At 38.9% G+C, this 144,179-nt stretch overlaps 1 protein-coding gene across 1 annotated transcript; it reads left to right on the top strand.

Moving 5' to 3' along the window:
• The first annotated feature begins 37,701 nt into the window (after positions 1 to 37,701).
• On the top strand, positions 37,702 to 127,681 carry LOC114650039 (uncharacterized). The gene is made up of 6 exons (XM_028799477.2): positions 37,702 to 37,800; positions 52,085 to 52,429; positions 86,987 to 87,307; positions 113,934 to 114,017; positions 114,656 to 114,675; positions 121,238 to 127,681. Exons 1-6 carry the CDS (start codon positions 37,758 to 37,760, stop codon positions 121,322 to 121,324), a joined length of 900 nt encoding a protein of 299 aa, XP_028655310.2. The 5' UTR covers positions 37,702 to 37,757; the 3' UTR covers positions 121,325 to 127,681.
• The last annotated feature ends 16,498 nt before the right edge of the window (positions 127,682 to 144,179 follow it).

Below are 144,179 nucleotides of genomic sequence, written 5' to 3'. Positions count from 1 at the left end.
ATCCATGGGAGATTGCTGTTGGGATGTGGACGTGCCAGGACGTGATCAACACTGGCTGGGTCACCTGGGTGAGGGTGTAGGATTTTGAAAGACCTGAAACACCTGAGGACCCCAGGAATATCACTGATGATGCATTCCATTGCATATAGAAGGTGTAACAGAGACTAATTTCTGTGACAGAGGATAAAAAGAATACAGATGGGACTGGAACCACAATGCCACTGACCTTCAAATATGCTTGTATATAAGTAGATATAAGGTAGATGTGTATTATAAAGATGCTTACAGAGAATACAAGCAACAAAACGGTACATGTGTTTGTTTTGTGGAGTATTTGTTTCATGTTTAAGATTTTTTTGTTTCGCTCTTTATGTTTTCAGGCCTGTGTTGCCTGTTCCATATATCTTTCAATGTCTGCAGTGTAGAACTCTTAACCAGTCCTGTATTAAGTGCAAATTAAATTGTAAATAAAAAGTAAATCTAATGTATTATGCACCGATATTTACCCATTAGTTACTTACCTGATCATCCAGATCAAGAATCCAGTGTTTATCCCAACAGCACTAGGCACAAGGTGGGAAACCATCCTGGATGGGACATTAGTGACATTACATGGACAAATCCTCACTTAAGGCAGATTCAGGGATGCCAGTTAACCTTCAGTGTATTCTTTGGGATTGGGAGAAAGACCAGAGTATCCATGCAGACACGGGGGAACAAGGTGAAAGCTTCACACAGGCAGTTTACATGCCCAGAATTTGAAGCCAGGACTCCAGAGCTGTGAGGCAGCAAAATGATCCATTTAGCCACTGTCATGACATCCTACACAGCAATTTGTTGCTATCTACTTTACTTCCTATTTGTTTTCGACACAAAAGTCCAATTTGCCCTTTGTTTTTGTTGCATATCACTCCAATGAACATAATACTAAGACTTAAGGTATTATATCATTACTAGACATTAAGCCCGTTACAATAACGGGCGCTAGAACAGTAGTGCATTCTCTTTGATAATTTTTTTACGCTCATTTGCCTTTTCTTCTATAGATCTATTTGCTCTTCTGAGTCTTTCTCTTTTAGCGTTTTTCTGACGCTTATTTTCTTTTTCTTCTTTTTTAGGTGGCATGTTGTTAGTAGATAGTCACAGTAATATAGACTTTTACGTCTGTAATATTTTCTGTTACAGTAATACTGACTTGTACCCGGCTGTAATATGCATCACTGTATTGTGTGCCTTTAATTTTCTCTCACAGTAATACTGGTTTGTATTTCCGTAAAATGCGTGTAATTTTCTCTGAAAGTAATACTGGCTTTGATATCATAATATGTGTTTAATTTTCTGTCACAACAGTGAGCAATCAGCAGATTCTCCACAGCAACTGATGTAATGTGTGACATGCAGTTGATAATCGTGCTTGTGGCGTCTCCCCTGCAAGTACTGTGCAGTTTCCCAGCCAAGTATTTTAATCTGTGCTGACTTGCAGCTGATTATTGTATGTGTGGCGTCTCCCAGCAACGGATTTTATGTGCGCGAAAATAAATCTACTTTTAAAAGTCATCGTATTGTAATATCATAAAAAATCATATATTTAGGAAAACCCCTTCAACAACTGACACTTTACACTTTACTGGGCCAGGATTCTTAATCGCAAATCTGACTTCCTCAGAGTGAACACTTGCACAACAACAAATACTAATCCCACCTCTTTGGGGAAGCTGGTCTCCGCGTCTCAGTACCCGATTGGATTTTTCATGCCTCATGTTTTAGGTCTTACCTCATTTACCGAAATCCGATTGGATCGGCCGCGCAATATTTTATAGGTCCCGCCCTCTCTGTCTTTTGTGACACGTCAGGCAGCCTTTGAAGCATCTGCTTTGAAGCATCGCACCGTGCCCCGCGCATGCGCACTTCACCAGAAGACACGCACACAGGGGTTTTATTAAAGAGGATAGAATGGTTTCATAAAGAATGTGGTGTTCCACGTATCACCACGATATTCTTCAGTTGTATTGCTGCAGCTTATTAGAATGCATCCATTCACAATTTCAAATGAATGCTTATAAGGCTCTGAACAATCTTTCTCATCACCACTGCTAGCTGTTCAAAGTACTCTGTAGCTGCTCTTGATGTTGAAAGGAATCTGAATGCTGCAACCAAACATCCAACACCTTATCCCCTCTACACTGCTAAGTTTTCATTTTAAAAAACCTAGACATTAGTCTCAATTTTAAATGAAAATAAAGTAGTGTGGATATAACCTAGAATACGGCAACATAAGAATATTGATTTTTATCACAGTCCTGTTTTATAGAATGCCCATAAGTTTTGGACTTGGGGTCTCTGGATGTTAATTTTCCCCCGCATCTCACTGGCTGGAGTTTTTGTTTTCCTCTCCTCCCCGGCCATTTGACTACTAGCACTGGACATTGTCTTTTATTTGAGATGTAAAAACTGTATTTAGTCAGTCGTAATTTAAGTTACTTATTTCTCTGTTTGGATTCAGTTTGTATTTTTATATATAATTATCTTTATACTAGGGTGCTCCCCAATGCTCACTTTGCTTGCCAACCTAACCACCAACCCCCCTCCCCTCCCCCCGGGCCAGGACTATGTGCCAGCTACTTCGCATCTCTGCCGCTTGCGTTGTGAAGAGGGGGGAAGGATATGCGGTACAATGGGAAACAAATTGTTTTTTTTTTACCTCCTCTTTGCTCGATCAGCTGCTGGCTTGCTGCTGCTGCTGTGCCACGTGATCTGCATCTCGCACGGCGCTTTGAACATTTAAAAGCCTGTACAGCAGATGTCCTACTCCTTGTCTTTTATTTCCGGCTCCAGGCGTGGTTAAATCTTTTGGCACACCGTCTCACGAGACGTGAGTTCTTGATATTTTTTAGTTTATAATTTAATAATACAGTATATATATAAATACTTTTTAAAAACCACGCTTTTATTAAGTTAAAAAGTGTACTAAAAAGTAAAAAATAAGTCTCTCATACATCACTCGTAAAAAAAATAAAAGCGTGGGCGCTTTTTGAATGCTGATTGATGAAAAGTGCCCACACTTTTATTTTACAAGTGATGTATGAGAGACTTATTTTTTACTTTTTAGTACACTTTTTAACTTAATATAAGTATTCATATACAGTATAAATATATATTTATATATATATATATATATATATATATATATATATATATATATATATATATATATATATTAAATTTTCAACTTTTTAGTCTTGGGTTTGTTTTAGTATAATTTTGTAATCAATATTTTAACACTTCCTTCAATATTTCTATCTGTTACTAACGCCATCTATTGGTGAAATCTTGAACTGTTCTTCATATGAAAATTTAATTTCTTAATTAACATGGATTAATTGATCAATTAGTGAAACTGATTATTGACTCATTGTCATCGGAAGTAAGTGTGCAAAATTTCAAGTCATTTGGACAATAGGAAGTGGGTTAAATATCGATTACAAGATTTATACCAGACAACAAACAGGTGAAGTTAATATAAGCATGGTAAAAATGGAATAAGAATCTGAAAATCTAACATCACATTAAAGTTCGATAAATTCTGAAAAGAATGATACCAAACTTATATATGTAGGTTTTAAAATAAGCCTGATTTAAAGCATGACAAAAAAGTCACATAAAAACGTTACATCCGGCGCCGCCGTGAGTGGCAGCCTTTTCAGCAGCTCCGTGTATGACTGTATATGTATGTGTACTTTTCTACTTTTATTTTTCTATTTTTATTTATTGATCACTCCTACCATTTTATTTTTATGTGGATTCCTTCCCTGGACACACTTACTTTTACAACGTGGGCATGGATTTTAACACGCCGAGACTCGCCTATTCAAGTACTCAACTTCGGGCGCTGAGAACAAATGCCAGTGCCGGTGTGGTTCCCTATTTACCCGACGAGGTAAGAAGGCGGTATTGTGGCAGCAGAGCCGGCACTAAGCTAAAAAAGAAGCGGCTTGCGAGAAAGTGGCGTTTCAAGCCTTCGGTGCCTTCTGTGATTCTGGGGAATGTAAACTCAATCTCAAATAAGATCGACGAACTGGCTGCGCTGGTGAAAAATGTAAGGACCTACAGAGAATGCAGTTTGTTGTGTTTCTGCGAAACGTGGCTAAATAACACCATCTCAGATGCCAACGTGGAGCTACCCGGGTTTAGCACAGTTAGAGCGGACAGAGATGCAAGTACCTGTGGTAAGCACAAAGGAGGAGGACTCGCTCTCTATGTTAATACACGGTGGTGTCACTCTGGACATGTTAACGTCAAAATCTCCACTTGCTGCAGGGATATCGAACTGTTGGCCGTAAGTTTACGTCCCTACTATTTGCCCAGAGAGTTTGGACACGTCATTGTTGTTATTGTATACATTCCTCCTCGGGCAGACGTGGAGTCAGCGAGTGACATCATCCATTCCGCTGTTGCTAAGTTACAAACGCAGCACCCTGAGGCGCTTGTGCTAATCGCTGGAGACTTTAACCATGTGACGCTGGACAAAACATTGCCTGCATTCTCCCAGTATGTGGACTGTAACACCCGGGGAAATAAGACTATTGATTTACTGTATGCAAACGTTAAAGACGCATACAGCGCCACCCCGCTGCCTGCGCTTGGGAAAGCAGATCATAACCTGGTTCTGCTTCAGCCTCACTACAAACCAAGAGTGAGGGTCCTACCTACAACCACACGATCATTCAGGAAGTGGACCCCGGAGGCTGAGAATACTCTGAGAGAACTTTTTGGAACTACAGACTGGGATATCCTGCAGGGATCTCATAATGAGAACATTGAGGAAGTTGTTGACTGCACTACTGACTACATCAACTTCTGTATGGACATTGTAGTTCCAGTAAGAACAGTACGCTGCTATGCTAACAACAAGCCATGGATTACAAGTGACATCAAGGGCCTTTTGAATCAGAAGAAAAGGGCTTTTAAAGACGGTGATCAGCATGAGCTCAAGCGCGTGCAGAAGGAACTCCGAGTCCAACTCAGGGCGGCGAAGGAGCAGTACAGGAGAAAGCTGGAGCAGAAGTTGCAGAATAATAGCATGAAGGAAGTGTGGGATGGGATGAAGATCATCACTGGCTGCAGCTCGAAGCGGGGTACCACCATTGAGAGAGACGTGAAGAGAGCAAACCAAATGAACAACTTTTTTAACAGGTTTGACCACCCTAACCCACTCTCACTCTCACCTCGGAGTACTGCACCCTCCATACATCCTTCTGCTGATACCAGCATAGGAAAAACATCCCCACCCATAATAACAACAGCGCAAGTGAGCAGAGAGCTGAGGAGACTTCGTGCCAGCAAAGCAGCGGGTCCAGATGGAGTATTGCCACGACTGCTGAAGGTCTGTGCATCGGAGCTGGGGGGTCCTCTACAGCGCATCTTCAACCTGAGCCTGGAACAGGGGAGAGTCCCGAGGCTTTGGAAAACATCTTGTATCACCCCAGTCCCAAAGGTATCACGTCCTAGTGAGCTGAATGACTTTCGGCCTGTTGCTCTGACATCACATGTGATGAAGACCATGGAGAGGCTGCTGCTTCACCACCTTAGGCCACAGGTTCAACACGCCCTTGACCCTCTGCAGTTTGCATATCAGGAGAAGGTGGGAGCGGAAGATGCCATCATCTATATGCTACACCGATCCCTCTCTCACTTGGACAGAGGCAGTGGTGCTGTAAGAATTATGTTTCTAGACTTCTCTAGCGCCTTCAACACAATCCAACCTCTGCTCCTTAGGGACAAGCTGACAGAGATGGGATTAGATTCATACCTAGTGGCATGGATCGTGGACTATCTTAAAGACAGACCTCAGTATGTGCGTCTTGGGAACTGCACGTCTGACATTGTGGTCAGCAACACAGGAGCGCCACAAGGGACTGTACTTTCTCCTGTCCTGTTCAGCCTATATACATCGGACTTCCAACACAACTCGGAGTCCTGCCATGTGCAAAAGTTCGCTGATGACACTGCTATCGTGGGCTGTATCAGGAATGGGCTGGAGGAGGAGTATAGGGACCTAATCAATGACTTTTTTAAATGGTCCGACTCAAACCACCTACACCTGAACACCAGCAAAACCAAGGAGCTGGTGGTGGATTTTAGGAGGCCCAGACCCCTCATAGACCCAGTGATCATCAAAGGTGACTGTGTGCAGATGGTGCAGACCTATAAATATCTGGGAGTGCAGCTGGATGATAAATTAGACTGGACTGCCAATACTGATGCGCTGTGCAAGAAAGGACAAAGCCGGTTATACTTCCTTAGAAGGCTGGCTTCCTTCAACATCTGCAATAAGATGCTGCAGATGTTCTATCAAACAGTTGTGGCGAACGCCCTCTTCTACGCAGTGGTGTGCTGGGGAGGCAGCATTAAGAGGAAAGACGCCTCACGCCTGGACAAACTGGTGAGGAAGGCAGGCTCTATTGTTGGCATGGAGCTGGACAGTTTAACATCTGTGGCAGAGCGAAGGGCACTCAGCAGGCTCCTATCAATTATGGAGAATCCACTGCATCCACTAAATAATGTCATCTCCAGACAGAAGAGCAGCTTCAGCGACAGACTGCTGTCACTGTCCTGCTCCACAGACAGATTGAGGAGATCGTTCCTCCCCCAAACTATGCGACTCTTTAATTCCACCAGGGGGGGTAAACGTTAATATTTAACATTATACATAGTTATTGTCTGTTTTTTTTTTCACCTGTATTATTATCATTCTTTAATTTAATATTATTTATTGTATCAGTATGCTGCTGCTGAAGAATGTGAATTTCCCATTGGGATTAATAAAGTATCTATCTATCTATCTATCTATCTATCTATCTATCTATCTATCTATCTATCTATCTATCTATCTATCTATCTATCTATCTATCTATCTATCTATCTATCTATCTATCTATCTATCTATCTATCTATCTGTTGCACTTTAGGCTTAGGATTTTATATATACTAGCTCACTTTGCTTGCCCACCCCCGGGTTTGGTTTACCGGATATACAATTTAAAGAGATTGTTATTTTCATGGGAATTGTTACATATGCTTATTGTCACTTTCACTTTAACACTTTTGTAAAAACAATACTTGTCCTTTATTTCCGGCCCCAGTTGTGGTTACATCTCTTTCTCGCAGGACATATAACGCTGCTCGTGTTGTGAAGGTGGGGTGGCTGAACCCACGCTAAGGAGATGCTGTCGGATCAGCTGTTGTCTTGCTGCTGCTTCTGCTGGCGAGCTGCGTGTTCTGCTTGTCGCGCTGCACGTCAATCATTTCAAAGCCTGTACAGCAACTGTCCTTTTGCCACTTCATGTGGGGGAGGGTGGGTTTTGCTGAACGCACGCTAAGGATAAGCGGTCATATCATCTTCTGGCTTGCTGCTGCTGCTCCTGGTGAGCTGTGTGTTCTGCTTGTCACTTGTTATTGTTTTAAGAGCTAGGAGCACTAAAGCATTCCAACAACTGCTAGGTTAGATGTCCGTGAACTTGTTTTAAATGTTGTCTCACTGTCTTGTCTCGCAGGACGTCAAATTGTCTTCCGAGAAGATCCGAGTAGATCACGTCTCATCTCCCTAGTCTCCCTCTCAAGATTTTTTTTTTATAATAGAGAGATATAGTAGATTTGTAATTCATTTTTTACTCCTTGTCTAAAAATGTGTTATATAAACACAGGTTAGTTTTGTTGTAGTCTTGTGTTGTCTAGCAAATGTTTTCTTTTGATATGAGAAAAATATTTTGGCTTCATGTGGATAACCATTGCACAACTGATTTTGATTTGACCTTAAAACAGTGTAAGCCCAGTAATGTTTTTTAGGCTCTCTGATCAACACCATCCCCTTTATTTTGTTTTGTTTCTTAAAGATTCAGCTTTTGTATAATGGTACTGTGAAAAACAACATTGCCATTATTATACTCAATATCACTATTAATGTAACATTTCTGAATTCCATTACGCTAGCCAGGTTTGTCATAACTTATCTCCTAGAAAGGGAGTTCTGCTTATTTTGTGACTATAATCTTCATTTGTCAGTAGAAGAGAAATTATCTTACATTGATTTAGGAAGTGAGGACATTTGTGTGACTGTGTGGATGAAAAAACCGTATCCAAGGTTGAGCACAGACAGTCAGTTCTTTATTCACATTTGTACATAGAGACAGATCCGAGTACACAGGCCTTTCAAGGGTCTCTGAGATACAAACTTGTTGCAATTAGTTTTACAGAATTTTCCATAGAAAAGTTCCTCCCTCGCAGAGAGCAAAAGCAGATGTTTAACTTATCTAATGGCCAAGGTCTTAAAAAATCAGGAACAATAAGACAATTTAGCTTATCTCATAGCTGCAAATAATCGGAGTCTACAAGGTCAAATTACATTTATGACACAGTGAGTATAATGTTAATCCCATCATTCAATGTGCCTTCATACTGAGCAGAATTACATGGCAAACAAAAATTATATACAAAATATTTATATATATTGATAATAAGATCACACGTGACCAATGAGAATACTTTACAAGAACAGAAGACATTGCTGGTAGTTTAATTCTTTTTATTTACAGATGACAGAGATTGAACCGTAATCATAAAACAAACGGGGGTCAATCATTTAGGTGAACATTCATATTAGGTCTAAACCAGAACTGGTAGTGCAGGCAGCAAGATCATGAAACAGTGTTCCATAAACAAAAAAAGCACATTTCATTCTTCTTCATTAAACGTTTCATTTATTTTTAAGGTAAGATTTCAGATATGAAGCTAATGCATTCTGCGTAATGCTTTCATTCTTAAGTGGTTATTAAATGATTTCTGTGCAACGGCACAGTGAGACATGATGCAACAGAATAACACTGTCAACAAGGCAACAAAAAAGACCATAAACAGAAATGAAAATAGACTACAGAAAAATTAAAAAAAAAATCCCTAAACCTCAAAATGATTAAAGATCATGAACGTCTGAATCACTTTGTATAAGGAGTTCCATGTTCTTCCAAGAACTATGTGGGTTCTTCCTTCCTACACTCTTCTACTTCTTTCTACTTGTGAAAGACATGCTGGGTAGATTAACTGATACATTTATATGAATGAATGTGACTTGTGTGTATGAGTGTGTCCTCAGCAAAACCTGGTTCCTTCCTTACAGCTGAAACTTCACAGATAGGCCCCAGCCTCCCATAAGCCTGTAGTTGGATTAACAGGGTTTACACGGACCAGAAAGATGGATGGATGGATGGTTAATAAATCCGAAGTCTTTGTGTTCTTCTTTTAAATGACTAGTCAGCAGGCTGTTGCAGTGGTGTCAATGACATATCTGAAGTTAGTAGTTGGTCTTCTATCACTACCACTACTGTTTATTGCAATTCTTTTCAACATGAAAAACCCTGTCCACTTCAGCACTCTTTTAATAAAAGGTTATTATTCAGACAATATATAAATATAACAAATTTATTTAACAAAGATGCTTTTGTACCATGCTATACAGCATACATTGTAATCACATGTGTGCTAACAATCCTTTGTTTGACAAAGCCTTTATAGTGTATGAATTTACAAAACCACATTTGGAATAAAGCTGATAACATGTTAATCTAATATAAATAGGTCCATATTTGGGACATTAGATCATCTTATATTAGGTGACACTGAGAGAAACATGATACTTTATCTGAAGGTCAGAGGATACTTGGAGTTACTGCTGAAACCACTGGCCAGGACCCTTGCCCGGCCAGGATGCCCCTTTAACGGAAGGACTGGGGGAGAGACTGTGTTCGGAGCATTTTCTCTCCTGGAACACTAGAGGGCAGCCCCCCTGGCTTACTGTAGGGTCACGGGTTTGGAGCTTGGAAGCTCCACCCTGCTGGGGACTGTGGCCACTGCCAGAGGGTGCCTGGACGATGTCAGAGCCCTGGGTCACAGTGCTTCCACCATTTCATTATCATTTTTTAGTCTATTACGCTTCTCAGTTATTTTGCCTTTTGTCTAACTGCTCTGTGTAGAATGAGTTCATACAAGTATGCAGTGTGGACCACCAGGGGGGCGTGCTGGAAGTGCTGCCGAAAATCGGTCAACAAGCACCTGGAGCACTTCTGGGATGCCTTATAAAAGGAGTCAGAAGTCACTACTCCAGGAGCCAGAGTCAAGTGGAAGAGGACGAAGCTTGCTGGGGGAGGAGTGGCGGCAAGAAAAGGGCAAAGAGAGAAGATTACGTGTGCTTTGTGTACTGGAGAACTGTGCTGTAAAGGAGGGAAGCAGGGGGAAGTTTTTCCTACCTGGAAAAATAAATGTGTGTTGCACCTGCACTTGTGTCTTTGCCTGTCTGTGTCGGGTTGGGCAGCTGGTACATAAAGGTTACTCATTGCATAATAGTTTTCCACGACACAATCCAGCCTTCAAAAGAATGTGCTCAGTACGCATTTTGAAAAGACAGTAAGATCAAATGTAGCTGTAGTGGACCCCTTTCTCAGTTCTGAGCCACTGGATGTTGTAAAGGGACGTCACTAGGCAAACTAAACAGAAATGAGTGTCTATATCATTAACTATGTTGTTGTAGTTATAGTGATGGTCATGATTTCATCCCGGTGGTCTTTAGGTTTATGTCATTCATATCAACACCTCTTAAACAGTTTCTCACCTTTATATCCAAATTAAATGGAACATTACAGAGACAATACTGTATGTTTTTAAACATAAATTTATATGTGGATAAAAAAAACTATGGTTAATCTTTCTTTAAAAGGCTGAACTAAGTATCTCCAAATGGGGATTGCATTGATCACCAAGTGTAAAGTCATCTTTTAGGGTTCTGATAGCACACAGTTATGGCAAATAAGGATTTTTTGTTGTCACTGCCTGACCAGTTATGTACGCAGAGTTAAAATGTCTGGCTCTGGGTTTCTGTTTAGATGGGTCAATCAGTGGTGGCAAATCACAGTAAAATGTCTTTGGATAATCTTTACTGCTATTTGTACTATGATAAATCTAGTATCACAATGTCAATTTTATTCCCTTGTTGCCTTGAAGATTATGTTGTTTCTGGGATTGTATGCAATGAATGTGATCACAAATGATCACTACTTACATCATTCTTTCTATTTCAGTCTGGACATTCATACAATCACATGCACAGTACCTGCAAGATAAAGTAAAATCTTCCAGTCATTTCTGTTTTCTAAAATATTGAGTCTTTCTTGAGCAATATAAATAAAATGTATCACTATCATTACTGTTTATTGTCAATCAGTAGTACAAATGGTACAAACTTGCTTGCAAATCAAATTTTAATCAGTTTTGTGAATTTATTTTTAGCATTACTGCATGCAGTGTTAAAACAGAAGCAAATGCTTTGAACGCAATTTCCAGTAAGGGAACCACAAAAAAGAAAGCACGGAGTCAGTAGAAATCTGACTCATATGCTATGTATTAAACTAACCTTCATTGCTCAGTTTCTGTTCCACAAAATGTTATGGTTTTTACATTTTTTAAAGTGATGTAACCAAAGTTTGGCAAAAATACCTTAAAAGAAAGAGTAATATTGTCTGTTGGTCACCCCACATGAGCACTGTTTTTCACTAACTACTGACTTGGACAGCCTCAAGCAGAGCCACCCTTGCCACTTATTACCTGCTCTTTGATAGCCTGACTTACAACAAAATACGCTCACTTTCTGTAGAGTCTGTAGATCTGTGCAGCCTCTTTCACCCAAACACATGTGGCCTTCCCACAAATGAGGAGAATCTTTTCAGACACCATATAACCAGCTGCACAAGCAGCACCTTCCCTCATCCTACTCACCAGAAGTAACATATCTCAATTATGAATGGTATGCTATAATATAATACAATACAATACAATACAATACAATTTATTTTAGTATAGCCCAAAATCACACAGGAAGTGCCACAACAGGCTTTAACAGGCCCTGCCTCTTGACAGCCCCCACGGCCTTAACTCTCTAAGAAGACAAGGAAAAACTCCCAAAAAAACCTTGTAGGGAAAAAATGGAAGAAACCTTGGGAAAGGCAGTTCAAAGAAAGACCCCTTTCCAGGTAGGTGGGGCGTGCAGTGGGTGTCAAAAATACAATACAAGGGGGTCAATACAATACAATACACAGAACATAACAAATCCTCAATACAGTATAAAAATAAAATTTTTACAAGTACAGAGCAGAATTTAACAGTAGATGATATCACATAATATGATTTGGATTTGTTTAGAGTCCTGGAGACCTCAACCATCAGCTGCCTCCCCCATTTGGCCATTCCACAGCTGAAACAGAGCTTGGCCAGCCAATCCGATGAAAGGACCCCTCTACCCCACGATTCCTGTGATTCTCCATCAGGGATGACTTTACCTTAGGCAGGTAAAACAACTTGGCAGGTGGGCCGTGGCACCAAGTGCTACATTTCAGTACCAAGAAGAGAAACAGAATAGGTGAGAGTTAGTAACAAATTATAACTATCATGTTACTTATGTTTTAGTGCTAATGACTAACAACAGAGATGCAGTAATAGATACCTCATTATAATTCTAATGCACTGTTTACTTCAAAACAAGTTGTACCAATAGGATCTCAATGGTAAAGCATCAGCCACATTCAGAGGCGGCCTTAGGGGTGTGCGGGGCCTAGGGCTGACCAACCCACGGGGGGCCAGGTACGTCAAATGCGGTTACCGGTATGTGTGGACTGTATAAACTTGCATGCAAATTTAATAAAAATAATGTTGACATACATCGGATTTTCTCATTACAGTATTCAGCTAAATTTCTGCAAGATAACATGCAGATTTTATCAAAATATAACAATATAATCTATTAAAAAGGTGGAATTCGTAATTCATGACAATACCATGACAGTGCGAAATGCGATGCAATGTCATGTGGAAATTAGAAAAGTACCCAAATTGCAAGTATACTCTGAGTCTCGATATTCAGGATGTCATAGTCATAACTTACGTTGATGTCATGTCAGCCATTTATCATTAGCGATACATGTTTTTGTGCATTAATATTCATACATGTCTATGGCCTTCAAATAAAACGTGAGTTTCAGTGTTTTGACAGGAAGTGTGAATTTAACGTAGAGGTATCATCATGAAATCTCTTATTGGTTTCCAGGTTCAGAGACCAAAATCCCCTTTTCTGATTGGAAAAGTCGTTGACGACATCTTTGTAGTCTAATCTGGATGCAATGTCTTTTTCTATAGATAGGAGAAACCAACCTAGCGACTAATGGGCTATACCTATTTTAGGAAGGGATTATACTGGCAACCCTTTTCGGGCAATGAAGGTGGACTGTGGAATGTTTTTAAAGACGTACATACTGTATATGGAATTTGACCTTGAAGAGGGATTTTAAAAAGGGTTCCTCTTAGAAGCATCTCAAATATATATATACTGGAGAATATAACTTGAATGGAACATGTGGACCTCAAAAGCAGGGCCCCCTTAGGCTCGGGGCCTGGGGCAGTCACCCCACTTGCCACCCCCAAATGTCGCTCTTGGCCACATTTCTACCCAAATAGAGCTCCCTCTCTCAAAAGTGAGTGGAATATGCTCTTCAATTACTTATTAGACAAAACATTAGTGGGCAGCACGGTGGCACAGTGGTAGTGTCGCTGCCTCGCAGTAAGGAGACCTGGGTTCGCTTCCCGAGTCCTCCCTGTGTGGAGTTTGCATGTCCTCCCCGTGTCTGCGTGGGTTTCCTCTGGGTGCTCCTGTTTCCTCCCACAGTCCAAAGACATGCAGGTGAGGTGCATTGGCGATCCTAAATTGTCCCTAGTGTGTGTCCTGCGGTGGGCTGGCACCGTACCCAGGGATTTGTTCCTGCCTTGTACCCTGTGCTGGCTGGGATTGGCTCCAGCAGACTCCCGTGACCCTGTGTTGGGATATAGCAGGTTGAAAAATGACTGACTGACTGACAAAACATTAGCAACTAGATAGATAGATAGATAGATAGATAGATAGATAGATAGATAGATAGATAGATAGATAGATAGATAGATAGATAGATAGATAGATAGATAGATAGATAGATAGATAGATAGATAGATAGATAGATAGATAGATAGATACTTTATTAATCCCAATGGGAAATTCACATTCTTCAGCAGCAGCATACTGATACAATAAATAATATTAAATTAAAGAATGATAATAATACAGGTGAAAAAAACAGACAATAACTATGTATAATGTTAAATATTAACGTTTACCCCCCCTATCACAGACTCAAAAGGATTGGAAATGAAGTTAGTTAAACAAAAGATATAAAAACTTATTTAACTTTTCTTATACTGGAGAATGATCATACTGTATTGACCTGGGGTGTGAGAGTTGGACTTATGGAATTAGCTATGGTATGTTGACTGCTGGTGAGTGTCACTAAAAAGGAACATTAAGCTTCTTCAGCGACCACTTCCATCATGTTCTGAAGCTCCATGAGCTCCAAAAGCTGCTTTGATCTTTCATACATGCTGCCTGGCTCCAGCTCAGTCTGCTCATCTGGGGTCACAGGTGACCTATATGCTACTCTTTCCCTTACTCTATGAGCTGACATTCAAGACTAGCTGGAGGATAAACATCAAGGCTGAGGGACTCTAGAAGTAGGATGTCAGAAGTGCGCTCTAAGTGTTTGTGTCTTCACTGAGTTCAGAAAACAGACAGATTGATGGATGACATTCTAAACAGCCAGTCATCCAGCGTTGCCTATTAAAACAGCTTTAGTCTTTCCAGATTGCAAGAATAAGTCCAAACAGTTCCATTTATTATGTTCACATCTGTTCCATTCTTGCTTTATATCTAACTTATATTATGCAGTTTCTTTGTAGTTGGTAAGCTCACGAAACAACTCCATACAGGAGCTCAGCAATACAGCAATACCTTAGAGTACAAAACTACTGTTTCTCAGGACTCAGAAGAGCCAGATGAGGTGGTTTGGGCAAACAGTGAGTAGGCACCCTGGTAAACCCCAGAGAGATCATACCAGGAAAACCCAGGACATACCAGCTCATGACTCCAATCAGAATTTCAGGGAATTTCCAGGTGGTGCTGGGAAATGCTGCTCAGGGCTGGATAATCCGGTCTGTTTAGTTTGGTAATTTACCACCTGGAAAATGAAATCAAAAATGAAGAGAAGGCTCATTTCAGACAATTTTGTATGAGATGACATCTGATCAGAAACCAGGCACTTACAATTACAGGAGTAACCCAAAGCCAGCATCGGACAGCAAATTTTAGAGTGGATGCAGAAATGTTTTGGCTTAGGCATCAGATTTTGTGTAACATTTTAGTATAACTTCAGCTTGTCATCTGCAAAAGCACAGCTCAAATAGTTAGCATAAGCAGCCTGAGGAGGCCAGAAATACACATCTATTTTTAATGGCAGACTAAAGATAATGACAATATTAAAATGTTGTCTTAATTGCATGAAAAAAAAACCATGATCTGGAAACCACATTTTTAAGATTTGCTTTACTGTAGACCTCTTCACGCTCACGAGTTAAGTGTAGCTTTGTGACATAAAGCTGGCCATGCATATAAACGGTATCCTGTTCGATGAAAATAGAAACATTTTCTTTCATCAGTTACCGGTCTGGTGACGTTTCTATTTGCATTCAGGCGTTAGGACGTTATATCGCAGCACAGAGGAAATTTTTATACTAAGAAACAGTCTTTTGCATCCATTTTCACTTTATTTTCCTGTTCTCTGACTGGGGAGTGCCGCGCGTCTATGCACATCAGTTCGTACTGTTTGGTTTCATCCTCGGTTTCGAGCATTTTGTAATACTATGTGAGGATCAGTAGCACATTTAAAGTATTTGCATAAATATTTTTTATTTTATAAAATAATTCTCCATAAACAGCTTACCATTTTGTATATCGTATTTCCGGCGTTAAGTCACGGGACTCCTTCTAGTAGCAGCCTTAAGTCCTGGTGTTTTCACGCTGCATGTCCATACATCCATCCTAACTACAGGGTCACGGGGGTCTGCTGGAGCCAATCCCAGCCAACACAGGGCGCAAGGCAGGAAACAAACCCCAGGCAGGGTGACAGCCCACCGCAGGGCACACACATCCACACACCAAGTACACACTAGGGACAATTTAGGAGCACCCGGAGGAAACATGCACACTCCACGCAGGAAGTACCCGGGAAGCGAGGCAGCAGCGCTACCACTGCGCCACCGTGCCGCCCCATGTCCATACATTACTTACTTAGTTTTTAAACGTTTTCGTGTTTACTTTTTCTTTACTCCTCATTCATGTTCCTACGTAGGGTATCTATATATACTGTAGTCCTAATAAAAAAATATTCATCAGCGTGTGCTACCACTGCTATTTGCAAACTCGTCCATGTTTGGCTTAACGCAATAAAAGTTTTAGAGCAAAGGAGTTATAAATTCTGCTCCTGTCTTTGTAACGATTAGTTGAGATTTACTCCTACGATCATTTATATTTTATGTCTGTTGGTTATAGGGGGCCAAACATGCCATAAATAATATATTTTTGTGTGTAAACGATTGGTTTACATGTGAACACTATTAGTTTATAAATATTTCCTATCGGTTTGCGTGCGTACAGTACTGGCTTCAGTCATATGGACTAGTATTGGTATCTCTTACGATAACGAAATATATGCAGCAACAGCAATTTGTCATGTGAAAGACGTACGCTGCATTTTCATGTTGTGGCTTATGCGCTTGAGACTGAAATTTTACGGTTCGCTCCTGTGTCTCGTGTTAATTGCAAAATCATAGTAATATTCTGTGATAAGTTCGTTTTATATGATGAATGTTTATTACTTTAAGGTTGAGCATTATGCATGCAACGCTTTGCATCATTCGTCTTAAGGGAAACTTCATGACTTTTAAATAACTTGATTTGCTTAATATTTCTGTTAACTGTGCGTAAAGATGTAGCCGAGTGCTTTCGACCTGCCAGATGTACATTTTTGAGAAGTTCATTCAAGTCAGTTTGGGTAATTAAGTTAAATGTGGAGTGGCAGGTCCCGGCGTTTTGTATCAAATGTTTAATCTCATCCATAGGGCTTGTGTGGCATGTGCCCAACCAACAGCCCATCAAAGACAGTCGAAGTTCTTTTTAGAACGGCATTCATATTCAGGAAAACCTGCCATGTTGCTAAACGTTTAACAATTTCATTCAAAACCTTATGTGACAGTTTGTCCATTTGTAAACTTCTACATTTCTAGCAGTGTGATTCACTGTAATCTGGCAGTTTTTTGTGAAATTGTTTTCATCCTTAGAAATTAAAAAGAAGTGGGTTGCAATTTTCACCTTTCTTGTTTAAAGCACCTGCCCAAGAGTGTCCATGAAAGTAGAACTTGACAAAATGTGCAGCATAAAATTGTAAAGCAGGCATTGAAATTGCAAACATCAAAGCCCTACTTTTATTATTACAGTAGTTCATTATTGTTAGGATTTCTTCTGTGCACTGGAGTTTCGTTTCCTCTGTTGCTAACTGAACTCAATTTAGATCTACTGTATATTGTAATTTATCAGCATTAAAAACTGTAAATAATAAAATAATATCAAAGTTCATAGACAAATGTTATATATAATAACACACATACCTGGTCGTTATAGTTTAACAATAATATTTTAAATGTGTATAGCTGTTTGAGCCTGCCTAGAAGAGTGCAGTGAAATTGAATAAATTAATTCTTATAGACCTAATACTCCATTCATGCTCATACAGAATATAAGCATGTAATAGATGTCTGAACGTTTCAAATGAAAGATTTATAATCAACACAAACTGTGCTACCTATTGAAATCTAAATAATCAAGGCAGACCTTGATTGAAGTGTGCTATCTATTGGAATGTATTTTGTAATATACGTAGTAATAAAATGCATTAAATATCTCAGCAGAAACCCAGCAGATGATCCGACCGCTTCTCCTTAGCTTGCGTTTAGCCACCCTAAGCCCCTCCACCACCGCCAACCACCTTCACAATACGAGTGGCAAAAGGACAGCTGCTGTACAGGCTTTGAAATGATTGGGCAGCGAGACAAGCAGAACAGGCAGCTGGCTAGCAGTAGAAAGACAGCATGCGTGCATTCAGCTGCACCCCCTTCACAATGTGAGCAGCGTTATACGTCCTGCAAGAAAGAGATGTAACCGGAAATAAAGGACAAGTATTGTTTTTATAACAGTTTTAAAGTAAAAGTGAAAATAATGCATATGTAACAATTCCCATGAAACTAACCATCTCTTTAAATTGTATATCCTGTAAAAAAAAAACCCAGGGGTGGGCGAGCGAATTGAGCAGGGGACTGAGCCCCCTAGTTTTGTAAAAAATGCATTACTTCAAATGTTTGTGATGCACCATCTGTTGGAATGAAAAATGCTGTGTATTTTATTACCACAAATGTTTGTGTAGGGAAATACTACATGGCAACATAAACACTTGCATTTTTATTTTCCATCCATCCATCCATCCTCTTCCGCTTATCCGAGGTCGGGTCACGGGGGCAGCAGCTTGAGCAGAGATGCCCAGACTTCCCTCTCCCTGGCCACTTCTTCTAGCCCTTCCAGGAGAATCCCGAGGCGTTCCCAGGCCAGCCGGGAGACATAGTCCCTCCAGCGTGTCCTGGGACTTCCCCGGGGCCTCCTCCCGGTTAGATGTGCCCGGAACACCTCACCAGGGAGGTGTGCATTTTTTATTATGGTGAATAAAAAATAGTTACACAACATGTAGTGGGAAACATATGACTTAAAAAAGGTTATACAAAGCTGTAGCAAGGTTAGGTTTTTATACTGTATATAGTTAATTTTTAAAATACGTTTTGCTGAGCACTTATAACAATATATAAAACCTGGCATTTTAAACATATTGACAAACATGCACCTTTGCTTATCTGGTTTTCCTACTTACGTTTTTATAATGACTTAAATCTTTTAAGCACAAGTAGAAAGTGCCACAGATATCAAAATCTGCCACGTTTTTATGTCATTACAGTATGCCAAATTAACTATTAATTTCAGTTAGTCGGTTTATACAGGTACTGGGAAGTGAACATTGTTAATCTGTAGAAAATTAAATTGTAACCTGTGTGGCCTGCCATCTCATTTTACTGCACTAGGAAAAATGCAGAACACTTATATTTCAGATTATTTTACTTGATTTCATGCCATTGTCAATCAAAATATTTTATTATTACAGGCTTGACAAATTCTGAATTTAGCATCACCCTAACTTGGGATGTTCAGAATTGAATGATTTACTTCATGAGTTAAAAATACATACAGTAATAAACAAGAACAGCTGCATCAATATTTGAAATATTAAAACATGTACTTCAATTTAAATGTTGGTCCACAGAGGACACAGGACATAGAGTGGTCCACAGAGGGATAGATCCCTAGTAAAAGATCAAAAATGAAAAATAACACCATGTTCCTAATCACTGACCTTGAAATATAAAACAATACATACCCCATATGTTTGAAATGTGTCATTTCAGGGGGTGACTTTTAGAGGGCTAAAAGAACACCAGTAAAGAATCAAATATCAAAAACATTATATTCAACCACAAAATACCATACAATAAGACTCCACATATATTACTCATCAACGTCTTTTCAAAGTTTTGTGAAAAGTTTGACCCCTCCTGTTGACATGCACAACTTCAAGTCCTTCTAATCATTTCTTTTGAAGACATCTATTGGTTTACTTTATCATTAGGGTGTAATTTCCTGCACAAGTATGGTTAAGAAATGGTCTAAAAATTAGGGATTTCGAGTTTAGAGGGCCAAAAATATGAGTGAATTCCAAAAAGCCCTCCGTCTCGTGTAATAGGCATAATTAAGGTGAGTCGAGCGGTACATGTATATCTTATTCGAACCAAAAAAACTGAAGTGATTTCAAAGCGTTTGTAGGTAACTTTAAAGAATACAAAAATATATTAGGCAAATCTAGCGCAACCTGTTACTGTTATCATACATATAAACGAAAACATTTCCTTCGGTGTTCTCGATACCATTTTATTATTGTGTACAATCTGTGTGACCTTAAAACATGCCTAAAATATCTGGGGGGTATTTTTCGTACGTGGATTACTCGCTTAGCTGGATGTAATTGTTGACGATTTGGCCTGATCCTGGATCTGTCGGTTTTTTGAAACTCTTGCTGGAAGTGTTGTCATAGCAACACATCCAAATCCGCAAACCTGCTAAACAAGGATTAGTTTACACACGTGATCAGTGACGGTGCGTGGAAGTCATCCAGTCAGGGCTTCGCCGTTCATGAATGAGCGACCAATTGATATTGGTGCGCAAATTATACGAAGAGAATTTCATATAAAGAGGGTTTTGCGCGATCGGCAATATCCTTTATTGCCCCCAGAGGAAATTCTGTACGAAAGATACCGCTTTAGCCAAGGGGGAATATTGTACCTCAAAGATTTATTAGCTCCGTATATTCGAAGTCAAACTCGGCGAAGTCGGGCTCTCACAACCACACAGACAGTAGGCATTGCTTTGAGGTTTCTTGCAAGCGGCACTTTTTTATATAATGTAGGCGATGCGGAACATCTATCGAAAAGTGCAGTTTGCCAGGCAATTCGTAAAGTCTGTTTGGCTCTGAAACATTACCTTCAGGTTTTCATTGTGTTTCCTGGACACCTGCGTGTGCAGACAATAAAAGAGGCGTTTCATGTCATTGCAGGTAGGTAATACACAGGCTAAAACACCCACAGTTCCATAAAGAATCCCACAATCAGCCTAACATTCTCATTACCAGGATTTCCAAATGTGATTGGGGCACATGGAACTGATCAGAGTGGAGTTTGATCAAACATTATTTGGAAAATGTACCTCTCCTCCTTATGAATAATCAGACACAGTGTCTTCATCAAATATTTGACCTTCGTTAATATCTCGTTGGTCAGACACAGGTTCAAGGGATATGACATTCCCTGCAACTGACCCAACAAAAAAGAGGGCTATATGGAACATACCTATAGCACACATGGAGGACAAGTATGCAATGACCATCCTTTACCTGAAATGAAATGACCACTGCATCCTGCCACTGGTTCTGAGGAGGAGCTTCCCCCTGGAATGCCCTCAGAAACAGGGCGATGGGCATTTTGCTGGAGAGCCAACTCTTCTGCAGGGGTTAGGTCTGGACCGCGTGGACCTCCACCTGTTTTTTTGCTTGTCTGCCTCCTTATTAGCTTTAAAATTAATGTTTTTTATATTATATATGATTCTTTATGTCAACAATTCTTTAAATAGTTATATACCAATATTTACCAGTTTGAAGTATATTCTTGTACTTCACTTTAACCTGTTCCCATGTTCTCCTTGTGCTCACGTTTGATCTGGAATTATGACATATTAAATAATAATTAATCTGACACATAGGAAATGAAACGCTGCATTCAGTAAGTACAATGTACACTACTTAGCGTTTAATTTTTTCGGCCACTTTTTGCCAGCCGTCTTTTCTGGTCTGGGCTGCTTTTGCAGTGTTACCCCTTGTGTATATTAAATCTTGAAATTCTTCGTGTCCTTCGAATAAAAGGTCTTGCGCCGCGTGTGTGAAAAAAAAATGCACCCGTTCTTTTGGGTTCTTTCGTCATTTTGTTGCAGCCTATCAAAGACTTGCTGATCATGTTTTCTAGACTCAATATATATGGGCTTTTCACTCAGCGCGGGCGCGCGCATTCATCTCGTATGATTAGATCCAGCTAATAACAATAATAATAATACATTTTATTTATATAGCGCCTTTCCCATGCTCAAGGCACTTACAGAATAATCTTACACTAATCTAATACACAGCTGCGTTTGAAAAACCGACTTATCTGGATGAGTTTCACTGGCATTAACTCATTCAAGATGAGGCACCTGATCTCGGATGGTTTAAGCGACGTACGAAAAATACCCCCCTGGTAAGGCAGCAGATTCGGATAGGAATTGTGATCCCTTATGTCTAATATGTTGGTCTTTTATGATATATACGGCAGACAAAAATGGTAAACCACAAAGATCATCTGTGCAGTGTGCGTTCGCCGCTCCTCCCAAATGAATCCCCCCAAATGCAATCGACATACGCTCAATCTGGCCCCTCGCCCTGTGTTTCCATTGTTGTAGACTGCATTTAACTTGCCAATCAAGCCTCACTTTCCATTTATGGGTAATCTGGCGGAACTGGGCGGGAAGGTTTCGATCGTATTGTTGTCACAGTTTCCGCAGGATAAGAGTGGAGGAAACACGCCCTGGAGTGAGCATGTGTCAGTGCCGGTCAAAAATAGCGGACAACCACGGAGTAATCCTGTTTACGAGCGATGACGTATTGTCTTTATTATATCAATCCATCCATTATTCCAAACCCGCTTATTCTGAGCAGGGTCGCAGGGACAGTATTTTTCTTATGTAATATTCTTGCTCTTCTGTTATGAATACTGCATGTAAAAGTAATGACTGTGCTTAGTTTGAAAAAAATAACATGTAAATGAAGCTTATTTTATCGGACAGTAATTTAAATAAAGAATTGACATTGTCAGCGGCAGACATTACAAATCCCACGTAATAAATGTCAATAAAAACCAAACACTTGTTTTTTTTGTTTAAGTAAACTCAAAAGTTTATATTTCTTTTAAAAACATCTTGTAGTTAGCATAGTTTGCAAATGTAGTGCTTGCTGTCGTGACATAATATCTATTAAAACTGAGAAAGCATTCGATCCAACCGCTCCTCAAAAATGAGCAATCTTTAAATAATGACTGGGGTGCCAGTGGTACCTAACGGCTTTAGAGTCCTGGCTTGGAATTCCATTCTTGGCTACTGTGAGCAGAGTTTGCATGTTCACTACGTGGCTTATTGGGATTTTATCTGGTAACTCTGGTTTCCCTTCCTCTATCCAAAGACAGGAAGATTAGGTATACAGTACTGTATTGTTGATTCTCAACTGACCGTGCATGGTGCGGATGTTGGAGTGCGTCCTGTTTATTGTTCCTGTATAGAGACCAGTGTTTTTGGCCTCCATCTCCCTGCACTTGATTGTGAGTGTTTTGGAATGGATGGATGCATAGGAAGTATATAATAAATAATAATTACAGTTAGGCTCTTTTTGCTGCTCTTTTATTTATTATATCACTACACTTTTTCTGGAAAGGTTCAGTCTGGATTGTTTGTATAACAGTGTTTTGTTTTTAAAGAAAAAAGGTAAAATATAAATTTCATATATCCATAAGCAAAATAGCTTTTTTAAAGCAAGCTATTTGTATTGGTATAAAAAATACATTATAATATACTGTGTTGGAGCAGCTGGGAAATCGTTAGCAGTTTTATAAAATGGGTAGTCAGAATTCACTTTTTATCTAAAGGTCTTAAGGCTACTGAACAGTTGATCATAAAAGCAAATATTACTGTATATGTATAGTATGCTATGTATATTGTATGTTTTTATTTTTCATATTGTATTTACTTGATAAGGTGTGAAAGGTCCTATAATGTCCATATTTTTTAATTTTCACTGCTCATTTGTTATCAGTTGTGTATGTAGAGACTGGAAAGGCTACAAATAGACCTGTGTTACTGAGCGTGACACGTCTGTACACTGTGTGACATTATCAAACTCTCACTTTTTTGTATCTATTTGATGATTGGGTGAGACTACCTGGAGATGGTTTGCTACTTTATGGTGGGTTTGGTTCTTGCTTTGTACTCTATGTACACTACAAGGCCAAAGGTCTGTGAACTCCATATCATCACATTTATATGAGCCTGTTGAACATCCCGTTCCAAAACCATGGGCATTAATATGGAGTTCTCCCACCCCCAGTTTTTACAGCTATAACAGCCTCCACTCTTTTGGGAAATATTTCCACAAAATCGTGGACTGTGATTGTAGGAATCTGAGCTCATTCAGTCAAAGGAGCAGTTTTGAGGTCAAGTAATTGTTGTTGGATGAGAGGACTTGGCTCAAAATTAACATTCCAAATTATCCCAAAGGTGTTCAGTTGGGCTGAAGTCAGGGCTTTGTCCAGGTCACTCAGGTTCCTTCACACCAGACTTGTTCACCCATGCTTTTATGGACCTGGCATTGTGCTCGGGGGCACAGTAGTACAGTACTAGAACAGATCGCTGCCTTCCTCACACTGTTGTCTTAAAGTAGGAAGTGCAAAACTGTCTAAAATGCCTTTGAAAGCTGTAGCATTAGCAGCATCCTTCTCTGGAACCATGGGGCCTAGTCCAAACCCTGAAAAACAGCCCTAGAGCATTATCCCTCTTTCACCAAACATTACAATAGGCACTATGCAGTCCAGAAGGCAAGATCTTCCTGGCATGCACCTAACCCAGATTCATTCCTCAGACTGCTAGATAGTGAAGTGTGATTAATCACTCCAGAGGCCATGTTTCCACTGCACCGGAGTCCAATTGCAGTGTGTTTTATGCCACTCCAGCCAATGCTTAGCATTGCACATAGTGATCATAGACTCGAGTGCAGCTGCTCGCCCATGGACACCTATTTCATGAAGCTCCTGAGACACTGTTCTTGTGTTGATATGACTTCCAGAGGCAGTTTGGAACTCTGTTTTGAGTGATGCTACAGAGGACAGGTGATTGTTACTCAACATACACTTCAGCACTTGGCAGGCCTGGTCTTTGACTTTGCGTGGTCTACCACTTTATGGCTGAGCTGCTGTTGCTCCCAGACACTCCAGCTACATAGTTATAGCACTCACAGTTGACTGGGATAGATTTAACAGACCAAACATTTCTTGTCCTGACTTGTGACAAAGGTGGTGTCCTATAACAGTGGCAAGTTTAAAGCCACTGAGTTCTTCAGTATGACCCATTTTACTGCCAATGGTTATCAATGGAGACTCCATGGCTATGTGTTTAATTTTATGCACCTATCAACAATGGATGCAGCTGAAACTCCTTAACTCAATTATTTGTTGGGGTGTTGACATACATTGGGCCACATAGTGTATCTATAATTAGTTCTGGCCTGCAATACCCACACATGCATAAAATAGGTACAAAATAGGATCAATTCATGCAGGGTTGCATTGTGTTTGGTGCTTCTGCATCACAGTTTCAGATGTCCAGGCTCAAGTCCAGCACTGTCACTCACTGTAAGCAGGTTTCATATTCTTTCTGTGTTGTTAAGGGTTTTCTGTTTTTATTTCAGTTTCATTAAAATCCAAAGATGTAAGTGAAGTGGAAACTATATTTGCATGGGTGTGTCTAGGGTTTGTTCCAGCCTTGTGCCTGTTCCTGGCCCTTCATAATCACGCAATAGAAAAAGAAAGTTCAGACAATGTCAGGATGTATATATTATGTTACTCTATCCCGGTTCATTTCACACTCGAATACTTCTACAGCAGATGTTGAACTTGACTGTGCATGTTATTTTAATGTTCACAAGGGTCTGCCCCCAGGGCCCAAGACATTCTTTTTTGCCAGATTAGAGTCTCAAATTTAGCTTGGCATACATGAGTAGGCTCTGCAGTGAATTGGTTTCTCGTGCGTAGCTGTTTCCTGACTTATGTCCATTGCCACCAAGATAGACTGCTGCCCCCTGCGACCCAGAATTTGATTAAACAGGTTTGAAAATGCAATGTGTGGTTGAGCTTTTACCACTGTGCTATGTGATAGACTGGACTGGATTGTTTGAATATGTAAAGGTTCCCTTTGACCTTGTATTAAGAAAAAACAGATCATAATATTGGATTAATAAAGAAATTCTGAACACTTAATTCTGGAGATTGTTTCTCATAAGTGGCAATCATTAGGCATTGTCCTTGTTTGTACCTCTTTTTAACAAAAGAGATAAAAATGCTGCTTTTAGGATTATTATGTCATAATATTGAAAAATGTGTATAAATCGGCAAGCAGATGGTTTGATGGATAAGTCTAAAGGTGTCAAGTAGACTACATGAAGGTTTAGACAGGCTGCTGAAGATACAAATTTCATTTAGTAAAGTAACTTTTCTGTTTGGCACACCATGGTGGGTCACAATGTAGAAACAGAACAGCTCCATTTAACTTGCTGAATGGATTCTATAGGGTCATATTGAAAAAAACTGTATTATAATTGTAAATAAATAAAAGGGAAAAAAGAAAATGGACAATTGAAAAAAGCATGTAAATGTAATTACATAATATAATGTAATATTTAATGTAAACAATTTTTGTTCATTTAATAATACCTCTCTTAAGGAGAATTGATTAGTGTAAATTGTTTTTTTTTATTATTAAAGGAGTGGAAATTAAATTTAGTATGGGAAAATAGATGTTTACTGAGATTAATTATAAATGTTTGTTATTGGAGATAGATAGATAGATAGATAGATAGATAGATAGATAGATAGATAGATAGATAGATAGATAGATAGATAGATAGATAGATAGATACTTTATTAATCCCAAAGGGGAAATTTACATACGCCAGCAGCAGCAGCATACTGATAAAAACAATATTAATTAAAGAACAATAAAAGCGTAGTGCAAGTTAAAAAGTGCAAGGTGGAGAGTGCAAGGCAGGTATAACAGTCAATAACATTGTATAGTGTTAACATTAATGTTTCCCCCCCTGGGTGGAACTGAAGAGTCATTCTGTAATTTGATTTTTGATTTGATATACTTTGTTAATTTCCAAGGGAAAATTGTCTTTTTGCATGACCTTTGGGGGTTAGAGCCCAGGGTTAGTCATTGTACAGCACCCTGGAACAATTGTCAAGTTAAAGGCCTTACTCAAGCGACAACAGAGTAGGATCCCTTCTGGCAGCAATAGGGTTTGAACCACCAACCTTCCAGATACCAGTGCAAATCCTTAGCCACTCTGTTATCCACCTTAATAAAGGTGTGTCTGTCTAGTTTCTGTGTCTCTGTCATCACAAACATTGACACTGCTTTACGAATTTCATACCAAATGGCATATGACAGAGACATATGCATTGCATGGTTAACACTGAGATCAACATTGATTATTTAGATTTCAGCCTGTCTTAGACAGGTAGCACAGCTAGTGTTTATAGAAAATGGCTTTAAATATCACAAAAATCATGTGGGTATTGCTGTATACCAGTGGAGAAGGTTGGCAGCTTCAGGTTTTTTAGGTTGCAGGGCTCCAATTTCCAGGATAAGATTCTCAACATTGGTGCTACAATAATGGAAAGATATAAGTGGCTTCTTCCTGTAGCTGCTGAATGAGGCCCATTTTGCAAATTTTCTACATTGACCTTTATACCGTATTGCTTTTCTCTGTTGTGTGTTGTAATATTGAAATATGGTGCATGCCGATGTGCATGCTGTGTTTCTACAGATAGTTTTCTATGTGTGCGTGTATGTTTTTATTTGAAATTGATACTTGTTTTTATCAAGATACCATTAGATTTATTTAAAAATACAGCCAAGACATTTCTAATGATGCTAATGGCTCTTACTGCTTGAAATGACTGATTTTTCAATTTATTAATCACACATTTTCAGCAGCCATTCCTTCACTGTCATAATGGTCAACTCCCTCGTAGTTGCATTAGTACCGGCTGAAACCTGTTATTCAGTTCACTTGGTTAGGAATTCCTAAAGTTCAGTTCTGGGTTCAAAAATGGAAAAAAATGAAACAATTTTCTCAAGAAAAATGTCTGTGTATTGTTTTTTGCAGAGTGAAAGTTATTCCTTGTGACAAATTGCCACATAACTGGAAGACTTCATACAAAGGTGACTAGTACTATCTTGATAGATGAAGGCAAACTTGGTATAGTCAGGATAGGAAAAGAAGGAAAAGGTCCAGATGCACAACATTGTAAGAGGATAAAAATACTAGCGTGTACATTTTGAGAAACAAATACCCTACAGGTCCTCAGTTGGCTTTTTCATTAAATGCACACCAAATGTCAGTGTCATCTGCAACAGAGAAAAAATGATTCCAAGATTCTAATACTCTTGTTTAGTCATCTTCTCTCCAATGTCTGTCTTCTTTTATCCAATTTAATCTTTTCTTTTTATTTGCCAGTTTCACACATGGCTTATGTTCTTAAATTTTGCTTCTTAGGCCAAAAAACAATAGACTGACATGTTTCTTGATAAAGCTGTTTCATTTTAGTTACCTTTGGAACACAGGACTGACCTTTAGGAATGCCAGTAGCTTGTTAGCCAAGTCATAAGAATAACAGAATTTACATATAGCAAAAACTAGAATATGAACTAAAATGTTTGTCTCTATTCTTTTATTCATTATACTTGAAAAGTTTCCTATGAGAGATGTATATAAGGTTTTAAAGGTGTTTTCTAATAAAAAAAATCATGCTTTATGTATGCTGTTCCTTAAACCTACTTCTGAATTTTGTTTTCACATTAACTTATATTTTTCAGACATATATACTGGCAAATACCATAGATGATTCATAACCTGCCACTACAATGTTAGGTTTGTCAGACATTATTCTGAAAATGTTCAAATAATGCATTCATGGATATATGCATTACAAAAAATTATTTAGTGTGGAAGCTGACATTCAGTAATGTTGTTTAGTAGTAAGTCACACCCTAAAACTATAGTAAATGTGAAGCCAATGTATTAACATTTAATTATTTATCTTTTATATAAACGTCTACGCATGGAAGTGTGTGTAGACGGATCAGCTGCTGCTGATGTGCGTGTTCTGCTTGTCGTGCTGTGCGGCGATCATTTAAAAGCCTGTACAGCAGCTGTCCTTCTGTCTCACTGCCTTGTCCCGTGTGACATTAAAGATAGATAGATAGATAGATAGATAGATAGATAGATAGATAGATAGATAGATAGATAGATAGATAGATAGATAGATAGATAGATAGATACTTTATTAATCCCGATGGGAAATTCACATTCTTCAGCAGCAGCATACTGATACAATAAATAATATTAAATTAAAGAATGATAATAATACAGGTGAAAAAAACAGACAATAACTATGTATAATGTTAAATATTAACGTTTACCCCCCCTGGTGGAATTAAAGAGTCGCATAGTTTGGGGGAGGAACGATCTCCTCAATCTGTCTGTGGAGCAGGACAGTGACAGCAGTCTGTCGCTGAAGCTGCTCTTCTGTCTGGAGATGACATTATTTAGTGGATGCAGTGGATTCTCCATAATTGATAGGAGCCTGCTGAGCGCCCTTCGCTCTGCCACAGATGTTAAACTGTCCAGCTCCATGCCAACAATAGAGCCTGCCTTCCTCACCAGTTTGTCCAGGCGTGAGGCGTCTTTCCTCTTAATGCTGCCTCCCCAGCACACCACTGCGTAGAAGAGGGCGCTCGCCACAACTGTTTGATAGAACATCTGCAGCATCTTATTGCAGATGTTGAAGGAAGCCAGCCTTCTAAGGAAGTATAACCGGCTTTGTCCTTTCTTGCACAGCGCATCAGTATTGGCAGTCCAGTCTAATTTATCATCCAGCTGCACTCCCAGATATTTATAGGTCTGCACCATCTGCACACAGTCACCTTTGATGATCACTGGGTCTATGAGGGGTCTGGGCCTCCTAAAATCCACCACCAGCTCTTTGGTTTTGCTGGTGTTCAGGTGTAGGTGGTTTGAGTCGGACCATTTAACAAAGTCATTGATTAGGTCCCTATACTCCTCCTCCAGCCCATTCCTGATACAGCCCACGATAGCAGTGTCATCAGCGAACTTTTGCACATGGCAGGACTCCGAGTTGTATTGGAAGGCCGATGTATATAGGCTGAACAGGACCGGAGAAAGTACAGTCCCTTGTGGCGCTCCTGTGTTGCTGACCACAATGTCAGACGTGCAGTTCCCAAGACGCACATACTGAGGTCTGTCTTTAAGATAGTCCACGATCCATGCCACTAGGTATGAATCTAATCCCATCTCTGTCAGCTTGTCCCTAAGGAGCAGAGGTTGGATTGTGTTGAAGGCGCTAGAGAAGTCTAGAAACATAATTCTTACAGCACCACTGCCTCTGTCCAAGTGAGAGAGGGATCGGTGTAGCATATAGATGATGGCATCTTCCGCTCCCACCTTCTCCTGATATGCAAACTGCAGAGGGTCAAGGGCATGTTGAACCTGTGGCCTAAGGTGGTGAAGCAGCAGCCTCTCCATGGTCTTCATCACATGTGATGTCAGAGCAACAGGCCGAAAGTCATTCAGCTCACTAGGACGTGATACCTTTGGGACTGGGGTGATACAAGATGTTTTCCAAAGCCTCGGGACTCTCCCCTGTTCCAGGCTCAGGTTGAAGATGCGCTGTAGAGGACCCCCCAGCTCCGATGCACAGACCTTCAGCAGTCGTGGCGATACTCCATCTGGACCCGCTGCTTTGCTGGCACGAAGTCTCCTCAGCTCTCTGCTCACTTGCGCTGTTGTTATTATGGGTGGGGATGTTTTTCCTATGCTGGTATCAGCAGAAGGATGTGTGGAGGGTGCAGTACTCCGAGGTGAGAGTGAGAGTGGGTTAGGGTGGTCAAACCTGTTAAAAAAGTTGTTCATTTGGTTTGCTCTCTTCACGTCTCTCTCAATGGTGGTACCCCGCTTCGAGCTGCAGCCAGTGATGATCTTCATCCCATCCCACACTTCCTTCATGCTGTTATTCTGCAACTTCTGCTCCAGCTTTCTCCTGTACTGCTCCTTCGCCGCCCTGAGTTGGACTCGGAGTTCCTTCTGCACGCGCTTGAGCTCATGCTGATCACCGTCTTTAAAAGCCCTTTTCTTCTGATTCAAAAGGCCCTTGATGTCACTTGTAATCCATGGCTTGTTGTTAGCATAGCAGCGTACTGTTCTTACTGGAACTACAATGTCCATACAGAAGTTGATGTAGTCAGTAGTGCAGTCAACAACTTCCTCAATGTTCTCATTATGAGATCCCTGCAGGATATCCCAGTCTGTAGTTCCAAAAAGTTCTCTCAGAGTATTCTCAGCCTCCGGGGTCCACTTCCTGAATGATCGTGTGGTTACAGCACTAAAGCTGTTTTGGTAAATGATATTATATTAAGTACAAAATCTGATCTGTGTCTTCTCACCGAAACCTGGCTTAGTAAATGTGACACTGTACCCCTAGCTGAGGCGTCACCAGATGGATACTTGTTCCTTCATAAGTCTAGAGATTCAGGTCGAGGAGGGGGCCTTGGAATAATTCATTGTAACAAAATGCAAATCACTTCTAAAAATTTAGGCAACTTTACATCCTTTGAAGCATTCATTTTAAATATTAAAACAGATTCCAACACAATTATAGTGCTAGTCTATAGACCACCAGGGCCATATTCATTGTTCATGTCTGAATTTAGCAACCTTTTATCTGACTTGGTTATAAATTATGATCACGTAGTACTGATGGGAGATTTTAATGTACACATTGATGTGGAAACTGACACTTTTAGCAAATGTTTTACTTATTTGTTAAATTCAGTAGGATTTTGTCAGAATGTCAAAGGTCCAACTCATAATCATAACCACACATTAGATTTAATTATAACTTACAAAGTTGAAATTCAAAATTTAATTATTACTCCATTAAATGAAGTTATTTCTGATCACTACTTAATTACATTTGATTTGGTCCTGCCCTTGCGAACACACTCCCAGATTAAAACAAAGACAGTGCGGCATCTAGATTGTAATTCTGCTTCAAAATTTATAGATACTTTGAGTAAGTCGAGTGTAATTGTGGAAAACCATTTAGATCAGTTAACATCAAATGTAAACACAGAAAACAATTTAGATGAGCTAACATCACATTATAATGTGACCTTGAGAGATGCTCTGGACACAGTGGCTCCCCTTAAAACAAAAGTGATCAAAGCACATAGAAACTCTCCCTGGTTTAATGAAAACACTCGAGCTCTTAAATTAGAGTGTCGAAAACTGGAACGCAGATGGAGAACAACAAAGCTACAGGTCTTTCAAATTGCATGGACAGAGAGTGTTAATAAATATAAAAAAGCCCTCTTTAAAGCTCGGTCAGAATATTATTCTACATTAATAGATAGCAATAATAAAAATCCTCGGGCACTGTTTAGAACAGTGACTAAATTAACAAATGGAAATTCAGATCAACAGTGCAAAATACCAACAGACATTAGCAGTACAGACTTTATTAACTTCTTCAATGAGAAAATTAAAAATATAAGATCCCAGATCTCTGCATCACAGTACAAACCAAATACTAGCTTAGCAGACCCTGTCTCACATTGCACTCAGCACTTTAGTAATTTTAATCCTGTAACTGAGCAGGAAGTCTTAAGTTTAATTTCTAAAATGAAGCCCACTACTTGTTCCCTAGATCCAGTGCCAACAAAACTAGTAAAAAGTGCAATGGATGTTCTTGCAGCGCCTATCCTAAACATTATCAATAGTTCATTATTGCATGGCACAGTACCAGATGCACTAAAAGTGTCAGTCATTAAGCCATTACTTAAAAAGTCAGACCTTGACCCACACATACTTAATAATTATAGGCCTATTTCAAATTTACCGTTTCTCTCTAAAATACTAGAAAAAGTAGTCGCCAGTCAGCTTCAGACACACCTTATGCATTACAATTTATTTGAGAAATTCCAGTCTGGTTTTCGCACTGGTCATAGTACAGAAACGGCACTAACACGGGTTGTAAATGACATTCTGATATCCTCTGATGAAGGAAACTCATCTGTAATTATGTTGTTGGACTTAAGTGCAGCATTTGACACCATCGACCATTCTATTTTACTGCACAGGCTAGAAAATGATGTTGGGCTTACAGGCACCGTGCTCGCTTGGTTTAGTTCTTACTTATCAAATCGATTCCAATATGTACAGAAATGTGCTGACAGTACTCCATCATTATACACAGAAGTTCAATATGGTGTCCCGCAGGGCTCAGTACTGGGACCTTTACTGTTTTCACTGTACATGCTTCCACTGGGATCTATCATTAGGAAACATAATGTTAATTTTCACTCGTATGCAGATGACACCCAGTTATACCTTTCATTTAAATCAAATGAAGTTTCTCCAATGTGGTCTTTAATTAGTTGTGTTAGTGAATTAAAGGAGTGGATGAATAAGAACTACTTGTCTTTAAATACAGATAAAACAGAGATGTTAATTGTTGGAGGGAATGATGCTGATCACAATAATATTTTGTCATCATTTAACTCAATGGGAATCCCAGTCAATTTTACTGAATCAGCCCGCAATCTAGGAGTTATCTTTGACTCTAGCATGTCATTTAAAGCGCATATTACAAAGTTGTCCAAAACATGTTTCTTCCATCTTAAAAATGTTAGGAAATTAAGGCGCTTTTTAAATAAACAGGATTCTGAGAAACTAATTCATGCATTTATCTCTAGTAGGATTGACTACTGCAATGCGGTGTTCACTGGATGTTCAAACTGTTCTTTATACAGCCTCCAGTTAATCCAAAATGCGGCTGCGAGAATTATTACAAGAACAAGAAAATATGAACACATAACTCCAGTTCTTAAATCCTTACACTGGCTCCCGGTTAAGTTCAGGGCAGATTTCAAAATCCTTCTTTTAACATATAAATCATTAAATGGTTGAGGTCCGGCTTACTTGTCTGAACTTATCATGACTTACAAACCAGAGCACACATTAAGATCTCAAGATGCCGGTCTGCTTATGATTCCAAGGATTAATAAAATAACAGTGGGGGGTCGAGCTTTTAGTTACAGGGCCCCTAAACTGTGGAATGGTCTGCCTGCTACTATAAGAGATGCCCCTTCGGTCTCAGCTTTTAAATCCCGGCTGAAGACTCACTACTTCAGTTTAGCATATCCTGACTAGAGCTGCTGATTAACTGTACAGACTGCATCTCTGTTGTTAGTCATTAGCACTTAAACATAAGTAACATGACAGTTATAATTATATACTAACCCTCACTTATTCTGTTTTTCTTCTCAGTACTCAAATGTGGCACTTGGTGCCACGGCCCACCTGCCAAGTTGTTTTGCCTGCCTAAGGAAAAGTCATCCCAGATGGAGGATCACAGGAATCGTGGGAGAGAGGGGTCCTTTCATCGGATTGGCTGGCCCAGCACTGTTTCAGCTGTGGAATGGCCAAATGGGGGAGGCAGCTTGAAGGATGAGGTCTCCAGGACTCTATACAAATACAAATCTTATTATGGGATATATCATCTACTGTTAAATTCTGCTCTGTACTTCTAAAATTTATATATTTTTTTTTATTTCTTACTATATTGAGAAATTGTTCTGTGTACTGTACTGTATTGTATTGACCCCCTTCTTTTGACACCCACTGCACGCCCAATCTACCTGGAAAGGGGTCTCTCTCTGAACTGCCTTTCCCAAGGTTTCTTCCATTTTTCCCTACTAGGTTTTTTTGGGAGTTTTTCCTTGTCTTCTTAGAGAGTCAAGGCTGGGGGGCTGTCAAGAGGCAGGGCCTGTTAAAGCCCATTGCGGCACTTCCTGTGTGATTTTGGGCTATACAAAAATAAACTGTATTGTATTGTATTGTATTACAGGTAGGACTCTAACTTTTGGTTTATAGTGAGGCTGAAGCTGAACCAGGTTATGATCTCCTTTCCCAAGCGCAGGCAGAGGGGTGGCGCTGTATGCGTCTTTAACGTTTGCATACAGTAAATCAATAGTCTTATTTCCCCGGGTGTTACAGTCCACATACTGGGAGAATGCAGGCAATGTTTTGTCCAGCGTCACATGGTTAAAGTCTCCAGCGATTAGCACAAGCGCCTCAGGGTGCTGCATTTGTAACTTAGCAACAGCGGAATGGATGATGTCACTCGCTGACTCCATGTCTGCCCGAGGAGGAATGTATACAATAACAACAATGACATGTCCAAACTCTCTGGGCAAATAGTAGGGACGTAAACTTACGGCCAACAGTTCGATATCCCTGCAGCAAGTGGAGATTTTGACGTTAACATGTCCAGAGTGACACCACCGTGTATTAACATAGAGAGCGAGTCCTCCTCCTTTGTGCTTACCACAGGTACTTGCATCTCTGTCCGCTCTAACTGTGCTAAACCCGGATAGCTCCACGTTGGCATCTGGGATGGTGTTATTTAGCCACGTTTCGCAGAAACACAACAAACTGCATTCTCTGTAGGTCCTTACATTTTTCACCAGCGCAGCCAGTTCGTCGATCTTATTTGAGATTGAGTTCACATTCCCCAGAATCACAGAAGGCACCGAAGGCTTGAAACGCCACTTTCTCGCAAGCCGCTTCTTTTTTAGCTTAGTGCCGGCTCTGCTGCCACGATACCGCCTTCTTACCTCGTCGGGTAAATAGGGAACCACACCGGCACTGGCATTTGTTCTCAGCGCCCGAAGTTGAGTACTTGAATAGGCGAGTCTCGGCGTGTTAAAATCCATGCCCACATTGTAAAAGTGTGTCCAGGGAAGGAATCCACATAAAATAAAATGGTAGAAGTGATCAATAAATAAAAATAGAAAAATAAAAGTAGAAAAGTACACATACATATACAGTCATACACGGAGCTGCTGAAAAGGCTGCCACTCACGGCGGCGCCGGATGCATGTAAAGTGTCTCTCGCAGGACATCAAATTGTCTTCTGAGAACATTACGTCTCGTCTCCCTGGTTTCCCTACCAAGATTTTTTTTTTTTTATAATAGAGAGATAGTTTATTGTGCTGTGGTGTGGCTAAGATGACTTTGTTTCTGATCACCTATCTCGACCATGAAATGTTGCTGGCAAAGTTGGATGATTTTTTTAAAGCAGGTTCAGATGTGTTTATCCCATTGCTCTTTGATGCTTCATCACTGGAGTGGATCTTTATGCTGACCTCCATAGGATTGAGTGTTCTTTTCTCTACAGTGGTGTCTACTGGGCCTGCTCTTGGATGTCTATGGCGCTGTCTCTGTTTGAATGACAGCTGTAATTAGTTATGCAGCATGTGCTCTTATTCACATTACACTTTACAAAGGCAATATAGAAGATATCAGCTCCAGAGTGTAAATCAGTGTATTCTAATTGTAAGAGCCAATCTTAGAAAGTTAAAGTTTTGAGTTAAACTTATATTAATGTTTGCTTTATTTGAATAGAATATAATTTCTTCCATAGTCATAGACAATGGTATAGTCCTTTCCCCCTATAAGTTAGTAAGAGATAGAATATTCTTGCTATAACTGAGAAACAGTGTGTTAATAATCTCTTGTTGTGTTTAGGGCAGGTCCCAGTAAACATACAGTTTTCTGACCGCTTTGAAATGGTTCGTTTTGAAATGGTTCAGAAATTATAAGTGGTTAGTTACGATTTAAGATGTAACAAGATTAACCTTAGAACTGAATTTTTCTTATTATAAATTTTTCCCTTTTTTGCTATTTTAATTTTCTTTTTTGTGTGAACTCTTTTACTTTGAAACTTAACTAAACACTTAAAAAACGAAGATATTTTGTCTGTGGAATCATTTCTGCGCGTTAGGCCTTTGTTGAATTCCATTTTTGAGTTAGAGCTGCTGAATTTTGGAAACTTTTGGAAAACGCAGCTACACTAATAATACTTGCCTTGGAGAGTCCTGTGTATGCATTAGTGTTTTCATAATTGCATCTGCACCATGTTTTTCCGCCTTTCTGACAAGGTCCAAGTTGCCACGTTTGAGTTTTGGGTTCAGCACAGTGAGCAAAGCTAGCGCCAAAATAAATTTGGCATGATCTGACACAGATAGTTTGTTATTATCCTTTCCAATGACAGGATTCATGTTCCTCAAGTGGCGATGAATAGAAGATGGGTTATTGTAAACAAATACACGAACTTCCTCTGTCTGGAGATGACACTGTTTAATGGATGTAGTGGATTCTCCATAATTGATTGGAGCCTGCTGAGTGCCCGTTGCTCTGCTACGGATGTCAAACCGTCCAGCTCTATGCCAACAACAGAGCCTGCCTTCCTCACCAGTTTGTCCAGGCATGAGGCATCCTTTTTCTTAATGCTGCCTCCCCAGCACACCACTGCGTAGAAGAGGGCACTCGCCACAACCATCTGATAGAACATCTGCAGCATCTTACTGCAGATGTTGAATGATGCCAGTCTTCTAAGGAAGTACAGGCGGCTCTGTCCTTTCTTGCACAGAGAATCAGTATTGGCAGTCCAGTCCAATTTATCGTCCAGCTGCACTCCCAGGTATTTATAGGCCTGCACCCTCTGCACACAGTCACCTCTGATGATCACGGGGTCCATGATGGGCCGACTGAGAAGATCATTCCTCCCCCAAACTATGCGACTCTTCAATTCCACCAGAGGGGGTAAACGTTGAACATTATTCAAGTTATTGTCTGTTTTTTACCTGCATTTTTTATTACTCTTTAATTTAATATTTTTTGCTGCTGGAGTATGTGAATTTCCCATTGGGATTAATAAAGTATCTATCTATCTATCTATCTATCTATCTATCTATCTATCTGTCTTTCACAAATTATGCATTGCATTTTTAGGCGATGCTAAATGACTCCAGAACAGAGACATCTCATATGCAGCTTTTCTCTTTCTTGTATCTCTCTAAATTATTTGTCAATTTAGGTTATAAATAAATGACATCTGATTTTTTTTGTTGTTGTTTTTTGGGTGATTAGACTCAAGATTGTTTCCAGGAGTTGAACACGTCGCATTACCTGCAGGATATGAAAGAAAAAAACTTAATTTTGATCCTCCATGTACTAGATGGCAGTAGTGTGCTTTGCAATGCTCATTTTCGTTATCAGGGTGTGGTAGTTTGGATGGTGGCTTGAATTGCACTGAACGTCAGTATGAAGAATATTTGCTGTTTTTTAGTAATTCCTCTCCTTTCAGGTAAGAGTAAATATACATAAGAGATCATAGACGTAACGTGTGGCTAAGACCCACAAGTTTGGGAAAAAACGTGTTTATTAATCAGAGTAGAAACCTGTTAACTGTAGTTTCCTAGCGTACACGCTGCTGAAGAAACCGAAAGCTAGACTAAGGATTTGACATTAACAGCTTATCAGAAATACGTCGATGTCTAGTAGTGTGAGATTTTTTTCAGATATAACTTGAATCCCACCCTCGATTTTTTATACACCGAGATATCTGATGACATCGCGGAATAAAAATTAATTGCTGTAAGCCGATCAAGAGCGTACTGAAATGGTTAACGTTGTGTCGTTTTCATGATGGCCTCTTGGGTTGCTGCTTCTAACCACTATGCGGCGAAGGTATGGGTCGATGGATGTGTTTATTTGGAAGAGGTTATATAACTCGGATTTCTTTAGTTTCTGACTGATATTACAGAAGAAATAAGTGCTGGAGGTTTTGTTCATCCACACTTTGTAAGGCAAAGGTTTATGAAAACCGTTCGTTTTAAAGCACTAGACTCGTAATGTGAAGTTAGTGCAGGCTTCGTAGTGAGTAACGTTTACAGTCGCTTCTAACACATTTTAGTGGTCTGGTTGGTCTCCCAAAAATACTGTTAAAAGTTGTAAATGGAGTGAATTCTTTACTAGTAACTTGATGCGCACTGTAACGAACTACTCAAGGATAATTTGTGTTTAAATGCAAAGAAGACAGTGCCTACTATGGACTCCAAAAGGCGAGATCCAGTCCGGAAGCATGAATCCAGTTTCACTTTCTAATCCGTACATTAGACTAACATGTGGCGCTAGAGGTAATCGAACAGGAACGGTAAATTGCTAAGGCCTGATAGGAAAGTACTAAGATTTTCCTAAGTATTTGACCTCTTTATTCATTAAGGCCTATTAAATTACATTTGGTTGACTCGGTCATCTCTCATTGTTCATTTGTACTCGAATTCGCCCCTCTTTAACGTTTTCGGTTTTAAGCGTGCGCTTTGCCTGCCTTGGGAATCTTGAGGCTCATAAGCCTTTTCGTATTGACCGTTCGCAGATATGCAACAGTACAAGAAAAAGATGACTAGAATTACATCGCAAAGCGGCTGATTTTATTTAAGATGCTCCGAATTCCGCATCCTATATGGAGTCTACTGTAGATGTGGTACTTGATAGCCGTAGGTTTACGTCCGTTGTATCGATGATTCCCACATCAAAAAGCAGTAGTCGCCAGTGCCCACCGTTTTTAAGTTTTGTAGGGTAGAAATGATAGTTTATGTTTTAAGATGTATTTTATGTTGCGCGCAGTTTAACTGAAATAAAATATATAAGAAATATTTAACTTGTATATAGAAATATGCAACAAAAATATATAATTACACTTTTAATTATTAATACTGTCTTATTTTGTTCTTTACATTTTACATTAGCTTTTTGTTTGAGTTTAATTTTGTGTGAATATTCTTACACAAGTGTTAATCAGTCTATAGTTTGTGGCACCAGATCCTAGAAAGTGGATTTAAGCTGACTCTTGAGATGTCATACCTGTTGTCTAGGGACATGGATCCAGTTCCCTGGCTGTAAAATTTGTACATTTCTGGGAACATTGTTAAAAGGAGCCATTTAAGAAAATGAATGTGTTCAGTGACAAACTGGATTAGTTTCTGATCTTCACTTATAACATTGCAGCATATATTACCTTTAATGTGATGTGATGTTACTCTTCTGCAGAGTGGTTTGTCACAGTGAAGTGACCTGTTATGCACAAAAACCACAACTTTATGTTGTATTGAAATGTTTCTTGTTGTGTGTAATTACCAGGTTCAGGTACATACTGTTTTGTTAAATTTAACTTTGTTGTGATTTCCCCCTGTTGTGCATACTGGTTTAAAATTGTTCCAATAGAAACTACTAATGATTATAAAAAGAATGACTTCTTTTTTCGGCTGCTCCTGTTAGGGGTTGCCACAGCGGATCATCTTCTTCCATATCTTTCTGTTCTCTGCATCTTGTTCTGTTACATCCATCACCTGCATGTCCTCTCTCACCCCATCCATAAACCTTCTCTTAGGCCTTCCTCTTTTCCTCTTCCCTGGCAGCTCTATCCTTAGCATCCTTCTCCCAATATATCCAGCATCTCTCCTCTGCACATGTCCAAACCAACGCAATCTCGCCTCTTTGTCTCCCAACCGTCCAACTTGAACTGACCCTCTAATGTACTCGTTCCTAATCCTATCCATCCTTGTCACACCCAGTGCAAGTCTTAGCATCTTTAACTCTGCTACCTCCAGCTCTGTCTCCTGCTTTCTGGTCATTGCCACCATCTCCAACCCATATAACATAGCTGGTCTCACTACTGTCCTGTAGACCTTCCCTTTCACTCTATGTTGTAGCCTGCAGAGACTTATAGAATCAACATATTGGTGTGATTGTATGAATCAAATTAAATCAAGCATTTATGAAGATTTCAGAATACAGTAATCCCTCCTCCATCGCGGGGGTTGCGTTCCAGAGCCACCCGCGAAATAAGAAAATCCGCGAAGTAGAAACCATATGTTTATATGGTTATTTTTATATTGTCATGCTTGGGTCACAGATTTGCGCAGAAACACAGGAGGTTGTAGAGAGACAGGAACGTTATTCAAACACTGCAAACAAACATTTGTCTCTTTTTCAAAAGTTTAAACTGTGCTCCATGACAAGACAGAGATCACAGTTCCATCTCACAATTAAAAGAATGCAAACATATCTTTCTCTTCAAAGGAGTGCGTGTCAGGAGCAGATCATGTCACAGAGATAGAGAGAGACAAAAGCAAACAAATCAATAGGGCTGTTTGCCTTTTAAGTATGCGAAGCACCCGTGGCACAAAGCTGTTGAAGGCGGCAGCTCACACCCCTTCCGTCAGGAGCAGACAAAGAGAGAGAGAGAGACAGAGTTTGTTTTTCAAGCAAAAATCAATACGTGCCCTTCGAGCTTTTAAGTATGCGAAGCACCGTGCAGCATGTCCTTCAGGAAGCAGCTGTACACAGAAGGTAGCAACGTCCCTATCGTCTAGGTGTGCGAACAGCCCCCCTGCTCACACCCCCCTACGTCAGCGCAAGAGAGAGAGAGAGAGAGAGAAAGTAAGTTGGGTAGCTTCTCAGCCATCTGCCAATAGCGTCCCTTGTATGAAATCAACTGGGCAAACCAACTGAGGAAGCATGTACCAGAAATTAAAAGACCCATTGTCCGCAGAAACCCGCGAAGCAGCGAAAAATCCGCGATATATATTTAAATATGCTTACATATAAAATCCGCGATGGAGTGAAGCCGCGAAAGGCGAAGCACAATATAGCGAGGGATCACTGTACTGAGATATGTATTGTACATCATGAAATAGCCTAAAATATTGCAAAATAATTTATAGGCTGTATCACTTGGCCCTATCTGTAATTTGTGCTCCAGCACTACAGTGTTAACAGTGCCGCACAGCACTTTTGAACTGGACTTACTCAAACCGTTTGTGGTGTGTGTGTTTATTTATTTATTTATTTTTTTGTTTGTTTGTTTTTTCCCATTGGCTATCTATCTTTTCACTCCTTGAGGTTAGAAGACAGTGTGTGACTGCCTATGTCTCTTTTGTACAAATGGAGGCACTTTGACTCTATTTGTTTTTCATAAATGAATGTCCTAAATGTTGGTTTATAATAATAATAATAATACATTTTATTTATATTTCCCATGCTCAAGGCACTTACAGAATATAAGAAAGAACGGCAGGGTATAATGCTCTTTAAATATTTCTGCCACATTATTTATTGCCTAGCAAATGTTTTTTTTGCTTAGCCAATATTCTTTTCAATAAGTAAGAAAAAAACTCTATAAAAATTAGTTTACGTATTTATTAGGAAACTATTACATTAATAAACAATACAGAGCACAATTTTAAAGCAAAGCACAAGAAGCCTAGACAGTAGATGAACTTTATGGAACATGGCTTGTTTCTTTGCATTGAGGGATGTTCATCCAGCAGGTGGCACACACTCCCTGGGAATATGTTTGTTAGAGATTGCAGCTTCTCCTCTATCTATAAAATATTCTATCCTTCCCTAGTGGTATGGTAGTGATTTGAATGTAAAGAAAGAAAAAAATAACACTCAAAGTATACACTTAGCTTCTTTTAATATCAGCTGCACACTCATAAAAATATAATACTCAAAGTAGAGCTACATGTGAAAACTGTGCAGTTGTGGGGTCCCTGCAGTCTGCTCAGTCCTGTTTAGAAAGAGAGTGCAAGAGGCGTGTTTCCTAGTTATGGCAGGAGTGATGTCTTCCTTCCGTCTGTAGGTGAGTTGAAACGTTCAGTGCGTTTGCCAGAGCTTTATACTTTTTCTCATGTTCCAAAATAAGTGTACAATTGCTAAACATAGGATTCATTCAGAGGGAAACTCTATAAATAGCAGTTAGTAGTCCCTGGCCATTTATTGATCATACCAAAACAGGGAACACATCAGCACTTTTTAATAGCCTGTCTGAGTTGTCTTCAACTTGTTTTTTCCCCTTCTCCCTGTCAGCTGGTTTGCATAAAATACTTATTTTCAGCCATGTCAATTAATGGCCTTAGTTTTGAGTAAACTCGTATACTTTGAGATAAACCTCACAGATCACAGTGGCACGCTTCAAAAGTTTGGCAACAGGATGGTAGTTGAGTACTGTTGAAGTCGGTTAAAGGATCGCATACCACCTCCACTTTAGAACAGTTTATCCACCCAAAGCTAAGTGCGTTTTGGGCCAAGCCAGTACTTGGATAGTAGACCATATAGCAAAAGTTTGGGTTGCTGCTGGAAGATTTGTTGGTACTCTTACCATGTGGCATCTGTGGATCCCAACGCCCCAGAGCAGTGACGAGAGGCATTGTGCTGTAAAAATTATGGTATACTCTAATGAGATATAAAATCCACATCCTGAATTTCTGTAGTTATCAAAGATCCCTGGGCATCTTTTAAAAAGAGTAGCATTTACTGGCTAAATTGCCCACCACGTGCTACACGTTGGTGGTGGTTGGAGAGGTTCCCTGGTCTATGTAAAGTGTTTTGAGTAAGTCAGAAAAGTGCTATGCAAATGTAATTAATTACTAGACATAGTTATTAAACTAATTTTCTCCTCCTTTTCCTCTTTTTCAGTGTCAGCAAAAATGTAACAACATGTGCCTTTGATATTTTTCTAGTTTTGCCTCATTTTTTTCAGCAGTGTAATAATAAATAATAAATTTTATTTATATAGTGCCTTTCCTATGCTCAAATGTGTCTCAAGTGAGTATAGAACTGGACTGTGTGTGATAATGCTTGTTAACCATTGTAGCTAAACAATTGCTCACACAGAAAAGGCTCTTTAAAATGGTAATTGTAAAGCCTTTACAATAATAAAAAGGAAAATCACAAACATTTTATTTCCTATTGTCATTAATGAGAAAGAAGACCAGTTTTTGCTGGCTTTGCTTGATTTATTATAGTTGTAGCTTGTTGCTCGATTTCAAAAATGGAACAATTACTTTCTATGACTATAAATCAAAAGCAGAGCAGTGAGTAAAGAAAATAACGTTCTTAAAATGTCAGTCTTGCTAAAATACCACACAGCACATCTTCATTTCCTATGACAATACACAAAAAAATCTCAGCCTGCTTGTGGAATTGATATGGGGGAAAAAAAAAAGGTTTGATGATTTGAGAACATATCGAGAAATATCAAATATAGCATTTTGAGTGTAATAATCTCAAAATCAGTTTAAGTCCATTTTGCCCCACCCTAGTGTCCATTACTAGCAAATTTAACTTTGGCTTGAAATCCAAAATTTCTTTCTATCCTTGCACCAGTACCTTTAGTATAGACACAGTCACGCCTTTCCAGACCTTGAAAAAAATCATCTACTTTTAGAAAAAAATCTGATATGCCAACAATTGAGGCAAGTCTGTAATATCTATTGACTTCTGCAAATGTAGGACTTGAATTCTGTCTACAAGGTACTGAAACTGGTCATTGCTAATTACTGAAATCGTTCTCGAAACTATCATTTGAGTGTGCAATTTTACATAGTTTACTTGCATACTTTACTTCCATGAATAGTTTCTGTAATCCATCCATCCATTATCCAACCCGCTATATCCTAACTACAGGGTCATGGGGGTCTGCTGGAGCCAATCCCAGCCAACACAGGGCGCAAGGCAGGAAACAAACCCTGGGTAGGGTGCCAGCCCACCGCAGTAGTTTCTGTAATTTGACCTGCAATTGTGAAAACAAGCTTTTCTCCAATCATGTATGGTTGTTTTGCTTTTGCAGTTAAATCTGATGCTTCCTAAGATGCAATTAAGTTCTTTTCCTGAGAGGTTAAATATTTTTCAAAAAACCATTCCTTATCTTAAAGATTTCAAGAGTCTTTCAAAAAACCTGAATGGTATACTCGAATAGGCAGGATTTCTAATATCAGATAGATAGATAGATAGATAGATAGATACTTTATTAATCCCGATGGGAAATTCACATTCTTCAGCAGCAGCATACTGATAGAATAAATAATATTAAATTAAAGAATGATAATAATACAGGTGAAAAAAACAGACAATAACTATGTATAATGTTAACTATTAACGTTTACCCCCCCTGGTGGAATTAAAGAGTCGCATAGTTTGGGGGAGGAACGATCTCCTCAATCTGTCTGTGGAGCAGGACAGTGACAGCAGTCTGTCGCTGAAGCTGCTCTTCTGTCTGGAGATGACATTATTTAGTGGATGCAGTGGATTCTCCATAATTGATAGGAGCCTGCTGAGCGCCCTTCGCTCTGCCACAGATGTTAAACTGTCCAGCTCCATGCCAACAATAGAGCCTGCCTTCCTCACCAGTTTGTCCAGGCGTGAGGTGTCTTTCCTCTTAATGCTGCCTCCCCAGCACACCACTGCGTAGAAGAGGGCGCTCGCCACAACTGTTTGATAGAACATCTGCAGCATTTTATTGCAGATGTTGAAGGAAGCCAGCCTTCTAAGGAAGTATAACCGGCTTTGTCCTTTCTTGCACAGCGCATCAGTATTGGCAGTCCAGTCTAATTTATCATCCAGCTGCACTCCCAGATATTTATAGGTCTGCACCATCTGCACACAGTCACCTTTGATGATCACTGGGTCTATGAGGGGTCTGGGCCTCCTAAAATCCACCACCAGCTCCTTGGTTTTGCTGGTGTTCAGGTGTAGGTGGTTTGAGTCGGACCATTTAACAAAGTCATTGATTAGGTCCCTATACTCCTCCTCCAGCCCATTCCTGATACAGCCCACGATAGCAGTGTCATCAGCGAACTTTTGCACATGGCAGGACTCCGAGTTGTATTGGAAGTCCAATGTATATAGGCTGAACAGGACCGGAGAAAGTACAGTCCCTTGTGGCGCTCCTGTGTTGCTGACCACAATGTCAGACGTGCAGTTCCCAAGACGCACATACTGAGGTCTGTCTTTAAGATAGTCCACGATCCATGCCACTAGGTATGAATCTAATCCCATCTCTGTCAGCTTGTCCCTAAGGAGCAGAGGTTGGATTGTGTTGAAGGCGCTAGAGAAGTCATTCAGCTCACTAGGACGTGATACCTTTGGGACTGGGGTGATACAAGATGTTTTCCAAAGCCTCTGGACTCTCCCCTGTTCCAGGCTCAGGTTGAAGATGCGCTGTAGAGGACCCCCCAGCTCCGATGCACAGACCTTCAGCAGTCGTGGCAATACTCCATCTGGACCCGCTGCTTTGCTGGCACGAAGTCTCCTCCGCTCTCTGCTCACTTGCGCTGTTGTTATTATGGGTGGGGATGTTTTTCCTATGCTGGTATCAGCAGAAGGATGTGTGGAGGGTGCAGTACTCCGAGGTGAGAGTGAGAGTGGGTTAGGGTGGTCAAACCTGTTAAAGAAGATGTTCATTTGGTTTGCTCTCTTCACGTCTCTCTCAATGGTGGTACCCCGCTTCGAGCTGCAGCCAGTGATGATCTTCATCCCATCCCACACTTCCTTCATGCTGTTATTCTGCAACTTCTGCTCCAGCTTTCTCCTGTACTGCTCCTTCGCCGCCCTGAGTTGGACTCGGAGTTCCTTCTGCACGCGCTTGAGCTCATGCTGATCACCGTCTTTAAAAGCCCTTTTCTTCTGATTCAAAAGGCCCTTGATGTCACTTGTAATCCATGGCTTGTTGTTAGCATAGCAGCGTACTGTTCTTACTGGAACTACAATGTCCATACAGAAGTTGATGTAGTCAGTAGTGCAGTCAACAACTTCCTCAATGTTCTCATTATGAGATCCCTGCAGGATATCCCAGTCTGTAGTTCCAAAAAGTTCTCTCAGAGTATTCTCAGCCACCGGGGTCCACTTCCTGAATGATCGTGTGGTTACAGGTAGGACTCTAACTTTTGGTTTATAGTGAGGCTGAAGCTGAACCAGGTTATGATCTCCTTTCCCAAGCGCAGGCAGCGGGGTGGCGCTGTATGCGTCTTTAACGTTTGCATACAGTAAATCAATAGTCTTATTTCCCCGGGTGTTACAGTCCACATACTGGGAGAATGCAGGCAATGTTTTGTCCAGCGTCACATGGTTAAAGTCTCCAGCGATTAGCACAAGCGCCTCAGGGTGCTGCGTTTGTAACTTAGCAACAGCGGAATGGATGATGTCACTCGCTGACTCCACGTCTGCCCGAGGAGGAATGTATACAATAACAACAATGACGTGTCCAAACTCTCTGGGCAAATAGTAGGGACGTAAACTTACGGCCAACAGTTCGATATCCCTGCAGCAAGTGGAGATTTTGACGTTAACATGTCCAGAGTGACACCACCGTGTATTAACATAGAGAGCGAGTCCTCCTCCTTTGTGCTTACCACAGGTACTTGCATCTCTGTCCGCTCTAACTGTGCTAAACCCGGATAGCTCCACGTTGGCATCTGGGATGGTGTTATTTAGCCACGTTTCGCAGAAACACAACAAACTGCATTCTCTGTAGGTCCTTACATTTTTCACCAGCGCAGCCAGTTCGTCGATCTTATTTGAGATTGAGTTTACATTCCCCAGAATCACAGAAGGCACCGAAGGCTTGAAACGCCACTTTCTCGCAAGCCGCTTCTTTTTTAGCTTAGTGCCGGCTCTGCTGCCACGATACCGCCTTCTTACCTCGTCGGGTAAATATGGAACCACACCGGCACTGGCATTTGTTCTCAGCGCCCGAAGTTGAGTACTTGAATAGGCGAGTCTCGGCGTGTTAAAATCCATGCCCACGTTGTAAAAATAAGTGTGTCCAGGGAAGGAATCCACATAAAATAAAGTGGTAGGAGTGATCAATAAATAAAAATAGAAAAATAAAAGTAGAAAAGTACACATACATATACAGTCATACACGGAGCTGCTGAAAAGGCTGCCACTCACGGCAATTTTGCTGGCTTCATACTTCTCCAAAGATTTGCTAAAAATTGGCAGACTGATTGGTGCCCATCATGATAACAGATTAAAAGTAAATTCATATTGCGCTTGTTTTCTTGTTTATTTTGTTTTCTACTTCTTTGTAAACTCCTATCCATTGCATTAGCAACCTTTGCTGTTGTGTCTTTTGTTAATAAATTTAGCCATTTGTCCATAATTTAAAATTAAATTTATTTTAAAATATACATAAAGATATACTTGTGCATTGTACAGCAGCCAGTAGATATGAGAAATCCATGGTAAACTTTGTATATATGCCCATCAAATATCCAAGATACATTTACAAGTAAACATTCTGGTTGTTGTGTAGTCTTACCTAATACCATATTACCCTAAGTTCTTGTCTATAAGCCGCGGCTTATCTAAGGAAAAAAGTTGTGAAAATGAAAAAATAGAATATCGGCTTATACATAAGTCCGGCTTATACAGTAATCCCTCCTCCATCGCGGGGGTTGCGTTCCAGAGCCACCCGCGAAATAAGAAAATTCGCGAAGTAGAAACCATATGTTTATATGGTTATTTTTATATTGTCATGCTTGGGTCACAGATTTGCGCAGAAACACAGGAGGTTGTAGAGAGACAGGAACGTTATTCAAACACTGCAAACAAACATTTGTCTCTTTTTCAAAAGTTTAAACTGTGCTCCATGACAAGACAGAGATGACAGTTCTGTCTCACAATTAAAAGAGTGCAAACATATCTTCCTCTTCAAAGGTGTGTGTGTCAGGAGCACAGAATGTCACATAGATAGAGAAAACAATCTCTAGCAAACAAATCAATGGTGCTTTTAGGTATGCGAAGCACCGCGGCACAAAGCTGTTGAAGGCGGCAGCTCACACCCCCTCCGTCAGGAGCAGGAAGAGAGAGAGAGAGAGACAGAGTTTGTTTTTCAGTCAAAAATCAATACGTGCCCTTCGAGCTTTTAAGTATGCGAAGCACTGTGCAGCATGTCTTTTCAGGAATCAGCTTTACAAAAGATAGCAACGTGAAGATAATCTTTCAGCATTTTTAGACGAGCATCCGTATCGTCTAGGTGTGCGAACAGCCCCCCTGCTCAATCCCCATACGTCAGGATCACAGATAGTCAGCGCAAGAGTGAGAGAAAAGTAAGCAATCTAGCTTCTCAGCCATCTGCCAATAGCGTCCCTTGTATGAAATCAACTGGGCAAACCAACTGAGGAAGCATGTACCAGAAATTAAAAGACCCATTGTCCGCAGAAATCCGCGAAGCAGCAAAAAATCTGCGATATATCTTTAAATATGCTTACATATAAAATCACAATTTAAATGACCGCTACGCGCGCGCGCGTGTTGACTCGGCGACGCCCAGAGCAGAAAGAACGCGCTCCGGCCGCTCCAACCGCGCCATACGGGGAGTGAGAGAGACGCCAATATCTCACACTCTCTCCCCCCTTAAAGAAATTAAATGGGTGCGAGTGAGACCACTGACCTCCCTCCCTTCTATTAGTTATAGGTTATAGTACGTTCGGCTTATCCATGAGTCCGGCTTATCTATGATACGATTTTATTTTAAAAATTCGTATGATTTTTGGTCTCCGGCTTATACATGAGTCCGGCTTATAGACAAGAACCTAGGGTACTAAATGGCAGCCCAAGCACAAAACTCTGTCAGCATCTATGTTGTTGTCTTCTCAAAAGCATGTGGTTAGTAACTCTATTAGTCTTATAAGTATTCTTATTTGTTTCAGATTTTTAAGTGATAAGGTACATCAAGTTTTAGAAGTGCTGTTCACAAAGAAATCTTTTTTGCTTTTTTGCTAATGCCAACCCTGTCCATAGAAAGAACGTTCAGCACAGCTCAAGAGCAGGAGAGTAATTGTTTTTAGTAAGACTAGGGGGCTTCGCTCGCCAACCCCCCTGCTTGCACTACATGCTAGCCTCTTTGCGGTTCTGCGACTTGCGTATGGGAATGCGGATGTACAATTTACTAACTATTTTACATTACAGCGAGTAATTAACCATATTAAAAAATATTAAAACTTAATAATTTGAATGTAAATTACGTTTCATGTTGCGTTAGTTATTAATTGCGTACTGCGATTTTGTTCTGTTTGGATTTGAAATTAACACACAAGAACTTTTTGAACTTTCACTTTTACCGAAAAACTTAAGTAAAAACAATTTTTTGAATTAAATTTTCATCAATATCGCATTAAATTGTGATTCTGTGTTTGGACTTTTGTCATGACGACACCACGTATAACTGCACATGATTGAATTTAGTTTCTTTCTCTCTTTTAAATAAAATGACTTTTTCGAATGTTTCGCTCTGAGATTTGTAAATTGTCTTTGCAAAAGCTATTCTAACGGGAAACTGTTAACATTTTAATATGAACTAGCCGACCCTCTACGACACATAATTATTTAGTGATGGGTGAACACTCCCTGAAAGACACAGTTGTCCAAATGGGGTGGGTTTGAGAATACGATTGTGAGTGAATGAAAAGATGGAACTCTGGAGAGAGCAACATACAATTGAAAACTGGTTTTGACAGATACAGGCATATCTTTTTGAAAGTTTGGCCCTGTTAATTGTCATTGCAAAGGCTAATCTAACAGGAAATTGTCTGCGTGTAAAAGTAAAAGGCAAATTTGAATCTGATGGGGTCAGGGAAATCTGGGGAATAAGGACAGTTTGTGAGGTAGCAGCTGCGATAGTTTTACACTTCAGTACATTGCGGTGAATACTGATAACCGTCTAGTGCCATTACAGAGACTTCTTGCTGGCATGAGGTTTCTGAGAAGCATGACGACTGAACCAATTTTAATTTTGAGTTTATGAGGAGGCATGTCAGTGGGAGTAAGACTGCTAAGAAATTCTTCGGGGAATGAAGGACGTTCTCGGAAGTGAATGGTGATAGTAGCTGGAAGTATTTGGGACATCGCCACAATTTCTGCCTCGCCACCATAAACTCTGGAAGTATTCATGCAGTCAGCGTATTGTTGAGCAGACTGTATGACTATGCTTCCGTGACTAAGAACAATGGATAGCACGTCGACAAAGTTATCGCAATGTTGGCAAACAAAGGTTACAGCCATGTTGCGAAGTTCGAGAGCAACAGTTTCGTTGATGACATTTTTCCAGAAATATCCGACTGATAGAAACAGTTACCTGATGCAGGAATTTGTATAACCTTGAAAGAAGAGCTGTTTCCATGAAATACATGAGAAGCGGTGGCCATGTTAGGAAAATGAACAGTCAACGTGGCTCAGAGGTGCATGTGGACTGTAGCACAAAGCAAAGCGACTCAGGATGCATTTGGTGAGGAGTTGGGGGCAGGCATACGATCAGGCAGTGTGCATGCCTCGAGAGCAATGGTGGATGCGGGAGGAGGGTTACAGTTGGCGGGCGGGGCTCTGTCATGCGTATCCCATGACGCGGGAGGAGGGTTAGAATTGGTGGGTGGGGCTCTGTCGTGCGTATCCCATATGCACTGCCTGCTCATGCCTCGAGAGAGTGGGTGGACGCAGGAGGAGGGTTAGAGTTGGCGGGTGGATGTGTTTGGTGAGGAGCAGTGGGCAGGCACATGAGCAGGCAGTGCGCATGCCTCGAGAGCGAGGGTGGACGCAGGAGGAGAGTTAGTTGGCGGGTGGGGCTCTGTCGTGCGTATCCCATGACACGGGAGGAAGGTTAGAGTTGGCTGGCAGGGCTCTGTCGTGCGTGCGTACCCCATGGTCGGGCGACTTGGTTTTTTATATATATAGATGGCATATCAAGATCTCCTTTGTTGTCTAATGTTATCCCCTGAAGATGTACTACATTACCTTTCTTGGATACATCCTTCTTTCTACAGTAATTCGTGCAATGATAATGGTTGTAGATATTCTTCAGGATATTGTAAGTAGATGTTTTCATCTTCCGCACGATCACAACCAACTGTTTCAGCATAGTCTATTGATACGCATTTAACCAATTTGCAGTGTAACCGATCATCATTTTTGGTGTTAATTCGATTGATTTCATTGTTTCTCGGTGCTAGGATTGCCCGTGTACTCATTTTTTCTGTTGATTACCCTTCATGATGAAATTCTTCAATAAGATTTGGACATAATACGTCTTCTTTAATTGGGAACTTAAAGTGAGGAAAACGTTAAAATTTATAAGAGCTGAGAGAGCAAGAACGGTGTCTGTCAAAAGCATTCACACGAATGAGAGATGAGATTACTGTGTGCGTGGTTTTCTATGGTTGAGAGGAGGGCGTGACTTGAAAACATCTCATGGCCAAAGTCTCGTCTAACAGGACTTGAAAAAATCTTCCAAAAAGTCTTGTCCCATCGCAGGATTTTTTATAATAACAGAGAAATTTGAAATTAGAGCTTATGCTGTACATAGACTTCAGTGTGATAATTAAAAGATGATACATTTTAAATTATGGTGCTAACCTTCCTTCATTTGTTTTTTTTGTCAGGAGATACAGCCACTCTCTATAAATTTAATATGGCTATGGTCACATGCCTTGTCATCATCAGAATAGCTTTAATCATCATTTTGTTGGTTTGCTCCTGGTTGGCCACTTGCCTCCAAGTGTTTTTCTCCTTCCACACTCTGTTGTCTTGGGTATTGTTTTGTTCATCTTCCACTATCTCTATGCTGTCCACCTTCTTCACGGTGCACTTTTTCACCCATTAAATGTCTGCCTTTCTTTCCACAGAGCTGAACCACTTGTCTTTCTCTTCTCAGAACAATACCAGTTTGCACTGTGCTTTTTCAGCTTGTTTCTTGTTTGTTTATTTTTTTATGTATAATTCTGCAATTTTTTTTTTTTTTTTTTTTTAAGAATTGGTGTCTGGACAATTGAAGATTGCAACAGTACCATCCTTAGAAGCCTATTCTGATGGAGACATCAAGCTGCCTTGTAATGCCAGTCTTAACAGGAATGACATTAAGCTGATATGGGTAACATGGAGTCAGGCTACGAAGAAGGTTTATGAATATGATGGATACAATACAAAACGTATTGTAGAATTACAAGGATATAATGTTAATCTTACTCAAATACATAAAGGGGATATAGCCTTGACAATATCAAATAATACTTTAACATCTGGAGTATATACATTTACATGTGAAGTAACAGAAGGCTCATCTGAAGGCAGAGGAGAAACTGCACTAACAGTAAGAGGTAAGTTAATTTTAACACTAAAATTACTAGAGCCTATGAAAAAACTTGTAGATCCGTCCCACCTTAAATCGCTTCGCACTTCTCCATCAGCGTCTTTTGTCCTGTAAATGTGTCGATAAGCAGCAAGCAGCCTGATATCATATACCCCACCTCCGCACAGTTTTCTCAGCTCAAGTCTGTTTACCTGCGTGTCAGTAGCTTAGAGTTGTATAGAGGAGAAGTCAAGCAAAATGACACCTTTTATAAATGCTATATCATTATTTGGAACACATGCATTTCAGGTGTGTTCCGTGTCTATAACAATCTATGTACAGTAAACACATCGTTAAAACAGAAACGTTTTTCATGTTTTTGTAATAATTGACAAAATGTAGACATGAAGTGTTTAATGTGTGAAGCCTAAAGTCCAAATATCAAATAAACACTTTCACAGAAGGTTCAAATATAACAGAACAAGTGCGCTTCTATTCAAGAATATAACTGCAGAAAAAGAACCCGCATTAGGGTGCGACATTGACACGCATTTGCTACGACCGCTTTGGTGGCGCAACGGTATCAGCTGTTGACTGGTAATGAAAACTTCATGTGTTCGACCGCGGACGAGTCAGTTTTGATAAGTGAGCTGCTCTTATTCTTACTATTTTAGAATAAAAACATACATTTGATTTCAGTCTGTAACAGCCTGTGTAAATTTATGATACTTGTAAAGGTTAGCTTTGTTTTTTTTTAGCCTGTGTAAATTTATGATACTTGTAAAGGTTAGCTTTGTTTTTTTTTTTTTATTTTATTCAGTTTTATTCTTATGTGTTTTCACATAAGGACGCGCAATAACAGAGGTGAACTCAGATGGTGACAATGGTTCCACATCGGAGCAAGAATGCATGTTGCACTTTTGCCATTGCTGTACTTTGTATATGTACACGGGAAGCTCTACAGTCTAGTTAAATAAATAAAGGTAAATAAGTAAATAACATTCGATCTGGCTCTTAGATACAAAGTACAGCGACGGCAGCTTCCACCTTCAGCTATAGACTCTCCACTCTGGTGTTTAGATCTGGACGGTGCATGTGCCCAAAACATTAACATTTATATGTTACTTACATCTTGCCTGAAGAAGGGGCCTGAGTTGCCTCGAAAGCCTGCATATTGTAATCTTTTTAGTTAGCCAATAAAAGGTGTCATTTTGCTTAACTTTTCACTATGTTACTTACATAAAAGCCAGATCGAATGTTATTTACCTTAATTAATTTACTTACTTCCTACAGCGTAAAGTCATTAGTAGACTGCAGAGCTTCCCATATACATATACTGTACAAAGTACAGCAATGGCAAAAGTGCGACGTGCATTCTTGCTCCGATGCAGAACCGTTATCATCATCTGAGTTCACTTCTGTTATTGCATGTCTTTATGTGAAAACAGCAGTGTCAAATGGGGGGGTGGGATCGTGAACGCGACTGAGAGAATAAAACTGAATAAAAAAAAAAAATAAAAATAAAGCTAACCTTTACAAGTATCACACATTTACACCGGCTGTTACAGACTGAAATCAAATGTATGTTTTTATTCTAAAATAGTAAGAATAAGAGTGGCTCACTTCTCAAAACAGACTCGTATGGGGTCAACCCTGTGAATATTTTTTTTTAAATTTTTATTTTATTAATTTTCATTGTAATCATTCCATACAAATAGATCAATATATAACCCAACAAAATTGAAGTCAAATCAATTAGCCGAAGGAGAATTGCTTAGGGCTTTTTAATAAGGCAACAATAAACAAAAGAAAGGGAGAAATAAATATATATGTAAATAAGAGATGGAGAAGGGAATTAAATGCGGTAATAGTTATTTCTCTTATTCTAAAATAATATTGATTAAATCCTGCCACGTTTTGAAAAAATTTTGTACAGATCCTCTAACTGAGAATTAGATTTTTTCCAATTTCAAATAATATAAAACATTGGTTTTCCACTGACTTATCAGAGGAGATTTAGGATTCTTCCAATTTAACAGAATGTCTGCGTGCCAAAAGTGTAGTGAATGCAATCACCGTTTGCTTGTCCTTCTCCAATTCAAGTCCGTCTGGAAGAACACCGAACACAGCTGTTAATGGGTTAGGAGGGATTGTGACCCCAAGGCTGTCTGAAAGGCACTTAAAAATTTTGGTCCAAAATGAAGTTAGTTGGGTGCAGGCCCAGAACATGTGACCCAGTGAGGCAGGAGTTTGGTTGCAGCGTTCGCAGGTTGGATCTTGCCCTGGAAACATTTTGGACAGTTTTAAGCGAGACAGATGAGCTCGATATATAAATTTTAGTTGAATAATTCTATGCTTTGCGCATATGGAACTCGAGTGAATTCTCTGCTTTGCTACCTTCCACTCCTTTTCTGATATATTGATTAAGAGATCTTCTTCCCAATGTCCTCTTGGATCTTTGAAAGGTAGGTACTCTAATAAGATTTTATATATTGCGGAAATGGTGTTTAATTCCTTGAAATTGAGCAGTATTTTTCCCAGCATTGTGGAGGGTGCGAGGTGGGGGAAATCGGGCAATTTCTGTTTAACAAAATTTCTGATTTGAAGATAGTGAAAGAAATGTGTAGCTGGGAGGTTGAGTTTTGAACGTGATTGTTCAAAAGATGTAAATATGTTGTCTATATAAAGATCTCTGAGCAATTTAATCCCAAAACTTTTCCAGGTATTAAAAACTGGATATACTTGCGAAGGTTGAAAGAGGTGGTTCTCTTGCAGAGGTGCCACTGATAAAAGATTTTCCATCTTAAAATGCTTTCTAATTTGGTTCCATATTCTGAGTGAGTAAAGCACAATTGGGTTATTAGTATATTTGCGATGACTTGCATTTATTGGAGAGCAGAGCAGGGAGTATAAAGAAGTACTACAGGATTTTACTTCTATTGCGGACCAAGCCTGTGTATGTTTATTTAAAAAACGATTTATTGATTTAAATTGGAATGTTTTGAAATAAAAAGAGAAGTTTAGGAAGGATATTCATCTTAACAATGTTAATTCTTCCGGCTAGAGTGAGATGAAGGGTTGACCATCTATGCAAGTCTTGCTTAATTTTTTCCATACAGACGGCAAAATTTTGTTGATAAAGAGCTTTATGTTTACTTGTGATATTTACGCCTAGGTATTTAAACTGATCTGCTATGGTAAAAGGTAGGGTGTCTAATCTAATATTATATGCTTGTGAATTCACTGGAAAGAGTATACTTTTATTCAGATTAATTCTAATACCAGATATCTTTTGAAATTCTGTTAGTGCTGTTAAAACAGCAGGGACAGTGTTTTCTGGGTCATCTGCATATAGAGAAATTTTCTGTTCCAGTCCTTCTCTGACAATCCCTTTTATCTGATAAGAAATTTCGGCAGTGAACCGCCAGTGGTTCAATAGCGTTTGCAAACAACAGTGGTGACAAGGGACATCCTTGTCTGGTACCACGTTCTAGTTTAAAGTAGTCTGAGCAAATGTTATTAATACAAACTGAAGCTTCTGGTATACAGTAGTTTGATCCATGCACAAATATTCAAACCAAACCCAAATTTCTCCAATGCAGTGAAAAGGTAGTTCCATTCAATCTTATCAAATGCTTTTTCTGCGTCTAATCCATATTTATAACCGAGAATGGTAAACCGGAAGGCATGGACGCAGGTACACGGCGATGGGACCATGAGACATAGTGCGCAGGCGCCTACAGAGCGTGTCTCATAAACCGCAAGCGAGGTCTGATCCACCGCGAACGAAGGAGTCACGGCCCAAAAACGAAAGAGCTCAACTGACGTGAATAAGACATGAAGCAACAACGCGCCCATAGCTAACAACTAACGACACAGCCACACAAAAAAGAGGATTCTGCGCTGCACCCCAGAGTCAAACGGAAGAGGCTACGGACGCCCCACAGGTCCACAAAGATATTATGGAAGGCGCCGGCGTCGCCACCATATTGTGAGTGGCACTACTGCGGAGTGAAGTTAGGAATAATGTGCTGCTTGGGATTGTACAAACCGCTGAATGCTTTACACCAAATTCAAACACAATACAGCTCAACGATACAAACACGAGCCCACCTGGATAAGATCAATGAACGCAGGCGCCTACAACGCGCGTCTGAAACTGCGGAAGCAAAGCAGGCATGGGTTCAAAACGAACGAGCTCGACTGACGGATATACAAACACGAGCCCGCCTGGATAAAATCAATGAACGCAGGTGCCTACAACGCGCGTCTGAAATGCCGCAGGCAAAGCAGGCACGGCTCCAAAACGAACGAGCTCGACTAATGTATTTCAGGATACCTAACGCCAGGGGTAGGCGAGCGAAGCGAGCAGGGGGCGGAGCCCCCTTGTGATAGTAATATCTCTGGGGTGTTTGATTTTGCTGGTGAATATATAACATTAAACAAGCGTCGGAGATTGGAAGATAGGTGTCGGCCTTTAATAAATCCGGTTTGATCCTGTGATATTACCGAGGGCAGCACTTTCTCCATCCTTCTAGGTAGAATTTTTGAGAGTATCTTAACATCATTATTCAGGAGTGAAATTGGTCTGTATGATACACATTGTAACAAGTCCTTATTTTGTTTAGGAAAGACGGTGATTACCCGTGAAGTTTTGATTACCAGTCAACAGCTGATACCGTTGCGCCACTGAAGCGGTCGTAGCAAATGCGTGTCAATTTCGCACCCTAACGCGGGTTCTTTTTCTGCAGTTATATTCTTGAATAGAAGCGCACTTGTTCTGTTATATTTGTACTTTTTGTGAAAGTGTTTATTTGATATTTGGAATTCAGGCTTAACACATTATACACTTCATGTCTACATTTTGTCAATTATTACTAAAACATGAAAAATGTTTCTGTTTAAACGATGTGTTTACTGTACATAGATTGTTGTAGACACGGAACACACATGAAATGCATGTGTTCCAAATAACGATATAGTATTTATAAAAGGTGTCATTTTGCTTGACTTCTCACTCTACACAACTCTAAGCAACTGACACGCAGGTAAACAGACTTGAGCTGAGAAAACTGTGCGGCGGTGGGGGATGTGATAGCAGGCTGCTTGCTGCTTATCGACACATTTACAGGACAAAAGACGCTGATGGAGAGGTGCGAAGCGATTTAAGGTGGGGCGGATCTACGAGTTTTTTTCGTAGGCTGTGGTAATTCTAGTGTTAATTAATCTGAATCAAAGTCTCTGATTTTATAAGGATATTAAAATTATACAAAACCTTCATAAGAAATTTACTGTAAAACAATATGTAAAATATATATTTGTTTCCAAACTAATAGAGTAATTTCTATTTTCGTGTTCTTCAGTAGTCATGTCATGGCCACAATTTATTTTTAATTTAGTAGTCTTTATACTTTTATGAATACAGTGAAAAAATACTAAATTTATGAATCCTTGTGAAGTCTCAATCTCGGAATGTAGGTTTTCTTTCTTCTAATGAGCCAAAGTTTTTAGTCAGTGTTGCAAAAAATGTTTCCTGAATTCTCGTACAGCCACAATAAGCATCTGGTTACAGATGAGAGCAAAGAGGCCCAAGTAAGATTATTTATTTATTTATTTATTTTATTTATCACTTATTTATCACTTATTTATTTTATTGATCACTTCGAGCTGACTTGTTGGCCAACTATAAGTGTTACCTGGTAGGTAACCATCCGTACAATCAAATTGTGAATCAGACTACGAATGCCGTGAATGTAATTACCCCGATCTACATGTTGTCAAATAAACGAACCACACGCCGTGGCGCAATTTTAAGGGCTTCGCCTGTAGCGCTGACGTCCGAGGTTCGATTCCCGTAAGGGAGTGAAGTGAGTGGCTGGTTACCTCCCAGGTAACGCTTATGGTTGGCCAGCAAGTGAGGTAACATCAGCCACGGTGCCTTCAGTTGTGAGAAGCAGATCATAGAATGGTTGAAAATAGTTTACTGTCAAATAATGCAAAGAGTACGCGACACGTCTTTCCCCCTTATTCTTGGCTCATCAGGCGTACACACTCACTGCACTCGCTTACGGTAATCAAACCTTGGACGTCAGCGCTAGAGGGGCTTCGCAGCGGTGAAGTATTGCTTTTAAATTTTAATTAAGAAGAAAAGAAAACCTTTTTAAATTAAGTCTTAAAAAGAGGTGTAAAGATATTGACAATAAGCTACGCAAACCCACCAAGAAATGCAATCGTTTAAATCAAGGCGCGAGTCGAAAAACACCATCCCATAATATTAGTTAACGATTAACACATTTCTATATGTATTGTAAGCATACAATACAACTGATAATATGTTGCGCTTATTTATCTGGTGTACCGACATTTTTGCGCGTTTAACGTCTGAAATCTAACGTGGTTTGTGCCCTTCAGAATGAAAACAGTTTGCATTTACCTTTTTAATAAAAGGCGAGCTTTTAAGCCTAAAATCACCCCGTAAATGCACACGTTTAATTGCACATGTGTTAATATGTATGCTTACACCAGGGATGTGCAAAGTCATTCCTGGAGGGCCGCAGTGGCTGCAGGCTTTTGTTCCAACCCAATTGCTTAATAAGAAGCACTAATTGCTCTAGAAACACTTCTGCTTCATTTTAGTTATCTCCCTCGTTAAGATTTTGAACCCTTATTGCTTATTTAAGTCTTAAACAGCTGCATTCTTGGTTTTTAATTGCTCCTTATTAGCAATAAGATGCAAATGACAAAAGAAACCAGCAGTTATCCATTTTGCTTGTTACCCTTTACACCTGTGTGTATTTATCATGCACTATTTGGTTTAATTAAATACTTGGAAGGAAAGAGAAGACAAAAAAGTCAAGGATTGAGAATTACCCATCCGTTTTACACTTCAAAATATTTGGATATCTTTAGAATGGAAAAAAAAATCTAGGATTTGAGAATGACTTGACATAGCAGAGTTAAAGCACTAAAAAGCCATGAAATGTAATTATTGGCAAGGATTGTTTTCTAATTAAACAACTGGGTTGGAATAAAAACCCGCGGCCACTGCGGCCCTCCAGGAATGGCTTTGCACACCCCTGGCTTACACAGTACTAAAACACACTCAAAAATTAACGTCATTTACCTTCGTTCCCGCGTTTGACTCGTGCTGTAAATCTCTTCCTTGTTTTTAGTTCACGTGATTACGTAGGAGGCGTGATGACGCGATACGTGACTCCGCCTCCTCCATTAGAGTATATGGACAAAAAACAGGTTCCAGTTATGACCATTACGCGTAGAATTTCGAAATGAAACCTGCCTAACTTTTGTAAGTAAGCTATTCAGCCTTCCACCTACACGGGAAGTTGGAGAATTAGTGATGAGTGAGTCAGTCAGTCAGTGAGTCAGTGAGGGCTTTGCCTTTTATTAATTACCATAGATATAGATTTAAATATCAATTCTTCTCCTACTAGTTTATGTCATTCTGCATGGCAGAGACTACTTCTACCAGATCCCCCTCATTGTTTTTTAATTGCCATTCCTGATTTTTATCTCTGAATTTTGCTACTATCAAAGAAAATCACATCTTGATATTCAGGGAAATCTTTTATTTGCAGTGTTGTGCACAATGATAGTTAAATTAGCCAAAAAAATAAGGTTTGAATATTTAAGTTAAAATTAGTGAATTTTTTAATATATTTGAACTTGGGTTACTGATTCTAGATGTTACATGTATGTTTGTACATTTATTTATTTTTATATATATATATATATATATATATATATATATATATATATATATATATGACTAGGGGGCTTTGCCCCCTGCTCGCTTCGCTCACCAACCCCCGGGCCTGCACTACGCTCTAGCCTCTTAGTGGTTCTGCCGCTCATGTATGGGGATGTGGATGTACAATTTAAACAGATTATTTTCATAGGAATTGTTACATATGCATAATAGAACAAACTTTTTCACATTACAGCCAGTAATTAACCATATTAAAAATAGTAAGACATAATAATTTGAAAGTAAATTATGTTTCATGTTGCATTAGAGTTATTCGTTGCGTAATACGATTTCGTTCTGTTTGGCTTTGAAGTTAACATGCAAATACTTTTTAAACTTTCACTTTTATTGTAAAACTTCAGTAAAAACATTTTTTTAAATTAAACTTTCGTCAATATCACATTGAATTTTGATTCTGTGTTTGAACTTTCATTGTGACAACACAACGTATAACTGCCCATGATTGAATTTTGTTTCTTTCTCGCTGTTAAATAAAAAGATTTTTTCGAATGTTTGGCTCTTAGATTTGTTAATTGTCTATGCAAAAACTATTCTAACGGGAAACTGTTGACATGCCATTTGTATTAAAACGTTAAGATCTCCTTTGGTGTCTAATGTTATCCGTGGCAGATGTACTACATTACCTTTCTTGGATACATCCTTCTGTCTACATTAATTTGTGAGGTGGACCGGGTGGTGTTAATGGTTGTAGATATTCTTTGGGATATTGTAAGTTGATGTCTCGTTTTCCGCACCATCACCACCAACTGTTTCAGCATAGTCTATTGATATGCGTTTAAGCAGTCTGCCGTGTAACCGATCGTCATTTTTGGCGTTAATTTGATTGACTTCATCGTTTATCGGTGCAAGGATTGCCCGTGTACTCATTTTTTCTGTTGCTATCCCTTTGTGATGAAATTCTTCAATAAGATTTGTTCATAATATGTTTTCCTTAATTGGGAACTTAAAGTGAGGAAAACGTTAAAATTTATAAGAGCTGAGAGTGCAGGAACTGTGTCTGTCAAAAGCATTCATACGAATGAGAGGTGAGAGTTCCATGTGCGTGGTTGAATATGGTTGAGAGGAGGGCATGACTTGGAAAAAATCTCTTGAAAAAAGTCTCGTCTCCCATAATTTTTTTTAAATAATAGAGAGATATATATACGTGCACTTTTATAAGGGTAATGACTGCACTGGTGACAATAGCAACAACAAGCATAAATAGCAGAAACAAAAAGAAGAATCTTAATTGTACTCCAACAACTGTCACTTAAATACAAGAGCCATCCGAACTGCACCGTTTGTTTGGTTTTTTTTTAGGTTTTTTTTTTTTTAAAGCCTAGTACTAAAGTTTAGGTGTGTCAGTCCTTCTTGCGACAGGAAGCCACCAAAGCAGTCACAAAAAGGCAACTGGCACTGTGCTTTGTTGCATTTAAAAAAAAAAAAAAAAAAAAAAAAATTATGTGTGTGTCTGCAAATCATGAATATGAGATAGCTTTCGGTAGCATGAGAGGTCCATCCATCAATTTTTAAGGCTGCAGTGGATAGTTCGTGTACGCCAGTAAAGAGCAGGGACCACTGACTGGCTTATGCGCACACAGGATGCAATGTTGTAATGGGGCCTGAACACTTTTAATAAATACTTGAAGCCAGGGTCATCTTCCACTACATATGACTGCATAGCTGATAAAATGTAAATACCAGTTGTTCATATATTTGTTTTTTTGGCCTAGCTCCAGTAATTAGTAGCATGGTTTGATGTGCTTCTGCACACATAACCTACAACTGCTGAACAACACCAACACACCATCCTCATCCAATCTACCACTTGGTTTTCATTGCTATCGTAATTCACAGGAAACCACTACAGAGAAATCAGAAAAGAAAACAAAGAAAAGTAGGGTTAAATAATGATAGCACATCTGTGAAGTATGTTATTGCAATGCATATATAATCGATTAGAAGAACAACAAAAAATGCAATTAATAAAACACCGAATTGAAAAAGCAGGTTTTTAATATATATATATATATATATATATATATATATATATATATATATATATATATACAGTGGTGTGAAAAACTATTTGCCCCCTTCCTGATTTCTTATTCTTTTGCATGTTTGTCACACAAAATGTTTCTGATCATCAAACACATTTAACCATTAGTCAAATATAACACAAGTAAACACAAAATGCAGTTTTTAAATGATGGTGTTTATTATTTAAGGAGAAAAAAAATCCAAACCTACATGGCCCTGTGTGAAAAAGTAATTGCCCCCTTGTTAAAAAATAACCTAACTGTTGTGTATCACACCTGAGTTCAATTTCCGTAGCCACCCCCAAGCCTGATTACTGCCACACCTGTTTCAATCAAGAAATCACTTAAATAGGAGCTGCCTGACACAGAGAAGTAGACCAAAAGCACCTCAAAAGATAGACATCATGCCAAGATCCAAAGAAATTCAGGAACAAATGAGAACAGAAGTAATTGAGATCTATCAGTCTGGTAAAGGTTATAAAGCCATTTCTAAAGCTTTGGGACTCCAGCGAACCACAGTGAGAGCCATTATCCACAAATGGCAAAAACATGGAACAATGGTGAACCTTCCCAGGAGTGGCCGGCCGACCAAAATTACCCCAAGAGCGCAGAGACGACTCATCCGAGAGGTCACAAAAGACCCCAGGACAACGTCTAAAGAACTGCAGGCCTCACTTGCCTCAATTAAGGTCAGTGTTCACGACTCCACCATAAGAAAGAGACTGGGCAAAAACGGCCTGCATGGCAGATTTCCAAGACGCAAACCACTGTTAAGCAAAAAGAACATTAGGGCTCGTCTCAATTTTGCTAAGAAACATCTCAATGATTGCCAAGACTTTTGGGAAAATACCTTGTGGACTGATGAGTCAAAAGTTGAACTTTTTGGAAGGCAAATGTCCCGTTACATCTGGCGTAAAAGGAGCACAGCATTTCAGAAAAAGAACATCATACCAACAGTAAAATATGGTGGTGGTAGTGTGATGGTCTGGGGTTGTTTTGCTGCTTCAGGACCTGGAAGGTTTGCTGTGATAGATGGAACCATGAATTCTACTGTCTACCAAAAAATCCTGAAGGAGAATGTCCGGCCATCTGTTCATCAACTCAAGCTGAAGCGATCTTGGGTGCTGCAACAGGACAATGACCCAAAACACACCAGCAAATCCACCTCTGAATGGCTGAAGAAAAACAAAATGAAGACTTTGGAGTGGCCTAGTCAAAGTCCTGACCTGAATCCAATTGAGATGCTATGGCATGACCTTAAAAAAGGCGGTTCATGCTAGAAAACCCTCAAATAAAGCTGAATTACAACAATTTTGCAAAGATGAGTGGGCCAAAATTCCTCCAGAGCGCTGTTAAAGACTCATTGCAAGTTATCGCAAACGCTTGATTACAGTTATTGCTGCTAAGGGTGGCCCAACCAGTTATTAGGTTCAGGGGGCAATTACTTTTTCACACAGGGCCATGTAGGTTTGGATTTTTTTTTCTCCCTAAATAATAAAAACCATCATTTAAAAACTGCATTTTGTGTTACTTGTGTTATATTTGACTAATGGTTAAATTTGTTTGATGATCAGAAACATTTTGTGTGACAAACATGCAAAAGAATAAGAAATCAGGAAGGGGGCAAATAGTTTTTCACACCACTGTATATATATATATATATATATATATATATATATATATATATAGTGTGTGTGTGTGTGTGTGTGTGTGTATATATATATATATATATATATATATATATACTAGGGGGCTCCGCCCCCTGCTCGCTTCGCTCGCCAACCCCTGGCGTTGGGACATGAGAAAGAGTCAGATGTATAAATTAGATATAGAATAGTGTGCAGCTTTGGATGATGCCCATAGAAATAACAAATAGAGTGTTTGTCATATATTAATGTTTTATTGGAATATTTCTTTGTATACAACATTAGTAGTAAAGATGGTGTCTTGTCCTTGAATGAGTCTTCCTTGGCATGGATTATTTATAATTTTAACTTTAACGTCAGATGAACGGCGAACACGTGAGAAGGCAACATAAAGTTGTCCATGTCCAAAAACGGGTTCAGAGAGGTAGATGCCAACCTTGTCCATGGTTTGTCCTTGTGATTTGTTGATGGTCATGGCAAATGCAGGTTTAATGGGGAACTGTCGGCGTTTCAATGTAAAAGGTAATTCTAGCTCAGAACTTGTAAGTTCAATTCTAGGAATGAGAACAGTATTGTTAGCATGTGATCCTGTAAGAACTGTCGCTTGAATAACATTGTGTGGCATGGTGTTGACGACTAACCGTGTGCCATTGCATAAACCCTGTTTAGTGTTAAGGTTTCTTAATAGCATGATTATTGTTCCGTTTTTAAGGGCAAGGTCGTGTTGTGGTAATCCGGCTGGGTTAATAGTGTTCAAATATTCTAAGGGGAAATTTATATGTTCATTGTCGTCATCAGAGTCAACTTTGTCTGAGCTTAGAAAGATCTGTGTCTCTCCAGGAAGTAATGAAATGACTTGGTTATTAATGTGATTAACATTAATATTTTTTGGACATAATATAGTGCGTTGTGTTAACAGGGGTATTTGGTCTAATGTGATTGCTGTTCCAAATATCTGTTTTACTAAGTCGTCTGAGATAAAGGATTGTGGAATGGAAATAATATCTGGGTGAAGTCCATCTGTATTTGTGAGTGTACCATTTCCCAGTTGTATTAGCCAATTGTTATATTCTGGATCTGGACATCGCATGTTTTGTACTAACTGTATTGTTTGAAAGCAATGCCAATTGTCTGCGTATTTTAAGGTGGACTGAACAATAGCTGAGCGCATGGCATGTGGAACAATAGCCAAGCATTGTCTAAAATCTCCTCCTAATAAAAGAACTTTTCCTCCAAAGGTAATATTATTATTCATCAACGTTTGTAGAAGTTTATCAATGGTGTTGAGTAAGTGACTGGATGCCATTGTACATTCATCAATAATTATCAGTTTTGCAAGATTGGCATATTTTAAGGTGCACTGAACAATAGCTGAGTGCATGGCATCTGGAAGAATAGCTAATCACTGTCTAAAATCTCCTCCTCATAAAAGTACCTTTCCTCCAAATCGAATATTATTATTCATAAACGTTTGTAGAAGTTTATGAATAGTGTTGAGTAAGTGACTTCATGCCATTGAACATTCATCAATAAACAACATTTTTTCAAGACGGATGTCACGTGCAGTGCCACTGTTCATGTTCATAGTGGATACCGATTTGTAGGATCTAATGCAGTTGATAAAGATTTAACTTTCAGGTACATCGTCAGTTGTAAGCTTCTGTAGATATTCAGTATATGAATGTAAAGAAGGCAGTCTAATTTGACCCTTTTGACAACAACGTGTAAATGTATAACTTGTATTGCCAGTTGTTTCTTCAGGGAAGTGAACTGAATGACAATGATTGCAAATGACATTCATTAATCCGAATGAATTTTCCTGGTGTATGTTTTCCTTGTGCCGTTTGAGAGGCGCGTTGTTGCATGTGTAGTATTTGGGACGTGTTGTTTTGGAGCTGTAATCGATTTGCCTGTGCTGTGTGAGAAGCCCGTTGTAGCCTTCGCTGCCATTAACGTATGTCTGAGACGGGAGGTGTTTCGTTTTGAATCCGTGCCTGTTGCGATGCAGCACTTTGATTGATAGATTGCGTCATGTGGATCCAGGATGTAGATTTGTGCATATTTGCGTTGTTGATTTGTTTCAGGGTGCACTGTTCCAATGCGATGCAGTATTTGTGCACATATGCGAAAGCAGTATGGTCCATTGCCTTTTGGTGGTCTGATATTTACTCTGGTATATGCAAAAGCAAATGAACTATTGTAGGATCTAATGCAGTTCATAAAGTTTTTACTTTTAGGTACATCGTTAGTTAGAAGCTTTAGTTGAGCTTTGCGTTTTTGGAGTCGAGACATTTTTTCTTATGGATGTGTGGGGGGGATCGTTGTTGCGCGAGCGTTTTGTTTCTTTTTGTGTTCCTGTGTCTTGTTTGAATCCCCCTCTTTGTGTGTGTCCCGTCCCTTGCTTGTAGGGTCTGTGGGGTGGTTTTGTGTTCTTTTTTTTGGTCTTCCGTGGGCTTGTTGAATCCCCCTCTTGGTGTGTGTCCCGTCCCGTGCCTGTAGGGTGGGGGGGGGGGGTATGGTCGTGCCTTGCTATTGTGCGCTCGTCTGTTCTTTTTTTTTTTGGTGTGTTTAGTTTCGTGTGCAATGTGTTTCGTGCTTTCCCCTCGTTTGAGTACTCTTTTATGTGCCTTTTCCTTATTTTGGTGCTTGTTGAGCCTCATTTTTGTGACTCCTTTCTGTATGTGCTCACTCCTGTTTTCTGTGCTCTTGTCGGACTCTTTTTGCGCCTGCGTCTCTCGCGGCCCCTCATCCGCCTCTCTCCCCCTCTTTGTGTGTCCCGTCCCTTGCTTGTAGGGTCTGTGGGGTGGTTTTGTGTTCTTTTTTTTGGTCTTCCATGGGCTTGTTGAATCCCCCTCTTGGTGTGTGTCCCGTCCCGTCCCGTCCCGTCCCGTCCCGTCCCGTGCCTGTAGGGTGGCGGGGGTATGGTCGTGCCTTGCTATTGTGCGCTCGTCTGTTCTTTTTTTTTGGTGTGTTTAGTTTCGTGTGCAATGTGTTTCGTGCTTTCCCCTCGTTTGAGTGCTCTTTAATGTTTTTTTTCCTTATTTTGGTGCTTGTTGAGCCTCATTTTTGTGACTCCTTTCTGTATGTGCTCACTCCTGTTTTCTGTGCTCTTGTCGGACTCTTTTTGCGCTTGCGTCTCTCGCGGACCCTCATCCGCCTCTCTCGCCCTCTTTTGTCCGCCTTTCTCGGGTCCTCAGCCGACTCTCGCGGACTGTTTGTTGCGCCGGCGCAGTACGTCTTTTTGCAGCTACGGCCCATGGCCGGATGTGCCTGCGTCCATCATCCGGTTTAGCATTCTCGGTTAGTAATATGGATATATATATATATATTTTTTTTTTTTTTTTTTTTTTTTTTTTTTTTTTTTTTTAAATTTATCACTGGTACTAGCCTCTCTATTTCAAATTTTTGGTGCATAACAGCAACAGACCACTTCACTACTTCTTTTATACTCTCAGTTTAATAAGCAAACCAGTGTTAGATGATCTGAGGTTACGACTGAGAATATAAGGGGACAGGCACTGCAAGATTATTAAGGGGTTTATGTACCATTATTAGTATTTGAAGATCTATTCTAAAGGACACAGGTAACCAATGTAATGATTCTAAAACTGGTGAGATGTGCTCAGATTTTCTTTGCTGATTAAGATTTTTACTGCAGCATGTAATAAGAGGTCTAACTTTTGAAATATTAAGTGAAAAAATACACTCCTAGGAATATAGTTAATGTGATTTAAAGTTTAGATCAGAGTCCATGATCACACCTACGTTCTTAATTTCCATCTTGACTTTTAGTGCCAAGGGGTCAAGTTTTTTTCAAAGATCATCACTATTTTAATTTATTACATTTTTTTTTAGAAATTTACTATTCATTCGTTCAGTAATCTACAAGACAAATATTGGATCAGAGGGCACAAAGAATCAGGGTCATTGGGTGCTATAGATAAGTAAATCTGTGTGTCATCTGCAGAACTGAGTTTGCTCACCTTGTGTTTTGAGATAATCTGGCCTAACTAAAGCATGTAAATTGAAAATAATAGTAGGCCCAGAATAGATCCTTGTGGTATCCCATATAACACATCATGGATCCTTGAGCTGCAATCACCATAACTAACAAACATTTCCTGTGTGTTAAAGAAGACTGAAACCAACTTGTGGCATTACCAGGGAGACCCACCCATTGGCTAAGACAATTAATAGGAATGCTTTGGTCTATGGTGTTGAATGCTGCGCTCAAGTCTAAAAGAATAAGAAATTATTATATGCGTCAAGATAAACCTGCAGGTCATTAACTACTTTAACCAAAGCAGTTTCTGTACTATGATTTGGTTTAAAACCTGACTGAAACTTGTGAAAAATGTCGTGTTCAGTCAAGTAATTATTTAACTGATTTAAAAACTGCTTTTTCTAGAAAAAAAAAGACAAGTTAGAAATAGGTCTAAATTTGTTAAAGACAGAGACATCAAGATTATTTTTCTTGAGCAGTGGTTTAATTACAGCTGTCTTTCACATAAACTTGGGGAAAAAAAGCATTCAAATGACATGTTGATGTGAATGTCCATGTGTGCGGAAAAGTAGCATCCAACATAGACATGCAGCGTTATGTTTGTTCTACAAGACATCAAGAAGAAATGATTGTTTGTGTGTCTCTTTTTATCCCTTCAGCAGTAACTTTTACAAATACCATAAATGTACACAGGATGTTTCAGACTCAAATCAGATACATGTCACTACTCAAACAGCCACGTAGATACAGGGAACACCTGGGATTCGAATCCATTATCCTCTGCCTGCTAAGCGGTAGCTTGTCCACTGCACCACCGGCATGGATCTGAGAAGGAAAACTGTTACCGCTGTGACAACTGATTTTAAATGAAACTCACAAATACACGCATGGAAAAGTCTTTTATTTTGTACCAGCAGATATTTGGGCTTCAGCAACATGTCAAATGAACAATCTTTTTCTTTAGGTTTTTTTCTTGAATAAAAGAAGACTTGTGAAAGTGTGTATTTGATATTTGGACTTCAGTCTTCACACATTGTGCTCTTCATGTCAACATTATGTCGTTATTACTATAACATGAAAATAATCTGTTTTAGCTGTGTGTTCAACATTTCCTGCATTGCATTTCCTATGTCATTCAACATTTACACAGAAATGAAATGTGTGTATTTTAAATCATGATATTTACCTATATAATTCTTTCCAACTCTTTGCCAGATAAACACATCAACATAGACTTCAGCTGTGAGAATTGTAGCTGCCTGATGCCTTCATCTGGCTGAATGTGGGGTTGTGGGTTGGGGGCAGGCTGCGTGGTGTTAATTGACTCACTTGCAAAAGAAAAGCAGGCAGTTGGTGCAGTGATCAGGAGCTATGGGCTTCCGGGTGTATGTCAGGAAAATTTTAAGGAGGTCAGGGACAACAAAAATTGTGGAAGGCTTCAGGGATTCTAGTGTAAAGTGTTTTGGGACAGGGTCAAGGGTACAAGTGGAAGGCTGGCTGTATTAGGACAAGCAATACTGTCAGACTGGTCACGCTAAATATTAGCAAATCGAGAGGCTGCTGTGGCGTCAAAATACTGTAATGTTTTCTAATGATATACTGTTTTTAGTTCTAGTCACCAGTATTTGTACATCAAATAAAATGCAGAAACGGTCAGGTATACCAATGTCTATAACCTGCCTCACGTTAATGTCTAACCTTGTTGAGATTACTAAATCCAGCATGTGCCCTCCCATATGTGTAGCCTGACTGAGGTGCTCATTAAGGGCAAAAGAATGCAGTAAATGAATCAATTCTCTTGCTTTCTGGTCAGACTGGCTATCAGTATGAAAGGTGAAGTTGCCTACTATTAGGAACCTATCATAATGTGTTTTATATAGATACTAAATCTGAAAATTCATTAATAAAAGATGCATTATATTTAGGAGGTTGATAAATGGTCAATAATAGAGATTGTGATACTCCTTGAATAGCTACACCAAGATACTCGGACACAAAAGTACCAAAACTGGCATCTTTACTGTTTAACCGGCTTGAGAAAGTACTCCCTAGGCCGCCGCCTCTTTTACCTTGGTGAACAGAGTGAACAAAATTATAATTCGGGAGTGGTGCTTCAATTAGTACTGCAGTGCCACCGTCACTACTAAGCCACATTTCAGTCAATGTTACAAGTAAGCCTGAGTAAAAAATCTTTTTTTTTTTTTTCTCCCCCTTGATTTAAATGATTCAATATCAATTCTCAAGCTCGATCTTGTGAATCTCTATCCTGCTCAATTAGTATATGTAGATTTTTGCTTATCTTAATTTTTGGCATCTGATCCAGTAGATGTCGCTAATGCGCCTGTTAAGGCTTTCTACACAAATTGCACTTTATTATCTAATTGGCCCTCTTCGCACAATAATCAAATGTGTGGACTTCCTAGGGATTCAAACAGTGCGTCTGTAAAGCACAACTGAATAGAAGCAAAGCCATATGTGAGCTGTGCAACTCAGAATTAAGTATTGCAACACAACAATTTTGAAAAAATATTTATCCCAATGTCACCCAAAAATGTAATATTAGTTGACATCCAAATGAGTGGAGCCTAAACAATACAAACTGGAGATGGAAGGTAGCTCCAAGCTTCCATTTAATTTGCCTCGTGCCCAAAAAATAATCTACAACAGGTTTTTATCTGTAAAGATATGAGACCATACACCATTGTTGAAAACAATGGTTTTCCACAAATGATACAGGTTTTTGAACTGCAGAATTCTATACCAACCAGAAAGCAAACAAGTGAAGTTTTTTGTACCTAGGCATTATGAAGATCTTAAGCAAAGCATCACCACATATCTCAGGTCAATGGAGACAGTAGCGTTAACTTGCGACAGCTCAACATCCAGGGTAGCAGAATCCTAAGTGACAATCACGTGTCAATACTTTAAAAATGATTGTGTTGCATGCCAGTCACCGTGGGAGCATCCTCGCTGCCTGTATAGTATGTAGAGGTGCTCAGATGACTGGCGGCTGTTCCAAAAACTTTCCTAGCAATTCCAATGAATGTTTCATCGCGTGACTATCAATCACAAGCTTGTGCGTTGGCAAGTCCAATTCACGTTGTTTCTGTTTAAGGACGTGGCTAGCTTTACTGCTACGGTAGAAAAAGTTTGCAATGTGCCTCTCCTGGCCAAGCAAGCAAGCTGTTGGTGGAATTTTCAGAACAGGCTGCAATACCAAAGTGAGCTTGTGCACAAAGCAGGTGACAGGATTATCATATGCTGCACCGTATGGATCATATTAGTGCTGTTGTCTGTCACGATGGCCGGTACTTTTTTCTTTTATGTTCCATTCAACTAGTGCCACTGTCAACAAGCTTTAAGTCTAGATTCTCATTTTAAAACTCTTCCTTTTTGTCTGAGGAGGAAGTTTAAAGACCGATTTTCGAAAAATGAATAAAGGTACTGTTACACATGAGCAACTGAAGATATGTGTAACTTGTAGAATTATAGAAAGACACGAGTCTTCCCGCTGTGTCTTTTAATTTCAACTAATTCAAGATTATTTTAAATGTCCAATAGGGGCATACATTTGGCTAATAGCTTAGTTGAGGTGTGTCTACATGGAGATTCATAACACACTAATTAATAGGTTATTGAATAACATAGTTATTATTTAAGAAGCAGTATTTGATTATTTTGTAATATTCACAAGATGTTTTATGAAGTAGATGCCATTACATTGTATTAGAACAAGGAGCCCCCCATAATATGTGTAGACTCTGATATGGTAATACTTAATGTTAGTTAAATTATGTTGAATTTGAATGAGTGAGGTACTGTTTGGTGTCACCACCCTTCTTAGTAAAGAGCAATGATGTTTTGTTCCACATCTTCTGTGGATGTTAACTGTTAATTACTAATCAAGTATTTCTTCTTAAATGTCATTCCATGCTTATGCATATTTTACAAAGTTACTATGTAGACACCCTTCAATTAAAGTGTTACTAAAAATTGTCACATTGTATTAATGTTCTCTATGCATGGTTAAGAAATCTTTCCTTTTTTTTTTCTTCAAAAAAAACAAAAACCACCACTTTAAATATATCGGTGCACACTAATTCAGTTAAGATAAAATTGATATCGAATCGAAACATTGTGAGTCAAAATCGAATTGAATCGGGACATCAGTGCCAAAGTCTATAATCCTATCACTAATAAGATTGTTAATATACAATTTCTTGTTGTTTAACGCTCTCACATTAAGTAGTGCCATACTGCGGGTCTCCAGAAGAGTACAGCTGCATCGAAGTTTAGGGACAGGTAGAGACAGCAGTTAAATTATCAACGTTTATATCCGTTTGATGTGGTGCTGCTGCTCTGCAGTTGGATATTAAGGTATTATTGGAGTTTAGCAGGAGTGCACTGTATTTAAGGGAATCTGCCCTCATTTCAGTATCGTATGCTCATATACTGTTCACGTTCACTGATCTCCAAGGTTGGGCCCCTGCCCCATCGTGTAAAAGTAATGACAGATTGAGAGGAGGAATAGGTCACTGACTAAATGGAATACTGCCAGCAATGTGGCTCTGCTTCAAGCACTGTATGCGGTCAAATAGTGTAGTTTTTCAGCTGTGAAGTGGCACAACTGTAAGCTTAAGTGGCACTGGCCAGTACGAAGGTTAGCAGCTAGTGGACTTTAGCCTAAGCACATGAAAACCACTGTAAGAAATGCAGGGCTGAGCTTGCCAGGCTTCCTGCACCCAATGACAATTGCAGGAGAGGGCCCTGTGCGGTTCTCTATGCAAAGAGACAAAAGGATTAGAAACCAAGGGCAGAGCACACTGCTGGAGTTAGAAGGATAAATGAGTGAGTAATGGGACTGAAAGGAGAAAAATTGCACAAGTCACAATAGTGAGATGGTGTGCTTTAGAGCCGAATTAAACACCAGAATAGAAATTAGGGTGTACTCACACTTGCCACGTTTGTTCCATATTGTTCCCCCTTCCTACTCCACCGCTGGCCTGCACTCACACTGCATTTAGCATTCTGGGCCCGGGCAGGCTTTCTGCATGACCATGCGACTTTGTGTAAAACTAAAACAAGATCTGAACACAGAGTGACAGCAGGCATGTCAGAATGATTTTACTTATTTTGTGGTTGTTTTGGAGTTGTATAGGGCAGGATAACGCTCTGCCCTCTTTACACATTTATTAAGTGTGCAACACAGCATTTTGCTGCTAATCGTCCTGCACGTATGAGAAGATTTTTACAAAACAAGATAAACAAATTGATATCTCTGCAAACCACCAGTGTCTGGATGGTGTTGAATATATTGATCATAAAGCAAAACAGAATTATAAGTTTGGACTGTGCTTTGCACAGATATTCATTAGTTTTATTTCTTTTATCTGTTTGGTTTATGTTGTTATATGTATGTGTTCTGCCTTCTTTGAAATTGTGCAGATTCTGGGGTTTTTAATGATATGTTTATGATAAGTGGTCTATTTATTGATTGATAAATGATGAATCTGGCACCCGAGTAGACAACACTTTTTTCTTACAGTTTCTTTTGGTTGCATTAGAGCACTGTATCGGGAAAGTTTTTGATAATTATTGTTTAGTATAGTTCAATCCTTCTTATAATCTGAAAATTATCCCATGTTACCATTTTTTTCCACTCCTTAAAAAGCAGTGGTTAAAGTTATTTTGGAATGGAACTCTGACATGGATCCCATGATGTCCCACTTGAGATATTTGACCCAAATACAAAAACTATTTTTACAGAGAAGAAGGATGACAGCTTTGAATTACTGAAAAAAGAGGACTGTTTGGCCTGAGTGAACTGTAACCGGATTTTGGTATCTTCATAGCCAGTAGTTATGGTAGTGGTAGTAGAAATTCTATTGGTACTTGTCCTGGCTAAATCACCCACCATGACTTAGTCATTCTGGCCCCCTAATCATCCCCTGTCTGTCATTGGCTAACTATCTCTTACCCCTTCAGTCCTTAACAGCTAATGTGTGCTGAGTGTACTGGCACAAAAATGGCTGCCATTGCATCATCCCGCTGGATGCTGCACATTAGTGGTGGTTGAAGTGGCTCCCCACGCAGCATGTAAAGTGCTTTGAGAAATGAGAAAAGCACTATGTAAATATAACAATTTAGTATTATATTGTTGAGGTGTGATAGCAATATATGCATTTATGTATTGATGATGTTTATATTATCCATATTGTGTGGTGGTTTTTTTTTTTTTGTTTGTTCTGAAGTGCTTTTACTTTTATAGTCGTAGTAGTGGTACATGGAATAAAGTTCAAGTAGAATAGAGATGTTTTGATTATTAATTATAGTATTACATTTATCTGCCACAGGTTACAGATTCTGCTCTTACTCTGTTGGTTAATTCAGGGTTGAGAAATATAAAGCATGGGAGTACTGGAATGCTGTTAAAGCTTTTACTTACCTAGCCTTTCATAAGACAATGGGCCTCCTTTACAGTGCCATCAGATAATCTGGAGTATCAGAAGTTTTTCTGTGTATATTACTTTTTTTTTCTTTTCTCTTCAAACCATGGGCTAATGCCACTGGCAGACAGTGTGGTGTAGTAGTTAAGGCTTTGTAACTAGGACTTTAAATCCCGTCATGACACCGTTTGACCATGAACAAGTCACTCCACTTGCCTGTGCTTTAATTGGAAAAGCAGAAGAAATGTAACCAACTGTATCTCAAATGTTGAACGTTGTCTTGAATAAAGACATCAATCAAGTAATAATATTAGGTTACTAGAGCTGCTTACTCCTGAGCATGCTATGTATAATTATCTATGACTAAAATATTCTTTATAGATAATTCCTGCTTTTCCTAGTGAATGGGCTTTTGTTGTTAGTCATTGTAAAGCATAATTTTACAGCAAAGTATATTCTTTTGAATTAAAACAGGTAATCCAGTATTTTCCCACTGATCCAGAGTTCTCAACCACAAGGTCATGACAACCAACATTTTAGTTAATGGATTGCCATCACTGGTTCGCGTGTGACTCTTCTTGGGTCATTGAAGCAATCAAGAGCACTGCGAAATATTTCCCTGTTTCTAACCAGACTCATTTCACCAGGAGAAACTGCACTTGTGCTTGTTATCACTCCCTCCTACACAGCAGTTTGGAAGAGCCACACACCTGTTATCGTGCCTTTCACCCTTTGTTAATGCACCTGCTGCTCCTTAAACTCCATGAGTCAACCCCTGCCAAACCCTCCCCTCACAACGTTTGTGTGTTGGTGCTTTGCAGTGATCGATACTTCATTGCCCCAAGGCGAATCCTCACTAATCATTTGTGTGAAAATTCTCGGCAGTACTCATCACTTCAAAGAGTCCTTCTCACTGGTCATTTCTGTAGGAGTCCTTTGTGTCGATTCTTCATGCCATGTGTTAGATGGCGCAGAATGGATAACCAAGATGAGAGCCAGTCTAGTTCTTATAGTTAACAGAAGAAAATAGCACTTACTAACTACTGAGCTTTGTGTTTTCCTTGAGTTTCGTCAAACTTTCTTTTTTCCATTTTACAATGTGATCACATCTCTCTTTCATGTCCAGGACACCACCCTGTCTTTCTGTCCTACTATTCGTGTGGGCTGTCAGTCACTTCTGTGATGTCCTTCATTTGCATACAACACGCTCTCAGCCCAGTGAAGGGCATGTAACATAGTATAATATTAATAAATATTAACAAATCATCCATCCATCCATTTTCCAACCCGCTGAATCCGAACACAGGGTCTTGGGGGGTCTGCTGGAGCCAATCCCAGCCAACACAGGGTACAAGGCAGGAACCAATCCCGAGCAGGGTGCCAACCCACCGCAGGACACACACAAACACACCCACACACCAAGCACACACTAGGGCCAATTTAGAATCGCCAATCCACCTAACCTGCATGTCTTTGGACTTTGGGAGGAAACCCACGCAGACACGGGGAGAACATGCAAACTCCACGCAGGAAGGACCTGGGAAGTGAACCCAGGTCCCCAGGTCTCCCAACTGCGAGGCAGCAGCGCTACCCACTGCGCCACCGTGCCGCCCTTAACAAATCATATGTCAGACAATTTAACATTTCTCTGTAATATCACCAAATTTTAATCATATCCATTGATGCATTTTTGAGAATTTCTTATTTAGTATTCTACGGTGGGATTTAATATATTGATAATGTGGATGGGGTTAATATATCAAAATGTCTTTTCTTGACACACACCTAGTGCCCTAGATGTACCATTCTGTCAAATTTCAGTGTTTTAGCTAAATGAGTGTTTTTGTCGATGAATATGTGAGTGACTGAATGAGTCTGTCAGCTTTGCATTATACACCAATCAGCCACAACAATAAAACCTCCTACCCGATATTGTATATGTTCCTCTCTTGCCACCAAAACTGACCAGTCAAGGCATGGACTCCACAAGACCTGTGAAGGTGTCCAGTGGTATTTGGCACCAATACATTAGGGGCGGAGCGTTGTAAGTGCTGTAAGTTGTGAGGTGGGGCCTCAGTGGATCAGACTTGTTTTTCCAGCACATCTCACCAGTTTGATCTGAGGAATTTGGAGGCTTAGTCAACACCTTGAAATCTTTGTCATGTTCCTCAAACGATTTCTGAACAGATCTGGCAATGTAGTAGGGGGCATTACCCTGCCATTAGGGAATACAATTGCCATGAAGGCGTGTACATGGTCTATAGTAATCTATAGGTAGGTAGTACGAATCAAAGTAACATCCACATGAATGCCAGGACCCAAGGTTTCCTAGCAATAATAGCAATTTATTTCTTGTATAGCCCAAAATCACACAAGGAATGCCTCAAAGATATCAGAAAAAAAGTTAACAATTGTAAAATTCTACTGTGGAAACTTCAAGTTGTGTGACAGAATCACCAGTCTGTCCATAGAATCTGGCTTCAGAGTAGCACGGTTATCTGTTCCAACATTACCACTGGTGCTGAAAGGCCCTCTCAGAAGGGCCACTTGAGGCAGGTAATGCCCAGGTACTTTTTTGCAAGTTTCCCCAAATTTTGTTTTTTGCTGTCACAATCATCACCTGCTCCAACTTCTGCAGCTACAGGGGCAGCATGGAGTAAGTTACGCGGGTATCCGTGAAGTGTTTTAAATAATGAAAGAAAAAAGTGTGCTTTGGAATAGAGGATCCCCAACCAAGACTGCTTGCAAAATAAATCCATGCCCAATAGGCATATGAAATAAAAATAATCTTTTCAAACGAATTACGAATTGATCTCGACACAAAAATGAATGTGATCAAGCTGAAGGAGGAAAGAAAGTGAATCCGATCAATGTGACACTAAGTTATGCCATTGTAACCAATATTTACCGCACGTGCTGTATTAGTGAGCTCTGGCTTTGAATCCAGTTAACCTCTGAAACTTCTGCATTGTGACTCACAGTGTGCCGCTTCATGTGAACCGCGCTGAACTCCTTTATCTGTTAATGTTTCTTATTAACGGGCTGAAATGTTAAAACAGTAAACATTTGAGTACATACACTTTGCCGATACAATTCCTCCTCTCACAGTTAACACAACGAACAATGGGAGAGGCTCATACTGATGACATAACACAGACAGAGATGCGTGTTTTTGATTGTATTTTGCAAAGTGGGTGACATACTTGATGATTTCAACTCGCACATCGTTAAAACAACAATTAAGATATTATCGTAGATGATACATATCGTACACTCCTATTAATGACCTACATTTTCTCTTTGTGAAATAATACCTTTTTAAACTTTTTATTATAACTTGGTGTATGCCTGCTCATGTATAACCACTGTTGTCCAAAGCTACTTCTGGTGTGCAGTCTAAGATCTAGCACGGATAGCTTTTTTGGCATCATTGGCTTGGATTGAGGTTGTGCCCTGCAATAGAGGGGTTAGAATGTACGAGACCAATAGTAGAATTAATTAGGGATGCACAACATACTGGTACTGAAAAAGTACAGAAAAACACAAATTTTAAAATGGCACAGTACCAGTATTTTGAGATTTTTCAGTACCAGAAGTAAACCTTCCTTCAGCTTTCCCCCCAATCCCCCAACAAATCAACACTGTGAAATTTGTGACAAGAATTATCACAAGTTTAAAGTAATTAATTAATTTACTACATCATGCATCATTGATGCATATTGTTCATACATTAGGTTATGATAATAACTATTTTACTTTTAAGGCTGGGATCAGAATACCTCACTTATTTTTAAAAAGAAAAATATAGACCATAAGAACAAACTACAATCTAATTTATTAATCATAAATAAAGCAATTCAAACCATGATGTATTTGGATGTTAGGCTAGCACACATTTTGTATGCATTGGTTCAAATATCTCGAAATATTGGGTTATGTTTCTAATAAATATTGTGTTTTGGCCATTTAAATTTGCCATGAGCAAGTGTGGTCTATGTTCAAAACAGCCCAGTCTTGTCCATTTTTTTCAGACTCAATGCTGAGATGACCCTATGTCTACTGTCAGTTGTCATACAAATATGATGGGATTCTTTGAAGCCCCAAGATGATGTCTCTTAGGTCTCCAGCATTTACTTAGTAAGAACTCTGAAGTCTTCTGTTTCATTTGTGATCAGTATACCGAATAGTGAGACTTACTGTATGTACAGTATGGCTTTATGATTGTTGGGTAAAAGAATGCAGTGTTACGTTTTTGCTTATAACCCTGTCATGAAATTCTGTGTGGTGTTCTTGGGTACATATTTAACTAGAATGTTTACAGCTCACTATCTTGTATCCTGGGTCCAAGGTTCGAATCATCTTTCAGAATCCTTCATTATGTACGGTCTGAATCGTTTCAATGCCTTTCGGTAGGCGATTGCACATTATATCCATCTAGTGTTCATTTTTTCTTTAGTATGGTTTGCCAGCCAAAAAATATGCTTTGATCATCAAATATTTGTAGGTGTTTTAAGCTGAATGCCGTTGCAACACTGGATGTCTTGTGCTTAGTAGCTTAAAACATAACAATTGAATAGATAGGCTTGTTTATAAGCAAAGAACAAGGGTCTTTATGCCTACAAATACATGGTAACCTTTTAAGCTACTTAAAAGAAATGACAAGCATAAGCTTTTAATAGTTAATAGTTCCAAAACTAATAATAAGGCACATTGATCCTTAATCTAAATTCTCAACAGATGCTTACATGATTTAACAATTTAATGGGAGAGGCCTGTGGCAATAGACCTTGTGGTCTGCCAAAGATTAGTTGAAATACCAGACTGTGCTGCAGTTACCTCCCCATTGTATATCTATTGAGTTTAGGTATGTATCTGGGAAGAGAGACTGACTCTCTTTTCTGAAAGTAATGGTTGTAGTCGACCATTAACAAGATGTGTGATGTCGAGGGTTCATGGGAGATCCTCAGTGATGTGGTCCCCTAAGAATGTCAACCTATTGACTCTTTCCACAACAACCCCAAGTCAGTAGTCATTTGACCCCCTATAATTCTCCAGTCAGCAGCTTTGTTTTATTGATAATAAGGGACATTATTATCATTATTATTATTATTGACCCATTCACTGAAAAGTTGAACTTCTTCTCAACAAAAAAGCTTGATGATAGCTTTGTTAAATAGCAAATGCACGAGACTAACCACACAACCCTGGGGTCCTCTGATTTTCAGAGCCAGACTGTTTGAGATAATAAAGGACATTATCATCATTATTATTATTATTGACCCATTCACTGAAAAGTTGAACTTCTTCTCAACAAAAAAAGCCTGATGATAGTTTTGTTAAATAGCAAATGCACTAGACTAAGCACACAACCCAAGGGTCCTCTGGTTTTCAGAGCCAGACTGTTTGATGCTTTATAGTCCTAGATGCAGTTATGAAAGTTGGTATTCAGTTCAAGGCTGAGCTTCAATACTAGTCCTTGGGGCATAATTTTCTTGAGTGCATAGCTGAACTCTGTAAACACTGTAATGTAAATGTTCATTTTGTTACGGTGGGCTAAGTGTGTGTGGAAGGCTGTGAAAATTGTTTGCACAGTACTAATCTATTGCATCTGGTATGATGGACTTTAAAAAAGCCTAGGGCCCTATGGAATCAGTTTTATTTTTTCACAAATTTCGTTTTTTTTTTTTTTTGTTTTTGTTTGATTTTCGGTTTTCACCGTTTTATTTTTCCTTGATTCAGATTTTTTTTGGGTTTTTATGGATTTTTTTTTTATATATACTGTAAATAGCAACAGCTACAACAAAACAAACAATAATGAAATGGCACTTTACGTTCCTTTTAATGAAACAGTACACTAGCACAACTGAACCTTATTTTGCATATCCATTTATTTAGGATAGTGAGTGCCCTCCAGAATCATAAGAGCTGTTACTAGTTTGATGTATCCTTCTGAGATGAAGGTTAACTTCACTTTTTGGGTCTAGGGTATTTGTTACAGCCTGAGCTGATATGTTCTCAGCCAGAAAGAACTTTTTGTAGAGGCGAGTATGTTCAGCGAGGCACCCTACTGATTTGAACCAGCTATTCCACCTGATGTTTCTTGCCTCAGGTGTTCCTGGCAGGCTTCTTGAAGAAGGCAGACTTTATCCACATCACTAGTGATGCAGCCTCACTAAAGTATTTATAATGCTGCCAAGTCTCTCCCACCAAACTGATGTCATGACACAAGCAGATTGAATGTACACTGTTAGGCATAACCCCTTTTAAAACTTTCTGGTATGCTTTTAGACAGTGTGATGCATTCATTGTCTGTAACCACTGCTAAAATGTCTTTAAGATTCAGCTGATTGTTGTGAAGGGACTGAAGTGCTGCCTGTGAAAAGGTGGAAAAGTTGCAGCTCTCCATAAAGATAATGTCTGCCAAAAAGTACTGGTCTTCAGTACCTGTAATTGTAACTACGTAAATTATTTCTAATGATTATTAAACCTTAAATGTTTACAGATTCATTACATCTGTAGCTTCATCTACTGCATATCTTAAAATAATTAATTACAAAGCAAAAGCAAACTAATATGCGAGACGCTAAATTCAGGAATTAAACAGAACTAAAGAAAGAGAGACCCGTTTTTAAGGGATCGTTGCATCTGAGGAAAATCCTGCTCTTCTGCCCAGGTTTTGTAGGCACTGAGTGTAAAACGGAAGAGTCAAATGTGGACCTTGTGTGCCTTGTCACTGCGAGGCAAAATATTTATTAAATCCAGAAACATAACATCTCTGTTAATTTTTAAACGGGTACTATGGTATGCTGGCAAAACTTGCAGAAAAGTTGTTGTCTAGATTTGTAAAAGTCGGCAGAATATTGTTGTGCCCTCAATTTTACAGTTAAGCTCGTGTTTCTTAGTTTTTGGACATAGTTAGGGTATCTGCTACTGCTCACTTTGTTATTTTTATCTCGTGCAGCTGGCTAATTCGCATGCCTTTAATTAGAAAACATGTAGGAAACACAGGCCCAAACAGATAGAGGCACAACTGAATTTCTACAAGAATTACGTTTGCTTGAAAAACAACTAACTAGAAAATAGTATCTGAATGAGAGAGAACTACAGATTATTCAATCGTTTAATTTATTGGGAAGTTTTGTAACAGTCACCCTTTCAGTCTCTAAATTCCACACATTTCCATTTGTAAATATAAAATCTGTTTTTGTGCATTAATTCTGTGATTCTGACCGTGTTTTCTGCATCACGGAAATCATAGGGCCCTAAGAGCTCTAACCATCTCTAGATTAATACCATAGAGTTGTAGTTATTTAGATGCATGATTATGGATTTCTTTGACATTATAATAGTCCTTTACTGTAACTGGCTCTGGCAGACCCCCTTATCAATCTTTGTTTATGAGTGGCACTTAGCACATAATAGTCCCACAATAAAGTAGTTGGGAACATTGTGACTCGCATCTCTGCAACAGCTCTTGTTTAGCTCTCCTTATGTATACTGCAACAGTTTAGTGTTTGTGACTGTTGGCTTTTGTCATTTTTGAATTTTATTATTGGATGTTGCATGTCATGTTTTTGATGATCTTTTTGACTGCTCTTTTTTTTTGGATTTGTCCATAGTGTTAATCTATAGTTCTGTTTTTAACCTCTTTCCTGTTTGCTATTATTTGTGTGTTTGACTTTCAGATGGTAGAATTGTGTCACAGTTGTGTCACAGTATTTCTCTGGCTTGTTCTTGCAGGAGATGCTCTAGATACTTACTTAGGAAACGTTTTGTGTAAATTTTGTGGGATTCACACTCCATCTTGCCATCCTTGTTTTATTCTAATCAAGAGTCTGCTCACTTCATCAGTGAACACAATGAGTTACTGGTCACTTGGCAGTTATGGTTCTGATTGATTTTTGCATGTGATTCGGTTTAAAATGAGATTAAATGGGTTTTAAGTTTGTCCAGCAAGTCGATATTAGTGGTTTCTATACAGGTCAGTTTCCTCCTACACCATACCTTTCTACATGTCCTGAGTTTTTACAGAAGAACTATAGTACCTACTTTTTTTCCCAGTAGTTATTTGCAGTTCTGATGCTAAGCATTAAGTTAATTGTGATTGCTCTCAGTGAGTATGATTACATGTACAAACATAACCGGGTTAAGGCAGAAACATGGCTTCTTAAAAATCCACACTTATTGGGCATGTGCTGTTCTGGAGTTCTCCTTTGTCAAAATGCTTAGACGTCACATGTTGCCATACACCCAATGCTGCTGGAAGAATAAAAACACATTTATTGTTACTTCAGTAACGCAGGTATTGCATTAGGTTGCTCATTACTTTAACTCTTTTAGGGCTGATTTTTTTTTTCCTTTTCTCCCAGGGCTGAATATTTTTCCAAAAAACTAAATTTTCTGAAAAGCACATAAAGCAATAGTTTTTCACATGTATCAATGTAAAACATCTGTTGCTGCATGCAGTGCCTTATTTCAGCATGTTTGCCATCTCTGGCTGCCACGACAGTGTCAGCAGCTGCATGATGGTGGCGTCGGAAGAACAGAACACAGCTGATGCCGGTACCTCACTTTCATTTGAGTTCTCGATCTCCAGATCACCTGCAACAAAACTGGAGTCCAACAAGTCAGAGTCCAATTCAAAATAATAAAATATACATAAAACGTCACCGAGTATTTTGCTTTGCACATTCACTTTGCTATCTTGCCAGATGCCATTCTTGGCAATTTTTACGCTACTTGCACACATGCAGGGATTTGACATTCCTCCTAGCAAGGAGGGTCTACCTATAAAACAATGGTGAGTTCTGTCAACATTTACAGCTGGATGTAGACTTTAGTCATCATCTGCCCTCAACCCTGTTGTTGACAAAAGTCAACATCCGCCCTAAAAAAGTTAAAAAGTAATTGGACAACACAACTTTACTTTACTTTCACACTTTACTTTTAACATTCTACCCTACTGTTCTAGAGATTGTGCTGCTGAGTTTAGCACTGTATGTTCATGTTACCGGCCTCACGGTCTAGGGGAACATGGTTCCACGTACAAGCCACTGTAGCTACAGGGTGTAGCCACAGCGATATGGTGAAAAGCATAAAAGAAACAGGCAGCAGTCCCGAGTCTTAGACCATACTTCTCTGTTCTCCTTTTACCAGAAATATATGTATGCTTCAGTTTCTGCATAGATCAACATTGCAATCAGTGAAACAATGGTGCAAGCCAATTTCCTCCTCTAGAACAAATAGTGTACAGTAATCCCACCTCGATCTCAGGGGTTGCATTCCAGAACCCCCCGTGAAAAGTGAAAATCCGTAAAGTAAAAACCATATGTTCAAATGGTTATTTTTATATATTTTAAGTCCTTATAAACTCTCCCAGACAATTATAAACATTTCCCGCACAATTATGCAGCATAAACCCTTGTATTCTCTTAGATATTAGGTAAGATTCATTGAAATTATGTATGTAAACACATTGTTTATATACAGTAAAACCTAAATATTATTTTAAAGATATCGAGTGTCTCTGATATCACATATGTTACAGCCATTACGACAGACAGGCCACCAGCAATAAATACGTACAACGCAAGAAAAATTGTATACAGTAAAATGTGTGTACAATGACACTAAACTATGTACATGTACTAAATAAGTACTGTACGTAGAAAATTAATTATGGTTACTCACCAACAATGACACAACGACTTGTCTGATAACGATGAGTTTAATTTTACTGCACAACAGAGGAGAGCGTTACAGCTCTTCTAAAGGAGCCTCTTCAGACAATTGTGTAGCACCGCCGTTGTTGTTCTTCCGGCAGTCTTCAATCCATATCCCTAAAGCAGATTCCATCTGGACTACCGCCTTATTACATCCACATAAAACTTGTTTTGCACCCTGGTTAAAGGACACTGCGGCCGTAGATCTTATATTCTTTTCCTCCTTTTTAAATGAAAAGAATTGTGGACTCATTGATGCCGTAATGGCGTCCTGCAGTGGTGTAGCTGTTCCCTTCCTTCAACATATCCAAAACGTTTACCTTTTCGGCAATCGTTAGCATGTTCCGTTGGCGCTTGGGCACGGCCCCTGAAGCAGGAGCAGATCGTTTTGGAGCCATAACAAAGGGCTTGACTATGCACAAAGATAAACACAAAAGAGCACAACAGTTAACTCTTTACAGCAGCGAAACACGTTGATGCTGAATGAGTGAGACGAGACTTCCTGGTTAAATCAGCGGAATTGAATTCGGCACTCCATCGCTGAGCCAATCAGCACACAGGACCTCTGATTGGGTAGCTTCTCAGCCATCCGCCAATAGTGTCCCTTGTATGAAATCAACTGGGCAAACCAACTGAGGAAGCATATACCTGAAGTAAAAAGACCCATTGTCCACAGAAACCTGCGAAGCAGCGAAAAATCCGCGTTAAATATTTAGATATGCTTACATATAAAATCCGCGATAGAGTGAAGCCGCGAAAGTCAAAGCGCGATATAGCGAGGGATTACTGTAAACACATTTTATTTTGGTTCAACAATGGTATTGTGGCCAGCTATCAAAAAGTACTTGATTAGAAACCAATGTCCCCAGAACTCGTTAGTTTTCAAAGGAAGCAGACAGTTCTGTTATCACCACATTGTGTGTTAATGAGATACTTAATCAAAACAGGTGATAGGTAACCATCAACAATAACCTGTAGTAGAATTTTCTGCCTTTTCTTTAAAACGCTGGTTTATAGCCCATTACACTAAGCAACACACAGAAATGTCATTTTCTTTAGAATACTGAATTCTAGCCCATTACACTCAGCTCATCAATATAAATTCAGTTCTTACTGAAATACTGAGACAGATTATTTCAGCCAGAAAGAGAAATAATGTGATTGCCTGAATATTTGCCTCCTGAAATGCATTTTGTTGACACTTTTACCCATGGCTGCTGAAAGTGTGTGCGAAGCAAATACGTGGGCATGTTACAAAATCCTTGGCAGTAACCATGTTAAGGGTTTACATGGTCACATAAATGGGATATTTGTAGAGAAATGTACCTCTGTAAACCAGGTTTCTGAGAAGCTAATAACCCAATTTCTTTAACTGGTATAAGGGTTTACGTGATATTACAGAAATTGGGTTTCTGTAAAGCACATGCAAATGCACTGAGTGCCCAGATTTAAAGGCTACATCACAGACTTTGGTTTGGAAGTGGGCTTCCGTGTTCATTTCAATGGCAGTAATTAGGCAGAGTCATTATTTTTCTGGTGATTACAACTTCATTGATATATTTACTAATGTAATCAGTGACCATTCTTACTGTTTGACTCATTCCAATAGATGTCTGTATGCAAAACCCAGGAATAAGGAAATATGGTGGGACTCAAGAAGTGGGGAGGTGTTTATCCTCCACCAGTAAGAATACTCCCTATGATTATTTCAAGTTTAATATGTTCTGTGGTTCTGTTCTTTAGTTTTATCCAGTCATACTTGTGAATTGTACTGACTTGGGACAAGGCAGTAAGGTCTTTTTAAATCAAAAGGACCAGGAAATCAGATTGGTGAAAAAAGTGCCAAGTTTGTATACCAGAAAGTCAAACTGATCTGCTATCAAGTCCAATACACAAACAAAAAAATGAAAGTTACTATGACAAAAAGTTAAGTTCTTATGATGGGAGATTTTGAGATTAAAGATTCACACACTAATACAAAGAGATATCTGTAATCTTGGATGATCCAGTCCTTTATATGGATGCTCCAGTGATGTCAGACGCTGTGCACTTCAGGACTATTCTGAGTAATATTACCATATCCACTGCCACACACCACACACACAGTGACCTAGCATCAAATTCAAACTTGCAGTGCTATTTCACTGTGCTACAGAGTTAAATGGAGTTGAAAATAAAACTATTGCTTTTTTTGTGTTCAGTCCAAATGCATCCACTATTTTTTTTCCTTTTTTCTTTCTTGTTGTGAGATTTGTGTTTGCATAAGCACTTGAAGGTGACATTAGCTGATTAATAACACTTACTAAATATAATTATTTAATGGACAAATTAAAATTTCATATGTTACAAACTCCTGATATTTTCCCTAATCTCTCCTTTCTTTGTTACATTTATTCCAACTTTAAATCTACCTTTTATCAAATCAAATTCATTAGCTGTAAAACAGCTTTTATTGTGTTGTTTCAAATTGTCCTATGTAGGTTATCAGGCTTTGTTATTGCTCATGCCTGTGTACTATTCTGAAGTTGATTTCTGACTTGGGTCCAGTGCACCAGATAAGCCAGGTAAATAATGAATGGATTGTGTAGCTATGTCAGTTACACTCAGAGAATGAATCTGAAGTTCGCACTTCTTTATTGGAATTATGTATGAGTGGCACTAAACTGAAAACAATTTCAACTATGAATGGATTGGTGGCATGCTCTCTCTCTCTCTCTCTAAACCATATGTAAATAATCTGTTACAAAATTATGTATGAATCAACTGAAATGTTTGGGGAAAACTCCCAGTTCTACACTGAAAAGCTGTAGAAATTGCCTTTCATAGATTTTTCATGGAACTTTCAAACCTGTTTAAGATTTATTTCGCTAAAATGATTTTTGGGTAAGTGACATATGTCAAATAAAGCTGTGACAAACAAAACTTTTATAATATTAATTTATTGTTCTGTTGTTTTTGCAGAACCACCTCCAGATTTGCCTGTTAATGCAGCAAGGAATGTCAATGTCACAAAACTCCCATATGACCTGGCTTGCAATGTATCTAACCTGAGATGGAACAATGTGGAAACAATGACTCTTACTTGGAAAGAAAATGGAATTGAACTGTGTTTCTTTAATGGATCCAAAAGTAATAGTCAGTCAGAGAGATGTCGCTGTGACAAGGATAATCCATCGTATTGCATACTTAGATTGAATGAGAAGAAATCGAATGGTGATTATACCTGCATTGTAACTGAAGGAAAGTCTACAGGACAGGCAACTATGAATGTGAAATTTGAAGGTATTTCTGTGTTTTGTTTTAATTTAATATTTATTGCTAATGGCAGATATGTTATGTTATACACACCCTCGCCACTGTCTGTGCCAGTATTTTGTCGCTACTATACCAGTAACAGTTGAAGGTATTTTTGAGTTTTGCTTTCATTTAATTAGTATTGTTAATGTGAGTTATTTTATTAGGTCTAACCCTCAACTGTCAATGAAACATCTTCCTAGTATGCCCCAACACTGACTCCTTCATAAATCAAATATACAGTATATCAAACGATATAATTAAATTTGTCCCAGTTGCAGTATATATCATGGTATAATCTTATGTGCATATAGTTTTTTGACTGAATATAGTTTTTTAGGTCTTTCTATTGGCCCAAGTTTAATAGACAGTGGATATTTCTACTGTGATGTTTCTTTGCATAAGGTCCATTTTAATCAATTTAAAGTAGTAGTAGCAAAAATAATAGTACATTTTATTTATATAGTGCATTTTCCATGCTGAAACCGCTTCCCAGAGTTTTATGTTGAACAAAAAAAAAGCAGATAAAAGATCAAATATACAACACTGGGCACAAAATAAAATCAGCATAAAACACTCAATAATGATAAATAAGGAAACGCAAAGCTTTAATTACAATTACAGACAATAAACTACAAAAATACAAATACTACAAAATTCTGAACACATAATATAATTTGTGATCCAAATGCAAATCATCCTGAGTACCTGGACGGAGAGGTAAACTGAAAGAGGAGTCATAATGTCAGGGTAAATTAAACACCTTCCTAAATAAATCAATTTTTAAGTTGTAAAAAAAAATGGATTGAGTTAGTTGTGCAAGAAGAAAAAAAAAAAATATATATATATTGCACGTATGACTAAAAGGACACTGACTACAGTGATCCCTCGCTATATCGTGCTTCGACTTTTGCGGCTTCACTCCATCGCGGATTTTATATGTAGGCATCTATCTATATCTATACTAATTAATAAAAGGCAAAGCCCTCACTGACTGACTGACTGACTGACTCACTCATCACTAATTCTCCAACTTCCCGTGTAGGTGGAAGGCTGAAATTTGGCAGGCTCATTCCTTACAGCTTACTTACAAAAGTTAGGCAGGTTTTATTTCGAAATTCTACGTGTAATGGTCATAACTGGAACCTGTTTTATGTCCATATACTCTAATGGAGGAGGCGGAGTCACGTATCGCGTCATCACGTATTACGCCTCCTACGTAATCACGTGACGTGAAGACAAGGAAGAGATTTACAGCACGAGTCAAACGTGGGAACGAAGGTAAATGACGTTAATTGTTGAGTGTCTTTTAATACTGTATAATTGTTGAGTGTCTTTTAATACTGTGTAAGCATACATATTAACAGATGTGCAATTAAACGTGTGCATGTACGGGGTGATTTCTCAGGCTTACAGCTTGAAGTGATCACTCGAGTGAAGGCAGCTTCACAGAAAAACTGATCCTTAACAAACTGTTATTGGTATATTTTACCTCAATTTTAAAAGGTTTTCTTTTCTTCTTAATAAAAATTTAAAAGCAGAACTTCGCCGGTGCAAAGCGCGGCTATTTTGATATATATCAAAATATATTGCGTCATCATGCCTCCCATGTAAGCATGTGAACTGACCCGCTGCCGTTTGCAATGCCATATTTGCGAGATACAAGTTTAATGAGAAGACACGAGGTGTAAACGACAGTTTGCATCACTTTGTAACAGAGTTAAAATTGCTGTAGCAAGAAACTTTTAACTGCCGGGTCTTAGCTAACATTAAATAAACCCGTGGACATCGCAACATCACACAAGAGAGCGGCTCACGTGAAGTGACTGAACGCAGCAGGAGTGATCACTTCGATGAATCAAACCTGTTCAAAAAACACATTACACAATTGATAAGGTACGGAAACAATATGAAACCGATTGTGGATTTGCATACAGCCACTGAAACTTTGTGACGGCACGAGACTTCAGGTCACGTGTCTGCAAAAGAACCTCATTCAGGCAACTAACTATTTTTACTGGCGGTGGCTCAGGGGAGAGAGTTTTTATTCCTCGCATCCCCATTATACCCTCTGATCTCCCATTTCAATTCAAACGCCTCCAATTTCCACTAAGGCTCTGCTTCGCAATGACAATTAATAAGTCTCAGGGACAGACCGTACAAAAGGTTGGCATTGATTTGAGGCAGGACTGTTTTTCACATGGCCAACACATGTGCAATTAAACGTCTACATTTACGGGGTGATTTCTCAGGTTTAAAAGCTCTCCTTTTATTAAAAAGGTAAATGCAAACTGTTTTCATTCTGAAGGGCACAAACCACGTTAGATTTCATGCTCAACAGTAAGCTCAGCACACACCTTGGTCATATTACAACCAGAGGGGTGAACTGACAACGTGTTATACAAAGAGATCCTTAACAAATAATTCTAGATTCATTTTCCCTCAGTTTAAAAAGGTTTACTTTTCTTCTTAATAAAAATTTTTAAAGCAGTACTTCGCCGCTGCCAAGCGCGGGTATTTTGATATATATCAAAATATATCGCGTCATCATGCCTCCCACGTAAGCACGTGAACTGACCCACTGCCGTTTGCAATGCCATATTCGCGAGATACAAGTTTAATGAAAAGACACGAGGTATAAATGACAGTTTGGATCACTCTGTAACAGAGTTAAAATTGCTGTAGCGAGAAACTTTTAACTGCCGGGTCTTAGCTAATATTAAATAAACCCGTGGACATCGCAACATCACACAAGAGAGCGGCTCACATGAAGTGACTGAACGCAGCAGGAGTGATCACTTCGATGAATCAAACCTGTTCAAAAAACACATTACACAATTGATAAGGTACGAAAACAATATGAAACCGATTGTGGATTTGCGTACAGCCACTGAAACTTTGTGGCGGCACGAGACTTCAGGTCACGTGTCTGCAAAAGAACCTCATTCAGGCAACTGTTTTCACTGGCGGTGGCTCAGGGGAGAGAGTTTTTATTCCTCGCATCCCCGTTATACCCTCTGATCTCCCATTTCAATTCAAACGCCTCCAATTTCCACTAAGGCTCTGCTTCGCAATGACAATAAGTCTCAGGGACAGACCCTACAAAACGTTGGCATTGATTTGAGGCAGCACTGCTTTTCACATGGCCAACTGTACGTTACATACTCAAGAGTAATCTCAGCACACAGCTTGCTCATATTACAACCGGAGGGGCGAACTGACAACATGGTATACAGAGAGATCCTTAACAAATAATTATTGATTCATTTTCCCTCGGTTTAAAAAGGTTTACTTTTCATCTTAATAAAAATTTTAAAGCAGTACTTCGCCACTGCGAAGCACGGGTATTTTGATATATATATATATATATATATATATATATATATATATATATATATATATGTGGATGTGTATATATATATATGGATATGTATATATATATATATATATATATATATAATATATATGTGGATGTGTATATATATATGTGGATGTGTATATATATATATATGTGGATGTGTATATGTGTATATTTAGATATGTGTATATGTATATATATATATATGTATATGTGTATATGTAGATATGTATATATGTATATACAGTATATGTTTGTGTGTGTGTGTATATTATATATATATATATATATATGACAGCAACACTCATAACAATGACAACACAATTACATATATATGTAGATATGTATATGTATATATGTATCAATGTATGTATGTCTAGATATATATATATGTAGATGTGTGTATATATATGTAGATGTGTATATATATATATGTACATATGTGTATATATATGTTGATATGTGTGTATATATATATATATATATATATATGTATATATATGTGGATGTGTATATGTAGATATGTATATGTATGTATATATGTATATGTATAGATATGTTTATGTGTGTGTGTATATTATATATATAAAAGACAGCAACACTCATAACAATGACAACACAATTACATTGACAATCATATTACGTTATTTTTAAAATGTTTCATTTTCTTTTTCATAACCTCTTTAACACACTACTTCTCCGCTGCGAAGCGCGGGTATTTTGCTAGTATCTAAATATATATCACGGATTTTTCACTAGTTCGCGGATTTCTGCGGTCAATGGGTCTTTTAATTTATGGTACATGGTACCTCAGTTGGTTTGCCCAGTTGATTTCATTCAAGGGACGCTATTGGCGGATGACTGAGAAGCTACCCAATCAGAGCACGTATTATGTATTAAATAAAACTCCTCAATGATATACGATATGCTTCCTGCTTGATGCTTCGCATACTTAAAAGCTCGAATAGCACCTATTGATTTTTGATTGTTTGCTTTTCTCTCTCTCTCTCTGAGCAGAAGGGCTGTTCGCACACTGGCCTAGAAGATACGGACACTCCTCTAAAAAATGCTGAAAGACTACCTTCACATTGCTCCCTTCCTTACGGCTGCTTTGTCCGGCGGTGCTTCGCATACTTAAAAGCCAAACAGCACCTATTGATTTTTTATTGTTTGCTTTTCTCTCTCTCTCTCTCTGACATTATCTGCTCCTGACGTGCACTTCTTTAAAGAGGAATATATGTTTGCATTCTTTTAATTGTGAGACGGAGCTGTCATCTCTATCTTGTCATGGAGCACAGATTAAACTTTTGAAAAAGAGACAAATGTTTGTTTGCAGTGTTTAAAAGTCCCTGTCTCTACAAGGGTGTTATTTCATGTCTAGAGGGCTCTAATAATGTTAAAAACGTATTTAGAAGGTTGTAAACAGGTTTTCTATGCTCTAACTGCGAAAATATTCGATTTATAAATAAAGAATCCTACTTTGCGGAAATTCATTAATCGCGGTAGAGTCTGGAACTGATTAACCGCGATAAACGAGGGCCGACTGTATATATAATTAAAAAAACAAAGACTGACCATAAAAAAAATAAATTTTTAAAGTGCTATTCTCCCTAATTCCTTTGATACACCAAAGAAAAACAAGAAGACATAACTAGGCTTTATTATTGCCTTTCAAAGCATCTTTTGGAACCTGAAGACACATTATATGAAGGAAACCAAAGAAAAATTTAGATCTCCATTGACTACATAACAGTTGAGATTGTCAAATCAAGCCTTACTGTACAGTTGTCTAAAAGAAAGCTTTCACACTTGCCACATGGCTGATTTTTAGAATCCTCATTCTACAGAAATTGATGTTGGTGAATAATTTTGTAAAAAGATATTAATGAAGAAACATCATTTATAAGAAACAAAAGCCTCCCATTCCATTATTTTTCCACTTTTGAAGTTATTCAGCATTTCAGAGTACATTGTTACCCTAAACCTCCCCTTTCTTTTTGTCTGTGCTTCTCATTTTCCCTTCCTTGGTGACCTAAGCATGTGCTAATTTTGCTTTACATAACAGTCATGATCAACATTTGAGTGTTTACAAGATATCCATTATTACATTAGATCTAATAAAGCTTGCATGTGAATAACTCTGTTCACTGTGACAAGACTGAATGAATATGGGAGAATATTTGATTTATAAAGTAATGATTGCTTGCATAACATACTGTGGAACGAGCCCCGGACACAGACAGGTAGACATGTTTTTAAACACCACCACACGTTTATTTTACAGTTCTATTTACAATTAAAGTGCCACACAACCCACAGACTCCCCCAAAGTCCAGGCCTCTCTCACTCTGCCTCCCTTTCTTCCAGCCGCCTCTACTCCTCTCCACCAAGCTCTGTCCTTCTCCTCACCCAATTCCAACCCTGAATGAAGGGAGGCGGCCCCTTTTATAAGCACCCGGATGTACTCCAGGTGTTTCTCGGCAATCTTCCACTGACACTCCCCAGTGTGGCGGAAGTGCCGACTGAATCCCCAGAAGCACTCCGGGTGTCCCTGCTCCTCTTCCCCCCAGCACTTCTGGGTGTGGCGGAAGTGCCGAGGTCCAGGGCTTCAAAAGCATTGAGGCGCCCCCTGGCGGTGACCACGGGCCCCTACAGGGTTGGGTTAAGCTTCATAGCTCTGTACCCGTGGTCCCCAAAGCAACCAGGGCGGTCGCCCCCTTGTGGTCGCGCAAGCCCTCCTCCGGTCCTCTTGGGCATCCCGGCTGGGTACCACCCCCAGCCGCATGCCACAATACATTTAAAAAAACATCAGTTTAAACCAATCCGCATATACAGGTGCTGGTCATAAAATTAGAATATCATGACAAAGTTGATTTATTTCAATAATTCCATTCAAAAAGTGAAACTTGCATATTAGATTCATTCATTACACACAGACTGATGTATTTCAAATGTTTATTTCTTTTAATTTTGATGATTATAACTGACAACTAATGAAAGTCCCAAATTCAGTATCTCGGAAAATTAGAATATTTTGAAAAGGTTCAATATTGAAGACACCTGGTGCCACACTCTAATCAGCTAATTAACTCAAAACACCTGCAAAAGCCTTTAAATGGTCTCTCAGTCTAGTTCTGTAGGCTACACAATCATGGGGAAGACTGCTGACTTGACAGTTGTCCAAAAGACGACCATTGACACCTTGCACAAGGAGGGCAAGACACAAAAGGTCATTGCTAAAGAGGCTGGCTGTTCACAGAGCTCTGTGTCCAAGCACATTAATAGAGAGGCGAAGGGAAGGACAAGATGTGGTAGAAAAAAGTGTATAGTAATCCCTCCTCCATCGCGGGGGTTGCGTTCCAGAGCCACCCGCGAAATAAGAAAATCCGCGAAGTAGAAACCATATGTTTATATGGTTATTTTTATATTGTCATGCTTGGGTCACAGATTTGCGCAGAAACACAGGAGGTTGTAGAGAGACAGGAACGTTATTCAAACACTGCAAACAAACATTTGTCTCTTTTTCAAAAGTTTAAACTGTGCTCCATGACAAGACAGAGATGACAGTTCCGTCTCACAAGTAAAAGAATTCAAACATATCTTCCTCTTCAAAGGAGTGCTCGTCAGGAGCAGATGTCAGAGAGATGGAGAAAAGCAAACAAATCAATAGGGCTGTTTGGCTTTTAAGTATGCGAAGCACCGCAGCACAAAGCTGTTGAAGGCGGAAGCTCACACTCCCTCCGTCAGGAGCAGGGAGAGAGAGAAAGAGAGATAGAGAGACAGAGAAAAACAAACAAGCACAAATCAATACGTGCCCTTCGAGCTTTTAAGTATGCGAAGCACCGTGCAGCATTTCGCTTCAGGAAGCAGCTTGCACAGAAGGTAGCAACGTGAAGATAATCTTTCAGCATTTTTAGACGAGCGTCCGTATCGTCTAGGTTTGCGAACAGCCCCCCTGCTCAATCCCCCTACGTCAGGATCAGAGAAAGTCAGCGCAAGAGAGAGACGGAGAAAAGTAAGTTGGGTAGCTTCTCAGCCATCTGCCAATAGCGTCCCTTGTATGAAATCAACTGGACATACCAACTGAGGAAGCATGTACCAGAAATTAAAAGATCCATTGTCTGCAGAAATCCGCGAAGCAGCAAAAAATCTGCGATATATATTTAAATATGCTTACATATAAAATCCGCGATGGAGTGAAGCCGCGAAAGGCGAAGCGCGATATAGCGAGGGATAACCGCACCCTGAAGAGGATTGTGAAACAAAACCCATTCAAAAATGTGGGGGAGATTCACAAAGAGTGGACTGCAGCTGGAATCAGTGTTTCAAGAACCACTACGCACAGACGTATACAAGACATGGGTTTCAGCTGTCGCACTCCTTGTGTCAAGCCACTCTTGAACAAGAGACAGCGTCAGAAGCGTCTCGCCTTTGGACTGCTGCTGAGTGGTCCAAAGTTATGTTCTCTGATGAAAGTAAATTTTGCATTTCCTTTGGAAATCAAGGTCCCAGAGTCTGGAGAAAGAGAGGAGAGGCACAGAATCCACGTTGTGTGAGGTCCAGTGTAAAGTTTCCATAGTCAGTGATGGTTTGGGGTGCCATGTCATCTGCTGGTGTTGGTCCATTGTGTTTTCTGAGGTCCAAGGTCAACGCAGCCGTCTACCAGGAAGTTTTAGAGCACTTCATGCTTCCTGCTGCTGACAAACTTTATGGAGATGCAGATTTAATTTTCCAACAGGACCTGGCACCTGCACACAGTGCCAAAGCTACCAGTACCTGGTTTAAGGACCATGGTATCCCTGTTCTTGATTGGCCAGCAAACTCGCCTGACCTTAACCCCAGTTGTTGGAAGAAACCTGGATTGTGCAGACCTGATTTGATAAGTTTATGGTGGGGTTGCTGTGGGCAGGAGAGAGCAGTCAAGGATTAACATACAGGCTTAAAATAAATTCCTAGTCCTTTTCTCCCTTTGCACGTAGCAAAAATATAATATAATAGAGTATATATAATAGAGAATCCGACATAAAAGGGCTGGCAGAACGTCGGATAAGAGAAAATGTCGGATAATGGGAGGTGTTAAGAAAAAGCCTATTAAACGTCAAACTATGTTATTTTACACATTGCGAACCTAATACAGTGGAACCTCAGTTCACGAATGTCTCTGAACATGTACAAATTGGGTTATGACCAAAAAGTTTGCCAATCTTGGTATACAAACAAGCCAGTTTCCCTTTCGGTTTGTGCACGCTGATGATTTCCGCACATGTTCAGTCTCTCCCTGTGCATTCCCTGTGCAGCGAGAGAGCGCGAGAGAGAGAGACACACACACACACACACACGCCAGAGAGGGCTGGCCACATAATCCACTGTAAACATGTTTTACAACAAAATAACAGAAAAATTTAACTGAAAAAATTAACTTAGCAACAAAAAATAGACTACGCTCACGCGTGCAACTTGCAGTTCTTGTTGCCGATTGATGTTTTTTTTTGCGGTGGGATGTCGGATAATACAGAATGTTGGATAAGCGAAGGTTAGATAAGCGAGACTCTACTGTACTTGCAATCCTAAACAGGGCTACCGTATTTGATTAAATCGACTGAAGAAAAATCTAGTCGTATTTTTTTTTTTTTTTTTTGCATTTTATTAAAATCAAATAACATTCCATACAAACAAGTCAAGTTTTACAAAACTAGGTTCTGTTTTCTTAATCAATTAATTGTCCCTGCTGTACACTACCACACTGCACGCCAGCATGCTGTGTTGCTCTGTACAGTTTTTGTTTAGGCCAATCATGGTAGCAGCTGCAGTGGAAGCTTCTCCCAAATGTTCAAAAGTCGCATATTTTAATTCTAGAGCAGGTGATTAAACTGAAAGAGAGTTTACAATACAGTAACAATAGTTGTCAGCTCACAGGCGAGACACTACTGGTGAACCTGATCTTTTCTTATTTTTGTTAAAAGAAAAACACACACTTGATACTGCAGCAGTGATTGGATCAACTGTGCAGAGCACACAGAGAAACTGTATAGGTCTTTCAAATTTAATTTGGTTAATGGTATGTGTGGGCAGTGTCAAAGTGGCTGTAGATAGCATTGCAAAATGTGTTGTTTAAAGCAGGGGTCCCCAACCACCGGTCCGCGACCCACTACAGGGCCGCAGCCGTCTGACAGCCGGGCCGCGAGAGAACTGCCGGCAACAGAGACTCACTCAGACTTTTCAGAACGCTTGGCGGGCGGGGCTTTGCAGCGGCCCAGAGAGAGGAGAGAGACCGAGGTGAGAGAGTATTACAACAAGGTATTGTTACGGTCCCGACAGTTTCCCCATATGACACAAGTCTATAGGAATCGCGTTACTACGAAGTACATTCAGCAGATGCTTTCATTACAACTAAGTGACCTTGAAATGCCTGAATGAATCTTCCACAGAGCAGTTAGATCCCCAAACAGAAACATTGTAAAAAAATTCTTTCTTCGAACTTTCCTCGTACTGTTTTTTTTTTTTGCTGTTTTTGTTTTCTGTGGTTTTCAGTGATACATTTTGCTTATTGCTTGTCAACATTTGAAAAACATCCATTGGAATTTAACTCATTGTCACCCTCCTATAGAAACGGCAGACACGAATAAAACGATAACAGTGTTAATGTTTGTGATGTGCAATCTGTTGGAATGGCAAATGCAAAGCATATGTCTTTGTTATATGCAAAAAAAGAAGAAAAATCTCAGGTTGCAAATGTATGCAAACTGCTTAATAATAATAGAAATGTTATGTAAATTGTGTATAAAACTGCCCCCCCCACTCCCCAACCGACCATTCCGTGGAAATATTTGCATCTAATAAAGTGGTCCTTGCTGTTAAAAAGGTTGGGGACCACTGGTTTAAAGTACACAAATAATAAAGCACCTAATACATTATAGGACAAAAGAAGTTCCAAGTGTCTATACAAGTGACTTTGAAGGCTATTTTTATTTGGATTTATCCTTTATGTTAATTTGTTTATATATAGCACTATAGAACTGTGATACACCCTAGCAATCCCTACGAACAAACAGCTTTACTGTGATACACCCTAGCAATCCCTACGAACAAACAGCTTTGCAGGTGTATTCACACTGCCTGTAAATAAGCATTTATATCTCATAATGTACATTTTGAAAATACCTACGTAATGAGTCTTGGAGTGAATATATAAACAATATAATTTTATTTGTTTAACCTCTTTAGCATGAGTCCCAAATGTCACTTGGGCAACTGTATAGACGCATTTTGCGTGTTAGACCCAAGAATAACTCAGGCTGTAAAAGTCCTGAGCATTACTCAGGCGTGTTTTATGTAAGCACACACTTAGTTTTAGCTTCATAATGACGTCTCATAAAAAATGTTTTTCAGCAGCCCAGGTGTTGCACGCTCTTGGCAGTGATACGAGCCCCTCATCAGCGGTGATGACAAAGTGAGTCTGTATTCAGGCAGTGAAATTGAAACGGACAGTGAAACTGAAAGCAATTCTGATGAGTCCAAAAGGGACACTGGCATTTTGGTTTCTGTTGACCCTGCTTCAAATAAACCAGCATCACCTCATTTTGATTTTGTGGGGCTGTCTGGAATAAAAGTGAATGTTGACCGCCAAGATCCACTTGTTTACTTGTACAAAGTTATTTGTTGATGATGACATAATCGAAAGAATTGTTTCAGAGACGAGCCGTTCTGGGTACTGGGTAAATGACCGTACACCTAAGCAGTTTTCCCACACAAAAATATACCACACAAAGGACATATTTTTACAGTATGTATGGTATTGGCATCATCATTATTCATTTCATATTATTATTATTTATCATTATTATTTGTATCATTACTATACTTTTTACACTTCTGACTTTTAGTGTTTTTTGCATGTTTTACAGTAGAAAGATGAAATTTAATAAAAATGTAATTTTTCAAGCCAAAAACTGCCAAGCTTTTTACATGTTTTTTGAGAAAGACAGAAAATAAATTTTTAATTAAAATTCTAAATTTACCTTTCTTACCCAACATCTCGTCTCCCTTCTATCTATCTATTCATCCATTTTCTGAACCCACATATCCAGGAAAGGGTCCTGGGGCAGCTGGAACAATATAAAATACTTGATAGAATAGTCATTTACAAAATAATCATTATTGGTAGCCCCAATTCTAATACTTATTTTTCATTATGTCATTGTTTTTAGGATTATTCTTTATGTCAATCTAGCAGCCCCCTAAAGACCCAACTGTGTGTATCAACACATATTGGCTGCTGAAAATATGCTACTGACTCTGAAAATGCCTTTGAAAAGATGATTTTAAAGCATTTATAATAACAATAAGAAAATTAGAAATGTGGCAGTTATTTTACATTGCCTTTAAAGGGAAAGGAAGCCAGCTTTTGTTTGCTATGGTAGAAGCTGAAGAGTGACTTGGAACAGAATTGGGAGTAGAACAATATGTCTGTATTGTGAACTTGTGTGTTTTAAGAAGCTGGAGGCTGTCTATTGTATTAATTAGATAGATAGATAGATAGATAGATAGATAGATAGATAGATAGATAGATACTTTATTAATCCCAAGGGGAAATTCACAAATAATGACGCAAGCTAACAATTAAAAAAAACTGTAAAAAAGCTGATTGCAGAAATTCTTTGCAAGAACAGATCTACAAAGTAATGTCAATATTACATTTGGTGTCTGTAAAAACATGGTGCTGAAGTTAATGAAGTGTAAAATAAGCCACTGTTCTTTTACAATCGAATGTCAGCTTTTACTTTCGAAATGGCTTTGTCTTTCGAATTATAACTGAATAATGATATTCTGACAGCCCAAATTACCATTGTAAAATACTGGAGGCCTACAGAGTTTAAGCAAATGTTTCTGTTCATACCAGTGCCCCAAATGCAGTACAACTGAGTGATTAGGATAAACATTTTTTCTTTAAGTTATGCTTCTTCCATTTCAGTTCCACTTTATAAAATTTTGCAGGCCAATTTTACTGCTAAAATCACACTAGCAAAAAGTCACATTAGATTTATTGCCCCTTTGCAAGCTGCCTCACATAATATTAGTACATTACCTTAAACCCAGATTATCACAAGCCAATTTCTACTCAAACCTTACCAATTAAGGCATGACAGCTTATTTCTTTATTCTACAGAGATTTCTAGTGAGAAAATTTTGGGGGAATTCAAGCTAAATCTTGTTTGCTATGGTAGATTAGGTCAAAGTGCAGTCTTTTATTTATAATTCATATGTCATTTTATTAACAATGTTGTCTTACTGTGTTCTTATTTTGTATATTTCATTACTTTACCACTGTATATTCCACCTTTTCAGCTTTCCTCAAAAGCACTCCTTCCACTTCTTTCTTTGGTTAACTTCACTCTTATCACTGCTCCATTGGTATTCATTATCTGAGTTTTGCTGCCATCTGCTGTTCAAAGAACATCTTCACTGTCCCACTAGTAACATTATGACAGTCGAGGTGTAATGATAGCCGTATAGTTTGTATGATTGTAGCAGAAGATTGAAGACATAAAGTGGTTGTGGAAGACTGGATCACTGAATGTTTGTTAGCTTTACAGATGGTGAACAGAACATCCATATGTAACCCACAGGTTAGTAATAGTGAAAGAGACAATTCAATTTTGAGTTGTTTTTATAGTGATACTGTAGCTGTGGTATTTTGGGAAGAAGACAATAGTGGCTGGACACAAAGGAGCCAGTGATGATTTTATAATAAAGTTCACGGGGATTGCACCTTTGGTTTAAGAAAGTGTTCCTGGTGGTAGAATGCTGATGTAACATATGGGTGACATCTGCTCTATAAAGTGGCAAAAACTAAGTTAGTAGTTAGTTAAGGTTACATCTAATAAGCAAAATGGAAAACTAGAAAAGCAGGATAAAAAAAGAAAGCAACAGTTTGTCAAGTAAGCAAATTAATTAAGGAGGTAGTGTAGAATGTGTTTATAATTGGTCATTTGCTAGTCCATCCACTTGTACATTTTTTGATTTACTTATTTATAATGCCTATAAAAAGTATTGAAGTTTACACATTTTATTATTATGCAACATAATATCACAGTGGATTTGATTTGGCTTTTTGACAGTTATCAACAGAAAAACTCTTTAATATCAATAACAGATCTTTGCAAAGTAAACTAAATTATAGATACATAGCAGAGAATAATGGATTGCATATACATCAAGTCATTATTTAGTAGAAGCACCTTGAGTCTTTGTCCTCAGGTGTCTGAACACTGCAATTTTTCTCCATTCTTCTTTGCAAAATTGCCCAAACTCTGTCAGGTTGCATGGGGATCATAAGTCCAGCCACAAATTCTCAATTGGATCTGGACTCTGACATGGCCACTCCAGGACTTTAAAATTGTTTTTGTTTTTAATCAATTCCTATGTGGCTTTGGCATTATACTTGAAGTCATTATCTTGCTGAAATTCAGATCTTCTCCCAAGGCACATGTACTTTGCTGTATTTAGTTTTACCCTCAATGGCCTTCCAGGACCAGCTGCAGAGAAGAATCCTAACACCTTGATGCTATCACCTCACCAATGATGCTTCTCGATGACATTATTGTGTGTTCATTTTTTTTTTAAAGAAATGGATGTGTTTGATGACCAATGGAGTCAGAAGTCCATAGAATGTTCTTCCAGCTGAATTTAGAGTTTCCCTTTTGCTCTGGCAAACTTTTTTTGTGTGTGTGTGATTTTTTTTTTCTTTGCCACTCTCCCATAAAGCTGTGACTGCTGTAGCACCCTGGAAGCAGATGTTTTTTAAATCAGTCTTTCCAAACTGATTCACTGTATTTTCTAACTCCTATGTTCTCGTAGGTGACTTGCTGGGCTCCCTCACTAGTTTTCTTCTTGCACAATCACTTGCAGAGTTACAGCTGTGCAATACTCTTTCTATTTCTTAATGATTGATTTAACTGGACTCCAAAGGACATTCAGTGAATTGTCTCCAGCCCCTTGTGTTTTTTGAGTAATATTTTTAAGGAGTTGCTTGGAGTGTTCTTTTGTCTTGATACTGACTGACCACAAGGTAGACTGTCCTAATTCAGGGGCATTAATACTCCAAACAATTGAAAGCCCCTGACTACTATACACAGGTGATCTCAATTTAACTAATTATGTGACTTCTAAAACCAATTGGCTGGACCAGTGATGATTTCGGTATCTATCTTGACTGTCAATTGTCTTTTGATTGCCTGGCTCTTAAACTAATAACGGAATCAGGTCCTGTCTCACTCTTTGTTCTTTATTGTCCCCCAAAATACAATGCATCCTTCTTATCTGATCTGATTGAACTTTTGACCCACCTAAGCTCCTACTCTCAGAGACTTATCCTTCTCGGTGATTTCAACATCCATATTGACATTACTACATCTAAACTGAGAAATGAATTCCTATCCTTACTGGACTGTTTTGACTTGACACAACATGTTGATTTTCCCACCCACACTGGTGGTCATATCCATATTACTAACCGAGAATGCTAAACCGGATGATGGACGCAGGCACATCCGGCAATGGGCCGTAGCTGCAAAAAGACGTACTGCGCAGGCGCAAAAAGAGTCCGCGAGAGTCGGCTGAGGAGCTGAGAAAGGCGGACAAAAGAGGGCGAGAGAGGCGGATGAGGAGAAAGGCGGACAAAAGAGGGCGAGACAGGCGGATGAGGGTCCGCGAGAGGCGCAGGCGCAAAAACAGTCCGCGAGAGTCGGAGAAAGGCGGACAAAAGAGGGCGACAAAGGCGGATGAGGGGCCGCGAGAGGCGGACAAGACCACAGAAAAAAGGAGTGAGCACATACAAAAAGGAGTCACAGAAATGAGTCGCAACAAGCACCGAAAAAAGGAAAAGGCACATAAAAAAGTAGTCAAACGCGGGCAAAGCACGAAACACATTGCACACGAAACTAAACACACCAAAAAAAAAAGAACAGACGAGCGCACAACAGCAAGGCATGACCACACCCCCCCACACCCTACAGGCACGGGACGGGACACACACCAAGAGGGGGATTCAACAAGCCCATGGAAGACAAAAAAAAAGAACACAAAACCGCCCCACAGACCCTACAAGCAAGGGACGGGACACACACAAAGAGGGGGATTCAAACAAGACACAGGAACACAAAAAGAAAGAAGACGCTCGCGCAACAACAATCCCCCCCCCCAAATCAATAAGAAGTGACACCCAAAGCCACATATTTAAAGGAAACGTCCATATTAAACATACGTCATCTCAAAACCTTCACACTAGGCAGCATAGGTGGATCTCATTAAAATAAAGCACTATTAACCGTTCAACTGGAGAAAAGGCTCCATATTAACAGTGAGTGCGATACTCCTTAATACTTATACATATTTCGCACGATGAGGAACAAACAAGTCATGCATACACGGTCACGGGTACAAAACGATTCGGATCGGATAACGGGACCAAACACACGAACACGAATGAAACAAAAAGAATACACGGCGGCGCATACAACGCGCTTCGGAAAATACGTGAGAAAAAATGTCTCGGATCAAAAAACGCAAAGCTCAAGTAACCCCGTTACAGAGACGTGCCCAAATGAACAGACACATTGAACGTAGATGCATACAGCGCGCGTCTCAAAGTGCTGCATCGAAACAAGCACGATTTCAAAAGAAAGAGCTCGCGTCTCAGACATACAAAAAAGGGAGCAAAGCAACGCGCATATGACCGGCCAGAAAACAAGCAAGCAAGACTCCAAAAGCAGAAAGCTCAACTGACCGACATACAAAAACGGACAAGGCACGATACAAACAATGCACGACATAGAGTGAAACGGACTTTGCGCAAAGCGGAGGCGAATCAATTAAAAATCAAAAATAGCGCATCACAAATAATGGACATACAACAACGCGGCACTCAAACACCACAAGCAAAACATGTTAACGGCAGCGAAGGCTACAACGGGCTTCTCACACAGCACAGGCAAATCGATTACAGCTCCAAAACAACACGTCCCAAATACTACACATGCAACAACGCGCCTCTCAAACGGCACAAGCAAAACATACACCAGGAAAATTCATTCGGATTAATGAATGTCATTTGCAATCATTGTCGTTCAGTTCACTTCCCTGAAGAAACAACTGGCAATACAAGTAATACATTTACACGTTGTTGTCAAAAGGGTCAAATTAGACTGCCTCCTTTACATTCATATCCTGAATTTCTAGAGAAGCTTCTAACTGACGATGTACCTGAAAGTGAAATCTTTATCAACTGCATTAGATCCGACAAATCGGTATCCACTATGAACATTAACGGTGGCACTGCACGTGACATCTGTCTTGAAAAAATGTTGTTTATTGATGAATGTACAATGGCATGAAGTCACTTACTCAACACCATTCATAAACTTCTACAAACGTTTATGAATAATAATATTCGATTTGGAGGAAAGGTACTTTTATGAGGAGGAGATTTTAGACAGTGATTAGCTATTCTTCCAGATGCCATGCACTCAGCTATTGTTCAGTGCACCTTAAAATACGCAGACAATTGGCATTGCTTTCAAAAAATACAGTTAGTAAAAAAGATACGATGTCCAGAACCAGATCATAACAATTGCTTATTACAACTGAGAGATGGTACACTCACCAATACAGATGGACTTCACCCACATATTATTACAATTCCTCAAGCCTTTATCTGCGACGACTTAGTTACAGACAGATTTGGAACAGCAATCTCATTAGACCAAATGCCCCTTTTAACACAACGCTCTATATTATGTCCAAAAAATATTAATGTGGAAAACATAAATACCCAAGTCATTCCATTACTTTGATCACAACAATAACCATCTTCATTGACCTTACAAGTTCTGAGCTGGAATTACCTTTTACACTTAAACGGTGTGTACAAAGAAATTTTCCAATAAACCTTTACACTGTGCCACACACGTTATTGTTTGCTTTCTATTTGCATCATCTACACCTTCACACTATTCTATATCTCATTCATACATCACGCTCTTTGTCATTCCCAACACCAGGGGTTGGCGAGCGAAGCGAACAGGGGGCGGAGCCCCCTAGTACTGGACCTGATCTGCACTTGTGGACTATCTGTTGCCAACATTTACAGCACTGATTTGGGACTCTCTGACCATAAAGCAGTATTTTTCACTGTCTCACTGCCTTTCCCTCCTCTTTCCTGTAAACGACAATGTTCTTACAGAAACCTTAAAAATATCTGTCCCTCCATCCTTTCTGGATCCATTTCTGATCTTTTACTAACTGCACCTATTCCATCAACACTAGATGGTCTTGTTGACCACTATAACTCAGCCCTTCATTCAGCATTAGATAAAACAGCTCCTTTAAAACATAAGGAGGTTTCCTTGAAACGTTCAGCTCCTTGGTATAATTCAGAATTGCGATCTATGAAAGCAGCTGGCCGATGCCTTGAGAGAATGTCACGTAAGACTGGCATTAATGTGCACATCCAGGCTTTGACCACCAAAGAGCTTACAGAGAAGCACTAACTGCTGCCAAGAACACTCACTATGGTAGAATAATATAAAGTGGCCACGATAACCCAAGGGTTTTGTTCTCTGTAGTTAATAAACTACTCAAATCCGCATCTGGCCCAACTACCTCTTCTACTGAAGTCTGTGAGCAATTCCTCCACCTTTTCCGTAACAAAATTAAAGATCTAAATAATTCAACTAACAAAAATACATCATCTGTTTATATCTCTCCGTGTGTTTGTTAATAACCTGCTTTGTAAAATAATGCTGACTACTTGTGTACTGGATCCCATCCCCAGCACACTACGTAAATCCTGCCTTCATGCCATAATCCCAACTGTTACAACAATAATAAACTCAGCCCTCGACACTGGGTTTGTACAGCTCACTTTTAAAATTGCTTCTGTAACCCCAATGTTAAAAAAGTCTGTTCTTGATCCTGACAATCTTAACAATTTCCGGCCTATTTCCCACTTACCTTTCCTGTCAAAAGTTCTTGAGCGTGTTGTAGCTTCCCAACTCACCAATTACTTAACCTCTAATAATTTGACGGAACCCTTTCAGTCTGGTTTCAGGGCGCAGCACAGCTGTGAAACCGCTCTGCTACGGGTAGGTGACTTGGCAGCAGACTCTGGACAAACCAGCATATTAATTCTGTTAGACCTCAGTGCAGCATTTGACACTGTCAGACATGACATTCTACTGTCCAGAATGGAGAACATGCTGGGTATCTCTGGCACTGCCCTCCAGTGGTTTAAGTCCTATCTGGCTGATAGGCAAGAGGTTGTTAGTCTTGGCAACAGCAGATCCAGCTCAGCGCCAGTCACACAAGGAGTCCCTCAGGGCTCTGTCCTCGGCCCTCTTCTCTTCTGTATTTACATGCTTCCCCTTGGCCATATTATTCATAGCTTTGGACTGGGTTATCATTTTTATGCAGATGATACTCAACTCTACTTCAATGTTAAAAGTGGAACTTCATCAGAGCTTTCTCAGCTCACAACCTGCCTTAGTGAAATTAAAACCTGGATGGAGCAGAACTCTTGAAAATTAAATTGCAATAAAACTGAACTCCTGCAAATTGGGACTAAAGCACAACTTAATAAAATGAGCTCTTTCCCAGTCCATCTTGGCGGTGATCTCATCAGACCTGCCTCTACTGTAAAAAATCTTGGTGTCATTTTTGATTCCTCCCTGTCTTATTCCGCCCACATAAATCACATTAAGAAATGTTCTTACTTTCACCTCCGTAACATATCCTGTGTTCGCTCCTTCCTTTCCTTCTCTAATGCTGAGAAACTTGTCCATGCTTTTATCACATCCCGCATCGATTATTGTAATTCCCTACAGGCAGGTGCCCCTTCTAATCTTCTATCACAGCTCCAGCTTATTCAAAAGTTGGCTGCAAGAATCCATACTCGAACCAGCAGCAGCGAGCACATCACACCCATCCTGCTCTGCCTTCACTGGCTCCCTGTGTCTTACAGAATCGAATATAAAATCCTACTAATAACCTACAAAGCCTTAAATAACCTCGCGCCAAACTACATCAGTGACCTTCTCCATCACTATGTGCCTGCCCGCCCACTAAGGTCCTCTGATTCTGGCAACCTTGTTGTGCCCCACACTAATCTACACTCCATGGGTGACAGGGCCTTCAGCTGTATAGCGCCCAGACTCTGGAATGACCTACTGAAATTAATCAGGTCAGCTGACTCCATGAACTCTTAAAAAACAACTCAAAACTCATCTGTTCAGGAAGGCTTTTAGCTCTATTTGACTTTATTACCCTTCTTTCAGTTTACCTTTATGTCAAGATACTCATGTAATCTGTGTGTGTGTGCTAGACCATCAATTATGTTGTCTGTTAGGCTTTTTCTCTGAATTCACTGTCGTAATCTTCTTTATTTATTTATCTGGTTTGTACAATGCTATATACTGTATACCCTGCCGTTCTTTCTTATATTCTGTAAATGCCTTGAGCATGGGAAAGGCGCTATATAAATAAAATTTATTATTATTATTATTATTATTATTATTATTATTATTATTATTATTATTATCTGTCTATCTGTCTGTTTGTCTAAAAGTGCTTTATCTATCTGTCAGTGCTTTATCTGTCTGTCTGTCTGTCTAATAGTGCTCTACCTACCTACAATATAGTAATCTTGCATAAAATTCTGAAAAAAGTGTCATCTTTAACGTTATGCCTTTTGGTGAGCAGTTCATCTTCTGATCACTTAACTATTCACAATAACAGACATTTTAAGCAAGGGTGATCAAACTTTTGCATGCTACTGTATTCGTAATCACTGGCCTTGAAGTCTAAAACGATATCCCCACATGCCTATGTTTGAAATTTGTCATTTTTAACCTTCTAAGAGTGGCTGTTAGAAGGCTAGGACCATCGTTAATGAATCAAATATCAAAAATATTATATTCATGATCAGCAACCTCAAAATACCATAAAATGATACTCCACATGCCTCTATTACCTATCCATATTTTTTCCAAAGTTTCATGAAAAGGATCAATTTTGACCCCTCGTATCTCATTAGGGGGTTAACCCCTGGACCAAAACAAGTCACATTTGCCTCTCATTTGGACCTATTTGAATAATTAGTTTCTAACTAATGAGTAATTACAGTAAAGGATATCAAAAATCTGGATATCAAAATCACTCAGTGTAAGGGTCATTAGCTAGGCAGTGAACCCACTCTGAAATGACACCACAGAAGTAAGAAACAAAGTGATGCAAATGCTTAGGATGGCAGAATTATGAAGTGATCTGTACAATGTATGAACAAGGTTCCTAAAGTTTGCAAAAGTCACTTTCTCTGTTGTGGTTCAAAATGTGGCCGAAGACTTACTTTCACAAATAACCCAGACACACTTGTTGAAGTAAACAATACCATTTATTTATAATGTAAGGATAATAGATGATGGGTGGGGGTGTGTGTGTGTGTGTTTGTGTATATGTGTATGTGTGTACTGTATATGTGTATGTATATATCTATATCCATCCATAATTTTTGGGATAAAGACACATTTTTCATTGATTTATCCCCCCTCTCCACAATTTACAACTGCAAATCAAAAATATGGTCATGATTAAAAGTGCACATTGCCGACTTTAAGGGTATTTGCCACATTTTGGTCACACCATATAGAAATTACAACACATTTTATACATGGTCCCTCCATTTCAGGGCACCATAATGTTTGAGACATACCAATGGTAGGATTATTAAACCAGTCATATTTAGTGCTCTGTTGCATATTGCTTGCATGCAATGACTGCTTGAAGTCTGTGATTCATAGGCATCACCAGGTGCTGAGGATTTCCTCTGCTGATGCTCTGCCAAGACGCTAATGCAGCCATCTTTAGCTCATGCTTGTCTCGGGGCTTGTCCCCTTAAGTTTTCTCTTCGGCACATGAACAGCAGGCTCTATTGGATTTAAATTGGGTGACTGGCTTGGCCATTCAAGATTTCTCCATTTTCTTAGCTTTGGAAACGCCCTGTGTTCCTTTAGCAGTATGTTTGGGATCATTATCTTGTATGATGAAGCACCATCCAATGAATTTGGAGGCATTTTCTGGAACTTGAGCAAATAAGATGTTTCTATATACTTCAGAACATTGTGCAAGTGCTGTTAGCAGTTTCCTTATCAATGAAGACTATTGTGCAAATACCTGTGGCCACTGTACATGCCCAAGCCATAACACCCCCACTGATATGTTTTAACAGATCCTCCACAGGCTTTGCTTATCTTACCACAGAGTATTCTAGTCCTTTCTCTTCACCAGGTAAACAACATACATGTTACCGGGCTGTCCACATGATACCACAGAAAACTGGATTCATCAGACAAGGTGTCCCTAAATTGATCCAGTGACCAGTTTTGATGCTTGTATGCCCATTGTAGGCACTTTTGATAATTGATAGGGGTTAGAATGGGCACTCTAACTGGCCTGCAACTGTGCAGTAACCATGTGCAGCAGGATTTGATGCGCTGTGTGTTATGATACATTACTTCAATAAAAATCATTAAAATTATCTGCAATTTATGCCCCAGTAGTACTTATGTTGCTTTGTACCAAAATGATAGCCTTTGTTGTCGTCTTGTATTCATGAATCTTGGCCAGCCAAGACCCTTGTCTGCAGGTTGGTCTTTCCTCTGACCCCTGTCAGTTGGTTCAAAATGTTTAATTCCTTTATTGTCTAGAACAGTGATTCCCAAGGGCGCCACGGCTTCCTGACAGGGGCGCAGCAAAATATTACAAACTTTTCATAATTTTATTTCCATTTTCAATTCAATGTGATAGGATGCAACATCTGGCAGACCTTGATGCAAACCAGTAACTCACCTAGTAATAACTGTTTGCAGAAGCCTCTATAAATGGTTACTAGATGGCGCTCTACAATAATTAAGTTTCTCGATTATTTTACTAGTTTGTCAAACTTTCTTGGTACTTTGTGTTTGTATATAAATAGCTGTTGGTTTCGCACGGTCTTAGTGTTGAATTAGTTTTCGGAGAATGTATCAACTGTATATTTTTGTGATTAAGTCAAGTGAAGTTTTTGAAGTATTTCTTCTCGTATGTATTTTTAAAAATGGATCGGTTTTTACTAAACAGTAATTAGTGTTGTGAGAGTGAAAATAAAGAGGACATACCATCAACCAGAGTGTGAAGAAGTGCAAATATCGAAAATATGATGACAGTTAATTTGGACTTTGGTGTTATGTTGACAGAAGTCAATGGTGAAGGGAGACTGCACTGTATATGAAAGTTTTGGCACCAGAGTGCATGCTACCAAGTAAGTTGAAATGCCATTTAGAAAACAATCATCCCAGCATGGTTCGTAAATCTCATGACTACTTTACCAGAAAGTTAAGAATTAAATCAACAAAAAGGTAGTTTTTATAAGCAGGCATCAATACCAAGCCATTGCTAGCAGCTTACAAGGTGGCACATAGAATCACAAAATGTAAGAAGCCTCATTCTACCTGTTGCTGTAGATATGGTGAACATTATGATCGGTGAGTCTGTTGGGAAGCTGCTTTCAAAAGTGCCTTTGTCCAATAACACCATAAGTCGCAGAATACAGCACATAGTGGAGGACCTCAATGATCAATTAATTCAAAAAATACAAGGGAAGGAATTTTGGGCTGCAGTTGAATGGGGCCACAGATTAATAATAATGAATAATGTTCACTTGATTTGCTATGTATGGTTTATAGATGGTAGTAACATTGTAGAAGACCTTCTCTTTTGTAAAAGTATCACTGCTGGTGCTAAGGCTCAAGATTTGTTCGTGATCCTTGATACTTTAATATCCGAAAATTATTTGGAGTGGACTAAGTGTGTTGGTGTCTGTACTGATAGTGCTCGTTCTATGTCAGGCTGTTATGGAGGATTGCAGGTACTTATTTGAAGCAAAGCCCCTGATGCACTTTGGACCCGTTGTGTTATTCAGAGGGAAGCACTTGCGTCAAAATATCAGAGTCCTACATTGAACCAGGTCTTAGAATATGTAGTGAATGTAGTAAACTTTATAAAATTAGTGTCAGTATAAAAGTGCAGTGCTCAAAAGTGGTTCAATAAGTAATCCATTTAAAAAAAGTAAAAGTCCCAAACATATAAAACAAGGCTAAAATGATATTAAAATCCTGTAGCAGACATTGGGGCAAACCAGCCAAGCACAGCTCCTTCCCAGTCTCTTCAGCTCACCCAAGGCATGCTCAGCGGGACAGACTTCAGCCGCCGCAGTCCTTGCACTACCGACCCCCGTCTTGGCTGCCTCTGCCGGAGTCTGCTAGACCGCTCGGGGTCGGTAGTTGTCCCTCAGATCCCTAGGGTGGACTCCTTCACAATCGTAGCCACTCTCCCATTCAGTGGGCATGATCCATCCCATGAATGCCGATCCTTCGCTTGTTCTGGAACCCCTGACCACGCTGACTTCTCTCATTCAGGCTGGCTGGCTGGCTTGTCCTCTTTCTTTCGCCCCACTGCCTCGCTGTCGCTCTCCAAGCCTTTTCCTTTCCTTTTCGTCTCATTTTTCCCCATCTCCTTATGTGCCGGCCCGTTCTTATATGGCTCCGTGGGCGCAGCGTCTCAATCATGCACCTCAGGAAGCTGATTAAACAATTGAGAACGATCGCACCCTCACATGCAGATGCGACTCGCTCCAATTATTCCATCAACTCCCCGCGGCTGCATGATCGCACCCACGGAGACTGACATGGCGAATGGATTATTTAAAAGCCACCAATCTTTCATATTCACAGACCCGCTACACCAAAATCCCATTAATTATAATTAGTTGAATTTGTTCAATTACATTTTTTTGTGATCTTAAATACGTGTTTGTTTTATTTTTACTTAACCCTTTTATTAAAACAATTATTGGCTATTTCGCAAATTAGAATTTGGAAAACCTGGATTCAGCAAGGGCACCGAGAATCAAAAAAGTTTGGGAACCACTGGTCTAGAACCATCCTCATTAATCTATTGGTTAATAGACTACAGCATTGGCATTGCTGCTGTTCATTTAATGTAAATGTTTTTGATATCAATTATTCTTTATTAAAATAGTTCTTGTACCTTGGACTTAATAATTTGATTTTATATTGTAAATTGATATTGACAAATGCCCGCCCCAAAACATTCAAATACCCGGTACCTTAACATTTGGTTGGAGCGACTCTTCTGTATCAGGGAAGGATTCTTCAGATACTGCTTCAAATTTAGCTTGAAAAACTCTATTTCAGCTTCAGTATTTTCCTCTTTTACGCATCCAACAGCCCCTCCTGTTAGAAAATGGATCCTCAGTAGTCAGTACAAGCTATTGAAACAGCAGTGCATGTGTGCCTGTACCGTATGCCTGATATACCTGAATATGCTGTACAAACAGCAGTGCAGCGATTCAAATCCAAGCAAATCTTTATTACATGTCACACATCACTGGTTGTTAAATATTTAATGAACAAAAATGAGACGGCTGTCTCATTGGTCAAGTATGTAAACAATTAAAAACACTCCAATTTTCAAAACAGTTACCAGTCCCAGAATGCACCCAAATGATATACATTTTCTAAGTTTAAAAAAAAAAAAAATTATTTTGCAGCAGCTACAACAAGTAAACAAGCTAAAAAGCAAAGTTTTGTCATTTAAATATACACTAGTAGGCTGAACTTTATTTTGGTTTTCATAATTTAAAAGTTTTAAATTTGTTAATATGAGATTTAATTTATATATTGTACATGTGACTTGAAATATAGTGTAAAAATGTAGCCGTACAGTTGTGGCACTAAAATGTGCTATAATGTTTTTTATTTTTTTTATACTTTCTCTGCCTCCTGCAGCGAAAATATTAAACTGCACCACTAAGTGAATTTCCCATTGGGATTAATAAAGTATCTATCTATCTATCTATCTATCTATCTACCTCTACCTACCTACCTACCTACCTCCTATCTATCTATCTATCTATCTATCTATCTATCTATCTATCTATCTATCTATCTATCTATCTATCTATCTATCTATCTATCTATCTATCTATTTGACTGGCATGTTTATGCGACAGTAGTTAAACTGCCTTGATGTTGTGACTTCCTTACAACTTCCATTTGTCTTTTAATGTACATAACCTCTAAAATTGAAATCTGTGTCAATTAAGTGCATTGTCAGCTAAATGATAATTGAATATAAAAGCTTCCTTTAAGAGGTGAGCATATCTGAATACTTTAGAAGGACAGTTGGATTTTGAAAATGTGTTTAAATTGGGTTAAAGTTTTTATTATTATCAAAAATCTGTATACTTTTTAACAATGACACCATGCACTAATGTCAAGTGGCAGTGCAATTAGAAAGCGCAAACTCTATATATCATGCATATGTATGCAGGCTGCAAAAGCAGTGCACATCCTGATTGACTTGCACACCACAATCAAGGTTTATGAACACGGGGAGACATTGGCAGTTGGATCAGATACTGTTTCTTTAAGGGAAAGTAAAGGAAAGCTTTGCTGTAAGAGGGTTTTGGGATACTTGCCTTGTGCAGCATACAACCCATGTTATTTATTGTTTCTTTATTATGGTAAATTTAAATGGGAAAATAATGCAAACATGAAAGTGATACATTGTTTTTTAGTTTAAATCATGCCAGTTACAGAAGAGGGTAAAATCAATATAGAACTAAAAGTATGCATGTAATCAACTTAATTATCAATATACAGTATTGTAAATGTTGTACATTTCTTCCATACTGTGTAAGAACGATTTTAATTTTATAATTACAGGGGTCCTGTTATCCCAAAGGGAGATTTAAATTTTTCGGTGTTTCTATGTAGATTAGGTATTACCATTAATAAAAAAACATTGTGACATATATTGCTTTAAAGTGTTACATGGAGATGTTTATTTAACTGTTCTTTGGCCTCATTGAGATTTTGTTTTACCCCAAGAAAAATGGTCCAAAAATGATTTTTTTTTTTCAACAAGAAAAAATTTTACTACATGTAACAGAAACCTGTAAATACCAAAATGTCAACATAAATACAATAGAAAAGACATGTCTAGTGTCCACTTCTGTACTGATGCAAATTTAGTACACATCCATTGTGTGATGTTTTAAGACAGTCAGCAATTCAATGCATTGAGATTTTGTTTTACCCCAAGAAAAATGGTCCAAAAATGATTTTTTTTTTTTCTTCTTCTCAGTTTCCGGTAACATGATGATGATCATCATCATCATCATCATCGTAGTTGGTCTTGGTGCTGTTGTTGTGATATTTTACATAAAATGTAAGTAAACTGTTCATTATCAAGAGATCAGTGTTATTAAATATTTAGGAAAAGTTTTTTGCCTTTTTTTTGTTCTGTAGGTTTTTCATCAACGTTGGCCGATAATCAATATAATTAATAAACAGAATGTAATAAGCTGAATGGTGTTATTTAATTCTTTTCTTGCAAGGTGAGGCTGGCTGGGTTGTGGACATTCAAAATGGCCCCTCTATTAGGTCTCAAACATCACGTTTAAGTTTGTAATTGGTGTAGTAAGGCTCATAGGTAAAAATACAGTACAAGCTCTACTCAAACGTGCTATCAAATAAACAATTAAAGCTTTGTGGAACTGATACAGTTGTGACATAAGCATTAAAATGCCACTTACTACTACTTTTTAACAAATATAATTAAGTAATGCACTATATGACTTGGAAATATTACATTGTAGCATTATTTTTTCCATTTCAGTGTTTTGGTTTTTTTTTTTTTTTATTCTGTGGAATGCAGCACTGTAATTCTTTAAGAACATTTCATTTGTATTAAATCTGAATAAGTATGTAGGGAATACTGTATATAGGGGCTTCCCATGTAAGCCATTGTTGTTTTTATTAAATATAAGATGTTCATTGATTTTTTTTCTTCTTCTCATTCTACAGTTTATTGCAGCAAACGAGAGGTATGTGACTTAAAATCAAAACAGCATCCTTTTATAACAGCATGTTATAAATACATATTTCATACTGCATTATGATCTGTTTACTGTTTACGTTTTTAAGTAGCATTTTATGTTTTATTCATTAAAAAGTTAGTCCTGTTCTTGTGGTGCTTTAAATCATCTCTTGGCATATATTTTTTGTTTTTCTTTATATATGTATATATATAGGTCCATAAATATTTGGACAGAGACAACTTTTTTCTAATTTTGGATCTGTACATTACCACAATGAATTTTAAATGAAACAACTCAGATGAAGTTGAAGTGCAGACTTTCAGCTTTAATTCAGTGGGGTGAACAAAACGATTGCATAAAAATGTGAGGCAACTAAAGCATTTTTTTAACACAATCCCTTCATTTCAGGGGCTCAAAAGTAATTGGACAAATTTAATAACTGGAAATAAAATGTTCATTTCTAATACGTGGTTGAAAACGCTTTGCTGGCAATAACAGCCTGAAGTCTTGAACTCATGGACATCACCAGATGCTGGGTTTCCTCCTTTTTAATGCTCTGCCAGGCCTTTACTGCAGCGGCTTTCAGGTGCTGTTTGTTTGTGGGCCTTTCTGTCTTAAGTTTAGTCTTCAACAAGTGAAATGCATGCTCAATTGGGTTAAGATCAGGTGACTGACTTGGCCATTCAAGAATTTTCCACTTCTTTGCTTTAATAAACTCCTGGGTTGCTTTGGCTGTATGTTTTGGGTCATTGTCCATCTGTATCATGAAACGCCGCCCAATCAATTTGACTGCATTTAGCTGGATTTGAGCAGACCGTATGTCTCTGAACACCTCAGAATTCATTTGGCTGCTTCTGTCCTGTGTTACATCATCAATAAACACTAGTGTCCCAATGCCACTGGCAGCCATGCACGCCCAAGCCATCACACTGCCTCCACCGTGTTTTACAGATGATATGGTATGCTTTGGATAATGAGCTGTTCCACGCCTTCTCCATACTTTTTTCTTGCCATCATTCTGGTAGAGGTTGATCTTGGTTTCATCTGTCCAAAGAATGTTTTTCCAGAACTGTGCTGGCTTTTTTAGATGTTCTTTAGCAAAGTCCAATTTAGCCTTTCTATTCTTGAGGCTTATGAGTGGCTTGCATCTTGCAGTGCACCCTCTGTATTTACTTTCATGCAGTCTTCTCTTTATGGTAGACTTGGATATTGATACGCCTACCTCCTCGAGAGTGTTGTTCACTTGGTTGGCTGTTGTGAAGGAGTTTCTCTTCACCATGAAAATGATTCTGCGATCATCCACCACTGTTGTCTTCCGTGGACGTCCAGGTCTTTTTGTGTTGCTCAGTTCAACAGTGCTTGCTTGCTTTCTTTCTCAGGATGTACCAAACTGTAGATTTTGCCACTCGTAATATTGTAGCAATTTCTCGGATGGGTTTTTTCTGTTTTTGCAGCTTAAGGATGGCATCTTTCACCTGCATGGAGAGCTCCTTTTACCACATGTTGTCTGTTCACAGCAAAATCTTCCATATGCAAGCACCACACCTCAAATCAACTCCAGGCCTTTTATCTGCTTAATTGATAATGACATAACGACGGACTTGCCCACACCTGCCCATGAAATAGCCTTTGAGTCAATTGTCCAATTACTGTTGAGCCCCTGAAATAAAGGGATGGTGTTAAAAAAAATGCTTTAGTTGCCTCACATTTTTATGCAATCGTTTTGTTCACCCCACTGAATTAAAGCTGAAAGTCTGCACTTCAACTGCATCTGAGTTGTTTCATTTAAAATTCATTGGGGTAATGTACAGAACCAAAATTAGAAAAAAGTTGTCTCTGTCCAAATATTTATGGACCTAACTATATATATATATATATATATATATATATATATATATATATATATATTCTGTTTTTATTAGTTATATTTTATTTATTATGATGTATATTTTGAGCTTACTAACTATAAAACTTATGACACATAATACTGTTGATATTGCTGGTGGTATTAGATAGCAAGTTCTAGTTCAAAGTGAGTAGTGTTATCTTTCAAATAACCAGTTGCACTTTGTGGATCTCTGAGTCAGATCTGTTTCAGACAACACAAATATTCCCTCTGTTATGGTGTCTAGTCCACAAGTTCCTGTATCCATTACATAGAGTATATGTGTACTGAAACTTTACAGAAAAGAGGATTTTATTCAATAAATCAAGTTTTTGGTATATATTTCATATATTTTGTAGATTTCATTTTTTTTTTTTTAAAAAAGGTGGGTATATCTTCCCTTCCCTTCCTTTACAGTTTACACTACAACATCACTAAAATTATAGCAATAAATATCCTTATGCTAATGATAAAATGCAGCTCTATCAATTACACATTGACTCTTCAGTTGAGGAATTCCGTGTTTACCCATGAGTGCAGAGCTTGAAGTCAGATTTAATTCTATCTGCACATTAACTGATGACACCATCATCACATGGCTGATCTTGAAGACATTGGAGAGGGAGAGGGAGAGGCAGAGAGAGTTCAAGGCATTGCTGTACCATGGCAGTAAGCCTTCCGTTAACTTCAGAAAAACTAAAACTCGTCATTCATTTAAGAAAGCTAAGAGAACGTCACCATCTTTATATATTTAAATTAAGACAATGTAGATACAATCAACAAGTTTCGTTTTTTTTAGTTCGGATAAATAGCATATCTCCGCATCTGACTTATTACATGATTGTGAGTGAGTCATTTAAGTTGCTGGTATATCAATTCTTTAAAAAAAAAAATAAAGTATAAGTAAACATCTTTAATTTGCACTGATCCTTGGATAAAAGTGTGTGCCAAATATACAAGAATAATTAGAATGTTTATTTTTATCAAAAGTAATGTAAGGAGCTAAACACTTAATTTGATAATCAAACCCAGATTCTTCAGCTCCTGTTTGACTAACTGCTGCCTGCATGGTGGCTGAATGTAGTGTATGTGTCAAGTAAGCATAGTGTTTTAGGAGACATGAAGGTGTTTTTTTACTTCTATGCCTCACTTGTTTCATCATTGGTGCATTCATAGCTTTATGTGGCAATATAACATGATGGCAACATCAGAAGTAAGTAAAGTGAGAGGTGAAGTAGAAGACACTGTCCAAAAATAGATTTAAGAACAAACCTTAAAATTATCAATTATTTTTTAAATAATCAGTTTATGCACATTGACAATAGAATTTGTTTTCTTATTATTTATCTAGCCACATTATTATTTTGCATTCTGAGCACATTAGTTTGAGAATCTAGTTTACATATTCACAAGCCCTGAACCTCAAGGTTCATAGACTGCATTCTAAAGCTGACCACAATCGGTCAACGACGGCAAAAATATAGTGCTTTCCTAATAAATACTAGGTGGTTGCAAAATGTGCCACAATATCTATGAACCAGTCAAAAAGTCAAGTCTTGAGGAATAAAAAAAAAAAAAAAACTCAATTTCACAACCAAGGATGGGGCAAAGTGAATAGTTTTCATTCTGCATGGTGTTCACTGTTGTCTTTGGAACATTTCTTCAGTTATTGGTCTGGCTTTAATCAACAAGAAGCTTCATCAGCAATTGCAGAATAGTTCAGAATATATGGGGACAATGGATGAGGCAGCTGACCAAGGGATGTTTTTCCAACATCAGTGTTTTATTTTCTCTTATCTACTTTACCTGTCGAATACATGTTAAAATATTCAGTACTTGATATCTCTTTACTTTACATGTGCTGTTGGCATTCCTCAGTATCCTCATGTGTCTCAATCTCTCTTGGCTTCCTCTCTCAATTGCATTCCCATAAATCCTACTTCTGAGACTGTTATTTCAAGTTTGAGGTGCCTTACTCACCTCCTGTTCACTTGTTTGTTACCATCATTATTCATATTCTTATAAACAGTTTCTGTGTTTAAAGGCAATTTGCAGCATTTCTCTGGTGCCTTTCCTCTGTATCCTTGTGTGTGTCAACGTTCCTCACCTGGGGCCTCATGTATAACGCCGTGCGTAGAACTCACACTATAACATGGCGTAAGCACAAAAGCGGGATTGTGCGTACGCACAGAAAAATCCAGATGCAGGAATCTGTGCGCACGCAAACTTTCACGTTCTTCCACTACATAAATCCCGATTTGCGTGAAAAGAAACGCACGTGCACGCGCCTTCTGTCCCGCCCCAACTCCTCCCAGAATTACGCCTCTTTGAATATGCAAATCAATATAAATAGCCTTCTGTGAAAAGACAATGGGAAAAGCACAGGGGAAAATATAAGAATTTCAGCGAATACCAAGTGGAGGCAAAGGAAAAACGTACTATTTGTTGGTTTAAACAGTGGTATAATCAACAAAAGAAAGCTGATCGAGTGACAGTGTGTCGGAAAAACTCGAAAGATCAAATTCACAAAGTCGCATAGTGCCCGAAATAAAAAAGAAATCACATATCAAAGTCGCTGTGAAAAGGCGAGTCGTAGCCCACCGTCTGAGTGTCATATGAAAGCTTATTAGGGTACAAACAAAAAACATAGGCACACAGTGGGGAAAAAAGCACGAAATGTCAACTTTAATCTCGAAATTTCCACTTTATAATCACGTAGTTTATTTTGCCATTAAAGTAGAACATCATAAACTTCATCTTAAAATCGTTTATTTTACTAGTTTCTCAAGTAGCATGTTAAATGCTTTTTTCTGTGTTTGATCTTCTATGTGCTCTATGTGTGTGAATCACTACGTGCTTCCGTTCTTTCTCTTTCTCCGACAGGACACAGAATGCATTACATTTGAGATATTACAGCTCTTTGAATAATTAAAATACTGAGATGTATACGTGATATCATTTTCATGATAGGAATGAAAGCATGTTATTAAACATGGGAACACGGTGGCGCAGTGATTGTTCATATCTCACGCAAGAGGCTTGCTGCACCATGTGCGACCTTCGATGAAATAATTTATTACAGAAGTACTGTCTCTTTCAAACGTACTAACCTCCAATTCCTGTCCATACTTTTCTTTCTCCAATCGCCATACAATCAGCTCTGTAATAGACGTTAAGCCATTTGTAAGCTTAGAACGCCGATTCTTCAAAACTTTTAAGGAACATTGAAATATCTTCGTAGTACATGTTTAATTATTCTACAGTATTCGTCTATCCTTCCAGTGTCGCGTCAGCACCAGCAAGAATACAGCGCAAGGCAGGAGCTATCCTTGAACCAGCTATACGCTGCGGCACCATTATTAACAATACAGATTATTTAAATGAAGTTAAAGTTTTATCTGTATACTATAAGCAACATATTTTGCTGCATTTCATCTTAAAAATGATATTGTCATCATACGCGCTTTATAAAGTAGTGCAGGTTGTGCAATATTATAACTGTAGTGCAAGTTTACAGTGAGGTGATTGAGTGCATTTATAGTTCTTGGGATGAAACTGTTTCTGAAACGCGAGAGCCGTACAGGAAAGGCTTTGACGCTTTTTGCCGTGGTTGAGGTAGTGTGTACTTGAAACTATATACCGATAATTCTCTTTCCGATCATCTGCTGCTGTGATTCACACTCAGATACAGTGATATAAATACTCCGAGTGGTGCAGTGAGAGTAATATGGAAAAAGATGATCCGCAGTGGCAACCCTTAATGGGAGCAGCAAAAAGAAGAACAAGATGCAGTGAGCGTAACAACACTAAAGCAGTTATGGTATTTGGAATACTATGACTATTCCCTGGCCCATTCTATTGCAGCAGGTTAATTACAATCAGATGCATTACACTAATAAACAATATGCAGTTAATTTCAGTGTATTTATAAAGCCGCGTCAGGAATGTGGAGCTAAGAAAGAAAGGATGAGCACACAGGAACAGTAGTTTGACCATTCTGTGGACCATTATATTGTTACAGGTTAATTACAATCAGATGCATTAAATTTATGAACGATATGCGGTTAATTTCAGTTTATTTGACAAAGCCGCCGCCGTGGATGTGGATCTAAGAAAGAGTAACCACACAGGAACAGTAGCACTGCTTTGACGCTGGGTGCCGCCAGTCTGCAAAACCGGGCGGATAAATTGCGTACGCCAAGGAATGAGTTACCGTGAAAATGTGCGTGGCTTTACGTCAAGTTTAGGTTTTATACATCGCGATGTGAGCGTGGAAAGGTTCGTACGCAACATTTCTGTGCGTACGCACCGTTTATACATGAGGCCCCTGGTGTTTTTCCTGTCTCAATTGCATTGGATTGAGCAGCGACAATGAAACTGACCAAGCAGCCCAAAGCCAAACTGACCAATCACATTCCTCAGATAGACCAGACACACACACACACACACACACGCAAATACACATACAAAGACATTAATGTTTTACTATATAGATTCTTTAATGTTTTTTTTCAGCAGGAATATTTATTGTAAATATTGTGCTATATTGTATTAGAAAGTTTGTTTGGCTCTTTAAGATATTTACATCTTTGACTTTTTTGATTTTTTTTTTCTTTGACATTGTATGGGATGAATAAGTTATTAAATATAAACAAACTTCATTTTTTATTTTATTTCTTGCAGCGCCAAAGTCTACCCTCAAATAAAGATACTGAAAACCACAAACCTGAAGAAAATGTTTCTTTGAAAAATAAAAATACTGAAAACTAAAAACCTGAAGAAAGTGTTTTTTTGGAAAAAAACACTTGAAGATAACATAAGTAAAAATCATTTCAGCTACTCTGGCCCCCTAACCCTAAACTGGATTAAGTGGGCTGGTTATGATGGATGGATGGATGAACTTCACAGTTACATACTAGAGAAACATGAAGCATAATTGTATTTTTATAATTTCAATTTATTCTGTGCTCTCACATTTATAAAGTTTTAGACCATATTTATGTCTGTATAATAGCTAGTACTCTTGTCCTGTGGGATTTTGCAGAGCATTGTTTGTGTGTGTGTGTGTGTGTTAGCTTATGATGTGCTGCAAATCGTGTTTAATTGTATTTTTTATGATCACAATAGTGATCTAAAATGGTAATAAGATTTGAAAGATAATAGGCGATGCCGATAACTGAGAGCTAAATAAAGCATACATGTCATTGGCGACATTGCTGCATGTTTATACCAAAAAAAAGAAGACTGGCTGCATGGCATAATAAACTAATTAATGAAAGTAAAAGGGCACACTTTAGTTGTCCATGTTACACCACTTGTCTATTTAAGGGAACGTGACAGCAGTACTGTGTTTTTCAAATGTTTACTCAGCCCTACAACATTATCATTTGTCTGAGAGCTCAGAAATTATTTCATTTAATGACATGTTGACTGGAGTATCATAATTTAATAGCCAGGACTCTTGTTCCTTGGGGTTCTTACTTGATGTGTTTTATTTTTAGCACCTGATCAGTTCAATATGAAGTAGGTGTAAACATGAAAAGTGTTTTAAATCGGTAATGATGGACTGAACTTGTATCTCCATTAAAACATTTTAGCTTATCCTGTCAACTTTATTGAGGGTTACCCCGGACTAAGATTTGTTTTTATCCAAATGTGTTGCCATCCGTATTTGGCAGGAATAAAAAACACCGAGCTTGAATATTAAATGTTTAACTTTTGGCCTCTAAATTTAGTCTCTGTAAAAAGGTAATGATTATAAGTTTGTAAAAATTGTTTTTGTTCACATTTAAATACTTTTTTGAAGATTTAAATTATAATCAAGTAGTGTACATTGGATCCAAAAGGTTTGCGTATGTTATGCTACATGCAGGCTCATACTTTGGTGCATCACAGATTTTGCTCGAGTATGTTGCGTACCAGTGCTGCACTAATTTAAACAAAATTAAAAATTTGCAATGTTGTTTGTACTTGGGATTTTGTTGTGTTGCCAGAGCAGCAGTAATTAGAGATCTGGCACAATTGTAAGTAAATATAAACTGCACCTGTAGGTGGCAGGTATGCGAAAAAATTTTCTTTTATTAACATTTTCTGTATTAAACAAGTTGTTCTTAATGTCATAGTTTTCATTTTCAGTTGCTAACAATTATTTGCAAAGTTCATTGGTCTAAAATGCCTATGTCTGGTTGTGCCTTTTTAAATATACAGTAACATATATAAGAAAGTTCTATTGGCTTGCAGTAGAAAATGGAATTAATGTGTCAGTGTCACAGCTAAAGGAGAGGAAATTGAGCAACTTTAAGACTTTTGATTGGGTGGTGATAGTTTTCATGAAGAAGTAGCATCATTGTAATTTAATATTCTTTTAGTTTCTGGAAAAAGCCTTGAATTTGTATGACTACTTCTGCGTATTTTGAAAAAAGTTAGCATTTTTATTTTCTCTTCAAGCAGTTGTGAAAATGTGTGTCCGATATTGAGGTGTGTTGTTATTTCACACAGTGGATAAATTCCTCAGCATTTCCATTATTTTCCAATTTGTTTTAGTGGAGAGGATTTTTACAGATTCCTCCTATAAATATAAATCTCTTGATCTTTTGAGGTTTGTGAAGTCTTACATTACTGTGTACATTATATTATGTGAAGCACTTTGAGCTTCATTTCATTGTATGAAAATGTACTATAGAAATAAAATGGTGTGTTCCATTTGAACAAGATAGCCCGTGGTGTATTAGAAATATCATCTTTGCTCAAGACCTTGGCCTCTTTAATGTTTATTAATTTTTTTTTTGTCACTCACCATACCTATTAGCCTTGAAGTAGTCTTCTCATGCTATTTTACGATTTTAATTTTAATCTAGTGGTAGGTAACCCTGCTTGTGTGTCTGCTGCTTAAAATTATTCTACATTTTCTTCATTTTAGTTTAATCCTTCCTTCACTGTCTGAAGTACTAATAGTGTAGTAGTGTTATTTATATATCTATGAAATTCAATAAGATGCTGATTGTTTTAATATGTTGAGTCAATTATAAGACTTTAAGCCCGAAGTTACTAAGTCCATAAAATGGACAAATGAATACAGATAAGATAGGATAAAACTTTATTGATATTGAAGAGAAAATTGAGACATTACAGTAGCTCAGGAAAAACAACAAACATTAAAGAATTAAAGAGAAGTAAAGACTACAGAATAAGTAAATATAGTTGTATGTAAAATATGCACATACCCACTAGCACAAGAGATGTGCAAAATGTACATAAATATATATAAAATAAGATACGTAGACGTATTAGCAAGGAGTACCATGGTATAAAAATAGTATGTTGATAGGTGTGTTTAAATATTAAAAAAAAAAAAAAAGTGCAACCTGCTGCCCTTGGTCCTTAACTAGCAGTTAAGTTAACAATGAGATGCAAATAATAAGAGCTAACCAGCTATCTCAGGGCCATTTGCACTAATCTGCCTGTCATGAAGAAGCTGTTTAGTTAGAAACGAACTGCCGGGAGAGTCACATAGATCCTGATCGAAATCCATAAGGTTGCAGAATGACAGAAGGCTGTAGCAATATCACAGGTTAATTGATTGGCTATAAATTGTCCTGAGATACATGAATGTCTGGGGGTGTATACAGTAGACTGGGCCAGGCTTCAGACCCAACACTCATCAAGACCCAAAACCTTCTTTAAGTATACTGTATTTAGAATATACTTGAAATAAAGAATTGCATGGCATACTCTGTGAAAAGCAAAACTGAATTCTGATTAAGATGCTGGCACTCCAGCCCTGTACTTCAGAAATATCGCTGGTTACCAATGCCCTATTATTATCCATGTATATGTTGATTTTTTTTTTTTTTTAACCAATTCTACCCATTTGAAAATTTTCTCACAGCCAGAGCTGGTCTTTGACGTCCTGGTTGTATAGCAGCATTCCAGTCACTCGAAATGTGAACATGGAAAAAAAACACACAGAAGGCAGCCGAGGTGTAAGTTTAACAAATGTTCTGTATTTACATTTTTTCTGTCTTTAAGTCAAAAGCAATATAATATCTGTAATGTGTATTTTTGTTGAAGACGGAACTGTACCATAGTGTTAGTGCTACTGTCTCATAGCTCTGCGGACCAGTATTTGATGGCTAGGACAGTCTCTTGTCTGCTTGGAGTCAGCATGTAGGATTTTGTCCTGGACACAATTTCTGCCACGTTTTAAACACATGCGATTTAAGGTTATTGATGAGCCAACATAATACATACCCATACTCACTCGGGCAGGGCTTATGTGACTGACTGGCATTCATCTAGTGCTGGTGCCTGCCTTGTTCCTGATGCTGCCAGTATAAGCTCTGGCTTTTAACAAACTGTAATGGACTAGGCAAATTCGGAAAATGGATGAATGAAATTTATTTGTATATTTTTATTAATATTGTTTGAATGCAAGATATTTTGTCTGTACTTTTATTCAGCAAACCCAACCCTATAATTTTGTGTACATTACTTTATGTACGATTTACTTCCATAATGTATTCTATGTGTAAATAATAAATAATGCTCTTGTCAGTAAATGGCTTTATTTATACTTTTTATTTGCATATACTGGGACTTTGTGTAAAGATTAGTTTTGTGCTAAATCATTTAAGAGTGTAGATTCTAAACCTTGCAATGCCTACACTTCAATTTTAACCTTTTTTCTGTGTTTGAAAATAGTAAAAGAATCTTAAATTTACTCTGCTTTGGAAGAAACTTTGCAACTTTTTCTACATTTCCCCAAATTAATGAGCAGCCAAAATAAACAAACATCCCATAATTTTAAGTCTTCTAATAAAAGTTTTTACCCTGCCATGTCTTTCATGTAATTTTTGACCCCAACCCATACCTTAAACCTAAGGGCTCGTTTATACTTCACGCTCAGGACACGTACGCGCATGCATCATGGCTGCCACACATTCCCAGTGTTCATTTGACGCATCCTTTGAGCTGGTCCTCAGAAATTAACGCGACACGTGCACAAATTGCAGTAACAGCAAAACGTCGGGGGGCGCAGTGTGATAAAAGTCGAAACGTGACATCAGAGTCTCTATTTACTATCTACATGTGACACAAAGCCTCTATGCGGATCCTCCAGGAACGATGTGTGTGCTTCGATGTTTGATGAATGGTTTGATGTGGTGAAGCAAAATGCCAACATACAGATGTATTTGTGGTGCTTTTATATTCAAGTGTCGCATATTCCCAATCATAATGACAAGATACATTTTAAAAGTCTCACATACCATCTTCTGTGCCGTCTTTTTTTTCTGGGGCTTCCTCCTGACCTGACAGCAGCGGCAAACAGCAATAGATCACCACACAGAACACATTAAATGTATGATATTCCAACTCTCTGCACATTTAGACTCCTTAGATTTATACTTGATATCACTTTCAAATGCATTAAAGTACGTATGTTACATTTCACAGATAAATTGTTAATTTCGTTTAAATAATGAATGCTGTTAATAATTACACACATGGGGGTGACACGGTGAAGGAGCGGTAGCACTGCTGTCTTGCAGGGAGTCTCGTCGCTGATATTCCCTGCCTGGAGTTTCCATGTTTTCCTGCTGGGTTTCCTCAGTGTGCTCCAGTTTCCTTCCAAAGATATGCAGATTTGGTGACACTAAAATGAAACTAGTGTATGTAAGTGCTTCACTTTGCAATGAGCTGATGCCTGTCGAAGGATTGTTTCATTGTTTCAGCCTCGTGCCCAATGCTTGCTGGAATGGACACATCCCTGGATTGATGAATTTAATCATTAAACATCCTTTTCAGGGATATTGCGATAAGGTGTAATCGGAATTTAATGGGTGTTCCAGGCAATTCACAACACAGCGAAGCCGAACCTGTTCTCACCGTTATAATATCTCGCACTGCTACCTGGTGTATTCTTCCAGATTTACGTACGCGTGCAAGTATAAACAGTAAAACGCTTGCGTAGCAGGAACATCCACTGCAGCATGCGTCGCATGAAATATAAACCTGCACTAACCCTAATTTCTTAAAAAAAAACAAACAAAAAAAACTTTCAGGTTATTTTTGACCCTAAGCCTAACCCTAACCCTAAAGTGTTGACTTTAATGGATTTTCCACTGCATTTAGAGTAGTTTTTCATAAACCATAAAAAGAATCCTGAAGTGCCCTAACTTTACAAAAAGCAAAAATATTCACATTTGCCCTAGGATCAAATAAAGTATGTATGTATGTACGTATGTACTCTATCTTACTGTTTTACATCCTATAAAAACCCTCCTGAATATCATCTGTTCTAAGACTAAGGGTCATCACTTTTACAAGTTAAGATGATCAATCAGTATAAACTAAGTTTGGGGTGAAAAGTCTGACCTCCAGGGCACCTAAAAAATGGTGTCAGAAGCGGGTCAAAAAAGACCTGGAAGGCACAGCATTGAGTCCACACTCAAAAGCATTGTAGGGATGATATAGTGGCAGAAACAAACAGTAGATGGCGACATGGAAACAAAATGATCCAAAATTGCTTCTCTAAGGAATCTACCAAATGTATTGAGGTTGAGATTTAAAATACTGGCACAGTCAACAGCAACACATGAATAAAGATAAACAAATGTACAGCAGAAATCAGGGTAGAACACACAAGTTAAAACACAAAAATATGACAAGAGACACTTTTTAATCTGGTTACAACTGTTCTGCCTTCTGATTTGAGGAAAAACTCCACAGACCAGTCCAATGCTTCCTGATGTGCCAGCAACATTACATTAATCAACTGAAATAAAAATATGTTCCTGTATCTGTGCAGTATTTTGTTTGATTAGAAACTGACTTTATCCTCAAGTTATTCCTTTGAATTCAATGTCAAAGTGTTTAAAGGTGTGCTGTGTGTACAGGGAGGGGGCCACCATGGATCTTACATCATAGCTAAATAAATGTACAACATCATTGCATTAGTATTTTTATGTTTCATTTTTAAGAATTGCATTAGATTTCATTTATCTGAATGTAATATATATTGTAATTATTTTGACTGTAATAATGTCATCATGTTAGTATTATAGTATCACTATGTCATCTGATAAGGTGCATCCCATTGCTCCAGTTTAATAAAGTTCATTGAACAAATTCAGTATGTACTTGAAATTTAGTCTATCCTAGGCTACATCCAAAATTAAATAAAATGTAATGTAGACTATCAGAATATTGCTTTCAGTATTCATTAAACTTGTTTTAAATACAACTGTTGCTTTATACGTGGTAATGAATGATATTTTAAAAGAGAAGGGATAATACATTAAAGAAGTGAAATGAAAGAAGTAACCCATGACTGGTGAGTAGAAAAGAATTTTTTCCATCTTGCTTTCTCAGATTAATTTACATTTTGTTATTCACTATCCGATTTTTTTTTGGCACTTTTATTTCCAATTAAAATTAGTCTATCTTGAAAATGTTAAGTTTTATTTTTATTCTGTTCCAACTGTCCATTTCTGGTAATGATTTATCTATCTATCTATCTATATTCTACTAGCCATGTTACCCTGTCAAAGGCAGGAAATAAAGTAAATGTAAAACATTCTCTCTCTTGCCCTACATAGAACTTCAGCATCTTTCCTCTGTTGTCACGTGTGTCTGAACCTCTTGCCCTGCGCTCTTCTTCTTGAGTGCGTTCCCGTAAAGCCTACTTCTCGGACTCTGAAGTTATTTTTGAAGGCACCTTGCTCGCCTCCTGTTGTTGGGGCAGAAACACACTGCCTAAATAAGGCAGCAGAATCAAGCTTTATTACACGATGCATACACGGACTCAAATCAAGTGAAAAGAGCGCCCAAGGATGGGCATACCACACTTTTATTACAGTTGTTATCATAGAACCCATTACTCATCCTCATCTGACTCCCAATCATCTTGTAGCTTTGGACCTGCCTCTAATTCGTTTCACCATTATTTCCCAGCCTCATGAGAACAGTGCTTTTTTTTTTTTTTTTTTGTTCTTTATTTCGCCTTATACAATTTCTTATATTAGGAATTTGTTAGTTTTCGCATACCCCATGGGGTCAGAGCGCAGGGTCAGCCAATGTACAGCGCCCCTGGAGCAATTGAAGGTTAAGGGCCTTCCTCAAGGGCCCAGCAGAGTAGGATCTCTTTTGGCAGTGACGGGGATTCGAACCGGCAACCTTTGGGATACCAGCGCAGATCCTTAGCCTCAGAGCCTTAGCCTGCTCATCACTCCCTCTTGGCAGGTCTTCACCATTACCTAATGTCCATCATCTGACTGAAACTTTCCAACATTATTCCTTACCCTATGCAGGTGTCTGAGACCTGTTTATTGATCGATTCCCACCAGCAAGTCCAAATCGGGCAGACCAAATCAAATAAATGATTTCTTGTTGCACAAACATCCCTCAAAGCTAGAGTTTTAGGCAGCTGCATCTCTAAGACAATGACGTTGTTTCTTATAGACCACACTTTCCTTGGCTTGCCATCACCTGTAAAGGCAGGCAGACATGGAGGGAAAGGCCTAGCAGCTGCAAGTGAAAGCAAGAGGTCCATCTGGCTTCCTCGCACGGTTAAGGCCTCAGTAGCTGCATTTCTTAAAACAATGGCCTGTTTAGCCTTCACAAAGTACACAGTGACCTTGACTAAATTTTTTAAGTTCAGCAGCAAGATATTAGAGGAAAATAATAAAATATGCAGGTGAGGGCTTTTTATGGTTTAACACTTACTACACTAGTTTGCATTAGGATACGATACTTATTTTCATATATGCTTATGATTCTCTTTGAATATATGCAAATCATCAACTTTAAGAATATATTCTTTTCTACAGTGTCTGCGTTTATGTTTCTCATCTTTGAAGGCGACTCTCTCTCTGCATACCTCCTATGCCATTTCTCCTGCCTGTGCCTAACATTTGTACTTTCTCTTAAGATCACATCATCAAAGCCAAACTGACCAATCATTTTATCCTTTGGGATGTGACACATATAGACCCAAGTTGACCTTAGGTCTATATGTGTCACGTCCCAAAGTGTTTTATTTTTTAGTAGATTTTCAAGCAGGAGTGAGAAGGGAACTGGAGGATTACTTTAAAGCATATATTTAGTGTCCTTTGATACAGGAAAAAGTATAGCGGCTGTGGTTCTGATCCCAACCCACAGTTGTGATAGTTTGTGAAAAAAGTGATGGATATTTAAATTCTATTCCAGTTGACCATGATTACAATTTTGCATTTTTAGACAAAAACGCACAAATCTGGGTACGCTGCAGCTCTGAGCCTGTTTACAATTGCCTTTATTATCCACACAGGACAAATGAATTTGTTACACTTGACAAATTTAAGACTCCTTAACAGATTCATACATAGAGGATAATAAAGACCGTTGTCACAGGTCATGAGTGGAGTGGTTGCACGGGTGTTAATGTATGATGTGAGATGATGTGTGTCTGCATTCTCTAGAATTACTTGCTGAATGTTGATGGGTTTCTATGTGTGCCACATTTCAACAAATAAATATGTGGCCTTGCCATACACATTTCTTCAATTCAGGGTGAAGTACTAATCTACTACAGGAGGGGGTCCTGGAGGGCCTCAGTGGTTGCAACTTTTTGTGTGAGTTCATTTGCATAATTGGAAGCCAGTCCTTACCAGTAATGTAATGGCTTCCACCTCAAGTCATTTCATGAACCATTTGTGGCCCGGGACAGATTAGGAATTCTCATTTCTTCCCTTTTTTCTCTTCCATTTCTTTTTAAGATATTTTATTACAACAGATAATTTGTGATGGAAATGTGCAGGTGTAAATGAGACCAAGAGAGACTGAGCAGCTGGTTTCTCAGTCATCACTATTTCACTGTTAATTGACAGCAGATTAAGAAAACAAGAAATAAAAAAAAACACTGTACGCCAGTGACCCACCAGTGTGTGCTCATTAAATTGTCCAGTGCCTGTGGAGAGCGTCCTCTCACTCGTAATTCATCATTGGTCGTGAAGAGGCTGTGACAGGAGACGTTTATGCTGCTTGTTCACTAGCACCAGTGTCCAGGCTGGGACAATAATGACCTTGGCTTGCAATCACTGCTTCCAGGTAGACTCCAGTGGGTAGCGAAAGTGAATATATAGTCAGTCAGTCATCGTCCAACCTGCTATATCCTAACACAGGCTCACGGAGAGCTGCTGGAGCCAATCCTAGCCAGCACAGGGTGCCAGCCCACCAAAGGACCCACACACCAAGCACACATTAGGGACAATTTAGGATCACCAATGCACCTAAGCAGCTTGTCTTTGAACTTTGGGAGGAAACCCACACAGACATGGGGAGAACCCGGGAAGTGAACCCTGAATATATAGTGCTGTGAAAAAATATTTGCCCCTTACTGACATCCTCGTTTTCTGTGAAATTTGCACTACAAATAGCATCAGACAATTGGACAAAATTAAATATTTGAGAAAGGAAACCTGAGTGAAGACACAATACAGCTTTTAAATCATTACTTCCTAATTCTAGGAATAGAGTTATCCAATCACCACTTTCACCCATGTGATAAAGTAATTGCTTAGTTAGCAGCAGTAATCGCAACTCAACACTTCCTATAATTTGGTATCACTTATTCAAATTACTTTTGAGGAATTTTAGCCAACTCTTCTTTGCACCACTGCTTTAATTCAGACACATTGGAATGTCTGCAAGTGTGAACTGTTCATTTCAGGTCTTGCCACTGCATCTCTATTGGGTTCAACCCAGGACTTTGACTTAGCCACTACGAAAATTCTGTTTCTTCTCAACTATTCATTTGTAGACATGCTTTTTGTGTTTTGGGTCACCCAATTATGCTTCAGCCTCAGGTCACTCACAAATGACAGGATATTCTATTCTATTAATAGTCTAGTAAGGTTCAGAATTCACGATTGCTTCAGTGATAGCAGCACAGCATCACCACGCCGTCACACTAGCCCCCAGTCTTCTTGTAGCCATGCCAGCTGCACTTCAGAACAGGTAATTCCACTGAAGCTAAGAATGTTTGTGTCTGGGAGATCAACCAGGAAAAGTTTGGATTGCTGCTGGAAGAGATGTTGGTAAAGTCACCAGAGGGTGCTTACTCTGTGGTCCGTGTGTGGATGACCCAGTGCAGTGATGGTGATGCTGTGCTGTAAAAATTGGTGCTGTCCTATCTCTGTGGTCACAAAAGACCCCTGGGCATCTTTTGCAGAGAATATGGTATTTCCTAGTATCTAGCATTAATTGTCCCCCATGGCATGGTTATTCTGGCCCCCTGATCATCTCCTGTCCCTGATCAGCTAATTATCTCTGGTACCATTTCACCACCTAATAGCTAATGTATGGTGATTGTACCTGCATAAGAAAGGCTGTCATCTCATTATCCAGGTGGATGACACACATTGGTGGTAGTTGAAGTGGTTCTCCATTGTCTATGTAAAGCTCTGAGTAGGCTAGAAAAGTGATTTATATCAATGTAATGAATTATTATAGATCTGATATTCTTGCTGTCAAATGCTGCAGTACCTTTATGTAAGACCTAGTAGGACTTATATCATTCAAAGAGTTCTATTTTTGACTCATCTGTCCATGCAACATTATTCCAAAAAAGCTTGCAGATCATCCAGGTGTTGTTTAGTAAATGTGAGGTTAGCACTGATGTCACTTTTGAATGGCTGAGGTTTCTGCGTTGCTACTTTCCTATGAGTCCCATTTTCACTCAGTTTCTTTCGATCATGGAGTCCTAGACACTGACCTTAGCTGAGGCTAGAGATGTTTGAAGCTTCTTGTCTGCTGTTCTTGAACAAGATGTCATTCTGCCCTTGGAGTGATTTTGGCAGGCTGGCCATATTAAGATTTTCTCGATTTTAAGACAATAGTTCTTACTGTTGTGTAGTGGTGCCCTAGGTACTCAGTAGTTTGTATGGTCCCCACATGCTTGTATGCATGCCTGACAACATCTGGGGGGGGGAGTTTTTGGGGGCATGCTCCTAATGAGACGACGGATGATGTCCTGGGGGATCTCCTCCCAGATCTGGACCAGGACAGTTTGAGGTGCAACCTGGTGGCGTCAGATGGACCGAAACATAATGTCCCAGAAATGTTCTATTAGATTTTGGTCAGGCAAGCATGGGGGCCAGTCAATGGTATCAATTCCTTCATCCTCCAGGAACTTCCTGCATACTCTCGCCATATGAGGCCAGGCATTGTCGTGCACCAGGAGGAACCCAGGACTAGCTGCACCAACATAAGTTCTGACAATGGGTCCAAGGATTTCATCCTGATACCTAATGGCAGTCAAGTGCCGTTGTCTAGCCTGTAGAGGTCTGTGCTTCCTTCCATGGATATACCTCCTCAGACCATCATTGACCCACTACCAAAACGGTCATACTGAATGATGTGACAGGCAGCATAACATTCTCCTTGGCTACTCCAGACCCTTTTATGTCTGTCATATGTGCTCAGGGTGAACCTACTCTCATCTGTGAAAAGCACAGGGCGCCAGTGGTGGACCTGCCAATTCTGGTATTCTATGGCAAATGCCAATCAAGCTCCACGGTGCGGGGCAGAGAGCACAGGGCCCACTAGAGGATGTCGGGCCCTCAGGCCACCTTCATGAAGTCTGTTTCTGATTGTTTGGTCAGAGACATTCACACCAGTGGCCTGCTGGAGGTCATTTTGTAAGGCTCTAGCAGTTGTCATCCTGTTCCTCCTTGCCCAAAGGAGCAGATACCAGTCCTACTGATGGGCTAAGGACCTTCTACGACCCTGTCCAGCTCTCCTAGAGTAACCTCCTGTCTGCTGGAATTTCCTCCATGCCATTGAGACTGTGCTGGGAGACACAGCAAACCTCCTGGCAATGGCACATATTGATGTGCCATCCTGGAGAATTTGGACTACCTGTGCAACCTCTGTAGGGTCCAGGTATCGCCTCATGCTACCAGTAGTGACACTGACCATAGCCAAATGCAACACTAGTGAAAAAACAGAAAAGGTGAGGAAGGAAAAATGTCAGTGGCCTCCTCCTGTTAAACCATTCCTGTTTTGGGAGTCGTCTCATTGTTGCCCCTCTAGTGCACCTGTTGTTAATTTCATTAACACCAAAGCAGCTGAAACTGATTAACAATCTCCTCTGCTACTTAACTGACCAGATGAATATCCTAGAAGTTTCATTGACTTGATGCAATACTCTGATTATAAAGTGTTCCTTTCAATTTTTTCAGAAGTATGTGTGTATACAGTATATATATATATATATATATATATATATATATATAATGTACTATCCCATATGGAAATAAAACATGGCCTGTTTGTGCTGATTTATATAATGTTATGGTGTGTAGGGTAACTGAAATATTACCAGCTTTTCCAGTTTGCTTGTTACAATTATCGGCAGCTCCCCAGTTTCAGAACACATTAGAGATTTATAAAATAACTGTTTTTCAGAGCGCACAGCATTTTCTGCCTACACACTGAAGCAAAGTGTCACCAGAACACAGGCGTCTGTGTGCATGCCTCTCATAACCGCCAAGATTAGCCGTGCCATTCACGATCAGGTGGGGCGAGAGTACTGAGAGAGCTAAGAGTATTTCATTCTGCATATGCCTGCTCAGAGAACAGAGCTCAAACAATGCTGGGTATATTTGAAGGGTTTCATGCTAATTGAGTGGTTTCAACACCATTTCAATATTTAAAAATCTATGCTACATTTCCGGTATCATCAGCAACTACTGAAGTCCAAACTCGGAAACCTGTGTAGACAAGTATGGCTCCATAATCTTCTGATTCTGTCCACAAAGGAAGACATCACTATTAAGAAATAAAAAAAATCAGTAATCTATCAAAACATCTAAAAGGAAGATTGTGCTATAACACCCAAATGCTGCCAGAAAGCAGAAAGGTGCTGTCATTTTTATTTCAATTTTTTTTTTAACTGAGAGATCTTTTATTTATATATATATATATATAATAATATATACACACGTATATATTGTGGCAAAGGTGCTATATAGGCTTCGACCTGACACAGACTGACAGCAGAGGCACGTATAAAAATAAAGGTTTTTATATTTTCTTCAGTCGTGGGGCACGTCTTCCCCGTGTCCCACAGGCCCAACACAGTCCCACAACACCACCAAAGAAAACACCCAAAAATCACTCCTCTTCCTTCACTCCTCCCAGTTGTCGTCGTCGTCGTCGTCGTCGTCGTCGTCGTCGTCGTCGCCGCTCTCCTCCTCCTCCTCCTCCTCCTCATCCCAACTCTGGCTCCTTGAGTAGTGGCTGCAGGCTCCTTTTATAGCAGCCCCGGAAGTGCTGCAGGTGCTCGTTGACCTTCTTCAGGCTGCACTTCTGGGTGTGGCTGCAGTCCAGCCCACACGGGCTCGTTAAGCCATGCAGCTCCCCCTGGCGGTGGCCATGGAGCCCAACAGGGATGAGCTCCAGTGTTTCACCATTGTGGCTGGGATGCAACTCGGGGGGCTGCCACAAAGTGTTCCAGGGAACATAGGGTGTAGCTCATGGGTATTCCCCCGGATCCAGTGTCAAAGGGGCGTCCTGGCTGGGTATGGGACCCGGCCGCCCTCCACAATATATACACACATACATATATATATATATATATATATATACAGTGCATCCGGAAAGTATTCACAGCACATCACTTTTTCCACATTTTGTTATGTTACAGCCTTATTCCAAAATAGATTAAATTCATTTTTTTCCTCAGAATTCTACACACAACACCCCATAATGACAACCTGAAAAAAGTTTACTTGAGGTTTTTGCAAATTTATTAAAAATAAAAGAACGGAGAAATCACATGTACATAAGTATTCACAGCCTTTGCTCAATACTTTGTCGATGCACCTTTGGCAGCAATTACAGCCTCAAGTCTTTTTGAATATGATGCCACAAGCTTGGCACACCTATCCTTGGCCAGTTTCTCCCATTCCTCTTTGCAGCACCTCTCAAGCTCCATCAGGTTGGATGGGAAGCGTTGGTGCACAGCCATTTTAAGATCTCTCCGGATGTGTTCAATCGGATTCAAGTCTGGGCTCTGGCTGGGCCACTCAAGGACATTCACAGAGTTGTCCTGAAGCCACTCCTTTGATATCTTGGCTGTGTGCTTAGGGTCGTTGTCCTGCTGAAAGATGAACCGTCGCCCCAGTCTGAGGTCAAGAGCGCTCTGGAGCAGGTTCTCATCCAGGATGTCTCTGTACATTGCTGCAGTCATCTTTCCCTTTATCCTGACTAGTCTCCCAGTTCCTGCCGCTGAAAAACATCCCCACAGCACGATGCTGCCACCACCATGCTTCACTGTAGGGATGGTATTGGCCTGGTTTCCTCCAAACGTGAGTTCAATCTTTGTCTCATCAGACCAGAGAATTTTCTTTCTCATGGTCTGAGAGTCCTTCAGGTGCCTTTTGGCAAACTCCAGGCAGGCTGCCATGTGTCTTTTACTAAGGAGTGCTTCCGTCTGGCCACTCTATCATACAGGCCTGATTGGTGGATTGCTGCAGAGATAGCTGTCCTTCTGGAAGGTTCTCCTCTCTCCACAGAGGACCTCTGGAGCTCTGACAGAGTGACCATCGGGTTCTTGGTCACCTCCCTGACTAAGGCCCTTCTCCTCCGATCGCTCAGTTTAGATGGCCGACCAGCTCTAGGAAGAGTCCTGGTGGTTTCAAACTTCTTCCACTTATGGATGATGGAGGCCACTGTGCTCATTGAGACCTTCAAAGCAGCAGAAATTTTTCTGTAACCTTCCCCAGATTTGTGCCTTGAGACAATCCTGTCTCGGAGGTCTACAGACAATTCCTTTGACTTCATGCTTGGTTTGTGCTCTGACATGAACTGTCAACTGTGGGACCTTATATAGACAGGTGTGTGCCTTTCCAAATCATGTCCAATCAACTGAATTTATCACAGGTGGACTCCAATGAAGCTGCAGAAACATCTCAAGGATGATCAGGGGAAACAGGATGCACCTGAGCTCAATTTTGAGCTTCATGGCAAAGGCTGTGAATACTTATGTACATGTGCTTTCTCAATTTTTTTATTTTTAATAAGTTTGTAAAAACCTCAAGTAAACTTTTTTCACGTTGTCATTACGGGGTGTTGTGTGTAGAATTTTGAGTAAAAAAATGAATTTAATCCATTTTGGAATAAGGCTGTAACATAACAAAATGTGGAAAAAGTGATGTGCTGTGAATACTTTCTGGATGCACTGTATATGTGTATATATATATATATATATATATATATATATATATATATATATATACACACATACATACTTTTTTTTAAACACAGTATGCTTTTATGTTGTGGATCTTAACCATTTTACTTTTTCTTGCTAAAAGTCTAATAAGGATAAAAAGAATGTTGATCTATGGCACCAGCTGATCAGTTCTTGAGGCTTCCTGAATGTCTGACCCACTATTAGCACTTTGTGGTAAAGGCCATTTGGTATTTTATGTAACAAGATGGAAATTCTTTGATTTACTCTTTTGTCTCATTAAGATGTGTTATGTTAAGAAAATAAAGTACAGTATATGCCCAGTAGAAGGGTTGTAATGTCTTCTCTGGTAATTTAGTATAATTAGCACTCAGGATCAAAGAGGTAGGGAATGTTACATGAAGTTACATCCATTTGGCCTGTGAAATAAAAAATGTTGAAATAAAACTGGGCAGTAATGTGAGTCAAGGATTGAAATGTAATAAACCCCGTCCTAAATAGTGCTCCTTCTTCCATTTAGGGCCACCGTCCACCTAAAGGTTTTTGCACATCACTACAAAACATTGGCTCTTGTCAGAATTCTGCTCTGCATATTTATTTTTATTGCCCTTGCTTTTGTTTTATAAAAAATTTTTGGAATTTGTCCCTTTTTGATGTAATCATTCATATGTAATTTTTTAATAGTTAATTATTCGTTAATACTAGGGGCCTCTCCCCCTGCTTGCTTCGCTCGCCAACCCCCGGGCCTGCGCTACACGCTAGCCACTTCACGGTTCTGTCACTTGCGTATGGGGATGTGGTTGTACAATTTAAAAAATGTTATTTTCATGGGAATTGTCACATATGCATAATAGAACTATTTTACATTACAGTGAGTAATTCACCATATTAAAAAAGAGTAAAACCCAATAATTTGAAAGTAAATTATGTTTCATGTTGTGTTAGTTATTTGTTGTGTAATATGATTTTGTTCTGTTTGGTGTTGAAATTAACACACAAATACTTTTTAAACTTTCACTTTTACTGTAAATCTTCAGTAAACACAATTTTTGAATAAAATTTTCGTCAATATCACATTGAATTTTGATTCTGTGTTTGGACTTTCATCGTGACAACGCAACGTATAACTGCCCTTGACTGAATTTCATTTTTTTCTCTCTATTAAATAGAATGAATGTTCTATTCTAACAGGAAACTGCTAACGTTTTAATACGAATGGCATATCAAGATCTCCTTTGTTGTGTAATGTTATCCGTGGAAGATGTACTACATTACCTTTTTTGAATACATCCTTCTTTCTACAGTAATTTGTGCAGTTGTAGATATTCTTTGGGATATTGTAAGTTGATGTTTTCATCTTCCACACCATCACCACCAACAGTTTCAGCATAGTCTATTGATACGCTTTTGCCGTGTAACCAATCGTCATTTTTGGTGTTAATTCGTTTGACTTCATTGTTTCTCTTGATAGGATTGCCCGTGTACTCATTTTTTCTGTTGATAACCTTTCATGATGAAATTCTTTAATAAGATTTGGACATAATATGTCTTCTTTAATTGGGAACTTAAAGTGAGGAAAACGTTAAAATATATAAGAGCTGAGAGAGCAGAAACTGTGTCTGTTAAAAGTATTCACACAAATGAGAGGTGAGATTACCGTGTGCGTGATTGAAAATGGTTGAGAGGAGGGCGTGACTTGAAAAAATCTTACGGCCAAAGTTTCGACTCACAGGACTTGAAAAAATCTTCCAAAAAGTCTTGTTGTGTTGCAGGATTTTTTTATGTAATAGGGAGACTTTTTCATAACTGAATGTCCAGTGCTATTGGGCTTACTCTCTGTGATGGGGGAGCTTATCAGTCCAGAAGGACCTCCGATCAAAAGGAAAAACCAGTTGACGTGTAGCACCACAACCTTATTGGAGAACACCCAGTAACAAATCAGAGACATACTGGAGCCATTATATCACTTGGATGGCAGGTAAATCTGTAGGTTGTTGGTGGTCTGGTCTATTCAGCTCTGTGTGTTGCCACCACAATCCTCACCAAACAAATGTTAAGGCTAGGGTGGCAAAGGGGCAAGTCAAATAATATAAAAGGAGGACAACAATCAGGAAACAAAAAGATGTGCTTTTTGAAAAAGATGAGAGAAGCCAACATTACGGTAGGGAACTGAAATTCAAAGTAAAACTTTGTCAATAATTCTTTTTTTTTTTTATTTTATTTTATTAATTTTCATTGTAATCATTCCATACAAACAGATCAATTTATAACCCAACAAATTTGAAGACTAATCAAACCCCACCCCTGAGAAGGAGAGCTTAGCTAAAGGAAAATTGCTTAAGGCTTTTTAATAAGGCAACATTAAACAAAAGAAATGGAGAAGTAAATATATATGTAAATAAGAGATGGAGAAGGGAGTTAAATGCAATAATAGTTATTTCTCTTATTCTAAAATAATATTGATTAAATCCTGGTTTTGAAAAAATTTTGTACAGATCCTCTAACTGAGAATTTGATTTTTTTCCAATTTCAAATAATATAAAACATCGGTTTCCCACTGACTTATAAGAGGAGAATTAGGATTCTTCCAATTTAACAAAATAAGTCTGCGTGCCAAGAGTGTAGTGAATGCAATCACCGTTTGCTTGTCCTTCTCCAATTCAAGTCCGTCTGGAAGAACACCGAACACAGCTGCTAATGGGTTAGGAGGGATTGTGATACCAAGGCTGTCTGAGAGGCACTTAAAATTTTTTGTCCAAAATGATGTTAGTTTGGTGCAGGCCCAGAACATGTGACCCAGTGAGGCAGGAGCTTGGTTGCAGCGTTCGCAGGTTGGATCCTGCCCTGGAAACATTTTGGACAGTTTTAAGCGAGACAGATGAGCTCGATATATAATTTTTAGTTGAATAATTCTATGCTTTGCGCATATAGAACTCGAGTGAATTCTCTGCTTTGCTACCTTCCACTCCTTTTCTGATATATTGATTAAGAGATCTTATTCCCAATGTCCTCTTGGATCTTTGAAAGATAGGGACTCTAATAAGATTTTATATATTGCGGAAATAGTGTTTATTTCCTCGAAATTGAGCAGTATTTTTTCCAGCATTGTGGAGGGTGAAAGGGGGGGAAATCGGGCAATTTCTGTTTAACAAAATTTCTAATTTGAAGATAGTAAAAGAAATGTGTAGCTGGGAGGTTGAATTTTGAACGTAATTGTTCAAAAGATGTAAATATGTTGTCTATATAAAGATCTCTGAGCATTTTAATCCCAAAACTTTTCCAGGTATTAAAAACTGGATATACTTGCGAAGGTTGAAAGAGGTGGTTCTCTTGCAGAGGTGCCACTGATAAAAGATTTTCCATCTTAAAATGCTTTCTAATTTGGTTCCATATTCTGAGTGAGTAAAGCACAATTGGGTTATTAGTATATTTGCGATAACTTTCATTTATTGGAGAGCAGAGCAGGGAATATAAAGAAGTACTACAGCACAGGATTTTACTTCTATTGCGGACCAAGCCTGTGTATGTTCATTTATTTGTGTCCAGGTTTTTATGGCTTGTATGTTTGCCGCCCAGTAATAAAACTGAAAATTAGGTAAAGCCATGCCACCTTCTGCCTGAGGTCTTTGTAGGGTCGCTCTTCGGATACGTGGGTGTTTTGAGTTCCAAATGAATGAGGTTATTGTTGAATCTAACTGTTTAAAAAACGATTTGTTGATATATATTGGAATGTTTTGAAATAAAAAGAGAAGTTTAGGAAGGATATTCATCTTAACAATGTTAATTCTTTTGGCTAGAGTGAGATGAAGGGTTGACCATCTATGCAAGTCTTGCTTAATTTTTTCCATACAGACGCCAAAATTTTGTTGATAAAGAGCTTTATGTTTACTTGTGTTATTTACCCCTAGGTATTTAAACTGATCTGCTATGGTAAAAGGTAGGGTGTCTAATCTAATATTATATGCTTGTGAATTCACTGGAAAGAGTATACTTTTATTCAGATTAATTCTAAGACCAGATATCTTTTGAAATTCTGTTAGTGCTGTTAAAACAGCGGGGACAGTGTTTTCTGGGTCTGATATATATAAGACCATATCATCTGCATATAGAGAAATTTTCTGTTCCAGTCCTTCTCTGACAATCCCCTTTATCTGATAAGAATTTTGGCAGTGAATCGCCAGTGGTTCAATGGTGATTGCAAACAACAGTGGCGACAAGGGACATCCTTGTCTGGTACCACGTTCTAGTTTAAAGTAGTCTGAGCAAATGTTATTAATACAAACTGAAGCTTCTGGATTGGTATACAGTAGTTTGATCCATGCACAAATAATTCTTTTGCTAGCTCAATTTATCTCAAAATTGTTGTTAAATTTAATGCAAAAGTTTGAGCTTAACCTCCTTAGCATTAGACCCGAGCATCACTGGGGTTGTAAAAACAGTGTTAAAAGCATTAGTCCCGACTGTCACTCCAGAAGTGGTCTAGACATGTCTCGCATAAGACCTGAGAATTACTCGGGCTGTAAAAGTGGCAACAATGTTGGTGTTGAGTGTTACTCGTGCAACAGTATAGGCGTATCTTACATAAGCGTCAGGCCCAAGCATTACCTGGGCAACAGTGTAGATGCATCTTCTCCTACCCTCATGTTGGCATTTCATAAGAAATGCCTCTCATTATTCAATTGTAATTGTTATTCTACAATTTATATACATATAAATTGTGGAATAACAATTGTAATTGAGTACTTAATTATAGTGTTAGACTGTATTCCACAATAAGTACACGGTAATAACATCTAGTTACTCTGTAATTATACAGGTCATTTATGGTAAGTACAGCGTAATTAAGGACACCTAATCTAAAGTGATACAGAAATATTTTGATATATAATTTTTTTTTAATTGTTTGAGAAAAATGTAATTAAAAAAAAACACAACTTTAAAAATAAAAATAAATTAACAAATAATGAAGACTCACTAATGTGCTTGTCTTGCGGTCTTGTATGTATGTTATCATTCAGTTGATGCTTGGAACCAGCCAACTCTATTTAATTTCAAAAGCAACAGGGGTGCAGTGGTGCTGAAACATAAAGAATGCTGGCAGTCAACTCCAGTTCGCCCTCTGGTGGTCATTCCGAGTGTCAACTGGATGATAACATGATTACAAGACCACAAGATCACCCCACATCCTACCCAGAAGGGGGTGGGTTAGGGTTGATTTCACCCTACAGTATTTTTAGTCGACCAATGAGAAACATGTGTGCCAAGTGTAATGAAAATCACTCCAGCCATTTGGAAGTGATGCTGGAACATACATACACACACACACATTGACTTTTATATACAGTATATAGATTACATGCTGTATTCTGCACATCCAAACACCATAACGACATGCCCACAGATAGAAGTTGGACAGTATTCTGTTTATTATTGAGTTAATGAGGCAAAAACAGAAATGCTAATACACAGTATAATACTACAGGTATCTCTAAAGTTCGTGGTGTACGTTGCCATTTCGGAATGACATCATAATCAGAATTTCTGAGTTGGAAATCCAATTTAAAAGGGCATTCCAGTTAAAAACATTCAACTAGGAACTCAGAAATTCCGACTTCCCGCCTCAAATGGAACGCAGCATCAGTTTGGCTGTACTTTGCCTTTGAAACAATTTGTAAACTATGTATAAAGGCAGTCAGTGCAAAAGAGTCCCAGGCAATGAGCCTTTACTGTTAGTTACACGTGCATTGCCTGGTTTAATACGCAGAGTTATCCCATTCAAAAAATGTTCCTATTACAAGCAAAAGAGGCCAGCAGTCAATTGAAGTGGTACAGGTGCAAAATATAAATGAGAGAGTGCATGTGGGACACAGTGTACTATGTCAGTTCACACTGTACTAGAGAGTGTCATGATTTAACTAGAAAGAATACTTGTCAGTATTAACAAGGAACGGCTATGTGGTTCACATGGTAAATGAGACATGGTGTCAGTAGTAAACTAAATAACCTTTAAAAAGCCCTGAGAATAGAAAAGATTCATCTTAAATAATTCTAAAACAATTGTGGGACGCAATGGGGATTTTAAAGCCACCAGCTGAGTTGAGCTTTGAAGGAAACTTGGTGGAAAATTGGATGAGATTTCGCCAGCACTTTTTGATTTTACATCATTGCGACTGGTAGCGATGGGAAAGACATGTAAGTAAAATACTAAGTCTGTCTTCATGTTGCAGGCAAGGAAGTCTTAGAAATGTACAATACATTTACGTTTGAAAGAGAGGAACATAGGAAATTTAGAAGAAATTATAAAAAAATTTGAGGAATAGAGTAACCCTAAGAAAAATATACAGAGAAGGAAACCTGACACTCGAAAAAGCAATAAATATATGCAGAGCCAGTAGAAGCAAATGTCAGAAGATGACAAGTCCCACACTGTGAAGCATGTAGATAGTGTAAGGAAAAAACAAATGAAAGAAAAAAAAAAACAGAACATGTAACTTTAATCAGAATATAAGTTTAATTTCACTGTGCTCTGTACAAAAATTATTTTATAAATCCACTCACATGTACAGGCCAGATTTAGCACAGAGGGGATCTCAGCATTTAGAACTACTAGGCCAAGCATAGGACAAGATAGACAGAGACAAATGGGCAACATGCACTATTTCTGTGTGTCAGCATGGCTCTCTTTGCCTTGTTTGGAATGGCATGATTTACCTAAGTAAGGGCCTGCACATGTATAGGGTGGTCCAGATCTAATTATGCAATTTTCATTACGCTATAACTGAAGTTTATTACATAGAAAATCACCCGAAAAATCCCAGACCATCGAGAAGTGTGCGAACTGACGACATGAAGAATCAGCTTCGTGCCGAACTGGAATCGTCCCAGAATAAATCAAAGTCATCCAGACGATCTGGATCTGCACAATTAGATCTGGACCACCCTGTATACAAGACTTGGACAGCAGCCAAACACCTCGAAGTCGACGGATGGATGGATGATATCGTCATCCGTCCTGAAAATCCTTCCAGCGCAGCAACGGAAAATGGCAGACTGTATACATCAAGATCCCACCTTGATAATTGTCTTGCCATTTGGCTTCCTCTGTAATGCCATGTAAATTGTCATTAAAGAAAGCTGAGCTATTTTCTCTTATGTGATTTGTTACCGCCTTATCACTATGGGAGGGATATCGCCTTTTTACATTATATCTATATAGTTTCGGGTTACTTAAAACACCGCAAGTAAAAAGAACTTATTCCAACCAGGGAGCTTGTGACCTCTGGAGGAACTAGTAACAAAGTCCAAAAAGTATAAAAAAATGTTGCTTGCAGCCCTTACCACACAATTTGTCCAGCTTATGGAAAGCAGTGTAGAAGCTGTGGTAAATTAAAT

This window comes from Erpetoichthys calabaricus, chromosome 4, assembly GCF_900747795.2.
Source record: "Erpetoichthys calabaricus chromosome 4, fErpCal1.3, whole genome shotgun sequence".
Classification (NCBI taxonomy): Eukaryota; Metazoa; Chordata; class Cladistia; order Polypteriformes; family Polypteridae; genus Erpetoichthys; species Erpetoichthys calabaricus.
This window is presented reverse-complemented; position numbering and strand designations above follow the sequence as displayed.

Coding starts and splice junctions, on each gene's coding strand:
- LOC114650039 (XM_028799477.2), top strand. CDS start 37,758: ATGAAGAATATTTGCTGTTTTTTAGTAATTCCTCTCCTTTCAG. Junction 37,801..52,084: donor AGTAATTCCTCTCCTTTCAG/GTAAGAGTAAAT, acceptor TTTTTTTTTAAG/AATTGGTGTCTGGACAATTG. Junction 52,430..86,986: donor AACTGCACTAACAGTAAGAG/GTAAGTTAATTT, acceptor TTGTTTTTGCAG/AACCACCTCCAGATTTGCCT.